Source organism: Aphelocoma coerulescens, chromosome 13 (genome assembly GCF_041296385.1).
Source record: "Aphelocoma coerulescens isolate FSJ_1873_10779 chromosome 13, UR_Acoe_1.0, whole genome shotgun sequence".
NCBI lineage: Eukaryota > Metazoa > Chordata > Aves > Passeriformes > Corvidae > Aphelocoma > Aphelocoma coerulescens.
Window position 1 is genome coordinate 3,621,710 of NC_091027.1, and position 135,169 is coordinate 3,756,878.

The 135,169-nt window shown below is 57.8% G+C and overlaps 9 protein-coding genes across 18 annotated transcripts in view; 4 read left to right on the top strand and 5 right to left on the bottom strand.

The window, feature by feature from the left end:
* Positions 1-273: 273 nt before the first annotated feature.
* On the bottom strand, positions 274-6,694 carry FGFR4 (fibroblast growth factor receptor 4). The gene is given in 18 exon segments (XM_069029181.1): positions 274-837; positions 924-1,029; positions 1,097-1,234; positions 1,503-1,573; positions 1,650-1,772; positions 2,180-2,370; positions 2,492-2,602; positions 2,702-2,823; positions 2,967-3,112; positions 3,348-3,541; positions 3,626-3,764; positions 3,879-4,069; positions 4,351-4,474; positions 4,561-4,727; positions 4,850-4,939; positions 5,048-5,317; positions 6,257-6,353; positions 6,355-6,694. Coding segments are annotated over 18 exon segments (2,550 nt in total). The 5' UTR covers positions 6,478-6,694; the 3' UTR covers positions 274-690.
* On the top strand, positions 6,352-59,355 carry UIMC1 (ubiquitin interaction motif containing 1). Of its 8 annotated transcripts, none has more exons than XM_069029185.1 (13): positions 6,352-6,383; positions 23,948-24,105; positions 32,076-32,163; positions 37,258-37,382; positions 37,719-38,873; positions 42,430-42,494; positions 44,944-45,032; positions 45,934-46,013; positions 49,241-49,409; positions 54,866-54,944; positions 56,461-56,581; positions 58,363-58,426; positions 58,871-59,355. In XM_069029185.1, exons 2-13 carry the CDS (start codon positions 23,956-23,958, stop codon positions 59,122-59,124), a joined length of 2,439 nt encoding a protein of 812 aa, XP_068885286.1. In that variant the 5' UTR covers positions 6,352-6,383; positions 23,948-23,955; the 3' UTR covers positions 59,125-59,355. The 8 variants fall into 8 exon arrangements, with proteins under 8 accessions (XP_068885286.1, XP_068885290.1, XP_068885291.1 ...); XM_069029183.1 differs by lacking the exon at positions 6,352-6,383 and adding an exon at positions 19,392-19,702; XM_069029186.1 differs by lacking the exon at positions 6,352-6,383 and adding an exon at positions 19,392-19,702 and having other exon boundaries at positions 32,079-32,163.
* Positions 10,877-19,234, bottom strand: ZNF346 (zinc finger protein 346). Its single transcript, XM_069029191.1, has 7 exons — positions 19,159-19,234; positions 18,891-18,994; positions 18,708-18,803; positions 16,788-16,938; positions 15,044-15,283; positions 12,451-12,544; positions 10,877-11,178 (listed from the first exon to the last, which is right to left on the bottom strand). The coding sequence occupies exons 1-7, from the start codon at positions 19,217-19,219 to the stop codon at positions 11,073-11,075; spliced, it is 852 nt and encodes a 283-aa protein (XP_068885292.1). The 5' UTR covers positions 19,220-19,234; the 3' UTR covers positions 10,877-11,072.
* A 1,180-nt stretch (positions 59,356-60,535) lies between the features above and the next one.
* Positions 60,536-65,920, top strand: HK3 (hexokinase 3). The gene is made up of 20 exons (XM_069028621.1): positions 60,536-60,651; positions 60,767-60,919; positions 61,032-61,083; positions 61,157-61,319; positions 61,637-61,785; positions 61,944-62,078; positions 62,183-62,278; positions 62,357-62,456; positions 62,537-62,720; positions 62,895-63,050; positions 63,170-63,403; positions 63,490-63,794; positions 63,872-64,011; positions 64,135-64,254; positions 64,348-64,443; positions 64,565-64,664; positions 64,787-64,970; positions 65,043-65,198; positions 65,377-65,610; positions 65,738-65,920. The coding sequence occupies exons 1-20, from the start codon at positions 60,536-60,538 to the stop codon at positions 65,877-65,879; spliced, it is 3,015 nt and encodes a 1,004-aa protein (XP_068884722.1). The 3' UTR covers positions 65,880-65,920.
* Positions 65,921-66,014: 94 nt separating this feature from the next.
* Positions 66,015-71,206, bottom strand: UNC5A (unc-5 netrin receptor A). Its single transcript, XM_069028620.1, is given in 16 exon segments — positions 66,015-66,564; positions 66,773-66,948; positions 67,033-67,197; positions 67,292-67,441; positions 67,537-67,770; positions 67,848-68,016; positions 68,096-68,183; positions 68,276-68,575; positions 68,994-69,182; positions 69,272-69,436; positions 69,626-69,793; positions 69,907-70,087; positions 70,199-70,302; positions 70,378-70,521; positions 70,661-70,931; positions 70,934-71,206. Coding segments are annotated over 16 exon segments (2,937 nt in total). The 3' UTR covers positions 66,015-66,404.
* Positions 71,207-86,967: 15,761 nt separating this feature from the next.
* EIF4E1B (eukaryotic translation initiation factor 4E family member 1B) lies at positions 86,968-89,638 on the bottom strand. Of its 2 annotated transcripts, XM_069028814.1 has the most exons (7): positions 89,607-89,638; positions 89,368-89,453; positions 89,163-89,258; positions 88,983-89,046; positions 88,690-88,803; positions 88,439-88,578; positions 87,034-88,322 (listed from the first exon to the last, which is right to left on the bottom strand). In XM_069028814.1, exons 1-7 carry the CDS (start codon positions 89,622-89,624, stop codon positions 88,208-88,210), a joined length of 633 nt encoding a protein of 210 aa, XP_068884915.1. In that variant the 5' UTR covers positions 89,625-89,638; the 3' UTR covers positions 87,034-88,207. The 2 variants fall into 2 exon arrangements, with proteins under 2 accessions (XP_068884914.1, XP_068884915.1); XM_069028813.1 differs by having other exon boundaries at positions 86,968-88,322; positions 88,439-88,803.
* Positions 89,639-89,745: 107 nt separating this feature from the next.
* Positions 89,746-94,803, top strand: SNCB (synuclein beta). The gene is made up of 6 exons (XM_069028921.1): positions 89,746-89,830; positions 90,743-90,870; positions 92,349-92,387; positions 92,745-92,863; positions 93,635-93,724; positions 93,870-94,803. The coding sequence occupies exons 2-6, from the start codon at positions 90,750-90,752 to the stop codon at positions 93,900-93,902; spliced, it is 402 nt and encodes a 133-aa protein (XP_068885022.1). The 5' UTR covers positions 89,746-89,830; positions 90,743-90,749; the 3' UTR covers positions 93,903-94,803.
* Positions 94,804-108,063: 13,260 nt separating this feature from the next.
* CDHR2 (cadherin related family member 2) lies at positions 108,064-118,721 on the bottom strand. Its single transcript, XM_069028852.1, has 33 exons — positions 118,651-118,721; positions 117,881-117,946; positions 117,373-117,431; positions 116,943-117,008; positions 116,721-116,860; positions 116,450-116,503; positions 116,149-116,238; positions 115,479-115,568; positions 115,049-115,171; positions 114,829-114,972; positions 114,611-114,686; positions 114,308-114,414; positions 113,998-114,228; positions 113,755-113,910; positions 113,379-113,546; positions 113,048-113,109; positions 112,714-112,954; positions 112,378-112,614; positions 112,030-112,099; positions 111,327-111,941; positions 111,005-111,076; positions 110,680-110,729; positions 110,414-110,565; positions 110,109-110,211; positions 109,941-110,029; positions 109,677-109,751; positions 109,485-109,562; positions 109,345-109,405; positions 109,113-109,237; positions 108,839-108,952; positions 108,651-108,728; positions 108,487-108,547; positions 108,064-108,274 (listed from the first exon to the last, which is right to left on the bottom strand). The coding sequence occupies exons 1-33, from the start codon at positions 118,704-118,706 to the stop codon at positions 108,155-108,157; spliced, it is 4,029 nt and encodes a 1,342-aa protein (XP_068884953.1). The 5' UTR covers positions 118,707-118,721; the 3' UTR covers positions 108,064-108,154.
* Positions 118,722-119,378: 657 nt separating this feature from the next.
* Positions 119,379-135,169, top strand: part of RNF44 (ring finger protein 44) — a 16,709-nt gene continuing 918 nt past the window's right edge. The window contains exons 1-11 of one of the 2 annotated variants that reach the window (XM_069029132.1): positions 119,379-119,530; positions 131,288-131,468; positions 131,861-132,077; positions 132,589-132,756; positions 132,930-133,106; positions 133,293-133,454; positions 133,532-133,656; positions 133,819-133,906; positions 134,050-134,171; positions 134,260-134,359; positions 134,590-135,169. The exon at positions 134,590-135,169 is cut by the window's right edge and continues 918 nt beyond it. In XM_069029132.1, the coding sequence (XP_068885233.1) occupies positions 131,362-131,468; positions 131,861-132,077; positions 132,589-132,756; positions 132,930-133,106; positions 133,293-133,454; positions 133,532-133,656; positions 133,819-133,906; positions 134,050-134,171; positions 134,260-134,359; positions 134,590-134,652 (1,329 nt within the window). In that variant the 5' untranslated portion in view covers positions 119,379-119,530; positions 131,288-131,361 and the 3' untranslated portion in view covers positions 134,653-135,169. Of the gene's footprint in view, positions 119,531-127,130; positions 127,174-131,287; positions 131,469-131,860; positions 132,078-132,588; positions 132,757-132,929; positions 133,107-133,292; positions 133,455-133,531; positions 133,657-133,818; positions 133,907-134,049; positions 134,172-134,259; positions 134,360-134,589 lie in introns of those variants that run through there. The other variant, XM_069029131.1, reaches the window with a different exon arrangement.

A 135,169-nucleotide genomic window follows, 5' to 3' on the forward strand; every position in this document is an offset into this window, starting at 1 on the left:
GGCGATGCTGGTAGCGGAGTTCACGGTGGCTTAGTGCAGCAGAGGCTAATGGGGAACAGATGCGAGGGTGTTTTGTGCTGGAGCGGGCCTGGAGGCACGGGAGTGGGGACATTGCTTCCTGCACCTGTGGCACTGCCTCTGTGTCCTGCAGGAGTGACTGCAGGCCCCTGTGCTGGCTGGGGCAAGGAGACAGTGAGGAGGCAACCCCTGACCTGCCTTCCAAGCTTAGGTGAGCCCTTTGCACCCCAGAGCAGCCCAGAAACTGCACCGGGGTGTATTCCAAAAAAATAATTTATCAGGTTGATATTTCACGTACATAAATATTCATCTCTGTGGCTATGTACAGATGTGTCAGGAGCCTGGCAGCAGCGGGGCTCCTGCCCAGAGACACTTCCACTGAAGCACTGGCCAAAGCCCATCTCCCTGGGCAATGCCATGGGCATGCCAGGCAGTGCCTGCCTGGAGAGGCTCTAGCTCCTGCTGCCCCACAATACCAGGCAGATCGCAGCCAGGGCTGATGGCTCAGTGCCCAGAAGGAGCCTGGAGAGAGGGACACCCTGCACCGGTGCTGTGGCTCAGGGCCCTGCCCACCCACTGCTCAGCCCGGACAAAGCAGGGACCTTGCGGGAACCTGGACCCCCTCCCCACAAGGGCAGAGGTGGCCTTGGCATCACCCTTCCCTGCCCTCCCTTAAGTCCTCACGCTGGGATAGGAGAAGAGGTGGGGAGCCAGCGGCAGCGGGTCGTGGGTGAAGACGGAGTCGTCAGAGGAGCAGGAGCTGGCGGTGTCCTCGCAGGAGGGCGAGTACTGCTCGAAGGGCATGGAGAGGTCCAGGTACTGCAAGGGGGGATGGTGCCATGACCACCAGTGCTGTCAGTGCTGACACTGCCCATCCCTCACCCACCAGACTCCCCACCTCTCACCTCCTCTGAAACGGCTGCCAGGATCTTGTCCAGCCCCTCCACGAGCTGCTTGAAGGTGGGGCGCTGCGAGGGCACGGCGTGCCAGCACTCCCGCATCAGCATGTACCTGGGGACGAGGGGGTATTAGTGGGGTCTCACCGTGCCCCCTGCCCACCCACCTGGCCGGTACTCACAGCTCGTGGGTGCAGTTGGATGGCCGGTCCATGCGGTGCCCCTCCTTCAGCAGCTTGAACAGCTCCTCCACAGGGATGCCAGGGTATGGGGAGCCCCCCAGTGTGAAGATCTCCCACATCAGGATCCCAAAGGACCACCTAGGATCACACATAGCAAAGTGGGGGTCAAACACATCCTACGGCTCTCCCCCAGCTTGGCCCACTGCACCCTGCAGTGCTGTGGGAGCAGGGATGGGGGAGGGTGGAACACCCCTGGGGAGTATGCTCTCTGCTGTCCCCACAGAGTACCCCCATCCTACTCATGGGGACCCTCCAGTACCTGCATAACCCCACAGTGCTGCCTTGTCCCACACCAACAGCATCCTCATCCCACACCCAGCAGACCCTCATTCCCCTCAGGACTCACACGTCGCTCTGGTGGGTGTAGACACGGTCAAACAGGGCCTCGGGTGCCATCCACTTCACTGGCAGGCGACCCTATGAGAGCAACCCCCTGATCAGCTCAGCCCTGGTGGGGGGGTCCCTGTGCCCCTCTCCCAGGAGCCCCACTCACGTTGCTGGTTTTCTTGTAGTAGTCAATGTCGTGAACGTCCCTGGCCAAGCCAAAGTCAGCGATCTTCATCACGCTCTCTGCTGTCACCAGCACGTTGCGGGCAGCCAGGTCACGGTGGATGCACTGCCATGGGGAAGCATCACCCACAGGGGTGTGAGATGGTGACTCCAGCTCCACATGTCCCCTTTTTCAAACACAGAAATCACCATTTCCCTCCCACACATCCCCCAGCACCTCTGCGGTGGTGGGGCCATCCCTTCATCGGGCTGGATGCAGTGATGGGCACAGTGGTGGCCATAAGCACTTCCCCAGGAGGTTGGTCAGTCTTTGAGTCCCACATTTTTGGGGAGGTACTGCCTCGAGCTTTGCTGGATGGGGCTGGGAGGTTCTGGACAGCCTTTGGGAATGGGCTGGGCTCCCTTTCCACAGGGACAGTGAGCTCACCAGGGACACACAGCTCCTCTGTCACCGCCATACCCTCCCAAGCCGTGCCCAACACAGGTAGCTCATGCAGGCCATGCCAGCCCTACCCGTTTGGACTCCAGGTACTCCATGCCACGGGCCACCTGGTAGACACAGGAGACCAGATCCTTGAAAGAGAGCTGCTCCTCGGGCATTGCCATGACATCAAAAGCGTAGTCAGGCGTCGGGGGGCGGCGGGCACGGAGGTACTCGCGCAGGTTGCCCTTTGCAGCAAACTCCACAATCACGTACAGCGGCCCTGGGAATGATGGCCACTTGCTCAGCTCCTGTCCTGCCTTGTCCCTTCCCAGTTAGCCACTGACCCCAGTCCTGCTCCATGCCCTTGCCTTGCCCGAACCCTGCCTGCACAGCCCCCTCACCATCCTGTGTGCAGACTCCCAGAAGGTTGATGATGTTCTTGTGTTTGTCCATGAGCTTCATCATCTCCATTTCAGATATGAGGTCAGCCAGGTCCTTGTCGGTGGCGTTGTCTGGGGAAAGAGGGCTGTGTCATGGTGCCAGCTGGGTGGCACTCCTGCCTGGTGCTGATGCCACCTCTGTTCCCAGGACACTGGCACAGGAGCCATTACCTTTCAGCATTTTGACAGCCACGGTGACAGCTCTGTCTGGCCGGTCTCTGTCGATGCCGTAAGCCTCTGCCCGCACCACCTGGCCAAAGCAGCCTTCCCCCAGGGGCTTCCCCAGCACCAGCCTGGCAGGGAGAAGCAGAACCATATGAGACCACAGGGATGGCCTTATGGTGGCCAGAGGCCTTCCCATCCATCACCCGCATGCTCCTGTCCCTGGGGCAGCTGGGGAGAGCAGCCCTTGTCCCTGCCCCATGTGGCACCGTACTTGTCTCGGGGGAACTCCCACTTGGCGTCAAGGGGCAGGTCCAGCTCCATGACACCAGCCAGCATCGGGGCACAGCTGGAGGAGAGACGGGTGACACGCATCAGGGACGTGCTGGACTTCCCGGAGGAGCTGGAATCCAGGGAGAACTGTGGAGAGACACAGGTCCTCAGCCATCCCATCCCACGCTCCAGGGCCAAAAAAAGACCCAACAGTAAAGCAAAGAGACCCTCACTTGGAGCAATGGGGTGAGGGAGCCACAGGAGGGAAGGGCAGCCCCAGGGCTGGCAGCAGGGTAAGGTGTGATGGGCACAAGTGGCACTCATGGAGCTCGTTGGTCACCAAGGTCCCCCTGCGTTACCAGGGCTCCAGTTCAGCACCCACCTGTCGGATGAGTGGGAATTTGGAGAGTTTGTGGACTGCCATAGGCTCCAGGTGCTGCTTGCTCGACTGAGTCTGCATCCGGCACAGCACCACGACGATAATGGCCATGGCCACGGCCAGTGAGCCCGAGGTGTAGATGATGATGTCTGTGTACTTGGTCTCAGGGGCTTCAGCTTCCCGCACCAGCTCCTCTTCTGCAGGGAGTCAGTTAGTTGGCCTGAGTCATGGCCAACTGCATGTTGGGGATCCCAGACCCCACACTGGGACCCCACCCCTACCTGGCAGGACGGTGAGCCAGGCAGACTGGTAAGAGAGGCCAATAGAGTTCCCTGCCAGGCAGGTGTACTCGCCAGCATCCTCCACGGACACATTGCGCAGGTACAGCACCTCCACCTCGGAGCTGTTGATATCTGCAGTCTGTCACAGAAAGGGATGGACGGTCAGTATCCCTCTTCCTTGGGGGGCTCTGTGCACCCCCGTCACCACTTTAGGGTGGGTATCTGGGACCTGGGCGCTTCCAGCCCTTGTTACCTTGAGCACTTGCACATAGGGGACCCCGTCGGGACCGTAGTTGCTGCCATTCACTTCAATGTGCTTCAGCCACTGGATGTGGGGCTGGGCATCACTGTAGACCTTGCAAAAGAACTCCACGTCGCTGCCCACCAGGGCTGTGGTGTTGGCGGGCAGCCCAGCCTGCAAGATGGGCCTGTGCGGGGACCTCTCTGTGCACAGGGAGCAGAGCGGTGTCACTGACATGGCGGCTAAGAGCACAGGCTCCCTTCTCCCTCCTTCTCCACCCACCATGGAGCCACAAAGAGTCCTTCCCCAGCCCTACAACAGACCAGTGCAACGCGAGCCTGGGCTCCATCCCATGTCCCTGGGCTGCGAGGGACGTGTGTGCTGCATCAGTGGATGGGCCATGAACAGAGGCTCCTCCACCCCTTTCCCTGACCCTGCCAGGCATGGAGAAGCCCAGATCAGCACCATGCTGAGGAACCCTCACCCAGCACATCCAGGAGGTAGCTGTAGCGGATGCTGCCAAACCTGTTTTCCACCAGGCAAGTGTAGTTGCCGCGGTCAGAGGGCACCACGCTCTCCATCACCAGGCTCCAGTGCTGGTGCCGGAGCTGCAGAGGGGGAAGTAAGGCAGCGAGGTGAGATGGGGGAGATGGATCCTGGGAGGGAAGCTGCGGTGGGAGGAGCTGGCCCGTACCCGGATGCCCCCGATGCGGTGCTCCCCTCGGAACTCGCGCCCATTCTTGAACCAGCGGATGCTGGGGCTGGGGCTGCCTGAGGCCGGGCAGCGGAACTTCACCGTGTTCCCCGCAGGGACTGCATACAGCTTCTTGTCCATCCGGTGTGGGTGAGTCCAGTAAGGAGCTGGGGACATGCAGGATGTACAGTGGGAGGGGGCCTGTGCTGGGAGCAGGAGGCAGCGGTGCCCCATGCCCCTGGTTCTGCCCCAGCTGCCCTCTCCTGCAGTGCCCCGGGGTGGCACTGACCTCTGTGCACATAGACTGATTCCTCATTTTGCTCTCCGTGGGGACTGTCCCCATCACTATCTTCATCATCATCGCCTGATGCCAGGGAGTCTGCAAAGGGAAATGGGTTGAGCGAGACAGCCCTGCCTGCAGGGCTGGGCGGGCAGTGGCTGCCTTGCTGCCCTGGGGGCAGCTGGGTGGTGCTGCTGGGGCTCCTACCCAAGACAGAGATGGTGAAGTTGCGCAGAACCTCCCCAGTCCCCCGTGCCCGGCACACGTAGAGCCCTGAGTCCTCATAGGCAACCTCTGAGATCTCCAGCAGGCTCTGCCAGAGACGGATGCGACCCCCCGAGACGAGTGGCCGGGACTCCTTGTACCAGACCACACTGGCACCACTCTGGTTGGCATCACAGTACAGCTTCAATGTGTTGCCTGGGTCCAGCAGGAGATGTTCTTCTTCTGACTCCAGCAAGGGGCTCTCAAATAGCTCTGGAGAGATGTGGTGAGTGCCCACCCCAGTGCTCACCCCTCCCTGCCAGCAGGACCCCACCATATGCCCATCCTAGTGTGGAGAGCATGTGGTGTGGCACAGCCCAGTGCCTGGCTCTGCCACCCCAGAAGCGGTAAGGGCTGGACTCTGCCCTGCAGCACGGGGACATGGTTTCCCCAGTGGCATGTCCCTGTCCAAGGTCACACGTGCCACCATCCTTCCACCACTCCCAGTGGCTCAGGGTGCTCCAGCCTGTTCTGCCTTACTGGAGGAGGGCACCAAACCCCCCCAGACACCAATCGCCGTTCCTGGCTGGGACCCCTACAGTCTGGCTGTCCCCAGCGATGCCCGGGCTGGCAGTGGAGCCCAGCTTGCCGATGGCCAGCAGCAGCGTGTGCACATGGAGAGCAGAAACAACCTGGCTGCCAGCAGAGCAACACCACCGCAGCCCGACTGCCCACGTGCAGGAGCCTGGAAGGCACAAGTGCGTCTCCAGCCCAGAGCATGGCCAGCACAGGAGGGATGTGGCGTAGCTGGTCTCTGGTCCCCAGGGACACATCCTTCTCCCGCACCCACCACCGCGAGGTACGGACTGCCCGCACCTCGCCAGGAGCCACACGCAGCTGCCATAGCCCACAGCGGTCTCGCCACCCCTCTCTGCCACGTGTGTCCACCGAGCGAGCCGAGCACCCGCAGCACAGGGACAGCCTGGCTGGAGCCACCCTGCTCCTGTCAGTGATGGAAACGCTGGTCCCTGTGCCGTGTCCCCAGCTCCCGCCAGCCCTGCCCTGCAGGCAGAGCGGTTGGGCTGCGTGCCCAGGGCAAGCACCCGCATCCCAGCCCGGGAGTGGCCGCCCAGCTGGGACGGAGAAAGTATTCAGAAAGCACGACTCCACTCCCGCCGCCCCCCGGCGCCGCTTCACCCCCCGCAGCCGTACCTGGCTCCATCGCCCTGCCCCGTGCAGCCGCCGCCAGCAGCAGCCCCGCCACGACTTGCAAGAGGGGCCGCATCTTCCAGGCCCCCCCGGCGCGGGGGGTCCCACCCTGAGGGACAGGCAGGGTCGGGTGAGCGGATCCGGGCGGGCAGCCCCCTCCTCTCCCGAGGCACCGGGGAGAAGCGGTGCAAGGTCCCCAGGTCACCGCGAGGGCGGGTGCGCATGGACGGGAGGCAGCGCACGGGGGTCCCTGGGCAGGAATGGGAGGGGGCACGGAGAGTGGGAAACACCCCGTTTGGGTGCCGGGAACCCGACCCCGCCAGCCAGCGGCAGGCTGATCAGGGCGCTGGGGGAGGTCAACCGGGGGCGGGAGACCGCGGGAGATCCCAGGGAGGGGGGCAGTGTCCCGGGAGGGGGGCCCGAATAGTGCCGGGGGCGAGGGTCGCGGTCGGCGCGGTTACCGGCGGTGACGGGCTCCCGCGGCGGAGCCGCCTGCGCTGCGCGGGCCGGGGCAAAGTCCGGGGCCAGCGGGCTCAGCGCCGCCGCGCCCCACACCGTGGCCCCATGGCGGCAGGGCCGGGGACGGCTCCGGCTCCGGGCTCAGGACGGCTCCGGCTGTGAGCAGGGCTGGGGCTCGCTCCGGGCTGGCTCCGGCCCCGCTCTGCCGCCGCCGCGGGGGCGCGGGCACTTTGTAGCGACGCGCTCGGGTTACAGCGGCCCCGCCCGGAGCGCTGGGAGGCGGGAGGGGGGGACGGGGACCGGCCCCGCTCCGCCGGCACCTCTGCAAACCGACCCGCCGCCGAGCTGGACGGGGGAAGTGGGGGGGTAGCACCGGCCCTCCCCCCAGCAGCGAGAGGCGGCCCCCGGGCCCCTCCGTCTCAGCCCCGCGGGTGCAGCCTCCCCTCGCGGGTGGGGAACACAGGGGCTGCAAAACACCCGGGGCTGCTCCCCTGTGCCGTCCCCTAGACAGACCGCACGCGTGGGGAGCAGCAGATGGGACAGGGGGCAAGGCCACCTCCGTTTCCCCGCAGTTGCTGGGAGTGGGAGCACTCCAGCCCCAAGCAGGTGTCGTGGCCCGGGCTGGGCGCTGAGCGTTGCTGGATGCCCAGCAGCCCACACGCTAATTGTGCCATAATTAGTTGTAGCGTTATCGCTGTCGGTGCCATAAAGTGGCTGTGACCCTCATTAGGAGCGTCATAAAACACGGCTAAGATGCAAGCCAGCGTTGGAGGGGCCTAATCCGACCCATAAACACTTCGCCCTCACCTTCCCTATGCTGTTGCCTGTGTTGGGGCAGGCAGACCCCACCATGCCCAGGCCTTGCTGCTCGTTGGCCCACGCAGGACCCCTGGGCACTGGGGGAAGCCTGGCCTCAGACGCTCTTGAGCTGGTGTAGTCCCACAGAACACGTCCCCTGAGCATCCTGCTGCCATCAAGAGGGGCCAGTGTCCCCAGTACACAGCCCTAAGAGCTGCTATCCGTTTGCTGTATTGCCATCTGCTTCGCCACCTTTCTGCTTCCCAGCAAGACCTTCCAGGGCTGTGCCGAGCCTGACACACAGCCTTGCCCATACCTGGTGTGGATCTTGAGGCCGTGTTGAGTGGGATGCACTGTCACTGTCACCCCTGTCACAGGCCACACCACGAGTCCTGGGCACAGCCCTGTCTGTGCAGCTCCACTGTGCCAAACCAGCAACTTCCAGCATCACAGTTTTACTGTGAGGTCTGGTTGGTGCTACAATCTCCCACTCCGTGCTGCTCCCCATGCTCGTGTCTCCTTGGGGTGCAGGGGTGCACAGAGCAGTCCCAGGGCCAGCAGCCCCCAGCAGCTGTTCATTCTTGCTGATGCGTGAAGCGGACGAGAACATCAATTTCACGGAGCAGCAGCCGCCCCTGCAGAGTTCACAGCGTGCCGGAAGCACAGAAAAATGTTGGGTTCAGCTCAATTCGAACCAAAACCAAATTAAAACCAGAGAGAAGGGGATGTTCCCAGTACTGGGAACACCAGGGAGAGCTTGGACTCTGGGGAGCCTGGGGGAGCCACAGCCTGGGATGAACATGGAAAGACTCCCTGTATCCCAGGGTTCCCCAATGCTGAGTGGAAGAAGGGCAAGCAGATCAGTGCAGGCACCTCGCCCAGTGTCACACTAAACATCCCCACTGGCCAGGGGAATGCCGGGCACAGGCCAGGGTTTGGTGGGGCTCTGCTGTAGGTGGCTGGGAACTGGTCACCTCCCTGCCGTCGGGCAGTGCTGGGCCGGGGCTGGGCTGCCTGGCTTGATTTATAACAGCAACTGACGGCAAACAAAAAGCCCTTCACAGCAGCCCAGCCCCACCGCCTGCCACCCGCTGCCGGCCAGCACCACAACGGCTTCTGCCACGCCAGCAGCTCAACAAGGGGGGATTGTGCCAGTGCAGCACTCTGCGGTGTGGGTGCACCCCTACCCCAGTACCCTCCTCTGGTGCCCCTGTCTCCCCCAGCTCATGGGCTGCTCCCATCACTGTGGCACCACAAGGGATGTGCGATCCGTGGTTGCTTAGCTCAGACACATCAGGGTGTCCAGAGATGAAGTGCGCTCCCAGATGGGAGCAGAGGGACCTGCTCTTGCCCCATGCCCCGTTTGGAGAGACGACCCCCTGGCCAGACTCTGGGCCTTGCTTACACGTGCGGGGCCCTGTGGCAGCGAGCATGCACAAGGGGCCGGGCGCCGGCATGCTGGGGCTCCATCCTCCCGCCCCTGCTCCTTCCCCCAGGCAGTAAATCATCCCCACTCCCCTCATGAAAGGCCCATGTATGTGCTGCCGGTGCAGGGAGCCTGCCTGGTGCCAGCAATATTGCTCTTGGAAGGCAGCCGGAGCTGCGGGAACACAGCCGCCCCTTGTGCCTGGCCCCAGCACTCGCCGCCACTCCCGCTGCGGTGGCACCTGTGGCCAGCCAGAGCCCGCGCGGCACGGTGGCTCCTGTGGGGGCCGGAGCCTGGGGGGCTCTTTCCTCCTGGAAGTTTCTCTTGGCCTGCCCTGAACGGCTCTTGTTCGGGGCACAGAAGCCCCAGCTCACTGTACCCTGTACGTGCATAGGATCTGAGGCTGAGCAGGCTCATGCCATGAACTGGGGTGATGTGAACCTTCTGACACTGTGGGACTGGGTCAGCCCTGGATCAAAGGGGTGAGCCCCAGCACAAGGGCTTCCAGCTCCATCCAGTCCCACTGGCTTCAACATGGTAGCTTTCAGCCCCAGCCACAACCTGCTGCCCTCACATCAGCAGGGAGCCACTGAGGAAGGCAGGGGACAAGCTGGAGGGGCAGGCAGCTGCCCCAGACTAGGCAGGGTGCTCTGCAGGGGCTGGGTCCTGCCCTGGAGGCAAGCAGCCAGGTTCAGGGCAGCACATCCCACCAGGCCCTGGTCTTGCCTGCCCATCCTTATCTCTGGCAGGGAGGGACTGATGGAGCAACCCAACTCAGTTAAGGTTTAACCAGGCAGAACTTGGCAAACATAAACCTGCTGCTCCCTCTGGGGAGCCAAGAATGTGGGGCCCAGCGCAGGGGCTGCAGGACAGGGACACCAGGAGCCCAGGCTTCACCAAGCCCCCAGCATGGCACAGGAACGTCCACAGACTGGGGCAGTGAAGGCTGAGCGGGGAACATACAAGTCGAGGGTGATCTGGCAGGACAGTGGGCAGTGTCATGCCTTGTCCCTGCTCCAGCCCCGCCACCTCTTCCTGCCCCAGCTGTGTGGGGGAGTGCTACAGCTGGTACAGGGAACGAGTTGTATGGGACCAGACCATGTTCTGCTCCCTGTGGGGACATGGCACACACCATGTGCTGAGTTGGGCATCTGTAGACCAAGCAAGCAGAAGCTTTGCTCATCAGCCCTGTTCCTTGCACAACACATTGGGGGTTCATCCCGGTAAAGCAGCAGCCATGGCAAGGAACTGCAAGGCAGGAACGAGGCCACCCCAGTCTTCCCAGCCCCTAATTGTAAGCAGGCACCCGGTCCTGACTCCACATCTGCACCTGATTTACTCATTGGAGCCAGCGAGGCCACAAGGGATGGCAGTGGTTGGGGCTGTGGCCAGGGCTGCACTCCCCCCAGCTGAGGCAGGGACCCCGGGTGTGCTGCTGGAGGAGCAACTGGCTCCACAGAGCTGGCTGAGGCCTGGGGAGAGGATTGTGGTTCTTCTGTGGAGGATGTGGCTGGTGGGTGGCTCTGTGCTCTGTCCCATGCCTGCCAGCCCAGAAGGCAAAGGAGTTCAGCCTGGTGAGGCAGCCAGAGCCCTGGCCCAGGGCAGGGAGGAGCAGAGCTGGGCCAACAGCACACCAACACCAGGGCACATCTGGGTACAAGTGGCACGCTCCATCCTCAGCCTCCTGGCCATGTGGGTGGCTCTGGTCCCACAGCCAGGCTCCGGGTCCCCTCCTGTCATGCCCAGGGGTGCCTGTGCGTGCTGGTGTCCCTCTGAGAGCAGTCCAGCAGCAAGATGGGCAGCCCCCCAGAGCGGGGACAGGGAGGAGGTGCCATTACCAGCTTGCTGCCAAACCCTCCTTACACCAGATACACACTTCCTCTCACACCGCACCCACCTTCACAGGAAGCAATTACACAATGAAAACTACTCTAAGGGAGTGAAGTATTTGCTGTCTAGCAAGTCTCTTCCAGCTGGATCCTTTTCCTGACAGATTCAGTCCCCGTTCTGCTCAACGGGTGTATACAGGAGGGTAGGGTTTTGCTTATCCAGAGGGATAATGAAACGATTGTGGGCTGGCAAAGGATGTGCGTTCTGGGGCCACCAACAACTCCAAGAATAGTGCTGCAACTTGCTCTAGAAGTCTTGGCTGAAGTAACTGTAGCCTCCTGGGGCAGTTGACTCTTCCCGGACATACTGCTGTGGCGGGAACGGTCCGACAACCGGCACTGCTCCCGGCATCCTGCACATGGAAGGGAGCAAGAAAAAGGAAAAAAAGGAGACAATGTCACAAATGCTCTGAAATGTGCCAGCTGCAATCACTGCTCAGCAGGCAAGGCTGTCAGCAGAGCAACAGCCCACTGCAGCCAAGGCAACAACTTGCCAGAAAATCTTCCAAGTGAATCCTTGCCCTCTGTGCCTGTGTGTAAACAGACACCTTTAGCATGGCAGAATTAGCTGCGGCACAGCTCAAGGACTGCTAAAGAGCTCCCATTACAAAGCAAGCATCCTGCCTCTCTGCAGGCTGCAGAAGCTGGAACAGGACTGCACAGCTGAATCCAGAGCAGCTTTCTGAAAGGGAGTTGTGTGGCTGCAACAGCTCCGACAACAGCGGTGTCCTTAAAGGGAACATTAATGTGTCTGTGTGTTGGGAACATCCTCAAAGTTATCTCTCCAGAATGGGATACTTCCTATTTGCTGATCTAGTTGTACTGTTGGAGAGCTGGAACTTGCCTGGGATGAAAGGTGTCTTCCCATCAAGTACTCCCCAGAGCTGAGGGACCAGGAGGCTGTTATTCCATAGACAGGCAACAAGAGATCCCAGTTTTCTTCCTGTCCCTTCTGGGGAATTTGGCTAGGAGCCTGCCCTCCCTTCAGGTAGGATTTCCTAATACCTCTTCCTTCTAAGAAGCTTTCTAACCAACCCAGGCTCATTACTCAGCCTCTTTTAGTGAAGGCTCTTAAATGAAAGATTGACAGTCTCCAGAATAAGTATTTTTGGTATAAATCATCTGGCAGTCTAATTTTTTTCAATTAATAATATATGCAGGGGATATCATTATTTAACTTGCCAGCTGTGAGAGCGAGTTCAGGAATACAGTCCAGGTTTCTGGAGCGTGCTGACTATACTCCAAATTTTAAAATAAGCAATCCCAACGGAGATTAGAATGGCAAGCAGATCTCCACTGAGCCAGTCCTTAATTAAATTAAAATCTCAGTTGTTAAGAGAAACTGTGTTTAATAGGTGTCAGGTTCACTGCAAAGGTCTGTGCTGAGCTGAACTATTAGGAACCAAAAGCAACTGGAGGCACTTCCACATTGGCAGCACGGCTGGGCTGTCTGCAGAGGGAGCTCCCGGAGCAGCGTCAGGACACAGAGAGAGCCTGCACAGACCCTGCCGTTCTGTTTGGAACTGAGCTGGAAACACGTGTTCAAAACTGCATTTTAGGTTATATTTAGGCCATCGATTTGAACAGCGAGGCTGGAAACACACTTAGACAAGAACATTACTTACTGATTCTTGTGTTTGAAGCCACTGATGTGAGCTTGGTACTGCTCTATGGAGTTCAGCACTATGTTACATGTGCTGCAGGGGTAGCCCTTCCCAGCTGAAACAGACAGCAATGTTAGCACACACAGCTAGCCAATCCCCATGCCTGAGATAGAAACAAGCAAGATACTCAATCACCTGATTTATTAAACAAAGACAAATAACAGCCAACAATCTGTTGGAGGGGAGGTCACAGAATCCCACTACCCCACCATGTATCAGCCAGTCATTGCAAGGGAATCACTAAGCCAAAAAAGCTTTCCTGATCAGAACATGGTTTGTTTATCGCTAAAAAACACACATGTTCCCTACAAATAGTTCCCAGTATCAGGCATAGTAAGTTTTCGATTCAGACCCCAAACCTAATGCCTTTGCAACTCCATTTCTCTCCCACATTCCTACTTCTGCTGATCTGGACATCTCAAAAGAGAAAATGAGGGAGATACTGAATTTGTAAGCTCACAGCATTTCAATAAAAAAGGCAGCCAGAGGAGATTACACCCAATGTCCAGCTCCACAATGCAGCATTTTGCTAAATCTTGCTGAGGTGCCAACTGAGGATTTTAAGCTCTGTCCTCAAGCAGTTTGGTTACAGTCAGTGGATCAGTTAACTACCAGGAAAAAAAAAAAGTTTCCAACAATAGTGGTACTAGACAGGATCAATGGTTTTGTGTAACATGACAACTCCAGCTGGACTGAAAGTTCAGGAGGTCACAGATACCAAAGAGGCAAGTATGGCAGCACAGGAGTCTCTAACAGAGAAAAATTCTGGCAGTTGTCCTCAAGACATTAAACGTTCCTGAATTTTGGCTCACTGGGGAAGGGCTCTGGCTGGGAATCTCACAAGGAAAACATTTCCTTAAGGTGAAAGAGGAGACAGACCCCAGGCGTGCAGAGCAGCAAATCATTGGGAAACTCAACTCTGGATGTAGCAGACACTTTGCCATGCGGCTGCTGCACCTCAGATATTTCAGACTCCAGTGGGACATTTGGCTCTCAAAATGGAGCTGGATCTGGACAGGAAAGGCCGGAGGAGCTGATAGAGCCCTGTATCAGCTGTTTTCCTGCACCATCAACGTAAAGGTTTCTGTTGCAAACCCATCCAACAGGTGTGTGCACAAAGTTGTCTAAACTACACTCCTCAACCCCAAACCACTCGTTCCAAAGAACTTTAGGCAGGCAAACACCTCAGTGTTGCATTTGCAAAGAACACATCTCTATCTGCTGTGAGTCAGGTCCCAGCAGAGAGTTTAGAGAGAACTGTGGCTGTTGGCACACAGACACAGGCAAAGAGAATGGGACAAAATATCCCTGACTGCACCCCATCTGAGGAGCCCCTGATTACAGCCCAGGCTCTGAAACCTTTCCTGAAGAGCTGAAGTGCCCTGGAGATGTGACTACGTATTCTGGTTCTGCTGGCACTTCTTGAGACACATCAATTACAAAGGCAGGGGCACTGCCCACCTACTCAGGCAACAGCACTACCCCACCTACCCAGCCCGCCTGGGCTGGGGCTCCTGCCACTGTCAGCGCCTGAGTCACACTCAAATGGAACCATTCATCAGACCCAACTAATTAGGTGCAGAGCAGATGGGTAACGTGAGATATTGAGCACCTTTTCCATCTCCCACACGGCCACGCAATGTGGGAGAGAACATTACTTGGCTAATTGAGCCTCATTTGTCATAAGTGCTACCGGTATCTAAAGGTGGCCTGCAAAGAATTAGAATAATTAATCTTCTGCTTGTGTGGGTTTTTATGACAGAGAAAGAAGCCCTTGATGAAGATTTTAAGATGATCTGTCTGCTTATTATTTACCGCAAGTATCCAGCACGTACTAAGACTTCCTGGTCCAACAGAAGGCTGCTGGGAGGAACAAGGGAGTTTTCTGTGAGTGCCTAATGCTTTCACTGGACTCCGAGGGCTTTCATCACGTACAAGTGCTCATAAGCAGCAGATCATAAACCAAAAGAGTTTTGACTGTCTGCCTAAAGTTCTTCCTTAATAGCTCTGGGGGTTTTTTTTCCACATTCCTGCTTGCTCTAGAGAGAGTTGCATTAGTTCATCAGATGGAGGTGCCCACACAGAGGCAGAAAGGCATTCAGGGAGAAATCTTTCTGGCTTTCATGTGCTTTGAAGCAGCAGGTGCAGTTAAACCTATTCCTTCCATCTCTGGCTAGTCCTCTCAAAGACTACTTTTGAGCATCAAATGCCACTTTTATCTTTCCATTTCGGATGCAATCACCTAACTAGAAACAGTACTGGCCAAAATCCCTGGATTATCTGCACAGAGAATAAAAAGGACATGTCCCCGATTAAAAAACACCGCATAACACAACCCAAAGCTTGTCACGAGTAGCTACAGTCTAAAACATCTGCTGCCGGGGGTTACATCAACCAAATCAATCTTAGGGTGTATAATCAAGTTCCTCATCACGAGTAATACTCCCCTGCTCCCTCCACACAGGCTCTCTTGTCCAAAGGCCTGTCAGACACATTCTGCTTCTCTCCCACCCTGCTCTTCAGCTGGTTATCAGCCTCCCTGTTGAGAACTCACCCATGAAGGATGATGCTGGTGCATCAGGGGTTCGGCCGTAGTGCGCCATCAGCTTGTGTTTGGTCTCCTGCTTTCTGTGCTTCTTGCCTACGTAGTGCTGTTTTGCCATAAGGGGGTTGTTGAAAGTGGCATGGCAGAGGCTACAGAACTTGTCCGGGTCAGTAATGTCCTTGTTCTCTTCGTTAGAAGATGCAGTAGAGGTGGGGAGGGCAGCAGGGTGTTTCTGTGGGGGCACCGTTTCTGTAGGGTGAATCCAAACTCCTGATCAGTCACAGAACTCTGAGGTAAAAACCAGTTACTTTATTTCTCCCAAACCCACATTAAAACCAGTAACACACTACATCTAAACTCCAAACCTAGCCAATGTAAGATATCTCAATAAATTAATGATTTTCCTACCTCTTCCCTTAATGCTGCAGAATTTAAAAACATGTGGTAACATAAGTCAGAGTATGCCAGGAAAACTTCCAGGGCTTAAAAAATCCAACAGATTTGCATATTTCTCCTTAACATAAGCATGACTGTATTCAAGAAACACTGGGTATGAATGAGATTCCACCTGCTGTTATCATCCCCCAGACAGAACATGGGCACAAGGCCTTGCACAGCAAAGGCAGTGGGATTCTGGAAGCACTGTGCAGCCGCAGGACTTGATCCTGAAGTCATGAGGAGTCTTGCCTGAGACACAGCATAAATGGGACCAGGTCTGGCACAGTGAATCCACACAGGGAAGCAGGTCTTCTGTGTGAGAAACCTGTGTGAGGTGGAGAAACCTGCATCATCTCACTCCAGGGTGCCAAAGAGCAGCGTGAGTAACCTGCTAGGGATCAGAGAGCTCCTCTCATGCCAGAAGCAAAGGCACACACCAGACTGCTCCGTGAACATCTACCTCTTCCTGCAGGCTCCTATCATACCCAAAAGCAAGGGCTCCAAAGAACAAGAAGATCCCGGAGGTGGCTTTGCTCTGTGCACACATTTTAGCAAAGCCGTAAAGACACACTGGGACAGACAGCTTCTGCCTGGAAGATCCCAGGAGTCAGGTGTCTGGGTGACTCACAAGTCCCCATCTTGGAGTTAGCACAAGCTGCCATCCTCAGGTGCACTCAGTAGATGTGTTTTCCTTCTGTCCTGACCAGCTGCAGCCCCCCAGGCCCATGTCTACCCCTACCTGACCTGGACAGGGGTGTCACTCCCCACCCACCAGGCCTTTCTGGATGCTAAGCAAAGGGATGGGACACACAGGCAGTGGCACTGGGGCAGACAAGGTCAGAACATGCACATACTGATGCTCCCCAGCTGTATTCTCCCACTCCCCAGCAATCTGCAGCTCCCACGTCTGTGAACCTCAGAGGCCACATTGTTGTAGCTGAGCAGCCCTGAGGAATGTGCCATATCAGAGTTCCACCAGTCACTTCAGTCTGTAACCTTTTAATGAGCATTGTATCCTGTGACAGACACTTCTACATCTTAACGTCATATTCCTGGTCCCTTGACATAGGGATAGGTATAATGGCTGCTGCCAGCTGCATTTCCTCCAAATAAAACAAAACAAAACACCACACAACTTCTTGCCAATGCCAGCCCACCGAGCAGGCTGGCAGAGCCAAACCTCTGGAGGTGCACTGTTGGCTTACTCTGTTTCACAGCAAAGAACACACACTCCCTCACAAGAGCTCATACTTGGGTGCAACAAACCTCTAAACATCCCTTTGGGACAATGCAAAGGTGCTGCAGACACTCATACCTTCTACTTTGGGGGCCTGCTGCTTCATGTTCTTGGCATGAGTCTTGCCCAAGTAATGAGATGTTGCCACGGCCGGAGAGGAGAAGGTCATGTTGCAGATGGGACAACACTTGTTCCTGTCCTCCCCATTGCTGCCTTCCTGCTTGCTGTCCTGTGCACAGAGAACCACAGAGTGGCTGAGGCTGGGAGGGACCTCTGCAGGTCATCCTGTCCAGCCTCCTGGTTTTGAGGAGAAACACTGTGGTTTGGGGATCTAAGAAAAGGCCATCAAAGACATTTGGGTGTTAAGTTGATGAAATGTGACCGAGTAGAACTTCCATGATGCAGCATCACCCTCTCCCTCCCTGGAGAGTGTTCTCGACCAGATGACTGTTTTCAACCTGTTGGCAAACACTCCAGGCAGAGGGGCAGCCCTGGCCTGTTTGGGTTAAGGACAAGGTTAAGCATGTGGCTGCCAAAATTGGACCATGAAGCTTTGTCCCCTGCAAGGTGTGAACTGAGCAGCACAAACATCGCTATCAGCTGGGTCATCTGCAACACAACACCAGCTGAGGAGGGAGCAGCAGGCAGTTCTCAGCCTGACACTATGTGCAAAGGCATCTGCTGTTATCCCCCAGCTCCCTGCAAATGCCAGAGTTAGGGATTACAGCTGAAGCAATCATAAAAGTAGAATCTGTTCCCCAAGGGAGTCACGGGGCAGACAGATGGCTGAATGGAACGTGGGGCCTTTACTGACCAACAGGCTCCAGCTACCAGCTGAGGGAACCTAAATAAGTAAAATAAAGAATGCTCTGGGAAGAGAATTCCTGCGGATGGTGAATCCAACGTGCTCTGCGTGATGTTATGCAACGATGCTCCTGACAAGCTGTTGCTCCTGTTCTTTCTCTGTCATTTCAAGCAAGACTATCAAAAAGAGGAACATGCATTTGTTTAAATGGGGAGGACAAGCTCAAAGAGGCTGAGTGGGGAGGGCAGCAGGAACTGGGACAAGGCCTGGTGAAACACCTGCCACTGAACTTCTCAGTTCTCACAAAGCCCCTTCTGAGAGCATTTTCCTCGTTCACTTTCAAGACTGTGCAACTGCCTTTAGCCAAGCAGGTCCCACAGAGCTGCCTTTAGCCCTGGTGGGTCCTGCACTCACAGAAACGAAGGATGGGTCAGGCTGGAAGGGACCACAGTGGGTCATCTGGTCCAACCTCCCTGCTCAAGCAGGGTCATCCCAGAGCACTGGGCACAAGATTGCATCCAAACAGTTCTGGAATATCCCCAGTAAGGGAGACTCCACACCTTCTCTAGGCAATCTTCCAGTGCGTGGATTGCACAGGTAAGAAGTTCTTCCTCATGTTCAGGCGAAACTTCCTGGGCATCAGCTTCTGCCTGTTGCCTCTCACCCTGTTGCTGGGCACCCCTGAGCAGAGTCCGGTTTATTCTCTGACACCCTCCCTTCAGACAGTTCACAGAATGAGAGAATCATTAAGGTTGGAAAAGACCTCCAAGATCATCGAATTCAACTTTTGACTGATCGCCACCTTGTCAACAAGACCAGAGCACTTGAGTGCCATGTCCAGTCATTTCTTAAACACCTCTAGGGACGGCGACTCCACCACCTCCCTTCCAATACCTGACAGCCCTTTCAGTGAAGAAATTCCTCCTGCTGTCGAACCTGAACCTCCCCCGGCACAACTTGAGGCCATCTCCTCTTGTCCTGTTGCTGGTTTCCTGGGAGAAGAGGCTGATCCCCGCATGGCTACAGCCTCCTGACAGGGAGTTGTAGGCGGCAATGAGGTCTGCCCAGAGCATCTTCTCTCCAGGCTAAACAATCCCAGCTCCCTCAGTTGCTCCTCAGAGGAGTTACCCTCTAGATTTTAAGAAAATTGATTGTAAACGTTACTTATAGACACTGATCAGGTCTCCTCTCACCTGCTTCACCTCCAGCTTCATCTTCTTCCCGTGAGCACCCTCCTCCCCGCCGTGGATGGACAGGTACCGTCTCACCTTGTTGGCGTGTTTCTTGCTCTGGGGAAAGCAGAGAAACCCTTGTTCGGTGCCTCGCCGAGCCCGGCGGTGGGCTGGGGCGGAGGCGGGGGGCTCCCCATTCCTTACCTGGTAGTGAGCCAGCCGCTGTGACTCGGAGATGAGCAGGGCGCTACACACCTTGCACTGCGCCTCGGTGAAAATGTGTCCGTTCTCCCGGATCAGCCGCTCCACTGTGGGGTGAGGGGGGTGGGACACAAAACGGGGGCGTCAGCGGCCCGCTGGGACCCCGCGAGATGCGGGGCGTCCCTGTTCGGGATGCCCCGCACCTCGCAGGATCCGACAGGGCACCTCGTAGGGCCCGACCACCCGCCCGCCCCCGGTCCCGCCGCCTCACCCGCCTCTTTGCCCACCAGCGGCCCCGCAGCGTCCCCGTTGCTACCGGCCCCGTCCGCCATGGCCGCCGTCGCCGCCTCACGCTGCTCTCGCGAGAACCCGCCCGCGCGCCCCCTCCGCGCCTAGCAACGGCGGGGCGGTCTCCCGCGAGAGCACCGCGCCCTCCAGGGGAGGCGGCGGCGGACATGTTGGTTGTGGGCATAGGTGTATTGCGGGCAGCCCCGTGGCGGCTCGTGTTTGTGGGTGCTTAAACGACGCAGCGCATTCCCCTCCTGAGAAAGCGGCGTCCGGGCTGAGAAAGCGGCGAGACCGCCAGCGCTTCAGAGCGAGGCGTCCGGACCCGCTGCCCGCCCGCCACGGACATGGCGCTGCCCACTTCAGCACCCCGATGAGCACGTGAGACGCAGCGAAGCCGCCGCCGCCATCTTGGGTGAGGGCAATGAGGCCTCCGCCGCCAACTTGAGCGCGGGTGCGGGACCCGCCGACCGGGGCCGGTGCGGGAGACCCGGCGGGGAGGCCGCGGGCAACGGGGCGGCCCGGGCCCGGTGAGTACCTTGTGCCCTGCGGGGTATGCCGCTGCCCTGCGGCGGGTGGGCCCCGGGCGAGCCGCGGGGCTCCCGGGACTGCGAGGGAAACCCCTTCCCCCGCCCGGGGCCATTCTTCGGCCCCTGCCCCCGGGCTGGCTCCCCCCGGGTATGATCCCCGGTCCCCGCCCCCGGCGGCCCGGGACCGCCCCCCAGCACTGTACCCTGGGGAAGGGACACCTCCCGTCCCCCTCTACGGGCACTTTTTCTGTTTCTTGCCGGGAGGGGACCCAGGTGCTGTGCCTGGGGATACCCTGGAACTCCTCCTGGACCATCCCCTGGGGAAAGGACCCGAAAACCGGAGCTCTGCCTTGGCCGCATACCCTGAGATCAAGGTGCTCCTGCCTCCCCGGTTCCTCTTGCCAGGCCTGGCTCCCTCCCCTTTTCCCGGGGCAGCCCCTGCACTCTCCCTTCCCTTAGGTTTGCCCACCTGTGGCTGATCCCTTTCCCCAGAGCTCACTCCTATCCCGCCTGGGATCCCCCATGCTTCTCCCCAGCTTGTCGAGTATGCCTGACCCCATCCTTGTAAATTTCCCTGCAGAGCCCTCCGTGCCCGAAGCCAGCGGGTTGGGAAAGGGAAAGGAGTCTGGGTGGGTTCTGGGGCGAAGGTCGCTTTTCCCCCCATGTAGAGCGGGCAAAACATTTTCCTCCCCTGCCCTTGGAGTAGGGAGATGCTGCGGGCTGGACTCGAGGGCACTGGAGCAGGGAGCATCTCCCGAGAACTCAGCAGCCTGTGCGGATGCGCCCGGCCATGCGTGGCCTCTGCAGTGCCCGTGTCCCCTCTGTGCAGAGCCAGCTCTATAAACGGATCAATCCTGTAAACAATTTCTCTCTCCCCGGGGCGCTGCCAGCCCTCATGTCCTGCTTACGGAGCATCAGCTGGGCCCTGCGTGCGGGGTCGAGCCGAGGGTCCGGGGATGATATTTCCATGGAAGCGTGTGGTGCTGACCCGCCTGAGCACGGGGAGCGTCGTGCCTCTGCTTCCCGAGGTGGGGGGAGTTGTTTACGAAGCGACAGCCTGTGTCTCCAACGGCTCAGGAACTCATCCGGGGATGAGAGTCATTCATTTTTTTTGGCTTGGTTTTTTCGAGCATTTTTCAAGCTGTCACAGCTTGGCAGGTCTGTAGCTGCAGTGTCAAGATTTAGAATTATTCTGTCGGTAATTGCTTTCTGATTCATCAAAATGATAGATGAGAGGGAAAATGACAAATAATCACAAGTTGGGGGATCTTCAAGGATATCCCTAAAAATGTGACTGGAGAAGCATGGCATGTGCGAGTCCCTTGTCAGGAGGTCACCTTTGCTGTCAGAGCGTTTACAAAGAAATTCTCTTAAATTCAGAGTTGGAAAAAAATCTGGATAACTGCAAAATGAGTCTGTGAACTGGACTGCAAAGGTAATTTTAGATAATTCAGTCTCTGGCCTTTTTTTTTTTTTTTTTGCTGGGTCTGAAAGCAGGTATCTTCCCCTCAGGCACTCACAACTATCCTTTCCAAGAGTGCTAAAAGCAAAATATGCTCAACTTCCCTGCCTGAAGAGGAGGTCTGTGCTCTGATGCGTGTTTTCTTCTCTGAGCTATACCAGCTTGTCTAATAAAAGCTATTACTGCTCTCCTACTCACAGCCTCAGACTAGCACAGCTACGAGTGATCTCTTACTTGTCTTGTTCCCTTAGTTACATTTTCAGAGACTCTCTTTGCCACAAGTCCCTTCATTTTCAGAAGCGTTGTGGGAGTTGTGTGGTTACATCTCTTACATCTCCTCTTTTCTCTCCTTTAAATGTTGAAGGTAGGTGACTCATCATAACTCCAGTTGATATTTCTCAGTGATCTCTTATTTAGCACAGAGCACTGAGCAGAAGATGTATCGCAGAGTCAGAGGAGAGATGGTGATACTGGAGTGGATTTAAAAAAAAAAGAGAAAAAAAAAAAAGAGGCAGCACAGCAGTTGCTTGTTGCTGTTGCTTTTGTTGTGGGGGTAAGAAGGTTTATAGGCTGCTGCTCCAAAGCCTCAGTGACCCTGCGTGGGCCTTTCTGTGCTCCTCATGGCGTATGAGTGAGTGGTTTTCCAAAGATAAGGGAACGTTCTCCATCACCATGCCCTTCATGGGGGGCAGCTCACGGCAGCTGGGTGCAAGGCTTGGCTCATCTCCCTGAGCAGGGAGGACAAAGAGACCATTTGGAGGAAAAGATAAAAAAATGGGGAATGTATAGTGAGGATATTCCAACAACACTGGAGTTCAGCTTAGCTGGAGCTGAACAGCTCTGTTTTGCAAGAGCCAGTGCTTTACCAAAAGCAGTGCTTGTTTTTATTTTCCCCTCCTTTAATGGCTCCAAACTGACAGAGAGCAGGATTAAATTAGATATTAGGAAGAAATTCTTCCCTGTGGAGGTGGGGAGGCCCTGGCAGAGGTTGCCCAGAGAAGCTGTGGCTGTCCCTGGATCCTTGGTAGTGTCCAAGGCCAGGTTGGACAGGGCTTGGAGCAGCGTGGGCTAGTGGAAAGTGTCCCTGCCCATGGCAGGGGTTTGGAATGAGATGATCTTTAAGGTCCCTTTCAACCCAAACCATTCTATGATTCCTTAAGAGACAAACACTGGAGGACTGGAGTGGTCCTTGCAGTCACTTTGGTTCCATGGCTGCCCATCTGTGCAGCATTCTGCTTTCAGAGGGCTCAGAAAACCTTTGGTGCAAATCATGACTCACCAGGATAATCGCCTTTTGTCTCCGGGCGTGTGTGTGCATGTATTTGCAGAAGGAAGGCTGCAGATCGTAGGGAGGGAGCGTGGTTATTCCTCTCCTTGCTGCTCGGACTGTAGATGGAGCAGTGCATTGCTTTTCTCGGCGCTGATGGGGGTTTTGGCCTCCCTTAGTGTTTCTATACGCTGTGGCTGTTTGCAATTTTGTGGTGTTACAGAGAAGGGTTTGGCTCTATCCTGGGTGATGTAGGGTCTCTGTTGTATCTTCTCTTACTCTTATTTTAGATCTAGGCAGCACATCTGAGCTATTTCAGTGATCTTGAAGGAAGGCAGAGTGGTGCTGTGGAAGGACACTGGTCTGGGAACCGGCCAACTTAAGTTGCATTTCCAGCTCTGCTGTTCCCTGATGTGGAACGAGGGGCTTGTTGTTCAACCTCTGTCTGCACATGTTTAATTGAACTTCAGCAGAGCTGGTCATGCTCAGCCTGCTTTGTAAGGCTCTTTTACATCACAGTTCAAGAAGCACTGAATGTTGTTGTCGAGCTACCAGGCAAACAGCAAGAACAGACAGGAAAGGGGGATTTAACTCCGTGCCATCCTGCTGCTCGCCCTCACTGAGATCTCTTACCAATCCTCTCCTCTGAGCTCTTTTGGATCCAGGCAGCAAATGCTTGCTGTGCATCCCTCTCCATCAGTCTATGGGCTGCCAAGGGAAGGGATGCTGAAGTACCAGTTTGCATTGTGTGGGCACCTGCCCTCAATTGTGCCATGCACTCAGGTTTGCACTAATAACACTCAGCAGGTTCCTCGCTGCTTGTTAAGTGTCTTCGTTAATGCGGATGGTTTGGGCATGTCTGGATGGAGTTCTTCCGGAGGCTGCTGATCATTGAGAAATCCAGACTGCCAGATAAACCTGTTGTCTTGTTTCCAGCCTGCCTGCTGCCATTGCCTGTGTTTTCTCTGTCTGTAGTGCTGGAGCAGCCGTGCAGACGGCAGGACAGCATCCTTGAACGAACAATGCCTTTCCCCCTGGTTTTGTTGACTACAAAAGCTGACAAAGGGCTGTGCTGTGGTGACTTCTTGGAGTGGTGTGCAAATATCAGCTTGATCCACTGCCACAGCCCGGTTTGTTTTGGTCAAGGTGTGGGGCTGAGGAGGGGAGGTTGTGTTGGAGGGTGGGAGACCTGCTGTGATGCTGTGGAGGAGTTTGCTGATGGGCTTTTAGAGGAAAGCCTCATTGCTTTGGAACAAGGCATTCAGAGTGGCTTTGGTCTGTGTTGCTCTTCCCCTGAAACCCCTTTTTAGCAATCAGCTGTAATAAAGTGTTCTTAACTAGATGAGTGGTGACTGGTGCATGTGGCTCCCAGTAACACTAAATCCACCACGCTTTGTAATAAGGTTTCAGTGCCTGGGGTCTTTTGCCTAAAAATAGCAAAAAAAAAGAAAAGACTGTTAGGGGAAATCTAAATCAGAAGGAAACAAATGGCTTTTAATCTTTCCCTGTGTTTCAGAGTGAAGGATGCCGAGGAAGAAGAAGCCTGCAGAGGGCCTGGAGTCTCAAGGTCAGGATGGGGAGGAAGAGGAGGAAGAGAAGAGGAACCCAGCCAATGCCAAGAAGAAGCGCAGTTTTGTGGATGCATTTATTGTTATATCTGACAGCGATGGAGAGGTCAGTGAGGGGTTTGGGGTACCCAGAGCCTTTGCTGGGCCCTGCTGCTGCAGGACAGTACCCGAGCAGCCCTCGCTGTCCTGCTGGGGTCAGGCTTTGCACAGAGGGTCTTGTGCCATTCCTTTTCTTACATATGAGATGAATCAAATCCTATTTGACTAGGAAATGAATGGTGTGCTTCGTGAGGGTGAGTTATGAGTCTGGGATTTGATAACCAAATCCTCTCAGAACTGAATCTGAAACGTAATTTAAAAGTAACCTTTCCTCAATCCCTTTACAAATCTTTTTTTCATAATTTTTATTTGATTGATTTCCAGCTAAACCTCAGCAACATGATTCTGTATTATGTGCAAATAGATAAGAAAATGATTCAGAACTCAGGCTTGTGAGTAGCTCAGAGACAGGCGGTGTCTGGTAAACTGGTTCTGAGTTACAGGAGCCTGAGTTTGTAACCCAGCTCCAAAGGGTGTAAAGGTGAATGTGGTGTGGGAGTGCCTGGCTAAGGCATCAAGGCTCAGATCCCTGATCCCCAGTGTCGGCTTATGCACATCAGCATTACCTTCAAGATTGAAATGTCTGTGTTGGTTACACAGGCGATGGGATGAGCACGGGAACTCCTGCCTGGGGGAAACCCAGAGCCCTGAGAACCTGTGCCTGACTTAGTGAGGTACATGAGAGGAAATTATTACAATCAGGTTTTTATGTGTGACTCTTAAGGCTTTGCTCTGTCTTGCTGGTGATTGGGGATCCTAAGCTGCTTTTTGTAATTCCACCATTTTCAAAAGCATTTCAGTTTGCTCTCAAGCTGTAGATCTTAAATCAGGTCCCTTTTGCTCCCACATCTGCAGTGTGCTGCTTTCCAATAAGGCGATTACCATGTGAGGAGGGGAATATCACTAGAAATAAACAGTAAGAAGCTGTAGGGCAAACGATATTGGATGTTTTTTCTTCACATTGTCTGAGTTCTTTCCCATTGGGAAATTCCCTGAAAGAAATGGAACATATGGCAGTAATAGTTCAGTGGGGTTAAACCCTTAGCTCTGCAATATGCTAAGTTAACTTCAGATGTTGCTGCATCACTGGCCTTTATTGTGAAACCTATAAGGAAAAAAGAAATCAGCAGCTATAAGAGCTGCTGCAGTACATAAAAGATCAGGACCTGTTATTGTCTGCAATTATTCATCTCAATGTGCACGTATCTGAAAAAGAGGAAACAAACGTCTCTTAAAACACATCTATAAAAAGGTTAGGCTCCCTCACTGTTCTGTAAGTTTGTCTATAAACAATAAATTCTGATGGCATAATCGGTCATATTACAGAAAAGGATATGCTCAGAGAGGCCGTTAAAGAGCCAATTAGGTTCTGTTTAAGTGACAACAGTTCAGTCAGTTGAATGAGTGGATTTATTCAGTTCAGTCTCTTTCTGTGAGTCATCAGCTTCCAGATCCACTGCCACAGTCTCTTGTCGTGTTGGTTTCTGCAAAATCAAACGCAAAACTGATTTACTTGGGATCTCAAAAAAATAACTGTCTGCCTTCTGTAACTGTCTCAGCTCTTCTGTGTACATGAAGTTGAATTTCAATTTTGAACGTTGTAACTGTTGTTCTTGCTCTGGTAAGACCTTGTGAGTTCGAGAAGAGGTGTGGGAAGCTCAGATCAATAGCAATTTTAGAGAACAATACATTCTCAATTAATCTTGCATCTGTTAGGACATGGTTCCTTATGAATCAAAAGCTACAAGGACAATTTGGGCATCATTGATTCGATGGCTTTCTTCCTTGGCAGTCTCTTGGCAGGTATCTATAGAACAAGTCCCCAGTTCTGCTTCCAGACCAGCAGATCTTGTAGCAGCTGCACCTGGAAAGCCTCCAGCTTCTCACTTTTGATGATCTTTGGCAGACTGCCTCTCCCAGGAATTTTTCAGTCATGCTGGATTATCAAGCTCATCCATGTTATTTTGCCAAGTTCCCTTTCTTTGCTCATGTCTATGCTGTGGCATCTGCAGAGCTGCATCAGAAAAAAGTTTTCTGGATGTGAGGCTTTCTGATCTCTGCCACATATCATCCTGGATTCGGGGAACAGTTATTTTTTTTTGGAAAGGGTCAGACAAAATAAGAACAGTCTCTCTGGCTCTGTGGAAACCAGAGGAGTTGACCTTCTTTGTGCAGACTGTGTCTGTGAAAATGCAGACATGCTGAATGAGTAGAGTGGTTCCCATCTCCCCTGGCTGTTTAAATCCCACAGGGAATTGCTTGCCTGTGCCAGAAGATGGCTGTTCGTTCACAAATACACAACATTGCAAGTAGTGCCCAACAATGCCCTCTCTGAGCATGACAATTCCTGGTCTCCTGAACCTCCTGCTTGAATTGGGCTGTTGGTAAAGATCCCTGAAGCCACATCTGAAAGATGACTGTTCCTCAGCATGAGGCCTGGCCAAGCATGAACTCTGAGCACAGCCCAAAAGTTTTGTTGACCTGTTAGACTGATCTGCAGCCGTTAGTGCAGTTGATCTTCAAATGCTGCTGATCTGGTCTGGGACCTTTTGGAAGGGTCTTTTTCCTGGGTAGATCCTTTGGGAGCTTTGAGAGTACCCGTCTGCACTTACAAAGTTGGCATCAAGTCTCACAAGCTCTTCCTGCCAGATCCATCAGCTCTGCCAGCCTTTGGGGAGCATATGACAAGACTCCAGGGTGATGGTGCCATCTATTTCAGCATGGCCTGTCTTCCCTTTGGTGTGGAACATCCCTTTGCCTGAGTGTTCTGTGTTTGGAGATACTCACAGTCAGGGTAATCAATAGCATGTGTTGATGTTCCAGATCAGATTTTGGCTGTGGTGCAGAGGGAGATGTGTTTAGGCATTGGCTGGAATATCCAGCCACTGCCCTATCCTGTTTCCATCAGCTGTGACAGTGGGCACTCACCTCAGGACCAGGCATGGCCTGGGGGACATCTTGCTGTGGAGAAGATGGCCCTGAAAATGTCACAGCCAGAATGGCAGTGCCCACCTGTCATAGCTGAATCCCATCCAGTAGCTGAGTGCCAGGCAGCTGCTTGCTCACTCCCACCCCATGGTGGGGAGGAGAATTGTGGGGAAAAAAGTAAATCTCATGGGTTGAGATAAGAACAGCTTAATAATTGAAACAAAATATAATAATACTATTAATAACCCTAATGATAATATCAAGAATAATTGTAATGAAAAAAAAGGAGAGAGGAACTGCTTTTTATCAGGAACTGTAGTGATGGGACAAAGAGGAATGGGTTCAAACTGAAAGGGGAGAAATTTAGGTTAGATATATGGAAGAAATTCTTTACTGGGAGGGTTGTGAGGCACTAGAACATGATGCCCAGAGAGGCTGTGGATGCCTCATCCCTGCCAGAGTTCAAGGCCAGGCAGTGAGCAACCTGGCCTCGTGGGAGGTACTCATGGCAGGAGGGTTGGAATGAGATGATCTTTAAGGTCCCTTCCAACCCAAACCTCTCCATGATTCTATGAGTAAAACCCAGGAGAAACCAGTGCCACAATGCAGTTGCTCACCACCCACTCACCGATGCCCATCCAGTCCCTGAGCAGCAGTCGGTGTTTCCCAGCCAATTCCCCCCCGTTTCCACACTGGCCATGAGGTTCTGTGGCATGGAACATCCCTTTGCCCAGCTCCCCCAGCTCCTTGTGCACCTGCTCACCGTCAGAGCACAGGAAACTGAAAAGTCCTTGATTTAGAGTAAGCACTGCTTGGCACCAGCTAAACCATTGGTGTGCCACCAACGTTATTCTCGTACTAAATCCAAACCACAGCACTGCACCAGCTACTAGGAATAAAATTAACTCAATCCCAGGACACCACCTCACTAACACCACTGACCATCCGAGCGAAGCAGAGCCACGTGGGAGTACTGCTGCAGTGCCCTGCTGTCTCCATGGGCTCTGCTGGTGCCAAGGGACCCAGTGCCTCCATCTCCCAGAGGAGAATGCAATGTGAGTTGGTTCTGGAGGAGGCTTCATGGCTCTGCTGAGCTCACTTGATGAAAATCAGACTGATCTGAATCCAGGCTCCTCACAGATGAGTAAAAGCCCTTTTTCCTACAGAGTTCTCTCCCCTTGTGTCAGGAACTGCGTATCCTGGCACGATCCCCGTTGTGTCTTGTTGTTCATCTCCACTTCCAGCAGGTTTGTTCTAATGAGCTGAAAGAGCAAAGCTGAAACAGATTCTGAACTGAAGTCAGAGACTAATAAAGTAGGGTGTGATATTAATTTCAGCAGCAGCCTTGGCAAGAGCCAAACATGGCAATTCCAACATCTAATTGGCTTTTAAAAATAAATTAGTCTGGTTTTCATCTGCATATTTCCCATGCAGGACGTGTGGTGTTTGGCTGTACCCTATTGTTAGATGGTCCCAACTGCTGTTGAGCAGTAAAATTACCCAGACCTTTTGACTTTGCAGTCTGCACCGTTAGGGGTGGAGACATTCTGCTGTAGTCTTTCCTTCCCTGAGTCAGTAGAAGCTGATTTCTGTGGTTTATCATGTGGATTCGAGGGAGCAGGATGTGGGATGCTGGCTACTGGCTTCCATTTATGGGCTTTTAGGAACGAGTAGAGCTGTATCTGTTTCTGCTGGCAGAGTCAGGTTCTCTTAAGTATGTGCAAAAGCATTTTTTAAATGGGAATTTGATTTCCTGCTGTCTGGTGAAACCAAGCAGGTTACAAAAACAAGGAAGAAGCACAGTGACTGCCTTCCACTAGATGTGTAAGGAACTTTGGAAACCTGTCTATTTCTTGATCTGTGTACAGTGCTGACAGTGAAATTGCTCATAAGAGAGCATCATAAATTACAGTGCAGAGAATTTGGGTTCCTTCTGGCCCTTATGCCTTGAATTGACGGCAAAGGAGGAGGGATGCTCTCCAGGCTGGCACTGAGCAGAGGTGTGCAGTTCCTACCTCGCCTCCACTATAATAATTAGTTTCCCTTGGAAGATATGTGTTGGAGATGACCTTGTAACTGAGAGTATTGGCTGCAGTTTGGGAATATTTTAATTGATTAAGATTATTTTTGGACTAGTGATCTTATTAGAAAGGCAGTTGGTTGAGTGGCCCCTTGAGTTCCTATTATCCTTGTAGATAGATGAACATTAAAAGGTTGGGTCAGGAAGAGCAAGCCCTGTTGTCTTCTTTGAATTTTCTTGGCCCCTTCTGTTTCTACCATCCACTCCTGCATTTATGCAGAGCACTCTGGGGCCTGCAGGGCTCTCTCCCAGCAGAGGTACAAACAGCCATAAATCCTAATTAAAAGGTATGTTTTATTTTCTGGGTTTAAAAATAAAGAAGATTTAAGAATTCTTGGAATTGAGATGTGTGTATATATTTTGGCCCATCAGGATTAATTGGATTTGCTTCAGCAGTTCACTGTACCGTGGCTGTTCAGTAGAATGCTGCTGAGCAATTTAAACATCTTTCTCAAATGTATGAGGTTCCTACAACACGTGTCCTGCAGTAATTTTGCTCCTGCCACTGATGTAAATGTCGAGATTCCTCAGGACCAGCACGGGGAACCGAGGCACGTACTGGGCTGTGCTGTGGGTCCGGGCAGCGCGCCCAGCGCCGGGCACACTGTTCCCCTCGGAAGCCTTGGAAGTGTTTGAGCCCTGGGTTGTCCCGTGGTGTTGATGTGTGTTGTAAGTGTGTGTCTCTGTGCACAGAGCAGGCACTCCCAGCCACGGAAAGTTTGGTATGCTCATAAATCACATCCGTGCCCTGGAAGAGAGCTGCAGATGAGAGTGTCAGGGTTGACCTTCCAGCAAGTGCGGGAGTGATGAGGGGAAGATTGATGCCTAGAGAGAAGAGCTGGGGATTTACAGAGCCTGTTAGGATTAAATTGCCCCTGTTTTAAGCTGGCATGGGTTTAGCATTGTTAGACAGGTTTTTGGGGGAGGGCAGGAGAGCTGTTGCTGAACCTCCTCCAGCATGCAATCCTGGTGCGATCCCATGGATTGTTCCGCATCCTATGAGGTGTGAGCAGCCCATGATGTCAGCGTGGGGCTGGTGCTGCAGACCAACACAGGGCAGTTTGGAGTGGGAGATCCTGTGGCTTATGGAAAACTGTGGAGACAGGCACCATACCAGGGCCCTGGAACAGAGAGGATTTCACCTCTTGAGCAGGAGCTTGGCATCCATCTCCTAGGAAGAGAGAATCTGGATGTGAAGCAGCCTTTTGGAGACCCAGTGGCAGATCTTGGAAAGGGGGTGCCCAAACCAGTCTGTGTGGGGAAGAGGAGGAGTCAGTCACAGAAAAAACCCTTAGGAGCAAGCATGAGTGTGTGTGTGGACTTGCCAAGCATGATTGCTGCTGTGTTGTGAGGTGATTCTTACGTCAGTGGAAGTGAGGAATGGTGTAGGTATTAGGGCATGTAAAAGCTGTAATGTATTAGGGTTTCAGGAAACCACCTAATAGTATGTCTTGCAAAATCTTAGTTAGATAAATAATTTAATTTGGTCTAGATAGCAACATTCCTGGATTGAAATGCTGCTAAAAGACTGTCAATAAGAGCTGCTGATGAACAAAAGAGAGGCTCATCTAGGGGAGATGTAAAGCTGAGGCCAAGAGAATCAATATTAGGTCTGTGTGTGTTTTAACATCCTCATTAATGATCTGTAAGAGGGAGCAAGTGGTTTATATAGATTAATAAAATCTACAGATAACACTAAAGCCAGAAATGTCTTCAACAAAACTCAGCACAGAGGTGCAGTCCAAAGGACTTCACAGATTCAGAAACATGGGCAAAGGACAAAAAAAACCTGATGACACTTGAAAATAATCAATGTATCTGTGTTAAAGTAGCTCAAACCATGTGCCCCTCCTTGAACCCTCCTCCTGGCACAGGAGGTGGAACGAGGCACAAGTGTGTGGCCAACGAGTCTCATGGGCGGCAAAACTCAGTGCAGCTGCAGAGGGAGCAGTGCAAAGCTCATCCTGGCCAGGCGTGGGTCTCTGCCTGAAACACTGCATTTGATTCTAATCCTACCTGATTTAGAGAGACAAATTGGAAGGGGTCCAGTGCCAGCCTTGGGTAATGTGTGCACCCTCACCTAAGCCGTTAGGACAGCAGCTTGCAGAAATTTGTGTCATTTAAGCCTGCGCCCATTTGTGCTGCAGTCTTTGTGCTTAAAACAGCACACACTTAGGTTGTTCATGGGAGTATTGTTCCAGGGAGCCTTGAGAGAGCAAGTTTCTGAAGTATTCAAGTTTCAAAAATGAACTACTTGTGGCAGTATTGCCCAGAGAAGCTATGGATGCCCCCTGGAAGTGTTCAAGGCCAGGTTGGATGGGGCTCTGAGCACCCTGGTCTAGTGGAAGATGCCCTTGCCCATGGCAGGGGGTAGAAATGAGATGAGCTTTCAAGTCCCTTCCAACTCAAATCATTCCTTGATTCTATGAATAAGATGAGATAATAGCATGAGGAGAAAATACAGCTGGCTCTCCTGCCCTTGGGGTGCGTAGGTGTGGGTCTCCGAAAATGGCTAGAGGTTCTAGTTTTGATCACCTGAAATTTCCTGGGCATAGTACTAGAAGCTGCATGGCAGGAAACAGTCCTGGCTTACAGGTGTGTGATGTTCAGTTACAAAAAGGTTCTATTTTCCTGTTTTGAGGGCTTACAAATATCAATGTTTTAGCAAGACCAAACAAATTCTCTCTAAAATTGTGGGTAGCAGGTGCAGTGCATGGTGGTGACTGGCATGAAGTCTATTGTCTCTCCTACTTCTCTGTTTATGTCAGTCTGTAACTCTTTTTGCTCGTTATGCTTATCACACAGCTTTTAATAGTTACAGAATGTGTTTGAATTACGTTTGAAATTCAAATTTCACACAAATAGATGCTTGTTCTTGAACCAGTGTTTGCATCTGAGTAGTTGGGGGGAGGGGGCTGGTAGTATTTCTTACATATTGCATGCACTCACCATGTTCTTTTCCATTACAGCAGGAGTCAAAGGAAGAGAGTGGATTGCAAAAGAAGAGAACAAAGCAGCTGGATCGAACGAAGTTTGCTGCTAAAAGAAAAATTGCACGTAGGTCTCGATTGTGGGGCTGGGGAAGTTGTCTGGTGCTGAGCAGCTTCTGCTGTTTGTGCTAGAGATTATTTCCCTTTCAGAAAGGCTGTTACATAGCTGAGGATGTAGAAAAGACCCTTCAAAGGGCTAAATTTTGCCTGTCAGAATAGGCACTCTGTCACTTGCTTTCTCCCCAGGCAGTGTGTGCGCAGACCAGTGCACTTCCAAAATAAGTGTGTGAGGGTGTTGGTACCTCACCGGCTTCAAAACTGGCTGAGGCCGATCTGAACGTGCCGTCAGTCACAAACTGCTTTCCTGTCCAGGCCCCTCTGCTTCTGTCTGTCCCTGAAACATCACAATGCTCTGACCCGACAGCTGCCGCTCAGGAAGGATCTGAGTCGCAGCTGACAGTTCTCTGAAATCATCAGCTCACAGTGTGGGGGCAGCCAGAGCACCAGCAACGCTGGGCATCATAAGGAAGGGTGTTAAGAACAAGGGATTTGGTTGATGTCATTTTGCTGTTACATAAAGTGTTGGTGCACCCTTGTCACAGTGCTATGTGCAGTTCTGGCCTCTGCGTAGCAAGGACACAGTGGCACATCCAGAGCAGGGCAGCCCAAGCCATGAAGGGGTGGAACAGCTGCCTGGTGATGAGAGACTGGAAAGCCTGGGGCTGCTTTGTTAGGAGAGAACGGTGGGATCAAAGTTCCCATCAGCCTCAGCTGAGCACAGAGCTGTTGTTTACTGGCTCCTGGGGTGTATCAGTGGAAATAGCAAGAGATAGATGAGTTTAAAACGGGTGAAGGACAGTAATGCTTCACACAGCATGGGGTGAACTCCTGGAAGTTTGTGTCACAGGAGGTTGTGGAGGGGTCAGTATCAACAGCTTTAATAAGGGATTAAATGCATTCATGGACAATAAATCTATGAACAGATGCTAAAGGCTGGGATGTTCCCGCTCATATTCTGATGTACAGGCAGAAGGGCCCACTGACTATGGCCAGGGTGCCTCTGCTCCCTGTACCGCCCCACATGTTACAGCAGCCAGGCCCCAGAGGGTCCCCACTCGTGTTCCTGTGCTCTGTGAGGCAGTGGTCCATCCAGCACATAAAATTCAGGACATTTTAAAATGGGAGAGATGTTGCCTCCTGCAAAACCCAAAGCAATCACTGAACAAAATGGAGCACGCCAGTGCTCCACAAGCAGCAGGAGTTGGGCTTGTCAGTCCTCACAGGGCTTGTGTGAATTAAATTGTTTTTAATAGAGGCCTAAGGCCATAGCACAGAACAGCCCAGCTCTTTGTGGGAGCTGCAGCCCACTGTGCATGTCTGTGTTGAACAAGTAAGATAGCAAAGTCAGAGATGGGGAAAGAGTTCTTTTTCTTCTTCTTCTTTTTCTCCCAAAGGAAACAGAGCACCAGATTAAAGCTGAAACCCCCCCTTGGAGATGGCACTAAAATGTGACCAAATATATGGTGGTAAGAGCAGGGATCTGCTGAAGTTGGATGTCCTTGTTGCATCATTGAGCATGTAGGGTTTCAGGAGCCGGTGCTGTGCAAAAGGTGTTCAGTGCGCTCCAGAAAATCCAAAGGAGACAGGGCCGGCTCTCCAGACGTTGTATAATGGAGGAGTTCTGCTGTGTTTCTAGATGTTGAAATTATTGATAATAGTTTTTCTTTTCCTGGGGCAAAAGCTGTCTTTTTTTGTTGCTTAGTGTGCACGTCTGAGTTTGGGGGTGCCTCGTGCTGCACGGTCGGAGAGCGGGGGCTTATTTAAGCACGTGTGATGGTGGGGCTGTTCTCATTTGTGGGAAGCTATAATTAGACTTTTGGTGTTTGCTTTCAGGCAAATTAAGATTTGAAGTAGTAATTATTTTTCCCAATGTCTTTAAATAAATTCTTTGAATTGCGAGGCAAATTGGTCTTTTGTAAAGATTGGGTGCTTCTGGGTAGAGCAAGTTCTTTCTCCTCAAAACTGGAAAATTTCGGATATTGGCAGGCACTCGTTATAAACCGTATCCTCCCTTTTTTGCTTTGTTGTGGTTTTATTCATTTTAACCTAAAGCCATAACTAAAATATATCTGTGACGTTTCATCCTGACAGGATAAATGGAAATACAAAACCTAAAGAAGTCTCTCTCTCTTTTTCCGGAGGAAGTCAGTGCTTTAAAGCACATTTGAATGTTTTTACTGCAATTGCACTTCAGATATGTGAAAATATTGAGATCCTGCATTTCTGTTATTTTTGAGTAAATCTCTTATTAGTAAGTGTTGTAACTACAACTAGTGGGGTTTTGCATCTAATTCACTTTGCAAATGTCAAAATGGAACATAAATCGCTTTGCAAATCGCCGTATTAGCATTTAAAAAGGCTCTGAAATGGTTTAATTTGTTTAGGGCTGCCTTGTCTTAAAAACAGTTTCTCTCTGACCCCTCCTTCCCACCTTCGGGTCTCTTGGATGCCCTGGTCCCCAGAGGGGCGCTGGGATTTCGTGCCTTGTTGGGATGGACCTGTGACAGGAGGCTTTTGAAGTGTGAGATGCAGAGTTCCCAGTGCCGGTGCTTCCCCCTGGGAATGGGCTCCTGCAAGGCGAGTGATGAGTGTGAGCTGAGCATCGGTCCAGATGGAGAGGGGTCATTTCTCCCGGGATCTGTGGAGCCCCCGCCGCATGCTCTGAGCTCTCTCCCCAGCTCTGTTTGCACACAGTGGTTGGGGGCTAACGCAGCACTCTGGGTCTCTAATCATCATAAATTATGATGGCTGCAATCAGCATCAAGTTTAATAAAACACACGGTGCTGAGAAGTGATCAGTCCTGAAGCACGAAATACCGTCGGCTCCGCTTAAAGCAGGTCAGGTCTGCTGGAAGGCATGAGCAGAGCTGCTCTTTGCTCTCCCCACGGTAATGCCAGGTGGATTTAAACTGGAGATTTCCCCATCTCCAGAGCACCTACTCAACTGGAACATGCACTAAGTGCATCTTGTTTGTCACTGGTTTCTTTGCCAGAGGCAGCATTTGTCTGGCACATTCTCTGTCCCCAGAGGGGAAATTGCTGTGCCAGGGAGGGAGAAGAAAACAAAATGTACAGCAGTAACTCGCCAAAAAATGTTTCTTTTTATTAAGCTTCATGGATGTTGATAGCCTGAACTGGCAAACGCTCAGGCCCCTGTTGAAGCACGTGGAAAGTCGTGTGTTGCAGGGTGTCGATCATGTGCACTGCTTTTCCTGCACATGTCAGAGTTTGCAGGATCTGGCCTGATTGCTGTGATGGTTTGGGCAGGAAAACAAATCAGCACACACTTTCTGAATGCTTGGAAAGTGTTTGGTATAATGGAAAAAGAAAAGACTGTATGTGGCACTCAGTGCTGTGGTCTGGATGACACAGTTGTGATTGGTCAAAGGTTGGACTCAATCTCAGAGGTGTTTTCCAACCTAATTGACTCTGTGATACGCTGTTTAATGCTGCTGTTCTTGGGGCTGGGAGCTTTTTCCATACACTGGACTGTCGTTTGCTTTCCATTAAAGGATGCTTTTTTTTTTTTGCCCTGGTCCCTCCTGGCTGTAACATCATAGAGTGACTTTGTCCAAGGACAAAAGATCCCCACGAGAGCCCTGAGAGCGCAGCAGTCTGCTTTCCCTTCAACGTCTTTCTTAATTTTCAAAGGAATTACCCCCCACCCCCACCCTGCCCCAAACCAACAACCTGAAGCTAAGTGCTGTTTTAGCAGGACACATAAAGGAATCTGAAGGTAATCAGTCCAAAAATGCTTCAGATCTTGCTTGGGTGGGGAGCACGAGGCTGCCATCAGCCAGGAGCTGGGGGAAGGGCAGAGCGAAGCTCCACTCTGTGGATGCCCCTGGTTGCAGCGGTCGTAGACAGGCTGTGCTTTGGCCAGAGCATGGCTGCACTGCTGTGTTTGGGTGGCAGCTGGTATGAGAGAGGATGGGATAGAAAATGGGAGCCTGCAACTTGTGAATGCATCTTTATCCAGGGAAACGCCTGTCTCTGGAGCTGGCTGCAGTGAAGACACGTTTTGTGCTTGGGCAGCCTCCCTGTTCAAATGGCATGTCTTAAAGATGTTGTAGCCCGTAGGAGAGCGTGAGCCTTTGGTTCATGCATGAGATGGCGTGTGCAGGATTCTGCCTGGAGGAGGGAGCGGGTTCTGAAGGAAATCTGTCAATTTGTTTCGAGTGAGAAGATGTATTTTTCAGCTCCTGAGAGTGCTGTTGAGTTGTTTTTCAAGCTGCACTCCATTCTGCAGGCACTGTATATTTTAAGCAGAGTGAAAGTGTTGGATTGAATCTAAGTAAATAAGTGTTTTCCAAAGTAAGTAACTGCTTTGTTTCTACATAGCCAGTCTAGACTTTTGGTTTGATTGGAGCGAGGAATATTTCAGGAATAAATTTTCTGCTGAAATAGCAGTTACAAGTGTAGGAAACCTGTTTCCCATGCATGACTGACTTAGTGATGCAGTGGAGTGGTGATGTGAGCAGAAGGGGGATGTATGCATGTGAAATATCCTCTATAATACCACCAAGCAAGTAACGTTATCCTCCACAGAGCTTTCCACCTGCGGCTTGGGGTGAACAACATGTAGCTCTTTTTCTCTCGGGTAGGTCTCCTGTGGTATTGCAGGTATCTGTGTGTCAGAAGGCAGTGGGGTGTGCTACTTGGTTAGTAAAAAAGTGTCTTTCTAAAGAAGATGTGTTGTTTAGCCTGCCTTGCTGCTGAGCCTATCCAATATAAAAATGAGCACGCTTTAGAAATCTGTCCTTTTCCTTTCTCCTTGAACATGCCTTCTGCAGCTGCAGTGTGTGTTGTTTGATCGCAAATAAAATGTCATGTTGCAGTTAACATCGGTGGGGAATGGGAGCTTAGATTGCTGTAGAAACCTGAAGTGAAGTTCCTGACCTGAGTTACCTTTCTCGTTAATGTTGCCTGCTCCAGTTTTGGTGACACCATTTCAGGACAGCTGAGGTTTAGATGGTTTGCTCTGCATTCCTCCTGGCGAGGTGGGACTCTCACCCATTTCTCCCTACACGCTGTATATTCACTGAGTGTTTACATACACCTGCAGCTGTGACTTGACATTATCCTATTTCTTCTGCTATAGAGATGACTGAAGAGGAACAATTTGCACTGGCCCTGAAAATGAGTGAGCAAGAAGCTAGACAAGTGAACTGTCAGGAAGAGGAAGAGGAGGAGCTCTTGAGGAAGGCCATTGCTGAGAGCCTTAGTGTAAGTGCACTTCTGTGAAGAGGCTCACTAGGGTTCTTCAGCACCGTCGCTGTCTGTGCTTGTTTTACCATGCTGCACAAAATAAAGTTTTACTGGGGGGGCCTAGATATTCCCAAACTGGAACGACAGTAGGAACAGAATAGTTGGGTTTTACCATTCCTAGTGAGAGGGATGTGAAGTCTAACCCCAGCTGTCCCTGTTTTGGGGTACAGAGTTCTGATTCAGGGTGGGGGAATCTGCAGTCCAGGTGATGGCTGCCAGCATGCTGGGGGAGCCCTTGGTGTGCTGTGCTGATAGAGAACACGTCTGTAGGAGAGTCAACCTTTTGTTTTTCAGAGCTGTCAGCCCTCAGACTCCTTGACTTCAACTCCTCAGTTGTCAGTGGAAGCACTGGATTCACAGGGCCAAAGCCAGCCTGCTGAGAAGGAAGGCTCTGAGATCCCGGGAGGCCTGGCATTCTGCCCTGACACCCCTCCCTCCGACTGCAGCTCCCACTCACAGAGCTCCAGAGCTGATGGGAACGGACAGATGGATGTCGCCCGGAGCCCCTTGGTAGTGTTGAGGAGGTTAAGCCAGGAAATCGTTGAAAGCTCACTAGTATCCAGCATAATCGTGTCTCCGGGGAAGGGCCAGCCTGTGACAAGGTCAAGTGAAAAGTCTTCCTCACCAGCACAAAGCGATTTGAGTGACGTGTTACCCAGCACTGTCGGAGAGGACTTCATGTCTTTGAGTCCCACCTTTGGCAAGGTGGCTTCAGGCTCCTGGCGACTGACACCTCGGAGACTGTTCGCCAGCCCGTCCAGCTCTTCCGAAGCAGCAGGCCATGAACCAAAAGAGCAGCTCCTGCCCTGCACTGGCCATTCTGTGGGAGAAGCTGGTGCTGGGAGCTCAGCCACACTCTGGAAGAGCAGGACCACAGAACAGTGTGACAGCCCCAGGAGGAGTGGTGGAGGAGCAGGTACCAAACACAGCTCACAGCCTGGGCACACTGCCAAGGTCTGTGTTTCCACAGAGCAAGCAGAGCAGAACAAGGGGTCTGGCAGTGCCCCGCATCTTTGCATGCAGACTGCAGTGGAGGAGAAGCACAAACAGGAGGAGGCAAAAGACACAGTGCACTATTATTGGGGCATCCCCTTCTGTCCTAAAGGGGTGGACCCCAACCAGTACACCAAAGTCATCTTGTGTCAGCTGGAGGTTTACCAGAAGAGCCTGAAGCAGGCTCAGAGGCAGCTATTGCATAAGAAGGAGTTTGGTAACCCAGTTGTGCCGAGTTCTTCCTTGAGCCAGAATGAGCTTGGGAAAGGAGAGGAGATAAGCAGGGAGAATGGGGTTGCTGATGCTACAGAAGATGGAGACACAGAGGGACAGGAGTCTGAAAACATCACCTGGCTCCACCCTTCAAAGAGGAGGGAGGCAGAGAGTCCAGGGCGCAGCATGGAAGAAGAGAAGAACTCCACTTCTGATGATGAGCCGACCACCAGCTACTGCCAGGTAAGAGCTTTGCCACTGAGCAGAGGTTGAGCAGCCATGCCCTTCTGTCCGTTTTACGGTTCAGTCCCTTCTGCAAAGCAGGCACTGCTATTTAATGCCTCTCTGAAATTGAGGGACTTCTTCCCCCAGCCACACAGTTACCGTGGAAGGGAGAGAAGTGTACAGGCTGACACCCAGCTCACACGAGATAGGGGCCATTTTGAGCAGCCTGGCAGTCATCATTAGTGCTCCAGAGATTGACTCATCCAGCTGATCCTTCTCAGAAGGGTGTAGCCTGGCAGTGTGTCAAGGTAGAGGGCACAGAAGTGCTGCTGACCACCACCAGCACTGGCAAACCAGTTTATAAACCTGTGGCTGTGTGGGGAGCTCTGCCTGGGTTTCCCTTTGCAGATAGAGACGTAGGTTTGTCCTTGCGGCGCAGCCTTTCCTGTTTGCCCCTCCGTGCTCATCTGCGTCCATCAGTGCTTCACCCTTGGAAGTGCTCTTTTCCTTCGTGGCTGGGAGAGGCTCTGTGTGGTTACAGGCATCTTCTGCCTGCTGGGGTGATGTGTCACCGCAGTGGTGCTCCCTGTCCTTGTCCTGGTGTTGGGCAGCTTCTCTCGGGCTCGGGTGTGCCAGACACTAGGTGTCAGCCTCTGTCTCCGTCAGGGCTCTCCTGCTGGAGCGGAAGGCAGCTTTCTGTCACTGCTAAGTTTAAACAGATTGCTAGTCAGATGAAGTATTTATTACTGCTGTATTTTAGGTTTGTGTCAGCCTTTTCCAACCCTCATTTTTCATAATGACTTCACTCCCGGATCATTGTATAACTTTATCTTCTCTACGACTGAAGCCTTGGCTCTGTTGTTCCTGTTTTCAAGTGTATTTGATCATTTACCCTGGTGTTAGAAAGATACTTAACTTGTTTTGTGATATTTATATTCTGTCTTGTAATATTGAGCACTTAGGAAAAAACGTCATGTCTGCATTTTCTGGTTGCAGAAAAAGAGCAGAGCAGCCTGTGCTGAAATGTGACTTTTCATGACAGTGCTTTGGCTCGGGTTTAGGGGATGGAGATTTAAACAAGCCTTAGAGGTGATCTGCAGAGGAAAGGAACTGACTTGTGCCCTTTTTCATTTCCTTAGGATAGATACAAAAGACCTGAGAGGTTCTTAAAGCAAACTGCACTTTTTCTTTTCTGTAGCTTTTCCTCTGGAAATGAAGGTATCATTATACTGGAAGATTGGGGTGACTGGAGGTCTGTGGATGTGTACTCTAAAGCCTTTGGGAAGCTACGGCAGCTGGGAAGGGCATGAACTTTTAATCAGTGCTGAAAATTGTGTGGTATTTTTTAAAATACTATCTGTTTAATGCTAATACCTAATTAATTCTTGGGGAGAAAAGAGGTTTTAGTGGTGCTGAGTGGTAACTTGTATGCTACTCCTCTTGACCATGGGAGCTCTTTCGGAGCCATAACGGAGAGATGTAGCCTTTCTGATATTTTTAAGGTGGGAAAATAAGGGAGGGGGAGCAGACTTTACAATTTCAAGCCTAGCCCAAAAATTGCCAGTCTTTTATTTACACGAGAGAAAATAATTTCTAAATCCCTTTTCATCTGCTTTATCACACCCAGCATGAGAGGTAGCTCCTTTCTCTCTCCTCTCTGTGCAGTCGCACACTGAGGCCAGAGCAGGTGATTTACTTGCAAAATCGATATGTTTGATGTTTGCTTGTGCCTTGTCTCCATTTTTTTCCCTCTATCAAATACAATTCCACTGGCAGTGACAAAAGAGGGGCCCAGAGCTGTCATGTCTCCAATGTGCTGCATCTCCAGGAGACCCTTTGCTTCCTGTACTGCCCTGGGGCTCCCCCAGTGCCACCAGGACTGCTCTGCTGGTGGGGCTGGTGGGGCTGGTGGGAGATTTTAGGCTGTGCTGAGTCTAGAAACCATCCTTGAGGACTCAAAGCTGTCCTTGAAAAAGGACATGGCCTCATGCCATGTGTGAAATGAAGGTGGAAATGATGTGCTTGAGGGAGGCTGCCTGTATCCCTGCCCTGAAACCCCCACCTGGAATGAGCACAGACCTTCCACCCCAGTGGGCACAGACCTTCCACCCCAGCCGCAGTTGACTGCTGCCACTGCCTCCCGCAGCCAAGGGATGTTTGCACAGAGCAAATCCTGGTTGTCGGGAGATCTCACAGCCTGTGAACCTGCACTAACAAACTTCAGTGCTAATAGAATCAATTTCTTCAGAGCCTTTCAGATAAGGTTAGGGGACTCTTGGTCTTTAAAAGATTCAGAGGGAAAAGACCCAATTCGGGAGATTTAGAGTCTGGTGACCTGAATTAGTGCCATATTTTATAACAGATGTACAAGGAAAACCAGAAACATGGATGAGCGTTCATGACCAGGGCAGAGGCCCTGTTAAGAAATGCACAGTTCAGTACAAAAACAAATAAAAATAAAAGAGGAGGTGTGGTATTTTATGTTAATGATGAGTTAGCCTGCAAAGAGGTAAAGAGAGCATAGATAAAACAGGATATTTGGGGGTTGGAGTCATGTTAGGGAAATTTGACAGGAGAGGTCTTGATTTGGAGCTTGCTGGGGAAGTACATCCAGGAGTGGAGCTGACTGAAGTTGAAACCTGTGGTGGAAATCAAGCTCATAGCATTTGATAGACTCAAGGAAGGGGGAGGAAAACTCCTTGGGTTTCTTTGAGACCTAGCATGAGAAATTGTAGGCCTGACAGCAAGGACTGCTAATAAACCGTTGTAATTCCACCTGATTAGAGGATGGCAAGTGTAACATGTACACTGCAGAAGAAGAAAGGGATCTGGGTAATGACTGGCATGTTAGCCTGACCTTGACAGTGCATAAGGCTTTTGAACAAATTTTAAAGGAAAGACTAAGTGTAGTTATAGAGCTAAATGAAAAACGGGATAAAATGCACACAGATTTTCCAGCTATAGACTGTGCAGGTTAATCAGTTCCCTTCCTTTTTTGGGACAGCTGATTTCCCACGCAAGAAAAATGCAACAGATTTTATCTCTAGGAAATTTCAGAAAAGTGCTTCTCATGGTCAAGCATCAGCTGTATCAGTTGATCAGGTCATTGTGGGTCAGAAAAACAAGTTTTAAGTGGAGTAGGTGAGGGCTGCTGGGGTACCTGGGGGAGCATAGGAGACACTAAAAACCTTGGGTTGTTTCAAGCTCAGCACAGGTAAAGGTGGAGAAGAGCTATGATTGTTGCCTACAAGTACATTTAGGTGAATGCTGAGAACAGGCAGAGAGCATGGAAGATGATGGGCAATGTTGAGAGGAGTGGATGGTGATGGACTGCCCAGGAACATGTCTAGGCAGCAAGGTAGCAAAAAGTACTGCCAGGCTTTATTGCAGGGAGCACCTTGCCAAAAGGAGGGATGGAGGGAAAAAGCTGACTAGTTCTGATGGATACTGAGCCATTTTCAGATAAAAATATACAGCAGACTGGGTGCAATGTCATGGACAGAATCCAATGACCCAGCAGACCCCAATCAGCTGTGCACGTTGTTTTATGTAACACCAGAATTTTCCTTTCCAGCCCTCCCAGGTGCTGCCTGCAGAGGATATGCCTGAAGATGGGGAACCCATGCAAATTGCACACAGGTGAGTAAGGTGTTCAGAGTGTGGGGCTCATAGGTTCTCTCTGGTGATATGAGCTCTTCCACTCTCCCTGGAGTATTTTGGGGTGCAGTCCCACCACAGCTCACTGCAGGGCTTGCTGGAAAGGCTGGCTGCAGTCACTGCTGTTTAATATCGCTGGAAATACATGGCTTTGGAGAAGTGGGGCACAGCTGAGGAGAAGGGATCAGTTGCTGTTGTCACTTTATAAGACATGCAAGGTGCATCCTTGTACAAGTTGAAGGAGCTGCTCCTTGCCCTCTGAAGCTCCTGTGACACAGTGCAGTAAAGCCGTGGGGAGCTGGAGGTGAGTTACAGCGATGCCATCACGTGTGTGTCGAGGAAGGCGCACTGGCAGCATGGGCATGGGTTTACTGGATTTCTGTGTGTATTTTTATGTTCTTGCCTTACTTCTGAAGAGGAAAGCAGGGAGGAGGAAGCCAGACGGCACTGCCTATCAGCCAAAGATAGAGTGCAGTGCTCCAGAAAAGCCACTTCAGCAGATGACAGGTGTGGGACAAGTCAACATGATTTTCTTCAGATTTAAGCCTACTCCTCTTTTCCTTTTTTTTTTTTTCCTCTCCTTCCTGTGGGATGCAATTCTGCAGCAAAGGCTATGGAGAAGAAGGACAAATGGGAGAGGATTCAGGGAGCAAGTTACAAGAAAGGCCAGATAATGTCATGTTTTTAATTTGCTGGGTTTTATAATTTAAACCTGCTTTGGAAAAGAACTGCCAACTTTCCTCTGATCTAACAGCATTTGGCCTGAGCAGTTAATATCAATATGCAGAGTATGAAAATCCCTCTTGCTTGCACCTTTCTAACAAGCTTAAAACCTGCCTTGGGGAGCAGGAGGAACCTGCAGCTGCCGCCGAGGCTGATGAGCCTGTGACAGCTGAGCTCTGAGCTTGCGTAGAAGGCAGCGAGGTGAGCGCTCTGCAGCGCTGGCCTCCTGCCTGCTTTGGGCCTGAGAGCACCTCTTTCCTTTGGTGTAGCTGGTAAGGTTAGTCTGGGACATTCCCCAAGCTGCCCAGGAGCTCCTGGCTGCCTGCCTTAGGGTGGGATGCACCTGGATGCAGCAGCCCCTCCTTGGGCAGCTGGAACATCTGCAGCAAGGCAAGAAATGGCTGCAGTCTTTGCAGTTTTGTGCACGTTAAGTGTTGCCATCTGGCTCCTGGCAATTTGCCAGCACAGGCCTCTCTTGGGTACGGCTCAGGCACCCCAACCGGCTGGCCTCAGCACCACTTAATAGGAAAACATGGCTCTGAGCTGTCTGGAGGGAGTGGAGCAGTTTAGGAAGTGCCAGTCCTGTGAAGAAGCTGCTTTGCTTTCTGTGAGCTGCTCTCCCCGCTTGTTCCACGCTTTGTACAGAGCATGGAAGATTGGGGTTTTAATAAATGATTATAGGCTTTGTTACCAGGAGATAGTTGGTGTAGCAAGAAATGTGGTTTGACTTCAAATTGATTAGCCCATTTTATAAATGTCATAGCAAGTTGTTTTGTGTGAGTTCTTTTGAAGAGAGCCCTGATGTTAGACACAGAGTAAAACATGCTCAGCCTGGATTCATAACAAATGCTTTGAGATGCTTTATTTAGAGAGAAAAGCCACTTGTGATTTCCTATCAGAATTTTTTTATTTATCATAAATCAGCAGTGGCTGTTCTCTCTTCTCTAAGGCCTGTGGTTGAGCTTAATAAATCTTGTGTTTGTCAGTGCGGGGATTCATGTTTTTAAAGTGTGTTCTTGCATACTTGATCAGACTAATCAGAGAGTCATGGAAGGCGCAGAGTGTGTCAGCATGGGTGCCAGACTTACTCAGCAATGCCTGCCTGTGTCAGAAAGACAGTGTGCAGTGAGGTGGGAGGAAAAAAATAGGAGGAATCCGAAGGTCAAAATGAGAGGAGCAGTGCTGGGTGCTGCTCTGAGGAACCACCACACCAATGCTGAAAGGACTTTGCTGCAGGGAAAATGCCATGTGTCACATCTGTGCTGCTTCTGGCTGCTGTGCACAGGGATAAGGGAGAAAACGAGCAATGTGAGGAGGGAGAGGATAATGCAAGATAAAGCAGGTCTGTCTTTCCTCTCTGAGGATTTCCTTCCCCAGACAGAAAGAGACACAGTGCTGGTACCTGCACAACTCCCACGTTTTCTCCCACAGAGAGTCCCACAATTGTGAGCAGGTATTTTTGCTCCCTTGACAAGAGATAATGACCCTTTCTGCCTTTTTGGAAGCAAAAAATGTTCCCTTTGGGGTTATTGCTTAGGATGGCATTTTAGACCCTTATTGTGCTGTTATTCTGGTCATTTCTGGCTGTCAGATATTGACCACTTGGAAATTATGGCATCGTCTGCTGTTCTGAACTGCGTGAGAAAGGCAGGTGTGGCCCTCACACCTACTGGATTGGAGATTCATGTTATATTTATATTTTGAATAGCATCTCCACAATGACCCCACTTGGCAGTAAAAGGAGCCCCAATATTGCCACAGAAAACTCTGCTGAAGAAGAGATCTCTGTTTGCCCAGGTAAGAGGCACTTGAGAGTGTTATGAGTTTTGTACCAAAAGTTACACGCTTAGGAAATTCAGAGAAGAGAATTTTCAAGTTATTTGAACAAAACTAGATTACTTTCCCATCTCTGTTTTTCAAGGCTAAAATTATTCAGGTAATTTAGTTTGATCCCCTAATTTTGGACCCATTTCCTCTAAGACAGTTCTGTGACAGGGATTGCTGAAGACTTGCTGAAGACATACCTGGATGTGCATTGGGCATGGAGGGATCACTCAAAACAAGGTGTCTCTGCAATGCAATGAAATATTCAGATTTTTCAGTGTTAAGATAATGTGCAAAGCATGAGAGCTGAAATAATTTTTGTCTTACATTAATTAAATATGTTTGGGACCAAGGAGTTTTTCTTCCTTGGTCTCTCCTACAATGTTTGAGATTTTCTGGTCCAGGGTTTTAAGTGAGAAAATTAATGAAGAGGCTGCTGCTGTTCACGAGCAGCTGTAGCAGTAGAGGTCATGGTGGTGCTTGGAGGCATGTTTTGTTGCCAAGGAAGACGTGGAGGTCTAAAGAAGGTGTGTCTGTGAGACAGTCCATGGAATGGGAGCTCTGCTTGTTTCAATGCGAGAGCAGCTCTATTCTTGCTTTGTCTCCATCCCAGCAAGTGTTCCACTCACTTTCCCTGTGTCTAATCTCACTCCCCATGAAGCTGCAAAGCTGCAGTGCCTTTGTCCTCATACCACCATGCTGTGACTTTAACCCCTCATCTGGCTGTGATGTCTGATAACATTTGTGGCGAGTCTAAAGAATGTTTTGAAACTGTGAAAAGTCTTAAGAAGTGTTAAGGGCTAAGCTACATCAGCAAGTGAGGAGATAGTTGGGGTCTGCAAACCTGTGCTGACATGGAGGTGTTTCTCTGCAGAGACACAGCCGAGCCCACTGGAAGCTGTTGAGGAGGAGAGAGAAGAGTTCTGTTCAGACAGCAGAGGTGCACCCATGCAGGTAAAAGAGCTTGGAGTTGAAGGGTCCTGTTTCCAGTCCTACCTTTTAGACCTTGGTTCAGCTGAACTTTGCTGGCATTTCCCTTTGGGTAGCTGGAAGCTTGGACTTCTGCTGTTTGGATCCTCACAAACAGTTCCCTCTTTGCTTTTGTCTACTGCTTCATATCTCCAGTCCCTCTTGGCTGGGGACTGCATGCAGCTGCTTCTGGAGCCTTTCAGTCCTATAGCTGGAGAGCTGTTATCAATTCCAGCCTGTTCTTTTATATCCCAGCACTGCTGAGCTGGAGGATGCCATCAGCGTGGGCGGCAGTGCTGTTGCTTGCCCATGCTCAGGGGTACAGGCTGTGATGCTCGGTGATGCAGAGGGACCACAGGAGCTCTGAGGGGAGTCCAAGTAAACCTCAGTCACCTGTGTTGTGACCTGCTTTTCCCTGTTACTCTGAAATCCAGTTTGCTCTCCACAGACCATATCCAAGAGGCTAACAGGAGAGCTTCACCCAGAGATCAGACTGGGATAAGGATGTCCTTGAAGTGCTGAGGGCTGTGGCGGTTTTCAGGCCAAGCAGAGTGTCCTGAGTCCGAGAATCTTGAGTTTTGTGCAGTAATAGTTAATAGCAATAGTAAGTCAGTGTCAGGGCCATCCTCTTACCTCTTGCTGCAGATGTGCACTGTGTGCAGCCCCTTTCCCCGTGCTGTCACACCTGCACAGCAATTGCTTTGCAGCTGTCACTGTACCAACATCTGACTCCAGTTCCTGCTTCTGATAAAACTCCCTTTGTCTATTAATTTAGAGAGTGATATCAAAGGGGTTGCCAAGTACTCCTCTGGCAGGGTACATGAATACAGAATCGTACAGCTCTTGACAAGAGGATTCATTTGTGGAAAGCTCATTTTGGGAGTTTGCAGCTTGTACAGCACGTCTGCAGTTCCAATGTCTCATTCTCACAGGCCTCTTAATAAACCATCTTCTGCTCTTGTGTGCCTTTCATTCTGCAGGTATCTCCAAGCACTGCTCAGTCAATTAGGGACTGCAGCAATGAGAGAGGCAGTCCTGGGCTGGCCACCAGAGCACGTTCATGACTCATTTGGCTGTGGGCAGGACACTGCCCTGTCCCCTTATGCTTTGGCAGAGGGTGCCTTGTGTCTCACACCTCTGCCTGAATGGCACAAGGTGGTGGGGAGCGGGTTCCTAGGGATTGTTTGACAACATTATGGTTGGCAGCAGGTCCCAGTCCAGAGCCCACAGCCCTCCAGGAAAACAGCAGAAACAGCTACCATGGCATCAGTGGTTTGCAGGAGCCAAGCAGAGCCCACTGGGACTGACTTCTTCCTAGCAGATGCTGAGCCAGGACACAGGAGTCTTGTTGAGCTCAGCCTCTAGCATTGCTCTTGGCTGGCTGTTGGCTGCAAGTACTATGTTTTGTAGGCAATTTCCTCTGCTAAAAAGCAGAGGCAACTGTCTCTGGCTCTGACAGGGGTGATTGGTTCTGCAGTTGAGGTTTTCCAGACTGCTACAGCAAGGTTTTGTACAAGCAGTCTTTTGTTACAGAATGTTGCATTTCCATTTAAAATTAGTAATTTACCACTGAATGTAGGCGGGCAGGGTGTGCAGAATTGGTGATCTCCTAAGATTGCTTTAAAAAAGGCAGCTAGAAGGAGCAGTGCCTGCTGCTTTTCCCATCATATTTTTTATGTGTGTTGTCTGTGTAGTGCAGGTTTGATCTGATCATTCATATTTGACACATCTTGTTTTTTATGGCTCTTCAGTGTGACGCCCCACAGCGAGGACTTCACAAGATGTAGTGACACTGAGATGTGAGCGAGGGGTACGAGTGTTAATGCTGTAAGTGATGTACTTCAGCAGCCTCTGTTCGGCTGGAGGAACTCTTGTGGCAAGTCCTCCGCAGAAATTCAGGGCAGAGAGCCTCCCTGGGAACGAGGGATGTTCCTGGGGCTCGCTGTTGTAGCCTTTCAGCTGGTGTCCGGGAGAAATGCGTTTTGAGAGTCGGAATCTCAGTTTGAGGCCCAGCCCTGCAATTTTTGTCATAGCTCCTCTGAGTCAACAAAGCACCCTCGTTCCCTTTAGGACATAAAAATCAGGATCAGATCCTCATTTGGGAAAGGAAGTAATAAACCGAGTAATACAGCAAAGCGCTCCAGTGGCACGGAGCATCTTGGCTGACCCCAATTACTGCTTCCCTGAAATGATACCGTTGGAGGGAAGCAGACAGCAGTTTTGCTGCACAGTGTCTACATGTCACTGCTTAGCTCTAAGAACAGAAACCTCTCCCATATTATTTTTCTATAGGTTTCTCTACATGGTTAATATTTAAATAGCTTTTCTTAATCATTGCAAGGAGGGGAAGGTTTTTTTCTTAAATGTGGAAAAATCTTGCAGCAAGCCCAGCTAGGCAGACATGCAGTTATGAGTGAGATGGCTGCAGTCTGCTGCATTTGGGAATGTCAGTGGCGTAGGGAGCAGGCTGGATCTCTGTGGGTTGGTAGTGGAGCACCTTTGCAGCTGTGTGACCAATGGAAAAAGAGAGTGTCCATAAGTAGTAATGGTGCCCCGAGAATATACACGAGCTGTGACATTGTGCCCTGGCAAAAAGCCTCTGCTACTAATTTTGTGTGACACAGATTTTTAGTGGTATTGCCTCTCTCCTTGATCGGTGTCCCCTCTGATGACTGCTCTGGCCACCTCCTCTATAAAGGAGGAGCTTCCAGTGATCTCTCCGGGCTCCCTAAGACCACAGCAGCCTCCTTTCATCCTGGGGGAAGCTGTGTTTCCACTCAGTGCTGCTTGTGTAGCATGGATCATGTCCAGAGACTGATGAGCACAAGTCAGGTGTTGAACTCTTGCTTTGCCCCATGAATTTTCCATCAGTTTCGCTTCTGAGGTTTCCTGATTAATGGAAGCTTTGTCGTTTTTCCACTGTAGTGCAGGTGATGTTTGCCTTAAACGGTGTGCATGACTGTGCAGGGAGTTTCACCATGATTCAGAAGGACATGTTGCCTTTGCAAGAAGAATTAGTTATTAGTGCAGCGCAGTTTATTTAGCCAGTGGTGTTATTTCTGACCACTATGTGATGAAGAAAGAATAAAACTTTCCAAGAAAATCTGAGTCTGTGGGAGGGTGAGTAGCTACCAGACAGCATGGAGCTCTGCACCTAAGCAAAAAAAAAGAGAAACAACCCTGTCTGGCTAATTTTTCTTCTTCTTCCTTAGGTTGGTGGAGGTGAAGATGCTGGCAGGACTGTGTCTGAGTGCAGTCCTACAGCTGCTGCCCGTGTGTCTTGCCCGCTGTGTGACCATGGCTTCCCAGCTGAGGAGATCGAGGTGCACGCCATGTACTGCAACGGCATCGCGGGGCCGGAGCCTGGCGAGGACGCTCCAGGTCTGCCAAGTGCTGTTTCCACGTGTTTGCTCCTCGTGCTCACCCCCCTTCCCTGTTGTTACTTGGCAGGCAGGTGCTGCAGTCTTGTCTCTCTCAGGATATTTGGTGTGTGGGGAGGTTTGTTCACTCTGCCTTATTCCATCTCCACGCTGCCCAGGAGATGTTATTGGAGGCTTTGGTATTTCCAGCACCTCCTGCACAGAGACATCATCTCTGATTGACTTCACACAATAATTCACCACATTATCAACTCCTGAATATTATCCCAGGATCTAGTCCTGGGTGCTTCAAGCAGTACTCACAAGATCTGTCTATTGTGTGGTGTGTTGAGGACCTGCAGAGAATGTGGCAGTGGTAGAAAATGGAAGGCTTGAGCCACATGGGCAATCGTCCTTCAGGGCTCTTGAGAGGGGGGAATGTTCTGTACTACTCCAAGCATGGCCTGTGCTCTGCATGAAGTCTGACATTTGTATGTGCAAAAATGGCTTGTTTGGGTGGCAGATATTGCAGAAAAGTTTCCTTCTTGTTTCACTAAAATTGCAAAATGGTAACTATCAATCTGGGGGTGTGGATTTTTCTCCTTCATGTAAAGAGTGAGGCATAGAAACACAGTGAGACTGCCCATATTAATCCTCTTTGCATTCTTTTTCATATCAGTTTTCCATAGCCAACCTTTGTGGAGCTTAAGTGAACAAATACACTGGTTGGTTATCAACATATTCAGTAAGTTATGTTTTAGCTGCTGCTTGAAATGTAAAATCTGTGTTAGCACAATGTCAGGTAATATCAAAGTAGTAGCTTGTAATAAGATTAACTTTTCAGGTTGTGAATATATAATTTTTGGTTGCATACATTTGGGTTGTTAAATGCAACCTAAATCTATGATGTTTAAGCAATTTGAGCAAATCAGAGCTAGTATGAGAACTGTAACTTCTGCATTTCTCTAGCAGGAGGAAGTTTCACCGTGTAATCCTAATGCAGAGTTGATGTAGTTTTAAAATAAAAGGTTCCTGATATACTAAATCTTTGGGGATGTGACATGGGTCCTGTCAAGGTAACAGAAGCCAGAGTAGAGGCTGATGCTGGCTGGTGCTTAATTTTGGTGGAAGGTTCTCTCTACAGGCACAACCCAGGTACTGATACAAAGCATTTGGCTCAGGCAAATTACAAATTATCATAGTTCCTTGCCATCCTCAAGACTGATAAAGGTCTTATTTGTATTACAAAATGGAGCAGCATTTTTAGTGTGCCTTTTAGCAGGAATGTCTTTGGCCTTGTGGTATTCCAGTCCCTGGTGTGGCTGGACTGTGAGTGTATCCATTGATCCTGGGGAATCCCGACTGTGATCAGGAAAAGGCTTTGAATTTTTTGGCAGTGCAAGGGAATTTGTTCTTTTCTTTGGTGTTTGCTTTCAGCAGGACAGAGTTCAAGGCTGGCCTCTCCATTCTGCTTCCAGGCTGGTCTCCTTGGGGATGTTTGTAAGGGTAGTTATTTTGGAATTGCTACTCTGCTGTTCTGGCTTGTTCAGAACAATCCCCCTGTAAGAAAATCAGCCTGGAATAAAAGGGGTTTTGCTCTGCAGTAATGGCTGTAAGCAGAGCAATGGGTTTGGGACAAAATCACAGTAATTTGAGTTTTCTATTGGCAGTTATTCTAGTATTTTCCCTGTAGAGACCAGGCTCTATTAGCCATAACAGTCTGAGACACCTGTGTTGTTTGCATCCATACTCTTTGCAAGACCAAGAGCTTCCTGGGCTTGGGCAGAATCTTGCCTGCCTGTTGGGCTCTGGCTCGTGGGGCACCTCGGGCCAGTTTCCAACAGTTGTTGGAAGGCAACTGTCACCCAGAGGGCTCTCAGCTGCTGGGCTGGTCTGTGGGATTTGGGTTGAATAGGCAGAGATGATGTTCAGCTCTGAGCAGAGGCCAGACAGGAGCCTGGCACGGCTGTGCAGGTACAAAAGGACTCTGTTTCCAGGGCTGTTACCTTGGCATCCACCACTAACACAAAATCCATAGGTAAAGCTAATGCATGGGGAGAAAAAAGATGTGAGAGAATTTTCTTCTGAAGCAAATGCCAGCTCCTGTGTGGGTCCAGAAGCTGTTCTCTACTGCTTCAGTACTGTGTGCTCTTGGCTGGCTGCTGGCTTCCTTGGGAGCACAGCAACAGCCTTGTGTCAAAGAGGAAGTCAAAATTCTGCCCTCTACACCATGCCCTGATCTGTTAAGAAAAGATGGCTTCAGGTTTCCTTTGGTGCACTGGGTCAGGTGTTCCTGGTCTGTCTTCAGATTTATTAATTGGACTTACTCCTGATGTCTCTAGAATTGCAGTCCTGCAAACTGTAGCTGTCAGTGGTTTTCATTTTAATACTACAAAAGGATGGGTTCTTGCTGGTTTTACTTCTCTTCTTCCTTCTAATCATGCACCAAAGTCTCTCAGTGTCTCAGGAGGCCAGCTCAGTCTGGCTGATATCTAAGGGCAGGTTTTCAAATGAGCAGCTGGGCAAGATGAGCTGCAGTTGCTTCCCCTACTTACATGGTTGCCCTGGCTGGATGCCCAGACCACCACGTACCTGGGCAGTATGAAAATCTTTTCATGAATTTCCACTTTCTTGTGATCTGAGTAAATAAAAAAGAAGAGCCTGATGTTGTGTTAGCTACTGTACCAGGCTGGGGAGGGCTCAGGTCCTGGGTTTCCAGCTCAGTGGCTGGTGTTAATTCCAAGCGAATGAGTGGAGCTGTGGAATTGCTGTGCCAACTCCCTCTTTCTTCATGCACTCAACTGAAGGGGCTCACTTGTGTGAGAGGGCTCTGCTGGAGTCACCACATCCATCACCCGCTGCTGCTGCCAATGCAGGGATCCGCTGGTCTCAGTCTGGAAGCGAGTCTTGGCTGCAGCCGAGTACAGCAAATACTCTCAGGCTTTGTGAAATACTCGATGCCTCTCACCCTCTGTCTACATGCATCCGACATCTCAGTTCCCAAGCAAGCCCAGGAAAATGAGGATTTGGTATATCCCTTCCTCCCAAAGGCTCAAATGCAGTCTTGATGCAGCTGTCGGACTTCAGCAGCGGCACTGGTGCTGTTAAAAAGCTCCTGACATCAGAAGTGGCACTGATATGGCAGAGAGAGAAATGAAATGGGTGCAGAGGAAAACTGCATGGCTTCTGAGAAGGGACAAGATGCCATGAGCCAGACACTAATAGATCCTGCAAGGAGGTGGCACAGCTGGTAGTGAGCACAGGGAGCTGGTGGGTCAGACCGCAGGTGGGTTGAGCAGGAAGGTGAGGAGCTCAGTGGCTCTGACCTCGCAGCTCCACATGCCAGCCAGACCTGGCAGCCCCAGGAGGTGCCCAGGCTGGGTGTGCTGATAGTGAGGCCATACTGGGCAGGGTTTGCTGCACTTCCCTGGGGTAAATGCTGGAGCCAAACAGGCCAAGGATGACTTGTGAACCAGAAGAAATGCTGAGCGAGGGAGAAGGTTGTTCTCGGGCTACGGAGTATGTCTGACCCAGCAAAGAGCATTGCATTTGGGAAAGTTACAAGGCTCCTGTCACACAAGCAGGTCAGCACTGCTCCATGGTGGGGGCTTTCCCTGTGGCAAGTCTTTTCCTATGTTCTGAACCCCCTTCTTGGGGGCAACCAGCGTGTTTTGGCAGGGATTGTACCTCACCAGCTGGTCCTGTTCTCTCTCCTTTGCTGCTTCTTCCAGCAACACAGCTGAGGGTCTCCTTCTGGGCAGCTGCAGAGCTAGTCCCAGACATCTCTAATAGGCCCATTATGCCAGATGTGTTCACTGCTTTTGGAAGAAAATAGAACTGATTAACACCTGAGCTGGTGCACAAGGCTCCTGAGACAGTGTTAAGGAGTATTAATGAGCGCATGCTGATTTGGAGAGCAGTTCTCACCATGCTGTCAAATGCACATGTTGGTTGGGTTCTTGGGAGGCTGGATGGCCAGGGGGCTGGCCATTGTTACCAGTCCTCCTAGTCAGGCTTCCCCTTCAAATCTGGGCCAGGCTATGTTAAAGAGAGACGTTTGCTTTAGTTCCTGCGAGTCACGAGCTGTTGGTATCAGTCATTGCCTATGAGACAATACCCACATCCTAGGAAATGCTTGAGCTTGTTTCTTCAGCATGGTTGTCTCCTGTCAACCCCAACAGCTCCTGAGCACATCACAGTACATTGCTGGCTGTAGCTGCAGATCAGTGATTGCTGCTAAAGGAAAGGCTGTGTTGCATTGTGGGTAGATATTGGGATTGCCCAACACTCCGGAAATGGGGTTTTGCTAAAACTCAGAAGAATTCCCTTTGTTCTGCACAAAATTTTGTGCTTCACTTTCTTTATCACAGACGATGTGCTAACAATAACAGGTTTGTTGTGCCCATACCTTGGATTCAGACTTTTCTCCTCATGAGTATGGGAAGCAGCGTCACCAAGCCGTAAAACAGCTCCCTGCATTGTCCCCTTAGCCAGCATGCCTGAGAGCGCTTACTGTGACATCTGTTTTGGAGCTGGAGTCTTGAACGTCCCTGATGAAGCAAGCTAAGCTATCTGAAATGTTCCCTGAGGATCTTTGCTGGTGGTATGTCAACAGGAATACACTGAGAGGAATTCAACTGAAAGGGACAACACTCCAACGTGCTCCCTGCAGATGCCTGCAGAGCCAGTTGGGAAAGGCTGCTTGGGCTTGCTGGGGGAACAGAAATGGTTGGACCTGTCATCAGCTGCTCAGCTGGGATCTCACTGACTACCCATGTGTTGGAGCTTCTGGAGAGCAACACTGCTCTTGGTAGAGGTCTTCATCCAGGGGACTCCCAGGGCTGTCTGTGGACAATAGCACCGGTCACCACAGTTCACGTGGGCAGTGAGAAAGTGATGAGTGTGGGCTAATTGCTGTAGCCTCCCCTTTCCAGTGTGAGCTGTGTCCCTTCCCAGCCAGGCTCTCTCTACCACATCTGCAGAAGGTCTGGTGCCTCTGCACAGCCTTTGCCTCAGCTCTGCATTCCCCTGAGCCCACAGCTGGCACTGTCCCTCCCTGCAGCAGGCACAGGAGCCTGGTTTGGCAGGAGCAGTGCCGTGCTGCCAGCGCAGCTGGATAACGCTGCTCCCAGGCTACTGCACTGCTGTGCGTCAGCTTTGAAATTCCTGTAAACTACAGACTGTCGATCCAGCTGTTTCTGGCAAGTTAGGTGTGAAATGGTCAGCTGGCTTCCTAGTCTGGGAAAGGTAGATTGTTCAGTATCCCCCCAGGAAAAAAGGACACTCGTCCAGCAGCCTCTTCTGCAGGAAAGAAGACCCTGCTTGTCCCAGCCCAGTGTTTCTTCACCTCTGCCATCACCTCTGCTGCAGCTTTGAGTGGAAGTGATGGAAATTTGGTGCCTTTGGGCATGATGTAGGGATGGTTTTGGGGTGGATGGTAATAACCCTTTTTGTTAACCCTTTCTGTTTTTCCTCCAGTGCTTACCCGGCATCAGAGAGAGGCAAGAAATAAAGCTGCCAGTGGTGAAAGCAGCCCACCATCCTTAGACATTGACAAGTAAGTAGGTATGCCTGCTCCTCCATGATTGTTTCCATGCTTCTGTTCTAGCTTGACTATGGATGTCTTTATTCCTGTACAAATGCTGGCTGTTGGCTTTATAGCGGTGTTTCCCTAAGAAATTGCTTTTCCTCAGTGCCTCTTGTTGCAGTGCTGGCTATATTTAAACCAAAGCAAGAGGAATTTGCTGCTCTCAGATTGTTTATTTTTGCACTGATTTCCTTTCAGCCCAATCCATGACAGGTCAGGGGTGCGTGGCTGCTTGGGGGGGAGCTGTAGCTAAAATGGTGCTAACTCAGCCGGTTTCTGATGGGAGGTTTGAGCTTGGTAACCCCAGGAAAAGAAGAGGCCAGGACATGGAGGCTGTCAACATGGCACCTGTAGTGATATTCTTAATTAAATTAGACTTTCAGAATAGCAGTGGCTTTGTTTAATCTCTCTCCATGCAGCCCCTCCTCCTGCCACCCACACAAAGCATCATAAGAGAGGATCTGACAGTAAAATCCCTGCTATGGAAGCAATTTTGCTGTTACAAACAGTGGATGGCAACATCACTAATGGAATTAGGCTAATTATAGAGAGGACAGCTTCTGTTTAGACACATTATCTGGGTAATCAGCACTGACTGGAAAGAAAATACGGGAAAAAGTGCTGCAGAGTTTTGCTCGATGGGGGCTCTCCATATGCATTTTAGAGCCTGGGGTGTTTCACTAAGAGAGTACCACTATCAAATTGAACACAATGTTGCTGGGGCTGGTCCCTGGGGGCTTTGTCTCTTCTTGGAGATAGTCCATTCCTGAATGCAGCTCCCCTCCTGAAGAGCCAGTGTCCTCTTCTGCAGGGTTCAGTCCCTGCTGAGAGCTGGTGTGGAAGCGAGTGTAGCTGTGTAAATCCATGCCTGACCTTCATCTCCTTTCACCCAGAATAATTTTCTTCCCAAGAACACTCAGTTGTCCTGCGTGAGCCTGAGCATCTTCCACCCAAATGAGAGGGTTTGAGAAACAGGCTAAGCCAACCCCCCAGCAGGAGCATGTGCTCTGCAATTCTTCTCCCTGCATGCCATGATGTAAAATGGAGACAGTGCAGAGAAAGACTTGATTTACTAGTCAGACAAGTTCATCCAGCCCTGGTAAAATGTCTCTCTGATTTAACACACTTGGTTTGCTTTTCAGGCAGAATTTAACTCCCCTTTGCAAAGCCCTTGCACTTCATTTCTGTAGATTTTGACAGGGTGCTTTATGTCTGGGGAGAAATCAGTGGTGTTTGAGATAGTTAGATGAGCAGATTTGATTACTGTCCCGCTGCTGCAGCAGCAGGATACAGAGGAACAGGCAGGGAAAACTGATAATCACTCAGTCTTTGCGTTTGGTGCCGGCCTGACCCCACTGAGCGAGACTGGATCTGGTGACACATCTTCTCCAAGGCATGGCCTGGAGGAGGAAAGTCACTGCTGGTGTCTGGGAGCCCGGTGCAGGGTGAATCCTAATGCAGTGCTCTGTCCTTTGCTGCCTGGCAGGTGTGAGAAGTGCTACCTCTGTAAGTCACTGGTGCCACTGCTGCAGTATCAGAGGCACGTGGACAGCTGCCTTCAGGCTGCTAGGCAAGCTCAGGGAACCAGGAGGCTGCGAAGAGCCAAGGTGAGGGGCGACCCTGCACACCATCCCCTTTGCTTTGCGCTGGGTGTGGGGCTGGGCTGGCAGCTGGAGCTGTTTCCCTGGTTGGCAGGGATGAGCTGACCTGATGTAGGATTGCCTGTCCCTGTGGGCCACTGTGGACAGAGAACTCATTGCCCTCCTTCCCACGACACTCTCTGAGAGCACAGACCAGTCCCAGGTGTGAGCTAATCCAGCAGAGCTGCCAGCAACCTCTCCAGCGGGCAGGCAGCCAGGGCTGTGCTGCTGCCAGCCAGCACGCCTCAGTCCTGCAGCCTTCCTCAGCTGAATTTTGATGGAATGGAGGCCAGCATCAGGATGACAAACCTATCTGACTATCCACAAGCCCATTCCCAAGGGGAAGGCTTTAGAGTCAGAGCAGGGGAAATTGCTCAGTGCTGGGAGCAAACAGTGGTGTCCCAGGAGAATTGTGGGGGAGCGAGCGCAGTGGAGGTGTGCTGGGTGTGGGGAATGTGCCTTGCTAGAGGAGGTGGGAGGCAGGAGCGTGGGTGGCAGCTGGCTCACAGTCACTCGCCAGGTGTTAGCCCCCATTGTGCTTTTTCCTGCTCGTGGTGGTCCCAGGGGAGCACAGAGAGGGCCCTTCCAGGCCTTCCTGCTGGTTCCTGCAGGCAAAACCCTAGTGCTGCAGCTTTGCCTGCTCTCAGAAATGTGATTCACAGCATGAAGATGCAACATGATGTCTTAGTTTTGTATAATCCCTTAAATCCATCACAGACCTCAGCCCTTTGGGGATTCAGATGCAAATGATGAGATTTCTGGTTGATGATTTTGGCTGGGATACAGCCAAGCGCTGTGTGGTTCAGAGTACTGCAGGGCATGGCTGCTCCTGCATGTGACCGGCTCTGTGGGGGCTGTTTGACTCTGTCCCTGTGCCCCACAGCTAGCTGGGGTGTGGGTCCTGCAAGCAGGCACAGGCACAGGGTATGGGGGAAAGATGCTGAAGCCAGGGGACTCTTTGGGAAGGCTCAGAAAAGCTCTGTGTTGCCTCTGTGCCTGCCTTGTGCTGAGATGGCAGCTCACTGGGGAAGCCTGGCCATGGGCTGGGCCATTGCAAAGCTTCCTAATGGCACTGTTGGGCTTGCAGTTTCCTGCTATGGTCCATTTTGAGGTGATTTGCAGCTCCAGCCTCACAGCCAGGATGCCAGTACTTCCCAGAACAGTTCTGGGGGCAGGGAGCAGCCAGGAGAGGGGACTTTGCTGGGCCAGTGAGGCTCAAATCAGCCAGGTCAAGTGGTCTTCCCCTAACACACGTGACCAGCACAGCTGCATCTGCCCAGGGGCAGAGAGAGGGCATGAGGTGTGTTCCTAATCTGGCTGTGCCCTGAAGGAAGGCCCTTCCCTCCAGCACCAAGCCACAATATCCTTGGACAGAGTGGGACAAGTCTGCCCTTGGATATGCAGTGCTGGGGGATGTGTGCCAGCTGTGCCAGAGCCCCTGGTGCCCCTGCTTGTCACAGCTCTGTGCTTGCTGGCTGGGCTTGGGGATGGTGTCCCCGTACCCTGGCCTCCCTCTTTACCGGGTTCTGCTTGTTTAGCTGCTTTTTGCTGCCTCTGCTTGAGCACTAGTTAGGCTGGGCATGGAGCAGTGCCCTTCCCGTATGTGGCTGGAGGCCCTGGATAAGCAGCATTCCCTCTTGTGCCCAGCCTGACCTTGAGGGCTCAGGGAACAAGTGTCCCTGAGGCCGTCCTGGCTAAGAGGTTCCCTGGTGGCAGCGCTGTGATGGTGGTTCTCCTCTCCTTGGCAGGACACCGGAAGGCAGGAGAGAGGACTCCTCAGGATGCTGGAGCTCTCGGAGAGCAAGTCTGAAGGTGGAAAACTTTCTATGCCAGCCTGGTGCATCAGGGCTACCCTTTCCCAGCTCTCCCCTTTCGTTCCTGGCTCGTCCTGGGCTGTTCTGGGAGAGCAAATTCCCCTTGGAAGGGTCTGTTCTTTCTGAGCAGAGCAGGAGGCTGTGGGCTTAGCTGGCTGTCAGCATTCCCCAGCTGGCTGCACACATCCCTGCCAGCACCCACTGGACATGTGCCCACTGGACTCACACCAGAGCCCAGAGTCCTTGTAGGGATAGGGGTGTACTCTGAACCATTGCACCAAAACACGTCCATCTTCCTGGGGGATGTGGGGGGCTTCTGCTGTCCCTGTCTGTGCACCAGCACTTCCCTCCATGGATCCAAGGACAGGAGAAGAGTGGGGAGAGGTGCTCTTGGCAGCACCTGTGGCTCACACAGGAGGGCTGACGTGTGCTCTTGTTGCAGGTGCTGACGCGGGGACTCCCCTCACTGGATTAGGAGACCAACAGTCCTCTCCCCCACTCTCAGCCGCTGATGGGGAGCCTTCGGCAGACAGCCCCACTTCCCTTCAGCACCTTCCTTTCCACGTCTCCCCTGCGAAACCCGGCGTCTCCTTGGAAGCCATGGATGGTGTGGTGGACTCGGAGCCACGTGTGGCTCTCCGTGTGGGCAGCCAGCAACGGACCAAAGGCTGCCGCCGGAGAAGGCACAAGTTCTGAGGCTGGCCGTGCTGCAGGGACCCCCAGCAGCTCCCTGTGCCCCAGGGAGAGTCTTCTCGGCACTGTACCCCTGCTTCACCTGCAGCCTTTGTCTCCCACACCCCTTTTATATGTTTTATATGACCTGTGTGGGGAGTGCTGGGTGGAGAAGCGACTGTGTTTTATAGGTGCCTGTGCAGCTTTGCTCTCTGTTACAGAAATGGAAATATATTTATGTATGTTTTTATGAAACTGCAGCACCACGGCAGAGCTCTGCTGGCTTTCTCTGGGGAATGGGAGGGCGCTGGAGGGAGGAGAGGAGGAGCAGCAGACGTTGGGTCCCAAATCACACTTCCCCAGGCCTCTCCTGGAGCTGGGGTTGGTGGGGGGGCTCGGGGCAGGGGGCTGCAATTCCCTGTGCTCTGTGCAGCAGCACAGCGCTGACATTTCCAGCCGGGAGTGGCGGAGGGCACCTTGGTGCCATCTGACAGGCGCAGTCAGCGGATGCAGCGACCGGAGGAGCCACGGCCGCGGTGTCCCCGTGTCCTTGGTGCTTTCCCCGTCCCCGGGTGGCTCGGCCGTACGCCTGCTCCCCGGGGCAGCGGGGCTTTGCTTGCCTCGCACCGGAGGGACCTGCTCCTCGGGAGCATCCTCACGGGGAACAGGGGAGGGCGGACCCATGCCTAATTAATGGAACGAGCTGGTGCGGAGCTCATTAAACCCCGGGCTTTAAGCAGCGATGCCGCCCGGCCGGGAGCGGGCAACGGACAGCGGGGAGCGGACAGCGGGGAGCGGGCAGCGGGCACTGGGCAGCGGGGAGCGGGCAGCGGGCAGCGGGGAGTGGGCAGCGGGGAGCGGGCAGCGGGCACTGGGCAGCGGGGAGCGGGCAGCGGGCAGCGGGCACTGGGCAGCGGGCACTGGGCAGCGGGGAGCGGGGAGCGGGCACTGGGCAGCGGGGAGCGGACAGCGGGCAGCGGGCACTGGGCAGCGGGGAGCGGGGAGCGGGCACTGGACAGCGGGGAGCGGGCAGCGGGCAGCGGGGAGCGGGCACTGGGCAGCGGGGAGCGGGCAGCGGACAGCGGGCAGCGGGGAGCGGACAGCGGGGAGCGGGCAGCGGGCAGCGGGCACTGGGCAGCGGACAGCGGGGAGCGGCCCCGCCCGCGGGTGGGGCCCGGAGCGGCGCCGCCCATTGGCCGCGGCGGGCGCGGCTCGCGGCGGGGCGACCAATGGCGGGGCGGGGCGCGGCTGTTGCCGGGGGGACGGCGGCGGCAACGGCCCCGCCCGCGCAGGCACCGGCACCGGCCCGGCCGCCAACGGCCCCGGCACCGGCCCCAGCCACCACCGGCTCCACACACCGGCCCCAGCCACCACCGGCCCCGCACACCGGCCCCAGCCACCACCGGCTCCACACACCGGCCCCAGCCCCGCCGCCATGGGCAGCCGCAGCACCCGGCCCAAGTCCCCATCTGGCCAGTTCGGCGGGGCGGACAGAAGAGACCAGAGGCGAAATCTGGGCGCAGAGGAACGGGGTGGCCGGTACGTGGACCGGTGAGCGGCTCCTGCCCTGCGGAGACCGCTGTGGGGCCGAGGATGGGGCCGTGCAGGCTCCCCAGATCCCCCAGGCTGTTGCAGGGGAGAGACATCAGCCTCTGGCCTCTTGCAGGTGGTGGGGACCCTCTCCTTCCAACCCCCCTGTGCTCGGCCCTATGACCGTGGTGGGGCAGAGCTGCCTCCTCCACAACCGCAGAGGCAGTGTGACAATACTGCACAGGAACGACAGTATGGACCCCTCATGGAGCATGGAAATAGACAACAGGTGGGGGAGGCAGAGCTGGGTACAGGCCCCCCAGCCCCACTGTGTGCCTGGGCAAGGGCAGGCATTTGTCCTGTCCTGCAGGCATGGTTACATGCCACCTCCCTTCATGCAGGTTCCCATCGAGACATCACAGCCACCACCATGGTAGTTCCCACACCACACCGGTAAGGCCCATCCCTGCTCCAGTCATTCCCTGCCCTTTGCCTCTGCACCTCTGCCCTAATGCACCATCCCCAGATACAACGAGCCCTGCGATCGCTCTGCATCCCACTGGAGAGGCTGCATATTATGAAGGGCCACATGATGCAAGACATGTGCAAGGGGCTGAGCCGCCAGACACATGCACAGGCCAAAGTGCAGATGCTGCCCACCTATGTCTGCTCCACTCCCAACGGCACTGGTAAGGCAGCCCAGCCTGAGGATGAACTGTTCTGCTGCTGACAGACCTGCACACCTCACTGGAGTAGGCCCTAGAGGTGCTGGGGAGGGGTAAACCACTCTTGGATCAGTTATGGGGTCCATAAACATCTCCTCTGCCAGTCCCCAATGCAGGGACAGTAGCCAGAAGCTTGTTCCCTTGGCCTCTCTGAGAGTCTCAGGCTCTCAGGAGCCTCCCCCATGGGTGAGTGACTGTCCCTGGGACAGGGCAAGGAGCAGATTTTAGGAGATCTGCCACAGGGAAGGTCTCTGCCTGACACTGCCTCTGTTCCCCCATAGAGAAGGGCAACTTTCTGGTGGTGGAGCTGTGCCAGAACCAGGTTCGGACCGTGTTGGTGACCCTCTACGGAGATGGAAACATGAGCCCCCAAATGATGTACAAGATCTTTGACATGCCAGAAAGCATCATGCAGGGCGAGGGGGAAGCGGTATGAAGAGGCCATGGCAAAGGGTGGCTGGTGCTGGGCTGCCCAGCACCACGGAAGCTCGGCAGGGCTCCGGGCTAGTGCTGGAGCTCTGGGCTGCCTTCCACAGCCTGGGTACTGAGTAAGGCAAGCAGCCCTTACCCCGAGTCATGACTTCGCAGCTCTTTGACTTCATTGCACAATGTGTGTCCCAGTTCCTGGCTGAGACCACCACCTCTGACACCAGCAGCTCTGAGGAACGTCTCCCCTTGGGCTTTGTCTTCCCCTTCACCTGCCGGCAGACACAGCTGGACAAGGTGAGGGGGAGAGCCCTGTCCCAGGCTGTCACCAAAGCACAGCAGCAGTGGGGAGAGGAATCCTGGTGCCAGAGGTCAACCACTGTGCTGCATGCTCTCCACAGGCAGAACTCCTCTCCTGGTCCAAGGGCTTCAGCTGCAGTGGTGTGGTGGGGAAGGATGTTGTGCAGATGCTGCAGTCAGCCATCAATAAGCAGGAGGTGGGGGGCAATGGGGAGGGTGGCTGGTGGCTGTCCCCATGGGGGGGCTGGAAATCCTCTCAATTTGCTCCTGGCCAGCTCTCCCACGTGGATGTTGTTGCCCTGATGAATGACACTGTGGGCACCATGATGACCTGCTGCACGGAGGGGAGACCGTGTGAGATCGCCATGGTCGCAGGTGAGACGTGGGCACCCCGCGTGCCACGGCGGTGGGCGCTGGGGGGGCTGCGCCAGTGCTCAGCCCCCTCTCTCCCACAGACAAGGGCTCCAACTGTTGCTTCATGGCCGAGGCATACCTGGTGGAAATGGCAGAAGAGACCAGCGGGCGGATGTGTGTCAACACTGAGTGGGGCTGCTTTGGGGACGATGGCAGCCTGAATGACATCTTCACACCCTATGATGAATCCGTGGATGAGGAATCTTCCAACCCTGGGGAGAAGAGGTGCTTTTTCTCCCCCAGAAAGGACAGGGCCTTCGGGGCTCCCCATCTATCCCTGAGCATGTCAGGCCCCACCAACAGGAGCACACATTCCCCTGCAATGCTCCTGGGTGCTCTTAAAGGGCCAAGGGGTGCTGCTAGGGAGGCATGACTGACTCCTGTGTGGGCTGCACACAGGTTTGAGAAGCTGGTGGGCACCCTGTACCTGGGGGAGATTGTCCGGCACGCGCTGATTGCTCTGACTGCTGAGAAAGCTCTCTTCACTGGGACCAACATTGCTGTCCTGAAGGAGAAGGGAGTGTTCACGATCCAGCATGTTCTGGATATCATCAAGTGAGTGTCTGGGGACCAGGAGCTGCCGTGGGTGGGAGGATGGGGGGTGATGGATGGGGTGTTCCTGACTGCAAGCTGGTGGACCTGCAAGTGGTGCAAGGCTGTGATCTGCCTTGCAGCAATGAGGATGGCACGACTGACGTGAAGAGGGTTCTGGAGGTTCTGGGGCTGCAGCCAAGCGAGCGGGATTGCGGCCGGGTGCAGCAGATCTGCCGGGCAGTGGTGGGGCGCGCTGCCACACTCCACGCCGTCGGGCTGGCTGCCATCCTCAGCTACATGTGCCAGACCCGGGACATGGAGACACTGATGGTCAACGTGGGGGTGGATGGAGAATTGTACAAAGGCTACAGCAGGTGATGAGGAACACAGGGCTCCCAGTGGGGTGCTACCCCAGTGAGATGCCTCACACCCAGCCCATGTTACCTTCATCCTCCAGCAGGTTTGAGGAGATCCTGCAGAGTGTGTCAAGGCTACTGTCCCCTGAGTGCTTGGCCACCCTCCTGCCCTCGAGAGATGGCTCTGGGCGGGGAGCAGCCATGGTTACAGCAGTTGCTTTGCGCCTGGCAGCCCAGCGCCATGCGGTGAACGAGGTGCTGGGCCCGCTAAGGCTCACCCACGCTGACCTGGAGAAAGTCCAGGCACTGATGAGGCAGGAGATGGAGCGGGGCCTGGGTAAGCACACCAATGCCACTGCCTCTGTCCGCATGCTGCCCACCTACGTTTCTCACACACCTGATGGCACTGGTAAGGGACAGGGACACTGGGAATGGGATGCCAAGGAGGCCATGGCCCTGCTAATGCACTGTGCTGGCTCCCCACAGAGCGAGGCGACTTCCTGGCACTGGACCTGGGGGGGACCAATTTCCGTGTGCTGGTGGTGCACGTGACAGAGGAGGGTATCAGCATGGCCAGCGAGATCTACGTCATCCCAGCTGCCATCATGCAGGGCACTGGCGAGGGGGTGAGGCTGAGGACTTGTGACCTGTGGCTGGGGCGATGGGGTGGGCATTGCCTCCCTACTTGCTCTCCATGGGGCCATGATGGGGCTAGGAGAGGCCATGCTGACCATGGCCACTATCTACAGCTCTTTGACCACATCATTGACTGCATCATAGACTTCCAGACGAAGCAGAACTTGATGACACAGGCACTGCCTCTCGGCTTCACCTTCTCCTTCCCCTGCCAGCAAGTGGGCCTGGATAAGGTGAGGGAGCGGCCCCAGCACCAGGGTGGTGGGAAGGACCCCAGGATGTGGTGTGAGGCAGCTGCCTGGCCCCTGCTCCTGCCACTCTTGCAGGCATTGCTGCTGACCTGGACCAAAGGCTTCACCGCCTCAGGCTGCGTGGGACAGGACGTTGTCCAGCTGCTGCGGGATGCTGCCCAGCGCAAACAGGTAGGGAATGTCTGGTGGCCTGTCCCTGTCCCCAGGATACACCCTGCACCCAGACAGTGTCAGCCCCAGGAGCTGTCTGGGTGCCACCCGACCACATATGTCCCCATCTCCTGTTTGGCAGCATTCAGGGCTGCAGGTGGTGGCTCTGCTCAACGACACGGTGGGAACCATGATGTCCTGTGGTTATGATGACCCCAAATGTGAAATCGGCCTCATTGTGGGTGAGGAGCACCTTTGCATCCAGGAGGTCCCCCATCCCCTCACCACCCCTCTACCCCATGTGGCATAGCCACATGCCTCTGCCAGAATAGCGATGGGGGTGACACCAGCATGGGGCCTGCAGGGACAGGGACCAATGCCTGTTACATGGAGGAGATGAGGAACGTGGGCACTGTGGAGGGGGACCAGGGCCGCATGTGCATCAACATGGAGTGGGGGGCCTTTGGGGACAACGGCTGCCTAGACCACATCTTCACGCACTTCGACAGGGTGGTGGATGAAACCACCATCAACCCGGGCAAGCAGAGGTGGGTGAGGGCCCTGGGGCAGAGGGGCTGGGAGTGGGTGTCTGCGCCCAGCTGAGGCTGTGCCTTGGGTAGGTTTGAGAAGCTCATCAGCGGCATGTACCTGGGCGAGATCGTGCGTCAGATCCTGTTGGTAATGACAGAGAAACAGCTCTTGTTCCAAGGTAGAGCCACCTCCAAACTCCAAACCAGGAACATCTTCCAGACCAAGTTCCTCTCTACCATCGAGCTGTGAGTGTTGGGCTCTGGTGGGTTCCCTGAACCCAGGGTGGGGGTATCAGAACACCAAGAGAGGGACCAGGCTACACTGATGTGGCACGGGCAGGGTGATGCCACCACCAGCTTAAGGGATGGGGACAGTGATGGGGATGGGGACTCTGCTGCTAACAGTGGCACTGGTCTGGAGCAGCAATGGGCTGGCCCTGCGGCAGATACGGACCATCCTGAATGAACTGGAGCTCAACGCCAGCTTTGAGGACAGCGTGCTGCTGCGGGAAGTGTGCCAGGCCGTGTCCCTGCGGGCAGCCCAGCTCTGCGCTGCTGGCTTGGCTGCTGTGGTGGAGAAGATGCGAGAGAACCGAGGCCTGGAGCGGCTGTCTGTCTCTGTCGGGGTGGACGGCACCTTGTACAAGCTGCACCCATGGTGAGTGGGGCCAGGGGTGGCAGGCACCTATGGGGCATCCTTGCCCTATGAAGGAGTCTGCGGTGGGATGCATGGTGTGCAGGGGGTGGGGGCATCAGTCCTCACCCTCCCCTCCTGTCCTGCTTAGCTTCTCCCACAACCTCCAAAAGACACTGAAGGATCTGGCACCCAACTGCGATGTGTCCTTCCATCTCTCAGAGGACGGCTCGGGGAAAGGGGCCGCGCTCGTGGCAGCCGTGGCCTGTCGCGCTGCCAGCTCAGGGCAATAGCCACCACTCTAATAAAGCTCTTTGCGTCACACCTCCAACTTCTTGGGGGGCTCCTGCGGGGCATGGGGCAGCGCACGGCCGGGCACAGCCCCACGTAGCAATATATATCGAATTTATTTACATTCACGTCCGGCAGACCCCCCGCCCGCGGCACCGCTATGTACATAAGGCCAAGTGTAAATACTTGAATGCACTTAATACAGAATTAAAAAAACGGGCTTTACACAACACGGCACGGGGCCCGGGGCCGCCCGGCCCCACACGCAGACAGCACGACGGCACCGCACGCACGACGCACACCCAGTGCCCCCCAGCCCCCCACCGTGGAGTTCTGGGACCCCCGGGGCTGGGCTGAGTCCTGCCGCCACAGTGCTGGAGGGGCCTGACTGCCGTGGGGCAGGGGCATCCTGCCCTCCCAAGGGGGCCAGGCAGCCTTCCTCGCGCGCTGTGGGGCAGTAGGAGCCTGGTGGGCCAGCCAGGGCCCCCCTTAGCCCCTTGGTGGTGGTCTTCTGGGACCCGCCATGCTCAGCACTCAGCCTCGGAGAAGAGGGCACCATCCTGCTTGCCGATCTCGGCCACGGCAGCAGCCAGCTGGGAGAGGTTGCCATTGGGGAAGTGCCGCGCTTCCCACAAGTTGAGGATCATGGCTGTGGGGCTGGCCTTCGAGGCGAAGAAGCTGAGATGGCTGGAAGGGGACAGAGGGACCACATCAGGACACAGGGATGGCTCCACAGCCCGTTACCAGCCCCGTGCTAGCCTCACCTTGTGCAGTATCCCACTCCCAGGATCCCACAGCATTCCACCATTCATCCGTAGGTGCAGGATGAGGCCAGAACCCCTGTCCCCATCCACCACGCCACCTTATCCCCAGCACTATCCTCAGCCTGAGTTACCTGTCGAGGTTGAGCTTCTGTGCCAGTGTCCTCCAGTCAGCTCCCCGTGTGCCCGGCGGATCCAGGCTGCTGATGATCTTTTGGCGGATGAGGAAGGGGATCTTGAAGGCACTGGGGCCCACCAGAGCTGGGGTGCCCACCTCTTCAGGGACCAGCCAGTCTGAAAACCTCGTGTCCTAGGGAAGAGCACCAGCAGGGAGGGAGAGGGATGTGAGGCAATCCTACGGCCACCCCCAGGAGTGCCCCAGCCTTGCCCTCACCTTGGCGATGTTGAAGTTGACGGTGAAGCTCTGCCCGTCTCCCTCCACTTGCCAGACCCAGATCTTGCAGGCCAGCTCACAGGTGCTGGTGCTCAGGCGCTCCAGGGTGAAGGTGCAGTGCAGGAAGGGCTGCAGCCCACTCCAGATGTGGTAGAAGGGGATCTCCTGCAGTGGGTTGACAGAGATGGGGGTGTCAGAGTGGCAGGGACACCCCCCTACACCTCTATCCCCATCCCCACACACTGGTCAGACTCCTCACCTGGTAGCTGGCGAGGAGCTTGCTCTTCCAGAGGGAGCTGGGCATATCGTGGATGGAGAGGCGCAGGTTGTGGTAGCTGTCCTTGAAGTGCAGCACCCGGGGAGCTCCGATCAGCTGCCCCCCCAGCTGCTTCTCCAGCTGGATCACCTCCTGCCAGCACAAGCAGCAGTCAGGCAGGAGATGCCGCACACCAGGAGCGCTGCTCTCGCTCCAAGCCGGGATGGGCGGGTTAGGGATCCCGGTACCTTGAGGACGTCCTGGGTGTCGCTGAGGCAGTAGACACGGATGTTGTACTCGAGCGAGGGGCAGGCGGCCGGCGCGAACAGGACCAGCTTGAGGCGCTTGGAGGCCGCCATGCTGAGCGACTCCCCGACCAGGGCGAAGCGCCCCAGCTGCTCCGTGAACACGTAGCAAGCCTGCGCTTCCAGCTGGCAGTAGTACAGCTCCGTGCACGGCTCAGCGCCCAGCTGCAGCACGTCCTGCGGCACCCAGGCAGAGATGCACCTCAGCCATGGCTGTCCCTCCTCCATCCCTGAAACCCCTCGCCCCCGCTCACCTCCCACGTGCCCTCGCACGACTGCTTCTTCAGCCGGATGCTCCAGTTCTCAGCACTGGCTTCCACGCAGTGCCCCATGGCCAGAATGGCGGGGCGGGTGAGGAGGACCCCGGGGGGGCCACAGCTGACGATGGGGCTCAGCAGCGTCTGGCAGCCAGCCAGAGGCAGCCTGGGGGAGCGATGGGGGCAGCTGAGTCAGGACAGACCCTGCTCCAACAGCCCCGTGCCCCAGCAGCCCCGTCACCTACCTCACCTCCTCCTGCTTGTGCAGGGTCAGGTAGACCTCATAGATCTTCCCCCGTGGGATGGCATCGGGTGGGATGAGCAGGCTGATCCCTGGGTGGGAATGGGGGTGCAGGCAGGGGGGTGAGCCCCATGAGGACCCTGCCTGACCTGGGCAGTGCTCTGGAACCCCCACCCTGCTGTACCTGTGTTGGGGATCATGAGCCGCCCCCCGAGGAAGTTGAAGGTGCCATAGGCCATGTTGTTGGTGCCGCGGGGCAGGGAGCGAAAGTAGCTCTGGGTGGAGAGCCGGGCCACGAAGTCGGCACCCTCGGCAGCGGGTGAGCTGTGGTGCAGCGTGTGCCGTCCAGCACCCAGCGGGCTCAGCAGGTGCCCATTGGGCAGCTGGAGCTTGGCAGGGCCATCCTGGCGTGGGCAGAGCGAGCCCTGGTAGGTCATGGTGGTGGTGCTGAGGTCTGGCTGGATGGTGAGCAGGCTGGGGTTGTCTGCAGCACAGAGAAGGCGACTGTAGCACTGGGGCAAGGCAGAAACAGGGGGTCCCCACGGGTGGTGCAAGGGCACAATCAGCCCCAGAGGGCATGGGGCACACCATCCCGGCCCCATAGTGAGGACCCTATAATGAGCACAGCCACTCCTGGGGATCTGACCCAATGTGGCACAGAGCACTGACCCTGCAGTCAGAAACTCTTTAAGCTACAGAGTCCCTGTCCCTAGGTCAGGGATCCCATAAGGCAAAGAATCCCTACTCAAGATCTGGAGCACCACAGGGCACAAAACCCCACCCAGGGATGTCCTGTAGCAGACAGCCCCTTCCCAGAGACCCCCTGCCCTGTATGACACCTGCAGGTCCAGGGGACACCATGTCCCAGTTGTGGATGCCCTGTCCCTGCAACACTCACTCACCAGCCTTGCTGGGTTTGATGCTGACGGGCTGGAAGCCGGCGGTGAGGATAGAGGAATCGGCCACATCAGCATCCAGGCCCCCCTTCTTGCGGCAGTACACCAGCACCCCCACCAGCAGCAGCAGCACCAGGCACACGGCCACGGCCACCAGCCCCACGTACAGCGCTACGTCCTCTGCGCCGGGGGCAGCTGTGTGGGACAGGGCGTCAGCACACATGGCCACTCCCCGGTCCCCTCTCCCAGGGGACAGCCCTGCCATCCCCACTGTGCTCACCCACCGTGGGTGCAGAGCTCGGAGGTGCAGTTGCGAGTGTCCAGCTCGGGTCCGTGACAATCCTGGCCTCCATTGCGTGGTGCTGGCTCCGAGCACTCCCGGCTGCGCCAGTGGGTGCATTCAGCCCCACACTCTGACCACTTGCTCCACTCCGACCAGGCGCCGTCCACTGTGGGCACAGCCTGGGGTCAGTGCCCTGCTCCCACCCCCCTTCCCTGCCCCCGGGGCCGGCAGAGACGGACACACAGGGGAATTGGAGGACAAGACACCTGGTGGGGACAGGGACTGCAATGGGCGCAGTGGGGAGTGCAGCATCGGCACGACGGGGCGGTGGTGGTGCCCCGAGCAGGGCAGGTACCTGGGCAGAGGGTGGTGCAGGCGGTTTTCTGCACATTTTGGCCCTCACAGAAAGCACCCCCATTGAGGGGTGTGGGGTTGGTGCATGTCCGGCTCCGCTTCTGCCAGCCCCGTCCACAGCTGGTGCTGCAGCCTGACCACTGCGTCCACGTCGACCAGCCGCCGTTCACTGGGTGGAGAGGGACCCGTCAGCGCCCTGCCACTAAGGGGACGCAGGGAGGGACAGGACGGGGAGGGTGACACCAGGGCAGCATGGTGGGGACTGGCGTGGAGGGGCCATACCGTAGACAGTGATGGCAGCAGAGGCGCTGCGGCGACGGGCCACGATGTTTTTAGCCACGCAGGTGTAGTTGGCGGTGTCGGCCAGGCGGGCCTGACGCAGCACCAGGCTGTGCTCTGGCGTCACGTAGACGTTGGCATCCAGGGCTGGGTCCACCAGCTCCTCGTTGCGCAGCCACTCCACCTGTAGGGCACAGGGACGTCACTGTGTGCCTGCCTGGGAGCACACACAGCATCCCTCTGGGTGAGGGGTACCCTCAGCCACAGCCTGTCCTGCCCAGCTGCAGGGACCCACCTCGGCAGGGGGGATGCCCTCGGGAGGGCGGCATGGCAGCACGATGCCCTGCTCAATGGAGACCTCCCTGGCTGTCGGCTCCTGCTCAAAGTTCTTGCGCAGATCTGGGGAGGCACAGGGGTGAGATGGGGGCCAGGGCCAGTGCCCCACACTGTGTCCAAGCACCCGCAGACACTCACAGGCGATGCGCACGAAGGCTTTCTGGCTCTTGGTGGTGCCAGAGGAGCTCCAGGCCACGCACTGGCACCAGTACTCCTCCAGCCCAAAGATCTTCTCCACTTGCTGGCGGGTGACCTCGATGCGCACTTCCATCACGGGCAGCCCTAGGACCAGAGAGTGGCACGTCATGCTGGCATGCTGGGAGTTGTCCCCGTGGCCCCAGCCCCGTGCAAGCCCCGCCAAGAGTGGCACACGTGGCTTCCCAGGAGTGGGGCTGGCACCGTCTCTCCTGCCGGCGCTCACCAGTGCTGCGGTTGGTGCTGTGCTGCGTAACGTGGTCACCTTGGTGCACCCACTCGCCATTGCACTTGAAGTAGATCTGGGTGGCAGGGGTGGCACGGCAGGCCAGGCTCACTGCCTTGTTCTTCACAATGTAGACATCCTCCGGCTCCAGCTGGAAATGCGGCAGCAGGTCCGGGGATGCGCCAGACGCGGGGTTGGCCACGGTTGCGCTTTGCTGAGCACCTGTGGGGAGATGGGGCTCGGCCACCTCCAGCGTGCCCTGGCTGGGCCATCACCCTCCCCGGCACAGCAACATGCCAGTGGCCCTGTGCCTCCCCACTGTCCCCTCCACCAGCAGTGCGGCAGCCCTCTCCCACCCTGCCATCCATCAGGGAAAGCAGCCACGCAGTGGCTGAGCCTGCTGAACCCTTGCCGATCCCTCATGTCCACACTTAGCACTAATGAAAAGGAAATGTAGTGTGACCAACAAGGGCCATCGCTCACGCCTCCGGGGTGCCTGCCACCCCCTTCTCCAGCACGCTGTGAGGCCCTGACCGGGGGCCGCATCCTGCCCTGCTGCACCCCAGAGTGGCACAGGGATGCTGGACACGGCAGGTTGGTACAGCAGTGCACCCCATCCTGTGCCACCGACATGGCACATGGGGACTGGCTGTCCCCAGGGTGGTGAGGATGGCTCAGTGCTGCACACACATGCCCCCCACGGGGACAGCAGTGCTGGGGACATGACACATGGCACAGGCCCACGATATCCACATCCCCCAACCCAGACAAAGCCAGGTGCCCCTGCTCCCCCCACCCCGCCGGTGCCTGCTGTGGAAAGAGTTAATAAACCAGGGCCCTAAATAAGCATTTGATTAACAAACGATAAAATAGCGATTGTGTCACTGAATGAAGCTGTAATTGCTTCTGCTAATTGGCTGGTTAGGATTTAATAAGCAATTAAATGGGATGGAATGCGCAGTAATTAAGTGCCTTCGTTTGGCAACCACCAGCCACTCCCCATGTGCCCATGGGACCCCAGTGCCCGTGCCCACCCCGGCTGGCTCCCGCCTGGCATGGCCTCCTGCGCGACAGGAACGCGAGCGACACGAGGGTCCCTTGGGCTCTGCCTGAGTCCCCCCAGGGAGGCTCCAGGCCCTGCTGCTCCCCCCAGCTGGCTCAGGCCCCTCGGACCCGGGGAGTGGGTGCCGCCGAGCGCGCGGCGATGCCCGCCGGGACGGGCAAGGTGCGGCAGCTAATTTACGCGGGGAAGATAAACGGCGACCATAACACGCCGGTTATTACCCCATCAGCACTTTTACAATGTCACTGGCAATTAATTTAATTAAAGCTCCTGTCGGGGATATACAGGCGTTTCATATTTCACTGGTTTAACGACCCCCCCAGCCGCAGCCTGGGGCCGGCCCGGGGGGTCACGGCGCGGACAGGCGCTGCGGTCCCCAGCACGGTGCCGTCCCTGTGCCGGCTGCGGCACAGCTCGCCGCATCACCCGCGGGTCCCACCGCTGTGCCTGCTGCTCGGGCACCCCGGGTGCCCACACGGCACTACCCGTGCTGGCACGTGGGCGCTGGGTAAATAAACCCAATTTATTTATGAAATGCCATGTTTGCTGCTGCACAGCACCACGGCTGCCTCCCGCCCAGGCGGCTGTGACAGACGCGCCGGGTGAACTGTGCTGCGGGACGAGCTTTTTAATCACACGTGAAATGAGTACAGCGATTGCCGAGCTGCGTGTCTATCCATCACGGCTGAGTGGAGGGGCGCAGAAAGCCTGGGACCAGCAGCAAGGCATGGTGGAGGCAGGATGGGTATGGAGCCCCCCCAGCTGCCCACCCAAGCAGGGTGCTGGGTGCCTTGTGAGCGGGGAGGGGGGAGCGTGGACAGCAAACAGAGCTGGGGATGTGCAGTGAGCGGCAGAGCCGGGGTGCTGCCCAGCCCTGGATGCGCAGCTGCTGAGCACCGTGCCAGGCACTGGTGAGGCTCTATGCTGTGGTATGGGCATGGATGGAGCCGTGTGGCACACCCAGAAGGCTGGAGCTGGCCTGGAGCCCCATGAGGGAGCAGGGGGACTGTGGTCTGGGTGCCCCATGAACCACAGCCACCCCATCCATGACAGGTACCCTACACACCGTGGGCCCTGCATGCCCTACAAGCACCCCACGCACTCTGTGACCATCCAGTGGACTGTGGCCGCCCCACGCATCGCAGCTATGCCAAACACCTCGGGGATCTCATGCACTGTGGATGCCCCATCGGGGCTGACTGATGTGGTGGGCAGCAGTGCTCAGAGAGACCCGTGCCATCCGTGGGCACCTCACAACCCGTGGGCGCCCCACGCTCTGCAGCCACCTCCATGCACTGCTTGGCCCCCCCCATGTCCTGCGGGCCCCTCCACGCCACAGACATTCTCCACCGCGTGGGCATCTCCCACACCACAGACGCTCCACACAGCCCGGGCACCCCGCACCCCATTGATCTGCAGTCCCCCCCCATGCACTGCGGGCCCTCCCCCCCGCGTCCTGTGGGTCCCCCCACAGCGTGGCACCCCCAGCCCGTGGGTGTGGGCGCAGCGTGGGCGCCCTGTGGGCAGCGGCCCCCCACGTGGCGCGTGCCGGCTCCCGCATCCGCCTCGCGCTCACCTGCCGCTGCGTTGTCATGGAAACAGGCGAGATGCTTATGTCACCTTGGCAAAGGGAACCGGGGAACTTCGGCGGGGACGGGGAACAAGGGGACGGGGCGGGGTTCCACACAGCCCTCGGCCCCCCCCCCCCCCCCCTCACCGTGGCAGGGCACAGCCTCGGCCGCTCTCCCTGCAGCCACAGGGTGACTGGGAGCACAGTTTGCTCCAGCGCCGATAAATCCCAGCCAGCAAAGTCGGTGCATTAAGCAGGGATTTAATATCAATTATCCCCCCAACACGTGGGCTAACGAGTGGTGCCTGATGGAGGGGCAGCGTGGTGGGCTGGGGAGCAAGTGTGTGACACCCATCTCAGGGTGCAAAGGGGATGGAGACGCCCCGCTGTGAGCTCTGGGCACCCGTCCCCGCCTTCATCCCAGCACTGTGGGACTCCCCAGCTGCTCCTGTCCCTCCCCACCTCCACACCCCCCCACGTACAGAGCTCCCCCTGTTCCCTGCCAGCCCAGGTGGTCACACAGCCTCTCACCGTAGCACCTGGGCCCCCCAGCAGCAGAAACACCAGGTGTACCGGTGTTACTGGGCAAGGAGAGACCGCAGGACACTGCACTGCCCAATTTGAGGGGGGGTGGGGTACTGATAGAACCCACCAGGCGCCAGCGGGTGCCCCCAGTCTGGTCTCTCTGGTCCTCAAGGGGCTGATCCTGCCTGGGTGACGGTGCCACAGTCCCCAGTGGTGCCGGGAGCAGCCTGGCGGGTGCCTCTGTGCCTGCCATGGGGAGACACTGAGAAGGTCAGCGTGTTCTTGGCGAGGAGAGGCTGCCCGCCGGTGGCTGCGGCAGCTCCAGCCCCGGCACCGGCACGGCCCGTGGGTGCCCACGAGGCACAGCTGTCCCTGGGAGGAAGCAGGTGGCTGCCTGCAGTGGGACAGCCCTCCGATGGCACGGGTCTCTCTGAGCACTGCTGCCCGCCACATCAGTCAGCCCCGATGGGGTATCCCACCCCATCCTCCCTCTGCCCCCATCCCCTGCATACTCCCCTGCCTGCTGCTGCCACTCTGGAGGTCCCCACAGCAGCGTGGGGACCTCAATGCCAGCACCTGCCTCCAGCACTGTGCCCCTCTGTGGACCTCGCCGAATCCCTGTGGGCTTTGCAGCCGGCAGATTCGCTCCCAGCTGGTGCCCCATCCATCGTGTCCGTGCCAGGCCTGGCACACCATTAACATGAAAGATTTCCTTGCACTTTGCCGGCGGTGGGCTTGCGCCCCAGCAGCAGGTAATTAAAGCCATAATTGCTGCTGATTGCTCCGGCCTTAACGAGGGAAGGGTGGGCATCAGGGGGAGGGCAGAGGGTGCCCATCTGTTCCCAGGGGAGCCTGGGGGTGCCAACCCAGCACGCAGGGGTCCCCATCGCTGGCACTTTGCTCTCTGCAGGGTGCAGAGAAGGGAACTGGCACAACTCTCAACAATCAAAAAGCTCGTCTGAGGCTTTGAACTGGGTACCATCCTGCTGGAAGAGGCTGGCTCTGAGCCACGATGAGCTGGTGTTGCCTCTGGGAGACCCCCAGCCATGGCCCACAGCATCACCCAGCACTGCCCAGCACTGCCCAGCTGCTCTGACCCTCACCTGGGTCATCAGGACATTTGAAAATGCTTCCCTTGCACCCACCTCTCTACCCCACACAGTCCCACGGCAACGCCAGGCGGGCGCCAGTGCCAGCCCCGGCTGGGCAGGGAGCCAGCAGGGTCGGATGCCAATGCTGGGCAGCAGGACCTGGCTCCCGGCCAGCCTGGCACGTGCTGAGCACTGGGGACGATGCGACTATGGGCACATGATGCCAACGCGGCCCCCACGCTCCAGTGGGCACCGTGCCCCCGGGGGTGCCCCCGCCTGCCCTGGGACCGTGTCCCCAATTTCCTGGCATGTCCCCACAAGCTGGCCATTGTCCGGGCCCCTCAGGCGTGTGGCCCACGCGTGCCAGCCCTACGGCCACGGGGGAGGCTGGGCGGAGGTGCCTGTCTCCCAGTGAGTGCCTGGCAGCGTCTGGGCGCTGATGAAGCGAGTGCTGGTTGTGAATGAATTAGGCGGGTTTGCATGACAATGGAGCTGCCTAATTACGGATTTGAGCTGATACTGCTCTCCCCATTACATGCAATTAGCATGTGCCAGGGCGGGCAGGGCTCCCAGCGCCCGCCCAGGGCTGCACGCCCTGGCCGTGCCCACGCTGTGCCCGCACATGACCCAAGCTGCACCATGCCCGGGGTCTGAGGATAATGGTGCCAGTGCCACCAAAGACAGCCGGGGGTGGCAGCCCCTTCCCAGGGACCACCTCTGCCTGCATGAGGGCTACCAGCCCCGGCATCCAGTGCTGGGAACTCTTCCAGAGGCACAAATGGAGCCGGGGCTGAGAGGGGACATGCTCCCGACCAGCTCTGTCTACCTGAAGAGCCCCACAGATCCCAGACCCTCTTTGCCAGCTGGACTCGTGCCAAGACCTGCCAGCCCCTCCCGTGCTCAGTGGGGGATGAGGGTGTCCCTCAGCCCAGTCCAGCACTGGGATGGTGGGGAACACAAGACTGGAGCTGTGCAACGTGTGGGAACTGTCGCTGGGGTCCCGGTCCCGGGAAGCCGAGTGGGTTTTGTGGCTCTCCTTTAACAGACAGTGAGAAGCAAAAGCTCTGGCCAAGCCCTGGCCCCGCTGGGAGGAGTGTCAAGGTCACCCTCAGTCCTGCATCCCACCGGAACGGGCAGGGGACAACAGTCCCGGGTGCCAGGGTCCAGCCACGCAGTCCCTACCCTCCCACCCATGGGTGCCACGCAGTGGTGACGGCAGCCCTGGCATCTCACAGCCCAATGGCAGCAAGGGCTGGCTGAGGCATCTGGGACCTGAGAACCCCGTCCTGCAGGAGCCCCAGCAAAGCAGGGTCTGGGGACCCATGGGGAGCAACCTGCCTGACACCCACCCGGGAGCAGCACCCAAAGAGCAGGCAGATGGCAGAGCCAAGGGGTACTGGGCAGCTGGGACTGACTGGATGAGGACAGGGTCCCAGTGTGCCCAGTCTGGAGCCAGCCCACCCCAGCCTTCCCATGGGCAGACATGCAGTACACGGACCAGTGATTGTGCTGACAGACAGAGCAGTGCTGGCACGGAGGGTGCACCCCTGGGCACACGGAAGAGGGGACAGTGGCACATGCACAGCACACAGTCCTCATGCCAGCATCCCTTGGGCACTGGCACCAGTAACATGGTGATCTCGTGTGCTGCTGGCCACCCAGGTGGGCCAGGCTATTAGGTGCTCGCACTGACTCCGGAGGCGCCCGGCCTCTGGTGTCACCGTCAGCATCCCGATTCCCTCCCGCAAGCACCTGCCAGGCTCCGAACGGTTTGATGTAGTGCCAGCCCCGCGTGGCACTGAGCCAGAACAAACAGCCCTGGGCAGGCTGCGTCTGCCGCGTGCTCGTGCTGACAGCCGGCACGGCAGCTTCCAGGTGCCTGGCGCACGCCAGCCCTGCCCTCCACCCTGCCCTCCTGCCCGCCCCACGGAGCCACCAGTGCCCAGCCGGGCACAGGCTGTGGGGTGCTGTATGATGCAACTACCTGGGGTGCCAGGCTGCGGGGCATCAGGCTGTGGAGTGCAGTGGTTGGGAAATGTCTGCTGGAGCCCGGGGGTCCCTGGCAGCCCAGTCAAGTCAGCAGCACAACGTGGCTCGTGTGCGGTTAGAGCAGAGTCCGCGGCCCCGACCAGAGGAGCTGGAGCAGGAGCCGCTGTGGGGCTGGGACAGGAGATGCACTAGGGCCTGGCACTGGCTGCAACGATGCCACGGGGAAGGGCCCACGGCACAACTGGGCCAGGGGTAGCTCTTGGGAAGGACCCTGCCCCTCTGCCCTTGCCCACCTGCCAGTGCAGCAGCCGAGCGGGGCAGCTCCCCACCCCGGGAGCTCACCCCTCACTGCTGCCCGTGGGTGAGCCCTGGTCCTCGCTGCTGCTCTTGCCCTTCCCCTGCGGGCACCAGCCACAGTGGGCAGCCCACAACCAGGGATGCTGCTCCACCAGCAGGCAGGGGCCCTTTGCCTGGACACCTGGGTTCCCTGTCCCCAGTCTGTGGCTTGACGACCCTGGTGAGGGGAGCCGTGCCATGCCATGCTGTGCCATGCTGCGCCGTTCCTTGCCAGGCTGGAGCAGCGGCCCAGCCCTGCCCCGTTTGTGCCAAGCAGTGGCTGCGCAGGTGACTGGGCTCAGTCGCGCCGCGGCCGGCTGTGAGCTGCCTGCCAAGCGAGCCATGGGGACCAGCACCACACCACACTGCCCGAGCAAGTGCTGGCACCGCCAGGCTCCCCACACCTCCTGTCGCAGGGCTGGTGTGGGGTGCTCTGGTGCACTCCCTGCCCTTCTGCCCTCCATCTCCATCCATCCTCACAGTTACCACCGGTACCATGGGACAGCCATGGTCCATGCCCAGCTGGGGTTCGGTACCCACAGCACCCTCCATATAGGGTCCCCTACACCCAAGGGGTGCCCACCCACCGCGCCGGCTCTGCAGCGTCCCCCTGCAGACGGGGCCATGCTGGGAACGCAGGATCCCTAGGAATGCCCAGACGGTTGCAGGGAGCACTGGGGCTGCAGCCCCTCTGGGTGTCTGCCGTGCTCACCAACGCACTGAGGCCAGGCTAGGGGACATCTCCGCTGGCGGGTGGGTCAGGGTCAGTGGTCCAGGACCCTCGGGCGCAGAGGGGGAGTCGTCCCCCCCCCCTCGGACCCCCCGCAGAGCTCACGTCCAGCCTCGCGCAGCTCCCCGCCCCCAGCCTGGTCCTTTGTCTGCAGCCGCCACTTCCCGTCTGCCGTGACACCTGCCAGCGGCGGCCAGCCCCGGGCACCCACCGTACTCCCGGCCCCCGGCTCCACGGACCGGCCGAGGGAGCGGCCAAGCCCCGGGGGTCCACCCGGCTGCTCCCGCTCCCGCCGGGTCCTGCCCGGGGGGGCATTGCCGGGAGCAGCCGTACTCCGGACCGTCCGCGTCTGCAGCACCACCGATACAGTCCCGCATACTCCCCGCGTCACGACCACCCACGCGCACCCCCGCGGCGTGACAGCACCCTCCGGGCTATCCCGTCACCGCGGTCCCCCGTGTCCCGGGCAAGTGGGAACGGCAGGAACACTATGCCAGCGGCAGGGATGCTGTGCGTGGGGCGGGGACACCACGCGTGGGGCAGGTGCGCTGCGGACACCACTGCCCGGCGCTGGTAGGGCCCCGGGGGAGCGGAGCCGTGCGGGCGAGGCGGGGAGCGCCAGCCCCCCCCAGTGCGGGCAGCGTCCGGGGCAGTGCCGGCCGGGCACGCGTGTGCGGCCACGCTTGGGCAAGGGGCGGGGGACGGCAGTGCTCGCCGTGGGGCGGGGGGCACATCTCCGGTCCGGGAGGGTGCCCCACCAGCACCCGAACCTCCCACAGCCAGCGGGCATCCCGTACCGCGAACGAACGGGCCCCGTCCCCAGGAGGGCACCGGCGCCCCACAGGACGCCCACCCGCCGCCGCTCCCCGGGTGACCTTGCCCGGCTCCCAGTCCCGGTGCCGGGTCCCCCCCGCGCCGCCGGTCCCCCCTCCCGCCCGGAGCGCGGTGCCCGCGGGGGGCGCGCGGTGACTCACCGGCGGCGGCGAGCAGGGCAGCGGCGAGCAGGGCACCGAGCGGCCCCGGCGCGGCGGCGGCAGCGGCGGCGGCGGCGGCGGGGGGGGCCCGGCGGCGGGGCGGCCGTGCACCCATGGCGCGCCCCGCGGAGCGCTGCGGGGCGAGGGAGCAGGGCGGGCCGCGCTCCGCGCCGCCCTCAGCGGGCCATGGCGCCCCCGCCACCGCCACCGGCCCCGCCGCGGCTGCCGCCCGCCGCCGCGCCGCTCCGCTCCGCCCGGGCGCCGCCAATGCGGGGCGGGAGCGCGGACCCGCCCGCGGAAGGGACGGCGCAACAGCTGGGCGCGCCCCCGCCACCGCCCCCCGCCCGCAACGCCGGCACCGCTCCCCCCGCTGGCGCTGCACCCCCCGCCTCTGCACACACCCGGGCCGGCACGGGGGGTCCGCACCGTCCCCGAGCGCAGCGCAGCGCGGCTCCCCCGGCTTGCATCCCCCGGCACGGGCACGGCGCACCCCCCGGCACGGCGTCACTCCCCCTCTCCGGGACACCCGCGGGCTCTGCACCCCCCGGGACACCCCCCGGGCGCTCACACCTGCTACGCGCTGCATCTCCCTCCACACCCCACTCTACCCCAAGCCCCTGCTGCACCACCAGGTGATGCCTAGGGATGCTCCCCAGCCCAGCCTTGTACCCCACGGGAAATGTCATAGAAGAGGGACCACAATCCTGGAGGCAACGTGGGTCGTCTGTGGGGCCCCACCTTACTGCCACACACTGCTGTCTGGCCTCAAAGTACCCCATGCTCAGCCGCACTGGCCTCTCCCAGGGAATGTGGCTGCAGGATGCGGCCCCTTCCCTCTTTGTCCCCTTCTTGCACCCAGCCAAGGTGCCCACAAGCAGTGCTGCCATCACCAGTAGGCAGTTGTGATTTGGGCAAGGGGCAAGGGTCAAAGGGTGTTGAGGCTGTACCGGGATGTCCGAGGTGCTCCCCAAACCCTGTGGCAGCCAAAGCCTGCGCCAGCAGTGCCGAGCAGCCCCGTCCCCAGCAGCGGGTAACAGGCAGTGGCTCCCAGCATCGTGCAGCAATAATTTCATTAGTGGCATCAGGAACAATTAACAACTGCTCTGATGCCTTTGAGAGCTGAAGCGCGTGTGAAGCCAGCGCAGCTCTCCCTGGTGGCACCAGCTGTGCCGTGGCCTCTCTCCACCCCAGCACAATGCTGGCAGTACCAGGCAGAGCCAAGCCCACCACCAGCACCACCCTGGGACGAGGCCAGAACCATCTGCCATCACCACACACCTCCCGGGACCTCCCGTGCCCATGCAGTCATGGACCAGCCATGCACACAGGTAAGGCAGCGAGTGTGGGGTGACACCTGTGGGTGCCCATTTTCATCCCACCATGCTGCCCCAGGCAGAGCCATGAGCCCCAGGACGTCTGCCTGGACATTGGTGGGGGCCAGTGGCAGAGGAGACCCCCAACCCCTGTGGGCAGAGCTCTGGCATAGCAGTAACAACCCTCCTTCAGTCTGGCTTGTTATTACTGATGGCATTTGCATGGAAACAGGATGTTTTTACTCCTTGCAGCTCCATCTGCTCCTGCTGAAGTCACCGCTCTGCACATGAGCTCCGGGGGGCTGCCATGGGAACCAGGGCGAGCTCCCCCGCAGCACCGAGACCCCCAGCTCTGGCTCCCACGGTGGCCAAACCCCCCAGGCAAGCAGCAGAGCAGGGCAAGGTGGGGGTACCCAGTGCACATGGCACCTGAGGTGGGCACCCAGCATGGTGCTGCCCTGGGGCAGCGTGCTGGGGAGGGGGCAGGGGGTCCCCAGTGCGGTGCCAGCCCCATCTGCTCCTTGCACCTCTCTCCCGGGATGGCTTCCAGCTCCTGCTCCTGGCACTGTGCCGGCAGTGCGAGCAACAACACTCCCACCCCCTGGGCACCCACTGCATCCTCCCTGTCCTGGTGCCCAGCCAAGTGTGCCCGTGGCGCCCAGTCCTGCCTCAGCTTCTCCCAGTTCCCGTCGCCGTGTGCTGGTGCTGCTCGATTCCACAGAAGTGCGTGCCAAGACTGTGTGGTGTCACCCTGCGTGTCCCTCTTCTGCTGGGGGCCAGCACGGCTGGGTCATCAGTGGAGAAGTGGCAGGGTACACTGACGAATTAATAGACGCTAATTAATACAGATTGGGGAGATCACTTTCAATTCCGCTTGCTTTCCCTCTTGCTGAGGAGAAACTGAGGGGACGGATGAGCCAGATCCTGCTCTGGAGCTGCCTGAGTCCTGAGTCCTGCTGCCAAGGGTCACTGTCTGCCTGGCTCATGCCCATGGGGGCATCTGGGACCCCTGACCACCTGCCAGGGTGGTGTGAGGGGCTGCAGCACTTGGGGAGCCACGGGAATCAGGGTCTTTGAGGAGGAGATTGCAGTGCCTAGCTGGCCCAGTGCCTCCAGCCCCACATGCCCAGCACCTGGGCGTCCTGTGAGCCCCAGGGGGATGCCAGAAACACCGGTCCCACTGGGTGCTGTAAATGGATTATTACTCAGAGTAATTAAGGTGGAATTAAAATTTAATTCTCCTCTCCAGTGTTCCGCGGTCATGGCTCAGCCACGTGCTACAGCCATTGTGTCAGGGCTTTCTTCTGAAAAAGACTGGGTTAAGGTGGAGGTGGAGGGAGGGCATCACCTGGTGAGCAGTGGTACCCAACCTTTATGGGCTGCAACTACCACCTCTCTAGGGATGTCAACTCCCTGGTATTGCTCACCTCTCACCACATGCCCCAGGTGCCACTTTTGTCTGGGCCAGCTGAGGTGAGGCAGCTCCCACCACCACAGAGCCTGGCAAGCCCCTGTCTGTGCCATGTCCGACCTCCTGCCCAGCCCTGGCAGCCACGGGCAAGGCCAGCCCTGAGATTTTCTAAACTCGCATCAAATATTTAAGTAGATATTTGAGCTCATGTATAATGGATCGCCTGTGAGCTGCCTCCCTATCCATTTGTGGTATTTAAGGAAGCCGAATATTAAACACCATTGTATTAGCAAAACCACGCCTGCTTAATTGAGTTACAAACAGGGAAGGTGCTGACGGATAAACAATGCATAATGCAGGGACCCACGGGCAGGATGCGGCTGCCCTGGCGCCAGGCAGGGACTGGGCTGTGCGGGGCATGGGGCAGGAGGGTGCTCCAGTGGGGAGGGGCCACCGGTGCTGGTGGTGTCACTGGCAGAGCCAAAGGTGTGAGGAACACGTGTGCTGCATGAGGGACAGGTGGCAGAGCATGGCACAGCACAGCACGCCATGGGACAGCTTGGCTTGGGATAATGTGGCATGGTGTGGGACATCCCAGGGATCATCCTGCACAGGGATGCTCAGAAATGGAGCCAGTGAGAACAACCCCAGCCACGCAAGGAGCAGAAAGATTATGAAAATGAAAAGTAAATAAATATGGATGTTGAGGACCTAATTCTGATAAGAGGATTTTCAAAATTAGCCATTTGCAAGAGTAGATTAATGGCGCACGGTGCTGGGGGCTGGAAGAGCTCCTTTAGGATGTGCAGCAAAGCCCATCCTGGCACAGCCTGTTCCCTGTAGCCCCAGCACCCACAGAGTCACTCCCCACTTTTTGAGGAGATGGATTTGCTGCTGCTGTGGGGGAAAATGAGGTGGCCAGGAGCACAGCATGGTGCCACCCTGCACACACAGGTTCTGCAGACACAGTACCAGGGTGCCAGGACCTCACCACAGAGAATCGGCATCTGGCAGCACTGGGATGCAGATGCCAGCACCCAGGACTACAGGAGAGTGGGCATGGTGCTGGCATGCAGCTTGGGGTCCCCACGGGTGTGCCTGGCACCCCAGCCTGGGCATGGGGAGGCTGCACCAGTGCCAGCATGGGGCTGGGACAAGGGCCAGTGGGATAAATAGGTAGAAAAGCCTCTGGACTGCACATCCCATGGGTGCCCCATACCAAACAGTGCAGTGGGTGCTCCTGGATGGAGCTGGTGCTGATGCCACCCTGGGAGCACTGTGGGTGCTGGGGCAGGGCCACCTCTGTATGCCCTGGGCTGGGCAGGGGCAGGAGGCTGGGGCTTGGAGAAGATTTTCGCATCCTCTGGCTGGGATTTTCTATCCAGGCAGCCAAGCAGAAATCTCATTACAGACTGGCACAAAGGCAGCGTACCTGTCCCCATCCCTGTCCCCACACCAGGCTGGGGGCTGGCACAGGCTGAGGTGGGCACAGCTGTGAGCAGTGTGAGTCTGTTCTGGACATGGGCAGCTAGCAGGCTGCAAGTGGCCATTTGCTGCCCCCCCCAACCATCCCTTGTACCCCTCACCCTGCCCTGGGCCTGCCAGTCCCACCCCCAGCCTGACCCAGACCCCACACTTTGTGGTATGGGTGGGTTGGAGTGGGTCTGAAGTGAGTGCCAGCTCCTTGACGTGTAGGGCAAAGCCTCTGTGCTGGCAGGCAGGGTGCAGGCAGCCCAAGCAGCCCCGTGCCCAGCACTCCCACAGCAGCAGCAGCAGCAGCAGCAGCCGCCAATTAATTAGCAGGGCGGTGGGAGAGCAGCCGGCGGAGCTGTGCGGGATCGATGGGCACATCGACCGCCCGGGAAACTCCAGCCCTCCCAGCCAGAGCTGTGATGCTGGGGCACACAAGGAGCCTGGCAGCCCCCGGGCCCGCGAGAGGGGTTGTGGCTGCGGGTGCAGCATGACCAGCCCCTTGCGAGGGCACACCAGGGGCATGAGGGAAAGACAGGCACCGATGGCACTGCCACATGCCCTGCGTGCCGGCAGCCTCAGGGCTGACACCTGCTCCCCTGTGAACCAGGAGAGTGGCTGGTCCCTGTGTCACGCTGGGAGGACGTGGGGGTGCTAATGTTTGGATGCATCTGTGTTGAGGGAGCTGCAGGGTGGTCCCTTGGAGCCGGTGGCATCCACTGTGGGAGCTGAGGGAGGGGGCTGCGGGCAGGGGCAGTACCAGAGTCTCGGAGGCAGCATAGACACGGTGACTCGGGGAGGGAAAGGCGCTGTGGGCACGTGCCAGCCAGCTGGGGGGCCACCAGGCCATGATACAGGACCAGCAGAACACACCCCAAAGGGGTGGTGGCACAGCCTGCACAGCCCCGTGCTGCAGACACGCCTGCAGGTCTGTGGCCACGCAGCTCCTGTCCCCATCCCACCTGCCCGCTCCCCCGCCTGCCTCTGCCAAGCGAGACGTGCCAGCCCGTCCCTGCGGGGAAGGAGAGTGCTCAGCCGTGTTGCAGAGCCTGGTATCCACCCAGATGAGAAGTGACAGCAAAGGACCCTTCTCAGGTACAGGCTCCCTGAGGCGCAGGGCAGGAGATACTGTCCCCGTCTTCGCCTCCTCTGCTGCTGGCACTGGGGACGACCCTGCAGGCACTTAACCACTTCCCCACCGTGCAAACCAGCTGTAGTTGGAGGGCAGCAGCCCAGCAGCAGCACTGCCATGTCTGCCCGTCCCAAGCTGCAGCAAACAGGAAGGAGCAGGCAGAGCCCGAGCCTGGAAGCAAGACCCAGAGGTGCAACCCCTCTGCTGTGCCCCACTGTGTCCTGCCAGGCGTGGGAGCCCAAGCTCGGAGGGGTCTACAGGCCCATCGCCTCCCGCATCTCCCGCACCGACTGTTGTCTCTCCCGGGAGGTTGTCATGGGAACGGTGCGCTGTAGGTACCCCTCACCCTGGGTACCCCTCCTTGCGTGCCACCGTGATTCTGAGTGGAGCGTTGGTGCAGCTGGTGCCCTTTCCAGGGCCTGGCAGGGAGGGCACGGGCAGCTCCAGTCCAGAATGCATGAGGATGCTGGCAGTACCCAGGGATGGAGGTCCCCTGGGTACCCACACCTCTCCTGCAAGGTCCAGAGCCCCCCCGCGGCCCCTGGCTGGGTGATGGGGCAGGCAGGTGGGCTCAGGCACTACGGGAACAGCGCGGCACAGCCTCAGCGCCGGCAGCCACACTGCCTGCCCACTCCCACGGTGAGCCAGCGCTGCCTGTTCTTCCCCGGCCCACGCACCCTGCACAGAGCCAGCAGCTCCTTCCCCAGTTATTTGGGGGATTTTAACCCTGCAGCACCCACTGGTTGCAAGAACGGGTGCTTGCACCAGACACGTGCCGGGGGTAGGAGGCAGAATCTGTCCTTGCTGCCAGAGCCACCAGAGCTGGTGGGTCAGGGAGAAGCTGGGCTGGCAGTGCCTGGCCATGGCTGCACGCCAGCTGCCAGCAAGGTGACCCTGCAGGGGCACCCAGCACCACTGACCCACACCCCCTGCATGGAAAGGGGGACACAGGACCCCATCCCTGCAGCAGGCCAGTCCATCCCCATCACTGCTGTGCCCCACAGCAACCCCAGCCCCATTTCCCCATCCCTCTTGTGCCACGTGGGTCCCTTGATCTGCGCCTCTCCCATCCCTGCTAGACCCCAGAGCACTCCGGGCCCCCCCACCCCTGTCCTTGCAGGCCCCTCTGTCTGCCATGCCTCCCACCCCCACCACCAGGCCTGCCGCATGTCTGCTGCCATCTGCCTCTCCCTTTTGATTAGTATTAATTTTTAATTATTATTATTGACAGGGCTGCCAGCTCGGCTGCCAGCTGGGACAGCTGCCCAGAATGAGACAGGCCAGGGGCAGCCCTGGCACTGCTGTACTCACTGCGTGGCTCCTGGCAACTGGTCTGCCCACCCAGGGGCTGCCTTTGAGCCCCCCAGCACCCTCTGGCCCTCAAACAGAGACTGTGGGGTGTAGAAGTTGAGGATCAAGGTTATCGTGTCCCCAGAGGGCGGGCTCTGGGTAGGCACTGCCAGCCCCCCAGCCTGGCTGGGCTGCAGGGCTGATGGGAACCCATAAAGCCATGGAGATAAATGGCTCCTATTATTTTTCCAATCAAATGAAATCCCACTGTGGCTACATGAGAATGGTGATGAACCACGGCAGCGCAGCAGCCTCTGCACCCCCTCCTGCCCCAGTTAACCTTGGCCTTGTGACGTGATGGGGCACATGGCACCCTATGAGCACAACGCCCTTGCTGGGGTAAGGGGACAAGGACAGTGTGCCAGTGTTGCTGCGGGGGGCTCGGCCCTAGAGCCAGGTGGGGGGCGATGACAGGGCCATGTGGGGCAGAGCAGTAGGTGGAAGGGACAGAGGGACAGGCAGCCCCTGCCTCTCACACACTTGACGCTTTCACTGCTGGGGAGGGGCATTAATGGTGCGTTTTAGGGGGTCTCAGCAACCCCTCCTCCAGCTTCAGCTTTGCCAGCCCCACGCGTGGCTCTGCCTACCTCTCATTCTGGGGGGGAGGGAGGAGCTGGGGTAGCGCTGTGACCCCAACCTAGGCAGGGCAGGGCAGACAGAGACCCCACCGCAGGCAGGGCAGGCTGCCAGCCCTGCCGCGCCGGAGCTGGCCAAGGCCGGGCGAGCGGCACCATCTCGTGGCGAGGGACGGGCGGTACAGGTAGCGCAGGCAGCACTCGGGCTGCCGGCGCGCTCTGCCCGTGCGGGACCAGTGGGCAAGGCAGGCAGAGCCACCCCTGATCCCGCACCTGCAGCACCCCCAGTTTGGGGTGCCGCCCCTCACACTGCATCCCCTCATCCCCATCCTGCAGCACCCCCAGTTTGGGGTGCTGACCCCCATACTGCATCTGCTCATCCCACTCCTGCCACCTGCAGCACCCCCATAGGGAGGTGCAGCCCCCCCATACTGCATCCCCTCAGCCCGGTCCTGCTGCCTGCAGGCCTCCCCAGCCCTGTCGCCCTTGCACCTGCACAGAGAAGTGACCTAAAGCCATCACACGATGCAAGGACACAGGGACATGGCCTGACAAGCTGCCTGCCAGGGGTGAGCTCCTGTCTTCACTCCCTAGTAGCATATTCTGCCTGGAACAGGGGCAATATTGGGTGGTGGAGGGCTCTGCACTGCCCTGGGGGAGCTGCAAGGCTGATGTCCCTGGAGAAAGGCAGCTGAGTCCCAGGGACACAGCTCTCTGCAGCCGAGGCAACCTCCCATGGCAGTGCAGGGCTCAGCAAGCTCAGCCCCACGGGCTGCACTGCAGGCAGTCCAGACCCTGGCTGACACAGCCACACCAGCTGCCTGTCAAGCTGTGACCAGACAGGTCACAACCAGCTCCAAGAACAGAGGGGTCAATACTTTGTCCTTCTGCAGGACCAGCTCTCTGCAGAGCCCATCTGCAGGCAGGGCAGCACTGAGCCATCACAGCAGGGGACAAGCAACCCCGGCTCTGGGCTGATGAGGTGGCATAGATGGGCTGGACGTGTGGTCCTGGACAAGGTGCAACCTTGGGCTGAGATGGAGCCTGGATGCTGCTGGAGGGAATGGAGCTCTCATCTCCTGGATGAGAGCTGCAGTGAGGGCAGAACTGCAGGCACCACTGTCAGGAGGTGAGCAGACAGCTCCACCTCTAGAATCTGACTAGGCAGGAAAGCACAGATACAACAATAAAACACACAAAAAGATTAAAGGACGGAGTGTGGGGGTGGATCTGGAAGGGAGTATGAGGGGCCAGGACCACCAGAAGGGACAGCAGAAGACATGAGCCATGGAAAGGAGGAGCCAGCAAAGTCCCAGGGCTCAAAAAAGACTGAGGCTGTGAACCTGCAGGTCTGGCACCAACAAACACTTGGGAAGAAAATAAGCTTCATAGCACCTATGCTGCAAGTGTCTGTGGGAGGGGATGCAGCATGGGGATCATGCTGTGCTGCAGCCTCAGCACCCACTCTGCAGGGATGCTGCCAGCCCTCAGCTGGGAAACTGCTCTTCCTGAGAGGGCAGACCCATGTCCCACAGATGTGCAAGGACTTAGGAGAAAAGTGGACCAGCTCCCCAGGCTGAGCTGACCCAGATGAGCTGGGCCTAAGTAGTCCCTCCCATGCCCAGGTTTGCAGGGCAGTGAGCTGTGCCCATGCCTTGGCCAGGAGAGGACAGATCAGCATCCTTCTGGGGGCTATCCAGGGCCTCCCAAAACGCAGGAAACACCCCCACAGCCCCAGTGAGAGGGGCACTGGTCCCAGGCTCTAGGGGAGGTGAGGGGACATGTACAGTGTCCCAATCCCTCAGTGATGCCAGCTCTGTTCTCCTGGCCCTGCTCACCCAGAATGGAGGGGCCAAGACATGGCACATTGCCACGTCCCTCCCAGGAAACCCCCCCCCCAGACAAGAGCCGCCCCAGCTTGCCAAGAGCCCTGGAGACACAGATCATGCTCAGATGCAGAAATTCATTGCGGGACAGTACATGGGGACCCCGTAGGCAACTCCCTGCTCCCCCCACAGTCACACCACAAACTTGGTCTTGCTAAGGGAGCTGCTCTTGGTGGCCGTGTCCGCATGGGCCTGGTACCCAATGGTCACCTTCTGTGACAGGCCCAGGTGCTCCTTGTAGACACGCCTGGAGGAGAGAAGGGGATGCATGAATTGGGCAGCACCACTTCTGCTATTGGTCCTATTTCCCCGAACAGGGGGAGCCCTTAATCCCCTGTGCAGCCTCCCCTGAAGCTGCATTACCCAATGTGGGTGACCCCTTCCTGGTTCTCCGCTTCCCGGGTCCAGATAGCAATCTTGTCCCCCTTGGTGCGGATGTTGATGACGGCCCCGCACACCTCGTCGCTGTACTCATCAAACATCTCCCCAATGAGACACAGCAGCTGTGGGGAGGAGAAGAGGAGCCTGGGACAGTCCCCACTGCAGTTCAGCCCTGGGGCAGGGGGAACACCACAGCCAGGACCCCCAGGACCCTCGAGTGGGGCTGCACTCACTGTCTCCAGCCAGAAACGGTCCAGCTCGGTGTGACGCTGCTGCTTGGCCAGGGTGATGAGCCAGCGCCCACCACGCTTGTTCTGGCTGTCCTCCCACATGGGCTCAATGCCATCCTAGGGGTGGGCAAACAGACAGTCAGGGGCACCAAGTACCCGACCAGAGCTGGCCTGGGGAGCTGTGAACATCCAGCCAGACTTCCCCTTCCACCTTATGGCCAGGGCACCCTGACCAGCACCCAGTGTGCCCCAATAACGCTAGGTGCTGTGGGGATTCTGAGGGTGAGGTACCATACCTTGAAGAGGGAATAGTCACAGCCAGCTGCGAGCTTGCTGGCGAGCTGGATGTGACTGTACAGCCTGCGTTAGATGGAGACACAGAAGCAGGTGAGAATAGGTGCCTTAGGCTCAGACCTCCCCCACTAGGACATCTCCAGAAGGGGCACAGTGGGTGTGCCCACCCAATGGACACTCACGCCCAGAAGTCCTCCACAGTGCTGAATTTGGTGACGAGGCGCAGGTTCGCCTGCCACATCTTGCTCTTGTCATTCTTGAAAAACCACAGTGCCCATCTGGGGAGGGAGGGGAAATGGGGTGTTCAACCATGCTGGAATCCCCCTCCAGCCCCAGCACACCCCTCCCAGTGCTGGGAGAGGCTGTCCATGGCCAGGCCCCCCATACCTATTCTGCAGGGGGTGCTTGCCCAGGATCTCTGCCGGGAGCAGCTCTTGCTGCCGAGCCCTCTGCTGGCGTCGCTCCTGTTGCTTCTGCAGAGGAAGGTGGGACAGCCCCGAAGAGCCCCATGACCACGCCAACAGGGAGCCTGCAGCCCCCCAGATACCTCCCACACTGGGTACCCCGAGGGCTGGGAGGGTTGTCTGTGTTCTACAGCCCTCCCAGCCCATAGGGCAAGCACTCACCTGCTCCCCTGTAGCCATCCTGACTAGCACAGGCTCCCCTACGCTGCCTCTGGCTCTTAAGTACCCACAGGCAGGTGGGATGAGGAGCCATCCCAGCTGCAGCTGGTGGAGTGGGAGGGTGGTGGCCTGGGGAGCAGAGAGATGGGAGATCCCTCTCTAAGGCAGGGAGCTGGAGGATGAGGGCAGGGGCTCAGAGTGGGATGAGGATGAGGGAGTAGAATTGTGTAAGTTTGGGACCATGATGTGGTATGGGCAGGGCAGGACAGTACACAGAGAGAGCACACAGTGGGATAGCATCAGGTTGGAGGGCAGGGTAGGATGGAATGGGGAGGATGGGATCAGGATAGGATGTGATGGGGAGAGTGGGGGATGTGATGGGGAGGGGATGGGACCAGAATTGGATGCGGTGGGATGGGAATGGGGTGGGATGAGATGGGAAGAAGACATGACGAGAAGGGGATGGGAATGGCATAGGGATAGAGTGGAATGTGGAGGGAGTTGGATGGCTATAAGGATGGAATGGGGTAAGGGCAGCCTGTAGACGGAAAGCAGTGGGATTGGGATGAGATGGGACAAGGATCGGGAGGAGACGTGACAGGGAGAGGGTGGGATAGGATGCGACGGGGGTCAGGACAGAATAGCATAGGGACAGCGTGAGGTGAGATCACGACGAGTGATGGGGCTGGGGAGAACGACTGTCCCGGGGAGCCGCGCAGTGCGGGGACGGAGCCTGCGGGGCTGGGGCGGCGAAGGGCGGGGGGCGCCGCTGGCTTGCGGGGCGGTGCGGGGCGGCGCGGGGGCGGCGGGGCACGGCTCGGCACAGCCGAGCACGGCTCAGCCCGGCTCAGCCCGGCGCGGCGCGGTCCCCCCCGCGCATCACGGCGCAGCGCGGCGCAGCGCAGCGCGGCCCCGGCACAGCCGCACTGAGCCCGCCCCGCCGCAGCCCGGCCCGGCCCGGCCCGGCCCGCCCGTCCCCGCCGACAGCGAGCCAGGTCGGGCGGGCGACGGGGCCGGGGGCGCGGGACCGGGATGCGCGGGGATGGGATGCGCGGGGAAGGGATGCGCGGGACCGGGATGCGCGGGGCGGACGGGCGCGGGGCCGGGGCGGGGTGAAGCCGTGCGGCCTCTCCCCGCAGAGCCGCCATGGAGGTGTTTATGAAGGGCTTGTCCAAGGCCAAGGAGGGGGTGGTCGCCGCAGCTGAGAAGACCAAGCAGGGGGTGGCCGAGGCCGCCGAGAAGACCAAGGAAGGGGTCCTCTATGTCGGTAAGGACCGGCTCGCCCTGCCTGCCCCCTGCCTGCCCCCTGCCTGCCCCCTGCCAGCCCCTGCCTGCCCCCTGCCTCCCCACCCCCGGCTAATCTCTGCCCGTCCCTGCCTGCCCCTGCCGGCCTTATCTGCCTGCCCTTGCCTGCTCGTGCGTTTGCCCTTGCGTCCTCCTGCCCATCCCCCTGCAGTCCCCCTTTCGTCCCCACCTGTCTCCGGTCCCGCTCCCCCTCTCCCCTGCTCCTTTCCTGCCACGACCACCCTGCGGCGGAGTGCCCCGGGGCAGAGGGTCGGTGCCCGCGGTGCCTCGCTGCCCACCGGGAATCTGCAGGGCAGAAGAGTGGGCTCCGCGGGCAGAAGCAGAGTCGGGGACTGGTCCCCAGGCTGAGGGGCTGAGACCCTCGGGGACTGGACCCCTTGCAGCTCCCAGTCAGAGCCCGAGAGTCTCTCAGCTCTGTGCCCAGGATGCTCTGGGGCAGGAAAGTAGAGGGACCATGATGGAGGTGGTGACCCCTGTGTTGGGATGTGCCTGTCTTGGGGCAGGGGGGTGGGGACCATGTTTGTTCCCCTTGGAGAGATAATGCCCTGGAGCTCATCCCACACCAGCATCTCCCCTGCACCCAGCTGGTGACTGAGGGGTCCCTCCGTGCTGCCCCTTGGGGCCGGGATCTGTTTGGGGCCGGGATCTGTTTGGGGCCAAATCCTAGAAGACATGGCTGGCAGGAGGAGCAGTTCCTGGGCAGTCTGTGCCTGGCTGTGGTGCTGGAATGTCCAGGGAGGGAGCTGAGGCCAACCCTGCTTGCAGGGGGAGGGAGGAAGGCGCAGGGCTGAGGCTCTGTTCTGCTCCAGAGGGCACAAGCTCTGTGGGAGAGCTGAGGACGCAGAACTCTTCCCCTGGGCAGTGCCTGCCCTGGGCCCCCATCCTCCCCAGGGTGTGTGTGCTGGACAGGGGTCCAGCAGCTCAAGGAATGCCCTGAGGCTCCATCCTGCTGGAGCTGCCCTACTTTTCCTTCCATCCTAGACACCCCACTCCCATTCCGTGGGGTATCCTGGGTGGTGTCACTCTGCTCGAGGGAGCCTGGCAGGGTTGGCACAGCCAGCAGCAGCACCCAACTCCAGGCGCTCTAGCTGTGGGGCTTCCCATACCGTGCTGGTTCTAGGTTTGGATCCCGTGGGAGGTTTTTCTCAGCAGCATGGCTGCCATTCGCCCTGCCTGGCTGTGCCCTGACACGGGCCCTGGGGTCTCTGCCCTGCCTGGCATGTGGTGGTGGCCCTGTGCTGCCCCAGTTCTGGCTCCTGCAGGGACAAGAGGAGCCTTGAGGGGAGCCAGGCAAGTGCTCAGTCCCCCAGGTGCCCTGGCATGGGATGTGGACAGGATGCTGTCCTGGCTCAGAGCCCTGCCAGGGTCCCGGGCATGGCACATGTCGGAGCCCAGCTGTCAGTCCCTCTAACCTGATCTCTGTTCTCTTTCTACCCTCAGGGAGTAAAACCCAAGGTGTGGTGCAAGGCGTAACCTCAGGTACGGGCCCCTCTGTCTCCCCGCTGTGGTACCCCTCTGGCCCTGAGAGCATGGCCACACTAACGAGATCAGAGGCTAATTGAGGGGCTGATGTCACTCTGCTAAAGCCTCTTATATAACAGGTCCGGCAACCAAGGATTTGCAGCGGCTGCTCACACTCCTTGCCCAGCTGCAGAGGAGTGTCGTGGCCCCCTCCCCTCCCCACCAGGGCAAGGAAGTGGGAAGAGCCTGATCCTGCCCAGCATCTCTCTGCCAGTTTCCCCCCCCCCACCCGGGTGGTGCAGGGCATGAAACCACGGCTGGGCACCCCTTTTGGCACGGGGGAGGGGCACTGATGGGCACCCCCGGCTCTTGCAGTGGCTGAGAAAGCGAAGGAGCAGGCGTCCCAGCTGGGCGAAGCGGCGTTCTCCGGCGCCGGCAACATCGCGGCGGCCACCGGGCTGGTGAAGAAGGAGGAGTTCCCTGCGGACCTGAAGGTGAGAGTCCCCAGGCATTGCCGTGCCCATGGGGAGGCTGGCACATCCCCAGGTTTGGTGGGGAGCCCCTTGGCTGTTGCCCAGTCCCAGAGGAGAGACCACGAGGGTGCCCAGGTGGTCTCCCCGTGCCCAGGGCAGGCGGGCATCGCGGCCCCGGCGTGCGCGGCCTCGTGCGCGGTGTCTGCGGACGTGTGCGTGCCCGGGCCCTGGCATGGCGGCCGGCGGCGTGGGCCCACGGCGCATCGCTCCAGCAGCTGCGAGGTGACCTGACAGCTGCGGGAGGGGCAGCGGGTTCCAGCTCGCCGCCCCATGAGCCGTTGGCTTCCAGCTTAGCCCAAAATAGCATCAGCTGAAGAAATGAGGCCACCGCCGCCACCGCTGCTGCACAGGGGGATCTGCTGCCCCCCTTTCCCGCCTGCCAGCCCCAGGGAGGGGTTACCCAGCACCGCCCTCCCCTGCCAGGGATGCAGGATGCTCCTGCAGCTCTGCCAGCGCCTGGAGCCTGTCGATGCCCACGTGGTGCCAGCACTCATTGCCTGCCCGAGGCTGGGGCTGGGAGCAGTGTAGGGATGTACACACACAGCCCCTGCTCCCGCAGACGTGTGCATGTCACCTCCCAGCTAGGGAGGCTGCTGCGTGCCCAGGGTGCCGCTGACTCCCCACGGAGCCCCTTGTATCCTGAGTGCACTGCTGGTCTGGCAGGGGCAGGAAGGGTGTGTGCCGTGTGGGGGGCTGTGTGTGTGTGGGACTGACCTCCTGGTTCACTCTCAGGCAGAGGAGGTGGCCCAGGAGGCTGTGGAGGAGCCGCTGGTCGAGCCGCTGCTGGAGCCAGAGGGGGAGAACTACGAGGAACCCCCACAGGTGAGGGGACAGGGTGGCACAGTGGACACAGTGTGACAGTGATCAGTGCACTGTCCAGAGCAAAGCTGGCGTTGGGCTGGAGAAGAGGGGAGCTCTGTGCTCCACTTGAACTCTCTCACTGGCTCTTTCCTTCCCCATCCTGCAGGAGGAATACCAGGAATACGAGCCAGAGGCATAATGGACCCCCATCCTTGCCTCTTCCACCAGCAGCACAACGAACCGCCGGTAGCCCCCTGCTCCTCCTCAGCCGGCCCCGGCCGGTGCCTGTGTGCCGGGGAGGAGCAGGGGTGCCCCTGCCCCGTTCGCTCACGAGTTCTTCCTCCAGTTCCGTTCCAAGGGACCGTGTCCGTGTCTCCGTAACATGTCTAGCAGTGAGAAACACCCGCTGTGTCCGAGCCCCCAAGCCCCGGCGCGTGCCCGAGCCGTGGGTGCTGCCCGCAGGGGCTGGTGTGTGTGCGTGTGAGTGTGAGCGTGTGTGTGAAGCCCGGGTTTATGGCTCTGTCTCCCTCCCAGCGCCATAAACCCCGGCTGCGTCCCGGCGTGTCCGTGTGTGTACAAAGCATGTTTACCTGCTCGCGGGCTGCTGTACATTTCGCTTGCACGCGTGTCCCTGTGGTTCTGCTCTGGTCATCGTGGAACTATTTTTTTTTTATATATATCTCTCTATCTATGGGTGGACGGGTCTTTTTGCCTTTGTGAACCCTTGGCGCCCAAGCCCGCTCCCCAGCCTGCTGGGTGGTGACGGTGCCCGCGCCCCTCCCCGAGGTCCCATAGTGCCGACGCTGTGTTGTGACGTGGCATGGATATTCCCCCGTCGCTGGATGTGCAATACGAGGGCAGCTGCCAGTGACACAGCTGCCCCCGTGTCCGTGAATAAAGCCAACTCTTGTCTGTAGCCCCCTGGTCCTGGTTGTGGGGTCCCTGAGGAGGGGTTGGCCCTGTGCTTTGGTGGCAGGGGTAGTTTTGGAAAGAGGAATGCAGCTGGTGCTGGGGGAGTGGGCAGAACTGGTTGCTCATGAGGACAAGATGCCTTTTTGTCTGCTGGCTGCTGCGTCACAGCAGGTCACTGTGCCCTAGGCCTCCAGTCAGACTCTGGCTGAGACTTGGGGTGCAGGCAGTGTCTCCATGCCACCTGCCTGTCTGCAGGGCTTTGCATCTGCAGGGAGCCCTGTGGGGCTGAGGACCGAAAGCCAGGATGAGTGTATACACAGCCCTGGGCTCCAGCATTGGTTTCTCCTTTCCTACGTGCCCCTGCTCCCCTCAAGGGGCTGAGGATGTGGCTGGCACCCAGAGCTCACTCAGATGCAGCGTGGGGCAGGTGCGTGTCACACATCCCACACATGTGGGATGTCCACCATGGCAGGGGGTCCTGTGCCCACCCCACAGTCCTTGGGCCTTCAGCTCTCCCAGGGCAGGACGACCAACCCAGCCTGGGTCCCCAGTTAGCCTGCAGCCCCTTGGCTGCAGCACAAGTCAGGGTGAGAGGCTGGGCTGAGTCTCCTTGCCATGAATATCAGATTAGATCCCCCACCTGTGCTGGCTCGCCGGCTTTGCCAGCGAGGAGTGAAGCTGCAGCAGTCAGCACGGACACACAACGGGTTTGCTGATGCCAGCAAATCCTGCCCTGTCTCTGGTTGCAGCAGTGCTCATACCACCCACTGTGTGTTGTTGGAAGGACCAAGACAGCTCTTTGGGGGCTGGCTGGCTAGATCCCCTAGAACATTTTTTCCTTCCCTTGTCCAATTCTGCCATCCATGGGCAAGCAGACCCAAACCAGCAGCAGCATGGCTTGCCCCAGTGCCAGGGAGGCTGTAAAGGGGCTGGGGCAGAGGCAGTGTGGGGGAAGACAAGCCCGTGCCTGGGAGAGCTGGAACCCAGAAAGCAGGGAGAGAACTTGCTCAAACCAACCGTTTATAGAAAGCAGGGTGTGTCCTGTGTGCAGCACCCCCTGCACAGCAGGACTGTGACCCTCAGCAGGGCAGCTCCCCTGGGTGCTGTGTCTGTCGGTGCAGCCGACCTCATTGAACACAGTGAACACCTGCTCCAGGTTCCCTGTCCACACTCAGGCTGTACCTCGCAGTCATGGTTGTAATTTTCTAGAGAGAGGAGAGCTGTGAGGCTGGTGTGTGCCAGGAGGATCTAGGGACAAGCGGGGGCAGAGGTCCCGATGAGGAGGGTGCAGGCAGTGTCACATGACAAGCCTGGCACAACCCTGGAAATGGGGTGCACAGGTTTGTGGGAACAGAGAGAGGGACAGGGACCCAGCAGCAACAAGGAGCACTGCTGAGCATGAGGCTTTATCCAAGATGGATGCAGTCACTGCTGGGAAGATGAACCCAGGCCTTGAGCTGACCTGCCAGGAGCTGTGATGGGGTGCCATGGGTGGGAAACCCTCAAATACAGCCCAGGGGCTCTGTAGCAAAGCAAAGAGCCCGAGAACAAGGATGGGTGAGGCAAAGAGCCCTCAGGTACCTTGGCTGACTGTTCCATGGTGTAGGACAGGCCTGAACACAGTGGTGGGAGGAAGCTGGTATTTGTAGCAGTCCCCTGCTTTGCTCACATTTTCTGCTGCCCATGATTTTCAGTGCTGACACAGTGACACCCCAGTACCTTTGAGAGCATCATCTCCTCTGTCTTGGGGGCAGATCTGATACAACAATGAAGACTGAGGATGCAGAAGAGCCAGCCAAGGTCACTCCAAGGATCCTTGCTCCCTGCCAGCAAAGGGAAGGGCTTGGGCTTTCCTTCCCCCAAATGATGTAACCTGCCACCTCCACCTCATGCTCCATCCCTCTGGCACAGCAGGCAAGATGTCAGTGTGGTGATGTGGTGCCTTCCTGGGCTGCTGAATTCCTAAAGCCACGGTTCAGCTGCGCTGATGCCGCTCACACACCAGTGCAGGTTCTGTCAGGAGCGTGTGGCATGAGTGGTCTGTACGTTTGCTTGCTCTGGGGTGTGTTCTTCCTCCTGAGCTGATTCTCAACAGTGGCAGGGGTGAGGGTGTTGTGAGACATCTCTAGGATGCTGCTATCATAGGGATCTGTTTTTGGGAAGCCAACTACAGTGCTGTGGTCCTGGAATGTGCAGGAGAGTCCTGCTGTTCCTAGCCTGGCAGTGTTAAGCACAGCCCTCAGAGCAGGCTTTGTAGGACACGAGGGGCAGCCACCTTCTCTGTGGGCATTTTAGAGACAGGCACTGACCACCACCCCTTTAAGAACAGGGACTGGAATGGCTGGGCTCAACTCACCTGCTCATAGTCTTATAGTGCCTTGGTGTTGATCCTTCTGGAATTTTGAATGGCTCTGTCTGTGTGCCCCACACAGATACAGCAGGCACCAGACTTGTGCAGGTGTTCAGCCCACTATGCCAAAGCCCTACAGTGACATGGAGCAGACATGGTGTGGGAAGAGGGAAGCTGTGGGGACAAGTATTTGTTCTGGCCCTCTGTGCTGGTAATAGCTCCCTCTCAGGAGCTTTTGCTGAAAAGCACAAATAGAAACCTCAGCCTAGCTGTTCTTGGTGAATGTTTTGGCTGGATAGAGACTAGGACCTGGCAGGACAGAGATCTCCTTGGCTGGTGAGAGGGTAGCAAAAAGCAGAGCCTGCTCATCTTCCAGCTCCTCCTGTCTTTATCACCTTCAGAGCTCCTGGACATGGTGTTCCAAGCACAGCACGCTGTTCAGTTCCTAAAAGCCAATCCCGATAGAAAGCAGATCCAGTGAGAAACAGTCCCTTGCTGGGCACCATGCAGCATCCAGGCGCAATCTGAGCGGTCCTGCACCTCACACGGAGGGAGTGCGATTGGCTGCCACGGGATCAGCACAGAGCAGGGCCATGGGGGAGCTCAACTCTCCTTACTGGGACAGAGGATTTTCCACTGTTTGCCCCAAAGCACTTACCAGCTTGGTACAGCTCCTAAAAGCAAAACTGACACTGCGAAACCAGTCCCAAAACACAGCAAAACTATCCACATAGTAGTCAAAGTCTTCAGCTGCCTCATTCTCTGCTGTATCAGCGAAGCAGAAGGATGTGTAGAAAGAAAAGGGATCAGCAAAGACAGGGCCATTCCCGAGGGCACTGCGGGCAGCAGCTCAGGGTGCAGCCTTGGTTCAAAGCCTCTTCCCCGGGGGAGGGAACTGCTTTGGGGAAAGAGGGCTTGGAGGGATACACGGAGTGCCAGCTGCAGGCAGGACTTCAGCTGTGTGTTTTCCAGTTTATTCCTCCCTGGCAACGGCCTCAGGAATGGGCAGCTGCGGGCGTTGGATCAGGGCAGCCAAGAGCAGGAGCTCCTGGAGTTACAGCAGGGGGAAGCACCTCACCGCAGTTGTGAGCTGGACCTGGTCTGCAGGGAAGAGAGGGAAGGTCTTTCCTGGGAGGAGAGGGGAAAATGCAGTGCTGGTACCCTCAGAGTCCCACCGAGCTCTTGGGCTCCAAAGCGGTGCTATCCGAGTTTACCCAGTGCCCTGCTGTGTGGGTGTAGATATTTGCTATCCAGGACATCTCCCATTCCCCAGGTACTGACGCCAGGGCCAGCACGTCAATCCCAGGCCCCGTGGAGGTAGAAAAATCAGTCACATCTTGTCCTGCAACTCATTTGCTGAGCTTCAACCAAAGCATATCTACAACTGGGTGATTACCATGGGCTGGTCATGGTCTTGGACACACCAAGGAGTCCCCTGACCAATGTCTTGTGCTGCCCATATCCCAGGGCCACCCCAGTGTCCTACAGGCATGAATGGCTTTGGCTTTCACAGGGTCTTTGTCTTGGCCCTTACCAAGAGGGAGTGTAGAGGTCTCTGCCTTGTGACCAGCACTCTCTGAGCTCTCTATCACATGCTGAGGCAGGAGAAGCCTTCACTCCTCCCTGAGTCTGAGCAGGCCAGTGGGAGTACAGGATAATTCCCAAGTGAGGACCCTGCCCAGTAGGAGGACTAGCCTGAGGGTCCCTCTACTCCAAATTCTCAGTGCAGGCAAAGTAAAGTGTAAAGGGATGCTGGAACACCAGGGCAGTGACAGGCAGTGATGGTGGCAGCCTCTGTATCTGCCTGGCCAGGCAGCTGCTGTCTGCTCCCCTGACTGCCAGCACACACTGCTTACAGAGCCGGGACAAACCCACCACCTACAAACTCCTTCTTGGCCTTTTCTACAGTAAAAGGCCTTGTTATTTTCTCGAGGTTGTGTTCCTGGGCAAGAACGACAAAACACAGTTGTTACTACAGGCCCCAGGAAAAATCACAGAGCCTCAGTACATCATCCGGCAGCTGCCCTGCCCTGCCTGACGGCTCCAGGGAGTTTAGTCACAGCAGCTGGGGACCCTGGCATGAAAAAAAGACATGTGTGAACTCCTGCTCCCTTTGCTCACTGCCCTTCTAAGCCCTTGCTGATTTGCCCCTTCCCCCAGCACAGCAGGCAGTGGTGGGAGCATCCCCACTCCAGGCTCCCTCAGCGTGTCTCCGGTCAGATGCACCGACCCATAAACCAGAGTTCACCCCCCTCTCCCCACCCCAAGCTGCTTTTCACAGTCGCTGGGTGAGTGTTACTCACTACAAACATCTCCCCCCACTCGTCAGAGCACATCGCTGTGATACGCATGGAGAGGGAGGGCTGTGCAAATGGAGCGTGAGTTATGGGCTGTCGGCAGGGAAACGAGGAGTGAACTCACCGAGTATTTCCTTGGATTGATCCTCACACCCACCATGGCAACACAAAAAGGAACATCTGGAAAAGGCTGGGTAAGGCAGACAGATGTTCTCTGCCAGCTCACCTGCTCCCCAGGGGGAGGAAGTGACTGTGGCAATCGTGACCGTGTTGGTGAATCCAGGCAAGGGGCCACCGCTTCCCCACACCACACATGGCTCCCTGGTAATGCCGTGAAGCCTCTGCAGAGCAGAGCCGAAGGCAGGACAGGATATGGACCCTGAGCCTGCCACAAATGCCACCAGCCAGAGCTGAATCCATGACAACCCAGGCACAGCCACTGCATCTGAGGAGCACGATGCTTGACACTTCCTGATTAACACCAACATTCCGGGCTGCCAGCGGCGTGTTCTGCAGCGAGACATGCCCTCACACATCTGTGCCCAGAGGAGCATCCTGCACTTCCAAAGACCTTCTGATTTTCACAGCCCCTAATGAGCTTTTCTGACTCATGGCCCCATCCCATGCCCAAGTTACCATGTGCTTTATGTTCCCTTTGTACTTACCCACTACGGTGCGCTTGTGTGCCGTTAATGCAGTCAGGGCTTTCACTTCATCGACATCGATTGAGCTGCTGAAACGAGCCCCTGGGAAAGGAAAGAGAAGAAGTGAAGAGTCCCTGCCTCTCCACCACAAAGGCACAGAGGCACTGTAGGAAAGGCTTTCGCTCTTCTGGAACAGCAGCATCTGGTTGCAATAGATGATTGTATTGATGATCAGAAGTCAGGAGCACCTCTGCTGTGGAGACAGGATGGGAGAGTTGGGGCTGTTCAGTCTGGAGAAGAGAAGGCTCTGAGGAGACCTTAGAGCCCCCTTCCAGTACCTAAGGAGACTTGGACAGGGACTTTTTACAAGGGAGTAGAGTGATAGGACAAGGTGGAATGTCTTTAAGGTGAAAAAGAGTCAATTTAGATTAAATATTAGAAAGAAATTCTTCCCTATGAGGGTGGTGTGGCCCTGGCGCAGGTTGTCCAGAGAAGCTGTGGCTGCCCCATCCCTTGAAGTGTTCAAGGCCAGGTTGGATGGGACTCTGAGCATCCTGGTCTAGTGGAAGGTGTCCCTGCCTAGATTATCTTTAAGATCCTTTCCAAACCATTCATTGATTATATGACTGTGTTGGTTCTTTTCCACAGCTCTCCCTTATCCTGTGCTGAGAGATCAAATGTGTGACTGGGTTGTTCTCCAGTGTCACCCCTCAGCTCTGGCTGATTGATGCCATGCTGAGGTCCCTCTCAGTGGCACAGAGCAGCTGGCAGAGCTGGGCCTCTCTGTGCCTCTGTCGCTGCCTCTGCCCCCAGCTGGCCCTGGGGCCATATCCTTGTCTGTACCCAGGAGTACCCTGGATGATATTCTAGGCCACCAGGCTGCAGTGTCCTGGGTGCAGTTTTCTCCCATCCCACAGGGCTGAGGCAGGGGCTGTATTTTGGGGCACCTGGGACAGAGGGTGCTGGCAGGGATCAGATACCCCCCAGCATATCCACACAAGACAGCTGGGAAAGCAGTGCTGTTTTTAGGGTGCTTGGTGCTTTTGGGTCTCTGGGTAACATCCTTGTCACCCCAAGGCACTCACAGGCACGCTGAGGATCTTTCTGCGGGTGACATGACTTGGGGGACAACACGGGATGCACGGCTGTGGCCAGAGATGGGATCCTGGTGCCGCTGGGCATCCCCTGCCACCACCTCCTCACCCGACATCCCTGCCCGCCGACCTGTGGGCAGCCGTGCGTGAAGGTGACGTGGCTGTGAGAGGCCGTGGGAACCCCCTCTCCTTCCTGCCGGGCAGCGCCGCAGGGGTCACATTCCCAACCAGACCCTGCCAGCTGTGTCCCACCGCTCCCCGGCACAACCGGAGAGCCGGACGCCGTGGAGCCAAGCTGGGGCTGAGCCGAGTGCGGGATGCGTGTGCTGCCCGCTCCGGCGTGTGCGGGCGCCGGCGGCGGCGGGGGAGCCCGGTGTGCGTTCACGTGGAGCTGCCCGTGCGGCGTGGGAGGTGGGCCACGGCGCCCGGGGAGGGGGTGCCGTGCTACCTGCGCCAGCACCCCCTCCACCGAGGGAGAACGCGCTTTTCAGGCAGCTGCCTGGCTCCTCCCGAGCCGGCAGCGCGGGAGTGCGTTGCCAAGGCAATGGGGACCATCTTACTCATCCTCCTCGCTATTGTTCTCCTGCCAGCCCTGAGGTGCCCGGGCGGGGAGAGGAGGAGGAGGAGGCAGCCAGCCTGGGATGAAGGCTGCCTGCGGGGAGGGGAGGATGCTCCCCATGACCGCCCCCCTCCCCCCCCTTCCCCCCGGCCAGGTCTGGTGGGACGGGGACACGCTGGTGGCAAGATGACTTATGGGGATGGGGAGAGACGCTGCCGGCAGAGCTGAGAGAGGCAGGTGGAAGCAAATGGCAGCAGGATGTGACCCCGCAGCCTCCTGCTTGCGGTGAAGTCCCAGCCAGAGGCCAGGAGGCGTTTGTCCCCTCCTCTGCCGGGACTTGCCCCAGTCCATGGTGTCCCTTGGACCCAAAAGGGAATGTGCCGGGGACTGGGTCTGATCCCACACGGGGCACCATGGGATGTAACCCCACACCTATGCATCACACTAAGGTAGTTCCCCCATCCCTGCAGGCATGCAGTTGGGTCCAGTCAATGATGCAGGACTGGAACCAGGACGCAGCGCACAAATGTGGGGACAAACACCTCGAGGAGGGAACACATTGATGGGTGCAGGGTACACCCCCCACTCCAGCCTCTCCAACCATCTATTGGAGTGCCCGGCGGTGACACTGGGGTGCCTCGTTCTGCCCCAGTGAGGGAGGGGGGGCAAGGATTTTTATTTAATTTCCATATCCTGCCTCCCTATTTTTAGCCTTCGGGGTTTTGTTCCAGGCTGGCTGTTTACTGAAAGAAGAAGCATTTCCAGCCTCCCTTGTCTCCAAGCAACCAGGTGTGCCAGCTCCCATGGAACCAGCCTAACCCTATAGATCTATAGGGCTGGGGGACTGGTGCTAACGTTATCTCCAAGATGGGGAACACCGTCTAACCTTAGCACCCAGCCCCCCCAGACCCCGTAGATCTATAGCTCCTGTCTCTGTGCTGACATCCCTGGGTCGGGGGGGGACCCTGGTCCCATAGGGTGATGAGGGGTAGTGGGAAGTTTGGGGGGGTATGCTGGAGGTTTTGGGGGGGGATGCAGGGATGCAAGTGAGGCGAGCAGGCCGCCTTCCCCCCCGCAGCGCGAGCGGGAGTGCGTGGGAAGGAGTTAGACAAAGCCTGAGCCCGGGAGCAGAGGCAAGCGCTGCCGGGAGCGAGACGGGGCCGTTCTTCTCTCCCCGTCCTCCCCCACCCTCGGGCGAGGGGTACTCGCCCATCTCCATCCCGCCACGCTGGCACGTTGTCCCGGTCCCTCGGGCTGACTGGGGTGCAGCCCCCTCCCCGGTAATGCCCGGGAGGGAAGCGGCCGTCTCCATCACCAGGTAGGAGGGGGACTGGGCTCTGTGTTGCTGTCACCCCCACCCACGGGTCCTACGCTAACGTTTGGGACCCCCTGACTCTACCGGTCCCGGCCGTGTGTCCTGCTGTGCTCGAGTGCAGCGGGAAGTGCCGGGATGCTCGTCCCTGGGGCACGCGGGGTGGTGATGCTTTGGGTACCGGGGGGGCTGTGGGACGGTGGGGGACTCCCAGAGCAGGACGTTGTGGTGACAGCGATGACACCGGGGGGGATGCGGTGTGCCGGGACCCCCACTCCGCACGCGGCAGCCGGCTCTCCCTCGCCTCCCCACCGCTGCTGGGGGCGCCGGGGCGGACGGCAGCCGGGGGGAGCGGCCCGGGGCACGGTACCGCCCCCGCCGCCGCCGCCCCACGCATGCTCGCCGCCGCTGCCGCCGCCGCGCCGAGCCGAGCCGAGCGGGACGGGACCGGACGGGACGGGACGGCACCGGGCGGGCGAATCCGCCGCAGGTACCGGCGGCCCCGGGGTGCACGTGGCGGGGCCGGGCCGGGCGCTGCCACCGCCCGCCCCGTACCGGCACCCCCGAGGGGGGGGTGGGCTGCAGCCCCGGGACGGGCGGCGGCGGCCGGGGCGGGTCGGGTCGGCCTCCTCCGGCCGGGGCTGCCGCGGGACCGTCTTTGTCCGGGGCTCGGCCGGGGAAGCGGGGCCGGGGCGTGCACACGCGTGTCCGTGCGTGCGGGTGTGCCCGTGGCCATGTGCTGGCGTGTGCGTGCCCGTGCGTGTGCACACGCGTGTGCCGGGGCTCGCAGCTCCTCCGCGGAGCATCAGTGCCGGGCATGGCGCCACAGCCCCGAGGGATCGGGATGCTGTCGGGGCAGGTCCGGGCGCGGCGCGGCGCGGCCCTCCGGGGATCGGGATGCTCCGTGGGAACCTACAGACCGGGCAGGGATCATCGCCTCCGGGCCCGGCGCTGCTGGGGGACGTCGGTGACCGCCTGGTACCCGCTCCTGTCGCCTCCCTTGGGAGGAACTCGATCGGCTCCGACTGTGTCCGCTCGGCTCTGCCCTTTCCGGGACCCACGAGTGGCCGTGTCCGGAGGCATAGAGTGCCCCACGCCTGCCGGACGCATGTGCTCCCACCTCTGCAGGGACTTCCTGGCATTGGCAAAGCTGGGGGGCTCCCGGAAAGTTTGGGGCTTCCCACCCTGCTTCTGCCCCATGGGGCTGGGAAGCGTTTGGGGACAGTTGGGTGACACTAGACCGTGTTCCCCTCATGTGAAGGGGGAAGGGCTTGGGCTGCCCCGTGCTCCTGCCCTTCTCTGCAGCCCCCCTTGGACCCCAGGCCCAGCTTACTCTCACCCCTCCCTGTGCCCAGCTTCCTGCTGACAGGAGGGGGCTGCTGAGCCCCCCGGCTCTTAGCCTGGTGCCCAGGACCATTCTCCAGGTAACACTCTCTCCGCAGGGGTGCCTGCACTGCATCACCCGCTCCACCAGCCACAGCAGCACCTGGATCCTGCTCCCGGTCCTGCTGCACCGGGAGAAAGCTGACTTTTACGGTAGGCAGCCGACACTGTTCCTCCCTTCCCATGTGCCTGGGCACCGTGTGCCACCACACAGGCTGTGCCAGGGACAGTGAGTGCTCTGCGTGGCCGCCCAACCTGTTGTCATGGGTGGCATGGAGAAAAACAGTCGGCAGCTGAGGTGTACTGGGGGTCCATGTGCTGCTCGTTCCTCACTGCCCCATCCTCTCTCTTGCAGACCCGTGGCGGGACTAGCATGGGAGAAGCCTTCCTTGGGCATGGGCAGTGCTAAGGAGCCCGAGGGGCTGCAGGTGCTGAGCTGCCAGGCCGGGGCCGAGGACTCCTGTGAGCCCAGTGCCGGCTCCCCTGGCTGCCCAGTGGCAGGCGAGTGCCTGCCCGGCTCTGGCTGTGCTGCGGGAGCCCGTGCTATGAGGACCTGCTGTGTGGCTGAGCCAGAGTCCCAGGGCACCAAGGCAGAGAAGAAGGTGCTATCACCAGCAGGACCAGCTGCTGGCACACTTCTCCAGGACACCAGCGCAGAGCAGAGTGTGTCAGTAGCAACAGGGAGCTGCGGGGGACCAAGTGGGGCTGCCCCTGCCTGTGGTCCCACAGGGATGGGGGTCCCCAACACCCAGAAGGAGGACACAGCCCCCACTTCCCCCGTGCCTGATCCCTGCCTCCAGGCAACCAGCAAGGACATGGGGAGCACGCCGGGTCTTGCCAAACATGTGGCATTTGTGGAGCCCACTGCAGGCACCGGGACAGCTGTGCTTCCAAGCCAGGAGCAGCCCCAGGACAACAAAGGGACATCCCTGGGTGCTGCTCCCCAGACAAAGAGCAGTGAGGCTCCCAAGAACCCCCAGGGAGGCACAGCAGACCCCCCCAGCACCAGCACTGTGGGGATTGGGGGTCAAAGTGAGGCAGGTCCGAGCTCCACTGCTCTGGGCCAAGGCAAAGCCGAGGGGAGCTCAGCCCGGGATGTGGGAGCTGGGAGCAGCCAGCAGCCCCAAACAGCCAAGCAGCTTTGTGAATCCTACTCCTTTGAAGTGACCCCACCCCAGGACGCTGGGACACAAGACATGGGGACGCAAGTGGACAGCCGCGTGTCCCTGGTGTCGGTGGCCTTAAGCCCCATGAGCCCCCCATGTGGGGCTACTGCCTTCACTTTCCCCAAGAGAGAGACGGCCTCTGCAGCCCCACGCCTGGAGCCCTCCAAGAAGGATGCGGAGATGCAGGTGTCCATGCCCGTGGAGACCCGCTCAGTGGCCACTGGGCCGATGACACCAGTAGCCAAGTCCCCACAGACCTCATATCCTGAGGTGCAGGTGAAGGGGACGGTGCCGGAGGTGGTGGAAGAGGAGCCTCCGGAGCCCATCCGGGAGGTGAGCTGGGATGAGAAGGGGATGACGTGGGAGGTGTATGGGGCCTCCATGGAGGTGGAGGTCCTGGGAATGGCCATCCAAAAGCACCTGGAGAAGCAGATTGAGGAACACGGGCGGCAGGTGGTGGTGACCCCGCAGAGCACCCGCACCGGCTCCGTCAAGGGAGGGCCCCGCAAAGGCGAGGCCAAGAGGCAGCCCAGTGTCTTCCGTGCTTTGCTGCAGAACGTCCGGCGGCCCCGGTGCTGCTCCCGCGCCGGCCCTGCCATGGAGTGAGTCGCTGCCCATGCTGGCAGGGCGGGGGTGCCTCGGGGCTTCTCAGACGAGGTGGGGATGGGTCCCTGCCCCGGCGTCCTGAGACACCCGGTGCCAGTGTGCAGGGCTGCGGTGGTGATGGAGCACTGCACACTGGGACAAGGTATCTCCTTTTCTGGGGTCCTCCCTGTCAGCCTGGGGTTCTCCCATGAGTGTAGCCCCATGGAGGTGCCCTGGGACGTGAGACTGGTGGCCTGTCTCTGTGCTTGGTGGCTTTTTTCAGCATGAGGAAGCACGTGGCTCCTTCCAGATGGAGGCAGCTGCTCCTGTGTGTCTCCTGCCCGTGGCACAGGTCTGAAGATGGCTCAGGGTGGGTGCTGCTGGCTGCCCTGAGCTCTGGCACCCCAAGCAGCAGCATCACTTCCCACGCTGAAGAGACACTGGTGCCCTGCCATTGCTTTAGCTGCCCTGGGCTTGGCCACACTCCAACAAGCCCGTGGCTGTGCATGCGTGGGTCCCCACGGCTGCCCACAGCAGGCACCAGTTCCCCAACATCCCTGTCCTCTCTGCCCCACTGCCGTGTTGTGGGTGCCCTGGAGGTGGGAGGATGTGGCCACACAGGGCACCAGGACAGATCTCAAATGGGAGAGACAGGGGACAACCACGTGTGCGATGGAGAGCTGCTCATCCCTGTCACCATGACTGGAGGTGCTTGGGGAGTCTGTCCCCATGGCCCCCAGCTCGACCTGCCTGGAAGCAGCACATCCTCTCCATGGCTGGTGGTGGGCATGAAGCGTGCCCTGCTTCCAGGCCAGTCCAGCTGCCCCAGTGGTGATGGAAAGGCCCCGTGTGCTGGGGACACGGGCACGTGTCCCACTGGCCCCGCTGGCCGCTCTTCTCCGACGGCAGCTGGGGACGCGACGACTGCAAAACGCTGCCACTTTTTACAGCTGGGGTTTTACAGGGTGGGGGGAAGGGGAGCTTTTATTGAACTGTGTTTGCATTTTTGGAGCTTTTTAAGAGACACTTTCAGCCATGAGCGTCCTGCCTGGAGCCACCTCCTCTGTGGTGGCCTGTGAGGCTGAGACCATCTTTTCAAACACTGTTCCTACATTGCCTGTGCTCTGCTAGGCTGAAGAGCGTTGGGAGTGAAGGGTCAGTCTGCACGGGGAGTGAACGTCCCTGTGGTTGGCCAACATCCCTATGGCTGGCAGCACCTTAATGTCGTGTCAAGACATGGATCTTGGCCCCCCAGCCTGGCCCCATACAGAGGACCAGCCCCACAGTGCCACAGCAAGGGGGGCCCAGGCCTGTGTTCGGCACCTGATGGGCAGGAGGCTGCAAACAAGGGGTGCTTGGGGAGCTGCACCATCCCCTCTGGGCAGAAGTGCAGGAGGGCTCGAGGTGCCAGAGTCACCACTGCAGCCATTTTCCCTCGTTAAGGGTAAAGTCTTGCCCACCTAAACCCACACTGTACATCCTGGGCTGGTTTTGTCCCTGTGGGGCTGCAAAGGGCTTGCTTAAGTGCCAGCTGGCAGCCAGGGCCATGGCAATTGCCCACTCTGTGCCATGGCACGCCAGGACCTGGCTCTGCTCAGTGCCTTGGGCTGTGGGAGTGGTGCCACGCCTGTGCCAGGAAGACCAGGAGCCCTGGGGCATCCAGGGCCACCTTGCCCCAGGCTGTGCTCACCTCCAGCCCTGCACTGCCAAGCTGTGGCACACCAGCGCTGCAGCTTCATCACCAATTTTCTTCTGTTTTTCCTCTTCATTTCTTTTGGGGCGGGGGGCGGGGGGAGGAAGGGGCGGGAGGACCAATCTGTCAATGTGGATGTTGGGTAATAAAACCTTGCACAAACCTCTGCATGGGGCTGCCTGCACCTCCCTTGCCCGGGGTGGAGAGGGTCCTGGGGACAAGAAGCCAGGCTGAGCCCCACAGTGACACCTCCCCTTCAGCACCAGCTGGCCCAAAACCAGCACTTCATGCTGGGAGAGATGACACCAAGCTGACTGAGTCCCCCAGGCAGATGGGCTGATGGCCACAGGACACTGTGACCCCTGTGGAACAGTTTTATTGCCAGACACTGAACATATCACCACCAAAGCAGCTGCCCGAGTCCCGCTCTGGCCCCGCTGCGCCGCGTGAGCCTGCTCACAAGTCCGTGGTGGTGAAGGTGGTGTTGAGGTATGCTGTTTTGGTGGGCTCCTTCAGGTTCAGGGCTGCCACCAGCACCTCCTTGTCAGTGGAGTCTGTTGGCCGTATTTTGACCTGCTGCAGGAGGAGAGTGTGGTCAGAAGGGATGGGGATGGAGATGTAGGGCAGGGACACCCGTCCTTCCCAGGAGCTGAGGGCTGTTGAGGGGTGCAGAGTAAAGGACACAAGGGGTCTGTGAGGCCCTAGGGACTACAGAAGAGAGAACAGGATGCAGGGTGCTCTGTCAGGACTCAGAGCTGCCAAGCACTGGCAGCTCTTTGCACACTTACCTCGACCTCAAAGTTGTCATCCGCTGGTGCATTTACTGTATTTTCATCCAGGGAATTCATGCTGTGGAGAGTGAAGGGTGAGAGGTAGAAGAGGACCCAGGCACTGGAGAAGTGAGGCACAGGGTGACAGCCTGTGGCCTTTGGGACCTCCCCACAGAGCTCACCTGGTCACAGAGAGGGAGTCCTCGTGGAAGCCCAGGTCGTGGGAGGGATCAAGCGGGCGGTTCAGCATGGGGTTGGCCCTGGTCAGGGATGGGTGGCAGGTAAGTACTGCCCCTTGGGGCACTGCAGCCCCTGGATGTGTGGACATGCCTGGTCTCTCCCCACCTGCTGCAAGGAGCCCCCCACTCACCCCTCGGCGTTGTACTGGTTGGTCCCGGGGATGCCAGCTCCCTGCTGTGCTGTGGCAGGGTTGAATGTCGTGGCCACCTTCAGAGCCTTCATCGCACTCAGCTTCCTCTTGTAGCTGTGAAGTCCAGGGATGGGGTGGGTGATAGGGGCAGGGGGGAGCTGGGCTGTGGGATGGGGTGGGCAGGAGTGGGTTGGAGGATGGGGACGGGTCTGGGGGTGCTGGTGAGGATGGGGGCGGTGGGGGGTGGTAGGAGGGGATGTAGGCAGTGCTGTACCTCCTGGTGGTGAGTACCAAAACCAGGGTCATGACAAGTATGAAGATAAGCAGGAATGCTGCCAATCCTGCGATGATGCCAATCAGCTCCGTCTCCTTGGTGGGCTTTGTCACCTCCCCAGGGCCCTGGCACAGAGCAGGGGTGAGGGCACAGTTCCAGCCAGTGGAAGCCCCCAGCCAGCCCCAATGGGGTTGTTGCCCTCTCCCTGTGCCCCTTGCCTTCCCCCACTCACAATGACAGCCAGGCCCAGTTTCACCAGCTCAGCCAAGCCCAGCGCGTCAGACAGTATGAGTCTGCCAAGGAAAGAGGAGGTGTGAGCAGCTGGGGTGCTTCCAGCACATGGCAGTGCCCATGCACAGCCCCAGCACTCACCTGCTCACGTCATTGACGTCCAGGGCAGTGCCATTGCTGTACACGAAGTAGGCCTCCATCACTGACTTGGCAACCACCCTGCAGAGTCAGAGAGATGGGGGGAGTGTGGTGCTGGGGTGCAGGGCATGGTGCCCTGCCCCAGGGTGACACCCTTCATGCCACCACCATGTCCCCTTCCTCACCACCACTCACTGGGTGTAAGCGGTGTCCTCAATGCGTCGGATGGCCACCACGTAGACTGCTGCCTTGGTCACGGTGGTCAGGGCCCTAGGAACAAGAGAGATGGGGGAAGATGGGCTGGACATCCTGGTGTTCTGCTCATGGGCACAGGAAGCAGATGGACCCCCTGCTCTGGTGGGGACCTGCCTGGCCCACTACGTTCACAGTCCGTGAAGCTGAGAGACACAGCTGGTGGGTCCAGCTGTGCACACCTAGCCCCGGCCCAGCACCCCTTACAATTTAATACTTTCGGAGTTACTCTGGACTTCTTCCACCGTTGTCATGAACTGGAGCCGAACGCGGTAGCTCTGATCCACTGTGAAGATCTGCGTGTGGGGAGCAGGGGTGAGCGGGGCTGGGCCGGGTGTGTGGCGGCCTGGGATGCGGGATGGGGGTGACACTCACATCCAGCACAGTCTGTGCTCTGTGCACCGGTTCCTGGCCGTCGTAAGCCTCCACTGTCACCTTGTACTGCCCCTTCAGTGATTCATCAAGGTTGCTGGCCACCCTGTGAGGACAGGGACATCAGCGATCCCACTGAGCTGCACAGGATGTCCCCAGGATGGCACTGCCATCCCTCAAGCTCCACCCTACTTCCACGTCCAGACAGAACTCCAGAAAGGCTTTGTCCCCTTTCCAGCCCACCCTGGCCCTGCAGCAGGCAGGAGCTGAGTTGCATCCCCCACCCTGGCCCAGACCCATGGCCTCACTGGATACTCCCGATGTAGGTGTCCTTGTTGAGCGTTGTCGACACCTTGAAAAGGTTCTCAAAGGGCCGACTGGCCCCGTTGTCCTCCACAAGCACCACACTGATGATGGAGAAGGTGATGGTTCCCCCCGGCCCTGAGTCAGCATCTGTGGCCTGCAGGGACAGAGCGTGGTGGGAGCACGGGTGGGAATGGCCCCTGCCTGCCCATGGTGGGGACAGGTGGACAAGGCTCCATGGACTGACAGATACAGGCAGGCAGCTCCTCACCTTCACAGTAGCCACTTGCAGGTTCTCAGGAGAGATTTCGGGGACAACCACTGCCAGGAACAGACAGACGGATGGTGCAGTCATGCTGGTGAGCAGCCAGACTTGCTGCAGACCCCATGCCTACACAGTCCCAGGGTTCTAAGCCCCCACTGCTGCCCTTGGCCCCACAGCCCTCATGGAAAGCACTGAGTAACCCCAGCCTGGCCCCCCCACTGCTCACAGCCCTGCCCTGGGCTCAGGGAAGATCCTCACTGCTGGTGAGTGTGGCAGGGCATGTGTGGATGCAGCGAGGAGCCCACGTGATGTGCCAACCCCAGCTGCTCACCAAAAATCTCTGAGATGGCCTCGAAGACCGGCGTGTTGTCATTCACATCAGTAATGATGATCCTCAGGGTTTCTGCAAAGGTCCCGAAAGCAGAGCTCTGATCACCAACAGACCAGCCCTGCAGCACCATCCTCTGCTTCCTGTAGGAGCCCTGTCCTCCCAGCAGGCTCAGATCAAAAGAGCTGGGGACACCTTCCCTCCATAGCCAAACCACCCAGCTCCCGCCCTGCTGCCCACAGCTTCTCGTGGGAGGTGGGAGAGGCAGGTCCCGGCACCTGCTGTGCCCAGTGGTGGTGGAAGGAGCGGGCAGTGGGGGCCATACCGTTCTGGCTGTAGCGGTTTCCCCTCTCAGTGTACAGGTCTTCAGCCCGCAGCGTGAGCAGAACCCTGTCACACACCTCGTAGTCGATGTCTGAGCTGTTCACCAGCACCGTGCCGTTGGGTGCCAGCACGAACCAGTCCCAGCACACGTCCTCAGCACTGCTGTCCCCCTTGAAGCAGGTGACCGCCAGCTCCTCGAAGACCAGCGAGTGGTTGGTGTCGGGGTCGAAGGCGTTCAGCGTGTGGATCAGACCCTGCTGCGTCCCGTTCTCAGCCACTGACACGTCCTGCAGTGAGTCTGCCAGGATGGTGGGGGACTCGTCATTGATATCTAGGATGTGGACCATCACTGTGACGTTGGCCTTGTCCCCTGCGTTGTCTGCGGCCGTGTTCTCCGCCAGCACTGTCAAGTTGAAGAATTTCTGCTGCAGGGTGTCATAGTCCAGGGACATGTCAGGGTCTACAGACAGCTGCCCGCTGTAGTTCCCCGGCCCCAGGCGGGATGAGCGGATCAAGAAGTTGCTGGAGCCAGTGCCCCTTTCAAGTTGGAATGAAATGCGGGAATTGATCTCTGTCCGGTCGGCATCTGTGGCCTTCACGTCGCCCACGAAGGACCCTGCAGGTGGAGACAGACACGCAAGTGGGCAGTGGGCACTGACTCAGGGCCACTGCTGGTCCCACAAGACTGGCCATGCAGCTTCTACCTGGAGAGTCTTCAAAGACTGAGTACTCATAGGACTGGTTGAGGAACACGGGAATGTTGTCGTTCAGGTCCTGCAGGAGACAAAGCCCATGGCTGCAGCCCTTTCAGGAAACAGGATTCCCCACAGCCGGCTGGGGACAGGAGTGTGGGCACCTGCCTGCCCACAGGCAGGAGCTACACAAGCCCTCTCCTGCCTCCCTGCATCAACTATTCACTCTGCCCCCACAGAAAGCCTGGAGACACAGCACCTCTGCCACAGCCAGGGATTCCACATCCCCGCCCTGCCCATCCATCCCAGTTCCAAGCCCCAGCCTGCCCCAGCTTGTCCCTGCTTGTGCCCAGGGCTCACCCCCACGGTGATGGTGACGTTCACCGTGGTGCTCAGCTGTGGCTTGCCGTGGTCATACACCATCACTGCCACCACCATCTGTCCACGCTCATCTTCCAAGGCCTCGCGGTCCAGCGGCTCCTTGCTGTGCATCTCACCTGTGTCTGCATCGATGGTAAAGTTGTTGCTGAACAGTCCTGGCAAGATCTCGAAGCCCAATTTGCTGTTGAGGCTGCCAGGCTCGTCGTTGTCAATGGCCTGAAAAGGTCAGCATTTGAAATGGGGCTGTCGGGCACTTTGGGGACAGTCCCTGCTCTCTGACAATCCCTCAACCTGTCCACCTCTGTTGGTACCCACCTGGATCTGTGTGCTAACGTTCTGCCCCTCTTCCACCGAGATGAAGTAGGAGCCAATGATGACAGGTGCCATGTCATTGGCATCCAGCACAGTGATCTCCAGCACTGCAGTGCCCACCAGGTTGCCCCCATCCTTGGCCTGGAGGTTGGCGTAGTAGATGGAGCGAGTCTCCCGGTCCAGCAAGCTCCCGTTGTGCACCAGCAGTGCCCCGGTTGTGGCGTTCACAGTGAAGATTTTATGGCTGTGGCATACACAGAGCCATCACTGGGGCTCAGGCCTGGAGCCCCCTCTCCAGGATGATGCCCTGGTTGTGGCTGGCTCTGCCCTTACGTACATGCTCTCTGGCAGCAGCTGGTAGGTGATCTGGCCCAGGATACCGCTGTCTGGATCATAGGCCTAACAGACAGAAGGAAGCATCTTGTGAATCTGTTTCAGCCCTCAAAGCAGTGATGAGTCTGGGACAGTGGCTGCTGGCAATGAGCACCCCAAAAAATGTGGCCCTGATAGGAAAGGGGTCCCACCCTTGAGTACCCACTGGCCCTGACTCCTTCCTGTGTACATGAAGAGATCAGTGTCCTCAGCACAAGCTGTACTAGAAGTGCCAGGTGTGCCCAGTGCCCTGCTTGGGGAGGTAAGCTGTGCCCACTCCCTGCTCAGTGCCTGACCGTGATGTTTGGGGAGATGATGGTGCCATCAGGGCTGTTCTCCATCACAGTCAGGTTGTAGGTGCTCTGGGGGAACTCAGGGTTGTGGTCATTGGTGTCGATGAGGTCGATGGTCACGGTGGCCGTGGAGCAGCAGTCTGTGGGGTTCCCCGTGTCATTAGCCATGATCTGCAGGATTGAGAAGGAACTGTGTCTCACATGGCTCCCCAAACATTAGAGAGACCTGTCACACTCTAGCCCAGCTCCCCTGCACCACACAAGCTGCCAGGGCAGAGCCCTGTTCTGCGTTGGCTCCCAAAAATAGAAGGGCTGTGCCCCAATGCATGCAGGGAGCAGGAACTGCCCCACCACAGCAGGCCAGCCCTACAAGTCCCACCTGCACCACCATGACATGGCTTATCTCGTAGTCCACTAAGGATGAGTTTTGCACCAGGATCTGGACTTCCCCTGAGCCCACAATCGTTGTGGGGAACACAGAGAAGGCGGCGGCATTTGGACCCTGCAGGCTCAGCTCAAAACTGCTGTTGATGCCCTGCCAGGGAGAGACAAGAGTGAGGGTGAGTGGTGCAGCCAGGACAGACACCTGCACCACAGCTCAGCCCTGTGGACGGGCTCCTACCTTATCTGGGTCGTGGGCAATGATGTTGAGGTTGGACACAGGCAGTCTGAAGGAGGAGTGCTCTATGATGTTGCCCGTGAAGTTGTCCTGGGCGCTGGCAGAGAAGTTGCAGCTGGACAGGGAGCAGTTGTAGAACTGGGGCTTGTTGTCATTGACATCAGTCACCAAGACTGTCACCAGGGTGCTGGTCTGGGCCTCCTTGCCGTAGATATCCAGGTTCTTCTCACGTGCCTGGGCAGGAGGAGAGAGCAGGTTGGAGGAGACCAGGGAGAGGAAGAGGATGGGGTTCCCCTTGCTACCTCCTACTCACCGTGACTTCCAGCAGTACTTCCTCACTTGGCAGCTGCTCACGGTCCAGGGACTCACTCACAGTGATGGTGCCCGTTGTGACATTGATAACAAAAGGAACACTGGCATCTAGGACAAGGGGACAGCAGGAACCAGTGGCAGCCACTGGGAAAGGCAGGCCTGGCCCTCTCTCTTCCAGTAGGTCAGGCTGGCAGAGCCTGGGTGCCCAGGACCAGTTTCCAGGGTCCCCCTTGCTGCCTGAGCACCCCTCCTGCTCATTCCACCGTGCCATCCCCTGCCTGTCCCATTCTGCCCCATCACTCACTGGTGATGCTGTACAAGATTTCATCATTCACCCCTGTGTCTCGGTCCATGGCGGTGACAGTCAGCACAGTGGTGCCCTGTGGGGACATGGCCATCAGAGCAGGACCTATGACATCTCCAACTGCCCACAGGCCTGGTGGCCCAGACGCTTCAGGGCGTCAGAGCCCCCAGGGAGGGCCAGGGGCAGGGACATAACACTGGGGCAGGCAGGCTCCTGACCAGGTCACAGTTCTCAGGCACAGAGCCCGAGTAGGGCTCATTGAGGAACCGTGGGTCCAGGTTGGGCACGTCTTCAATGGTCAGGGACAGGTAGTTAAAGCTCTGCTGGACGATCCAATTGTTGTGCAGCAATCCCCCGCTGTCCTGAGGAGCAAAGCACCTGTCAGTCCCACAGCCCCTTACCTGGCAGCCCTGCACCCACAGCCCGGCTGGTCCCCACCTTGGCGAGGATCTTGATCTGGTAGAATGTGTTCGTGGCATAGTCCAGTGAGCCATTGAGAACCACACTCCCATTGGGCAGGATGTAGAAGAGCTGGTGATTCTTTGTGTTGTCTGGGATTACCTGAGCAGAGGACATCAGCCTGTGTCAAGGCAGGGAGCAGAGGTGTCCCAGCAGAGATGGGGGCTCAATCCCCATCCTTCTGCCAGGCTTGGCTCATGGGGACCCCTTACAACCCGGCTCATCCCCGGCCTGCAACTGTTCAGCACCTTGCACCCATTGCCCAGTGGGTCCTGACCCAAAACGTCCCTGCTCCCCCAGAGACATGGGGCTGCCCTGGCCATGTCCCCCAGCACCTCAGCCCCACAGGGGTGGCCCAGGGGTGGGGTTTGGGTATGGTATGGCCCACTCCACAATGCTCTGTGCTCACCTCCTCGATGCTGTAGCTGACTTTGGAGGCGTTCCCGGTGTCGCTGTCGTTGGCAAACACGGTGTAGATGATGCTGTGCAGGCTCGTGTTCTGGGCAGGGTGGTGGCAGAGCAGGGGGTCATGCTGGGCTCGGACCCTGCCAGCCCTGCTCTGGGGTGCTCTGGCCCTGCTGCCCAGTGCCATGGGACACACAGGGACGAGCTGCTGCCCTTGCTCAGGCCAGGCAGAGCCTGAACCCCCTCGCTACCCTCCCTGAGGCTCCCTGGGAGCAGGGGCTGCATGCCAGCCCTGGAGTTGCTGGATGGGGGTAGGACTCAGCTCCACACCCCATCTACATCTTGATCCAGTGTCACCCTGTCCTGGGCTGAGACGCAGCTTGGGGCACACCCTGAACAGAAACTCATTGCAAGGGCAGAGTCCCAGCCATATTCCAGCGCCTCAGGGTGACGCAGAGGCTCCCATCGGGAATTGTCCTGGCACGGAGTGCTCCCAGGTGCTGGCTGCACCCTCGGTGACCCCACGCCCAGACACAGTGTCACTACACACCCAGGTGTGGGGTCATACAGTTCCCAGCCCGTTGTTGTCCCCCTGCTGGCACACCCACGCCACAGGAGCCACCTGGCACCCTTGCCCTACTGCCCATGGGGGCTGGGAGGTCCCAGGAAGGTACCTCGGGGATGAAGGCGTTATACGGCAGGAACTGGAAGACCGGGGCGTTGTCATTACGGTCCTCCACGATGATGATCATCTTTTGGGAGACCTACCAGGTGTCAGAGAAGGCACAGGATGGGTGTGTGAGATGGTGGCCAGCAGAGCTGGGTGCAGTTCTGGCACCCCATGCCCACCCTGGCCAGCCAGCCAGCATCACCCACCCACTTCCAACTGCCTTCCCACTGAGCTTTGTCTACGGCCCTGGCTGGGACCCTGCTCCCTTCCCACCTCAGCCACCCAGCCCTTGCCCCAGCACTCACCTCATTATTTACACCATCAGACACTCTGGCAGTGATGGTGAGCCTGGCCTGGAGCTGAGGGGACACAAGGCAGGACTTGGTCAGGGCCAAGGTGGAGCTCAATCCTTGGATGGCTGAGCCCCAACCTCTGTGTAGGATGCTCCTCCCAGACAACTCTCCCTCCAGGAGCTGGGTTTTGGGGCCAGGGAGTGACCCACAGGCTCTGCCCTCCATTCCCATAGCCCCAGACTCCCACTCAGGCAGAGAAATCTGCCCCATCCTCTGCCCACACCTCGCGGTCCAGGGAGCTCCTCAGTGTCACGTTGCCCGATTTGGAGTCAACAGAGAAGTAGAAGGCATCTGTCCCTCCGATTTGGTAGGTGAGAGGGTCATTGTCTAGGTCATAAGCCTCCAGCTGGAAAGCAAACTGGTCTGGGGGAACAGGCAGTGTCAGGCCCTGCCCAAGAACCCCCCAATCACTCCTCTGACACCCCAGGCCCTTCTCGAGACTCACCCAGCTCCAGGTCCTCAGGCACATAGAAGATGGTCGTGTTGAAGATAGGGACTGTGTTGCCTGAAACTGCAGGGAAGAGGAGCTGAGCACCATCACTGAGCCCGGCAGACCCCAGACCCACATCTGGCAGCACCTCCTCCACTCCAGCCCCAGCTCCCAGATGTGGTTTGGGTCTCCATGGGAGGCAGGGGAAGCCCCCAGCCCTCACATCCTTGCGCTCATCCCACACCTCCAGACCGCACTTCTCTTCCAGCTGCAGCCCCCATGCTCTCCCCACAGCCCAGCCCGGCCCTGCCCTGGCTCTCCAGTGGGGTAGGCAGCTGTTTTGGTGTCACAGCTTCCCCCAGGGAATTGAGAAAGAGTGGTGGGGGTCGAAAGCAGCTCCAACACCTCCTGCCCACCCACACCAGATGCCAAGAAGAGTCCTTACCTGCTGCCAGGAGGAAGGGGAGCAGCACCAACGAGCGCCATGCCATCCTGCCAGGATGCCTGCGGGCACACACCAGGGAACAAGCACCTGAGAGACTGAGGGTTGCCCCCCAAACCCCTCCTGGGAAGCAGCCACTGGGGCAGGAGAGGTGCTGGTGGGGACAGTCCCCTCTGCTGAGCTGGGCTGATGAGCAAACGCCAGGCTCCACACTGCACACGGGGGCATGGGCTCCCTGAGGGGAGGACGGGGTTGACCTCCAGGTAGAGGAGACTGTGGGTGTGCTTGGGGGACCCCAGCAGCCTGTCCTGGGCATGGCTGGAGGCTCCATTGCTTGTGCCCAACAGGGCCTCCCCAAGCAGTGCTTGGAGTCCAATCCATGGCACGACCACAGTGTCTCCCTCCTTGTGCCAGGGCCTGGGGGCAGCTCCACAGCTGACAGACACCCTCACCTCCCCCCGCAGGGAGCAAGGTGCCCGTGGGGGCCGGGATAGGGGCCGACATCCCTTACCTGTGGCTGTGTCCCTGGGGATGCTGCCTCTGCACTCGCATCTTGACACTGCCAGACCTTTGCCTCCTGCAGTAAACACGTTCATCAATCATTAACTGCAATTAAGGGCTGAGAAATCCCTCTCCTGTCTTCCTTATTCATTGTGCTCATCCCACAGCTCCCACCCAGATGAGCTTTTGGCTTGCTTCCCAAAACCAGGTCCCCAGGTCTCCATACTGGGTGCTGTCCCTCAGGATTCAGCCACCCTAACCTGCTCCCATGGGACTCTGGCTCCCAGAAGGGGTGTGGAGCCTGCAGGGATGCAGAGGGATCCTGAACCACCCCAGGAGACCAAAGACGGGTTAGGGAATTGACCTGCATACCCTGGGCTGGGGACACTGGGGTCCCATCAGGACAGGGGGTGGGCACTAACCTTGTGGTGTGGCTACTGGGGCAGGTGCCTGGGGCCCTCTGCACCCCCTGCCACTCACTCCCCTCCCCAGGGGCTTGGTCCAGCCTCCCTGACCTACTTCAGACCTGCTGGGGACAAGGCTGGATTGTCCAGCTCTGCTCAGGCAGAAAAGAGCTGGGAAGTGGTGGGGGGGGGGGGGGCATGGCCAGCCTGTTGGACCCCTGCATCCGTGGCCCTGTTCCCTGGGGAACCCACAGGGCCTGGATACTGGAGAAACTCTGGAGTCTCCCCAGACACTCAGCCTGCTCTGAGGTTCCCATCTCTCCCTACACCAGAGAAGGGGCTACAGGGGACAGACTGTGACCACCCCTTAGTGAACCTCTCCAGAGCTGCTCCAGGGTCACCCCAGCTCCTGCAAAGGCTGCTCCAGGGCATCCTCACAGACACCCCATGAGCTGCCTGGGGTTACCCCTGGAACCCCCCAGGCCTGTCCCAGGATGCCTCCCCCGAGACTCCTGGGGCTGGTGCCGGACACCCTTCTGCAAACTGCCCCTGGCTGTCCTGGGGCACTTTCACACCTCCCAGGGCGGTCCCGAGACATCCACAACTCCCTGAAAGGAGGTTATAGCCAGGTGGGAGTCGACCTGTTCTCCCTGGCAACCAGTGAAGGATTAGGTTGGACGTCAGGAAGAATTTCTTCAGGGAAAGGTTTGTCAGGCATTGGAATGGGCTGCCCAGGGACGTGGTGGAGTTACACCCTGGAGGTGTTTAAGGAAAGTCTGGATGTGGCACTTAGTGCCATGGTCTAGTTGACATGGTGGTGTTGGGTCACAGGTTGGGCTGCATGATCTCAGAGATGTTTTCCAACCTAAATAATTCTGTGATTCTGTGATTCTGTGAGTCCCCAACTCGGCCCAGGGCGGCGTTCACTGCGCTGCCACTCGGAGCATTACGGCTGAAGTGCTCCGCCGTGAGGTTCAGTGGCGCCGCTCTTGGGCTCATTACGGCAGGAGGCGGCGGGCGCGCCCATCTGCGCAGCGCGGGGGGGGGCAGCGCGGCGCGGCCGGTTCCATCGGCGCAGCGGGCGCGGGGGCGCCATGAGGCGGGGCTGAGGCCGGAGCGGGAGCGGCACCGGGACTGGCACCGGCACCGGGACGGACACGGAGCCCGGCGGGCCCGGCCGCCGCGCCATGCGAGCGGGCTGAGCGGCGGGCAGCGCCGGGGCACGGCACCGAGCGCCGGGGGCGCGCCTCCCGAAGGTACGGGGCGCGGCGGCGGCCGCAGGCCCGGGCTGTGTGGGGCAGGGCCGGGGCACCAGGGGGAGGCGGCGGGTAGGGCCCGGGGCTGGGGGAAGGTGGAGGGCAGCCCCCGGGCAGCGGGACGGGGAGGGCGGCGGGCAGGGCCCAGAGCGATGGGGCGGATGCAGGGCCGGCGGGGCCCGGTGCGGCGGGTGGAGGAGCGAGCGCGGCCCGGTGCGGCGGGTGGAGGAGCGAGCGCGGCCCGGTACGGCGGGGGCGGCCGGGCCGGGCCCGGTGCGCGGAGGGGGCGGATGGCCGGGGCGGGCGGGGGTGGCGGCTGCCGGGGCATCGGGGCTCGGGGAAACGGCCGTAAAGCGCAGCCAGGCCCGGTGCAGCCGCACGGCGGTGGGAGGAGCCCCCGCTGCTCGGGGAGCCCCGCGGGGACAAGGGGGGCGCGGGGAGGGAGCCGGAGCCGGAGCGCTGCCGCCCACGGGGGATGTCCGGGCCTGCCCCGGCCGGAGCCCCTTCTCGGGGGCTCCCGCGACCCCGGCCGGGCGGGAGTCAGGGGCTGCTGCTGAGGCTCGTGCTGTGTCCTCCCGCTTGGCATCTCGCGGTGTCCCGTCCGCCGTTCCCCCGGACCCAGTAAACTGTGCCAGCTCGGGGCAAGCCCCGGCGTGGGACAGGGAGCGGGAGGGGAAGTGGTGAAACTCTTCGGAAAGTTGTCCCTGGGGAGGAGGTAGGAAACAAACGAGCCCGAAGTGACAGGGTGGGGGTAGTGGCACCCGGGGTGGTGGCAGTGGGACAAGCCGTGCCACCGGCCCGGCAGGATCTGTGCTGGCAGCGTGGGCTGCGTGTGGGGCCCGTGGCAGCCCTGTCTTACGGAGGACGTGTGGGACCGCGTTGTGGGCGGCTGGGATGCGCTCCAGGGTTTGCTCTCCCGGGCAGGAGTTGAGCTCTGCGGCCAGGCAGGTGCTGTCTTTCCGTGTGGGGACAGCCCCTCTTCCCAGGAGCGCAGCTCTGTTTTGCGCTGGTACCTTGTCCACCAGCTCTGCACCGGCCCCGTGCTCCAGCACAACTGGCTGTATGTGCCTGCGGCTCCAGAGATCATCCCTGCGCTTGCCTTCTTGCTGTCCTGTGCCAGTGCCTTGCTCCATCTCTCTGTCACCTGCGCCTATGTCGGCTCTGACGCCCCAGGACCTCGAGGCCCCCCTCGAGGTGGGGTCTTGTGCCTCGGGGAGATGCGCAGGGCAGAGCCCGGCGGGGCAGGTGGGTCCCCGGGGCCAGGCAGGAGCCCCGGGAGGAGGAGCAGCTGTCGGAGGGGAGCCGGCTGCGTCTGATGTCACTGCGGTGCATGGTGGGTAATTATGCACGTTGCAATGAAAATAATAAGGCCGGCTCCATAGTGGTGTCTAAAAATACTGCTAATGCGGAGTGCCTGCTGGGCGCCTTTGTTTGTCACCTTTGGGTGTCTGCTCTGGGGCTGGCCAGGTGGTGTCACACCCCTCGAGCAGTAGGTTAGGTTTAGCAGGTGAACTGTGCCCCCTCCATGCTTCCCCCATATCGGGACACGGTGCCAGCTGAGACAGGGCAGGTGTTGGCATGGGAGGTGAGGCAGGAGGCACCTGTGTGTGTTTGGGAGGCTCCAGTGCCACCACCCTGCATGCAGCCATGTGAGGAGTCTCGGTGGGATGGCAAAGCTTTGTTCCCCCAGCCTTACTTGGAGCTGGGCACTCTGAGTGGTGGCTGTTTTGTGTCCAAGAAATCTGTCCTGATATCCCGTGGCAAGTACCAGCTGGTTCCAGTACAGATCAGGATTTGGACCCTGGTGGTGTGGTCTGTCCATCACTGGCATTGTGTGGCCAGGGCAGAGCTCACTGGAGTTGGGGCTGCTGGACCTTTCCCCTGGGGCTGCCACCATGGTGTGTCCTGGCACTGACAGGATTTGGACTGTGGCAACTTGCTGCTTTCTGGCTGAGCAAAGGTGGGAGGGAGGAAGGGATATGCACCTGGAACAGAGGGAAACGATGTGATAGGTGCTGGGCAGCACCTGGGCACTGGCCCAGGCCAAGGGCTGCCCAGCACTCTGATGTCCACTCTGTGGGCTCTGCCTGGATGCTCTCAGTGCAGTTCTGGCAGCTGCTGTGGTCCCTGCATGTGCTCCCAGGCTCTGGAAGCTCCTGCTGCAGCAGAGGGAGAGGCTTGCAGGGGTGGCGAGAGCCATCTGGATCCCTGGTGGGCTGGCAGGGGGAAGGTGTTGTGTGGCAGGGCAGCAGCAGAGAGCTGGGAAGAGCAGGAAACACTGAGCCTGTGTGCCTGAGTCTCAGTGACGAGTCTCTTCCGCTTTGTGTGCAGGGAGGTCAGAGAGGTGGTGGCTGCTCTTGGTTCCCAGCTGGTGCTTGTGGTGGGCTCTGCCTCAGCTGTCAGCTGTGGGAGCTGAGCCTTGTCCCTCTTCACTGTGAACAAACAGGGAGATGTCACCCTGCTGGCATGCTGGGCTGCTTCGCCTTTAGGGTCATGGCTGTGTTCTTGGGGGCCCCTTCACTGGAGAGGGAGCATCGCTGCTGCCTCTGCTCTTGCCCGGTGCTAACTCCAACCTCTGAAGCCATGCGTGGCAGTGGTGTTCCCCTGAGCAGTGAAACACACTGTCCCTACCTGCTGTGCTGCATGGCTCCCTTTGGTGAGCAAGGAACAAGGAATGGGGAGAGGAGACTTTGCGAATCCCATTGATCCTCACCGTGGAAGCTGCGTGTTTGCATCTGCCTGCTCGGGACCAGGGCTCTGTGAGGGGAATTGATCAAGCTGTAAAACCCAGAGCCAGCTAATGAAATAGGGACTATAGATTTTTATTTTAAATGGAAGAGAGTTTAGGAGAGATTTAATTATCCTTGGTTTATGGACCTGTTAGAGGAATGAAATAACAGCTGGCAGGTAAGGGCTGGGCTTCAGCTCATAGCACTTTTCTCCCAGATGTCTGCAGAACTGGTCAAGTTCTGCTACCCAGGGTAGAGCAGGGAGTGATATGAAGTTCCCTGGAGCAGAGTTGGACAGGGTGAAGTTCTGCTTATCCTGCCAGGAGTATGTGTGCTGAAATAGCAGAGGGGCTGGCCCTGGGCAATTGTGGCTGGCGTAAGAACAGCTCTCCTTGTCCCTGGGGCTTGGCGTGGGCCAGTCCTTGTGCTAGTGGACATCAGAGAGTTCGGGAGCCCTGTGCTCACTGGGCTGTCTCCCTCCAGGTATCGTTTTCCCGGGGCTGTGGGCACTGAGCTCTCGCTGACGCCCTTGTACCTGCGCAGTGTGTGGAGTTTGTAAAGGAGAGCTGCAGAGCGCTGGGATTTGCTGGGCTCAGCTGTGTGTTGGACACAAGCTGTAACGCTGTCACTACAGCCACTCCTCCTGTGTGCATCCACTCCACCATCACGTGAGGCCGGCCGCAGGGCACGGCTCGGGAGGTGGTGGTGGCAGGCGGCACGGCGCTGGTTTTCGGCAGAAAAGCCTGGCTTCTGGATGCTTTTGGGGTTTTCACCTCTTTATTGAGGAGCTGGTGCACAGCATTTTCCCACCATCCCTTGGCTCCCTGCTTGGACCAGTCTGGAGAAACATGGTTTGCCACCTGCCGTGTGTGGGTGATTACTTGGCCAAGGGGTTTGTGTACCCACCAGGCAGGCACAGTCCGTAGGGTGCCAGTCTGATGTGTTCAGAGACTGCTGAAACATCCAAGGAAGCTGCTGGTGCTGGAGAGTCCTCCCAGAGGCCCTCTGACACTGGTGCAGGAACTTGGGAGAGCCAGGCCCTGAGCCCTGCGGTCATGGAGTTGCATGAGGATGTTGCGTGGCTCCCTGACACAGGTCAGTTCCAGAGGGGAGCATTGTGGATCTGTGCTGTCAGCTCACAAGGGTGTTGGGAGAACCCAGCCTGCCGACTCTGTGGGCAGCAGAGCTGCACCATGGTGCTTATCCTTTCCTCCATGCTTGCACCTTCAAGTCCTCAGCATTTCAGGGCAGGAGCTGTTTCCTGGAGGGCACAAGCAGTCCATAGGGCCCATGGCCAATGTGGCATGTCTGGGTTTTCTGGAGCGGGGTGGTTTGGGAGGTCTCCACACTTGGCTGTGTGCATGGCAGAGGGCGAGGTTGAGCAGTGTCCCCAACAAGCAGCGCTCGTTGCAGGCCTTGGGAATATTATCTTCCAGCTGCAGGCTGGTCCCTGGAGACGTGCCCTCACTGGCTGCAGAGCTGTAGTTCTGGGTCTTCTTTGGCTACCCTGGAAAGCAGGATGAAGGTTTTTAGCTCAACCATGCAGAGCAGAGGACTGGCCTCTAGTGCTGTGTGTTAGGAGCTGCTTCCTCTTGGGTGAACCTGTGTCATGGTGATCCAGGCCTCCGGCATCTTTTGCTCTTGCCCCTGGGAAGGGAGGGCCCACTTTGTGGTCCTTCTTCCCGCAAGCCTGGCAATGCTGAGGCGCGGTCCCCTCCGGCAGATTGTCTTTTCCCTGCTGTGCTGGTGGGGCTCCCTAGCTGCGTTTGCATTTTGAGCCAAGTGTCTTAGTTGGTTTTCTATCTGTGCCTGTGCTTTGGGAGAGTGGTGAACAATAAAAATCTGCCGGCGAGAGCTGTAGCAGAGGTCAGGCAGCTCCTGTGCCCCAGGCTGCTCTCTTGTCACTGCACAGTCGCGCTTTGTGCACGGGGGCTGTCAGCTTGAAAGTCATGTTTTTGCTCTTAAAACCAACCTCAGGCACTGGTGTGGGGTTCTCTGAGTGATGTACGGGGACGTATTGCAGCAAACCTCCTTTGCACTTAGGGTAGTGGTCACTCCCTGTTTTGGTGCATCTTGTAAGCAGCCTCTTGGCAAATTTTAAATCAAGGACAAAGGAGGGTAAATGGTTGCTGAAAATCCTGAGTTTCTCTGAGCTCCTTTCTGAAAATGATCGTTGCAGGTTGTCGGTGTCCCTGCAGGCTTCTTAAAATGCAAAACAAACCACCCAGCCCAACTTCCTGACTGTCACTAGCGCTTTCAAGAGACGCTTCGTTGGCTGAGCGGTAACAAAACTGTTCTTTGCCATCCACCAGCTCCTGGCTCTGCCTGTATCCCTTTGCAGGAACTGCTCTGCCCGAGTGCAGTGGAGAGCAGTGGGGAAGGTGTTTGGAGTCTGGCTGCTCCTGCCCTTGGCTGCTCACTTGACAGATGCCATTAACACTGTCCACAGCATGTAGAGAGAGGGCTGGACTCAGAGAGATGCTTGTGGAGAGGTGGCAGATGAGGTGGGGACTCCAGGGATGCTGTGTGGGGAAGAGAAAGTGGGGTGATCCCTCCTCCCCAAGCTGGCTCTGTCCCAGAGAGATTGGGTCTGTTTTAGGAAAGGGCTGTCTGAAATGAGAACTAAAAGTGAAGGGCAGAGGAGTACGGAGATGTGAAGTGCAGTGTCTCATAGTAGGAAGGAAAGGAAGGACTGGGGAGGCTACCCAGGCAGCAGGTTTGGGATGGATATGGTGGCATTTGCTCTTTTTCTCCCACCCATGTGCAACTGAGCTGTGGAACTGGCTGCTGCAAAATGCCTGGGCAGACAGAGGTGTGTGTAGTTCAGTGTGCTTCTGTTCAGGGGAGAAGAGGCCACCCAGGTGAGAGGAGGACACAACCCATTCCTTGATGCTGCTGAGCTACAGAGGTGGCCAAGCTGGACCCAGTTGCTGCACCTGCAGCCTTCTGGTCATGCTGTTCAGGTCGTGCTGGTGTTTCTAGGGCAAGTGAAGGAAGGTGGAGATCTCTGCAGATTATTTACCCTGTCCTAAGGAAATGAAGGCTTGTTGCAAGCTTACTGTTTATTTGTGAGTGTTCACTCTGCTTTGAACTTGCTGGATGGTGTCACTTGGGGTAGGTGTCACGTGTGGATGCTGCCTCCAAGGTCTCGGCTTGCTACAGGCTCTGGCTCTCAGGGAGGAAGGTGCTGCTAGTTCTCCCTCTGCAGTGCAGCTCATCCATGCTATTAGACATCAGAGAATCCACGTGGGAGAGATCGACAGGAAACTGGGCGTTATCAGTTCCGCTGCCTGTGCAGCTACTCGCTCCTCATGTCAGCATCCTCCACGTGTGTGTGGCTGGAGGCGTTTGATGGGAGTGCTGTCAGCCCGGGGGTGGGAGTGGGTGGTGTGTGATCACGGCGGAGGCGTCCTGCCTCCACTGCCAGTGAACTCGGCTCCACCGGGTGTGCGGAGCAGGGAGGGAGCTCCTTGCTCCCCCATCTCCACGGTGGAGAAGCTGCTGATGTTGGAGTGTCCCATGTCCTCTGGTGCTTGTGTTGGGCCTTGGATAGGGTAGGGACACTTCTGCTGCTCCCCCCTCCTTGCAGTCTGAGAGCTTCTGTGTGCTAGATGCTGGTTTCTTCATGCTTTTTTTCTAGGGCCGGGGGAGAAAAGAGAAGGATCTGGGGCCTCTTTCTCTCACTGAACTCGTGTGAGAGGCCCAGGAGAATGTGGAGGTGAAGCATTGGCACACTGAGTGTTGGGGAGAACACAGGGCAGACCAAGCCTCCAGTGGGAGATGTGCTCTCACCACTGGATCACCCTGGCTAATCCTGTGTCAGACCTGACCTATATATGGGGCAAGGGAGGTGGCATGTCTGTGGCAGCAGATGGTCTCTTAAAGAGCCTGGGCTTGGGGAGGCTTCGTCCTGCTGGCCCCTGGCTATCCTGAAGGAAAGGATGGGCCACCTGTCAGCTGTGGAGCAGCCAGGTTCAGCCTGAGCAGCCCCTTGCAGGTAGAGAGCTTTCTAAGGCTTACTGGCTGTCCCACTCACTAGGGGTGTCACAGGTCTCCGTGGCTGGGACCCCTTGTGCTGGCCTAGAAGCAGTGACCAGCCTTGCTATAGCATCGTTTGGGCCCCTCACATGGTTTTTCAGGCAGAGCTCTGTACTTGGGGCATTGTGATGTTGGTGTCTGTGTGCATGACTGTGTCCCTGAGACAGTGTGGGTTGAGCTGCTTCCACATGCTCTGGTCCTGTGGCCGGATGTGTGGTGCCCCATCCTCACTGGGCGTAGCCGTGTGCAGTGTGGCTGTGCCATGGGAACGGTCCAGCCTGGCTGGGCAGGGAGCATGTGCAGCATGTGAGCTGTGTTCCATCGATGGCTTCTCCTGATGCTGTCCTGAGGACATCGATAGCTGCTGCCCGTGGGGGAGCTGGTGATGCTGGAGCGGGTCTGGAGGGAGTGTGTGCACAGATACCCACCCACCATCTGTGGCCTCTGCCTGCTGCCGGTGCTCTGCCTGTGTCCTGTCAGCCTTGTGAAGGTGCAGTGCTGCCTCTGCCCACAAACAATGGCAAGGTCAAAGGACAGAGTGCTGTTTTCCTTCTCTTCCCTGTAGTCCCCAGCTCCTGAAGCAGAGGCTGTGGTGGAACAGACCTGGAGGGTGGTTGTTCAGGTTTGGGCTGATTCAGTCCTTTGGCTCTTCCTCCTGGAGTTCTTGCCTGAGTGCGTGGCTCTGACACCATCACAGGTCTGCCCTGCTGTGCTGCCTTCCTGTCCCGTGTGTCTCCTACCATGGGGACAGAAGCAGTTGGCCGTGGTGCTACTGACAGTCATGGTAGAGGGATCTTGCCCCAGAATGCTCTGTGTCCTGGAGGATCCTCGAGCCTGGTGTAGTTCCTCCTGCATGCCTGGATTTGGGGTGAAGAGGTGAGAGCCTTGAGAGGGGCCTGAAGGGACCTGGGCGCAGGGCTGGAATCGGGCAAAGCTGAATCTGACTGCTCATCGCAACAATGAGCTACTGAATTGTTAAATCGTCGATCTGAGGTTTTCTTTGAAAGGGGTGATGCTACAAATTAATTAGCTCCCTTTTGGTTGTTAGCACTTTAAAGCCCAGCTGTCAGGGGAGGGCTGGTTTATAGGCATTACATCAGGGCTGCCGGCTGGCTCGCTCGCCTACCTGGGAATTTCTAAGTGTGCGTTGTAACCGGGGGAAATTTGGCTCGGATGCAGCATCTGGCGCTCAGTGGAGCTGCTGCGATGCACCGTCCTGAGTACGGGGATTTGGCTGGTGCCTGAGCGGTGCTGCTGAAGCACACGGGGAGCCGGTGGCTCGGCCTCTTGCTGTACAGCTCCCGGGGAGCCGGTGGCACAGCCTCCCAGTGTGTGGTTCCCTGGGAGCTGGTGACTTGGCCTCTTGGTGTGCAGTTCCTGGGGAGCCGGTGGCTCTGCCTCTCGGTGTCCAGCTCTCAGCATTAGCCACCAGCCCTCAGGTGAGCTGCAGGTGTGCAGGAGATGGTCCGAGTAGTTCTTGCTTCTTGCTTAAATAATGTGAGAGAGTAGGAGGCTTTTCTGGTGCATGAAAGTTTGAACTGGCTAGAGATGCCCTGGGAGAGCTGTTGGTGCGGGCGAGGGCTCGATGTGCTGAGCGGGAGTGGAGCAGCTCCTCCATGCTCCCGTCCCAGCGCGGGAGGTGGCGGGGAGCCGAGTCCCTGCTTGCCCACCCCCGGGTTTTTCTGCCCACCAGCACAGAAACACGGCGACTCCCGGGCACACGGGGCTGCCGTCCCCGCGGCCCACCGGGCTCACGGAGCTGCCAGCCCGGTGACCAGGGGCCCGGGAGCGATGCGGGGGCGCAGGTACGTTACCACCAGCCTTAAGGCCTGTCGCAGCGGGGCGAGGTGGCCGGTAGCGGCACCAAGCCCCTTGAGAAACTGGGGGGTGCCCGGTTTCCCCCGTTCTGGGCCCCTCTCGGTGGTCCCGGGCGGGGGTCGCTGCCCCGCGTGGCGGCCCCGCGCTCCAAGATGGCTGCGGACCGTGACACGCCTGGTCACGTGGGACGCGCGCACACCGCGCCGCCCCCCCCCCGCCCCCCGGTGCCCCCGGGCGCCCCCCCCTTCCCCCCCCGCGCCAGGCGCGCGCCCCCGGTGCCCCCGAGCGCTGTGACTCGGTGCGGTGCGTCCCGCTGGTTCTTAAAGGGACAGGCGCCTCCCGCACACCCCGGCCCGCCGCGGCCGCCCCGCGCCGCGGAAAACAAAGAGGCACCGGAAACAGCGGCGGCGGAGAGGGGGGCCGGCCCGGCGGGAGGCGGGCGGGAGGGAGGGAGGGGAGGGCCGGCGGCGGGCCGGCGGGGGGGGCAGGCCCGGGCCCGGCGTCGGCGAACAAAGAGCGGCGGGAGGGAGGGGGCGGGGGCGCCGCAGCGGCACCGGAGCGGCGGCCCAGGCCATCGGTGCAGGTACGTGCGGGCCGGGGGGGGCGGGAGCGGGGCGGGGGCGGGGGCCGGCCCCCGGACCCCCGGCGGCACCTGCCCCGGGCGGCGGCGGCGGAGCCCGGCGGCCGCCTTTGTTATTGCTTTTGTTTGGCGCCGAGCACATGGCCCCGGAGCGGCCGCTCTTAAAGCCACAGCTCCGCACCGGCACCGGCAGGGCTCCGCGGCGGGGGGCGCGGGCTGGGGTGCGCTCCCGGGTGCCGGTGGCCGCGGTGCCTCCCTGGGGTGCTGCACGGTGGGTGCTTCGTCGGTGCGCTCCGGGATGTGCTGTTCGCCCCGCCGTGAGCCGCCGTCCCGGACACCCGGGATCGGGGGGTCGGGTTGGGGGTCGGGGTCGGCCTTCCGAAGGGGCTGCCGGTGCGGCGGGGCCAGCGGTGACCCCGCTCCCGGGGGGAGCTGGCGGCGCTCGCGTGGGAACGGCGGGGAAGGGGCCACGGGAGAGCTCGGGGTGCCGGGACGGAGCCGGCGGCGGGTGGCAGCGGCGTGGCAGGACCCCCGGGGCGGGCGGCAGCCCCGGAGCCCGGCTCTGCCCGAGCAGATGGCACCGGGCGTGAGCGCTGGCGCGCTGCTAACTTTGTTCTCGGCGGGGCCCGGGAGCCGCCTCCCTCCGCCCTTCCGAGGGGCTGCGGGACCGCGATCCTCTTCGCTTCGGAGCTGCGGTGGCCTCCGCGGGGTCGCGGTCACCCTGCTCGGCATGAGCGCGGAGGGAGCCGGGTGTGCCCGCTCGGGACAGGAGGGTGGGCACCTTATGGGTGCTGGTTGTGGCAGGACGGGGGCCGGGCCAAAACTGTCCCGCAAGTCGGGGGTGCCGTCCTGCCTCGGGATGCTGTCCTGGGGTTCCGAGAGCGCAGGCAGCCCCCCGCTCTGGAGGTCCCAGGAACAGGCGAGCCCCTGTATGGCTTCAGTGTTCCTCTGCGGACGTGCTGCCCATCCCCAAGCCTATCGATGGCTGTGGTGCCTGGTCTGGAAGGTCCCAGCTGGATCACACAGGACCTTGGTACCACGTGTGCTCCAAGAGTGAAGATGTGGAACTGGAAGCAGTAACACCTCAGAGAAGGTTCTTCACAGTGGGGCTAAACCTGGGCTGTTGCTGCATTCTGGCCCCCAGCCCACTCAGGGTCACATTGCAGCTGGGCAGAGCTTTGAGGTGGGCAGAATAAACTCGGTGTGGAAGGAACCTCCTGTTCCAGGAACCACCCTTTCCTGGTGACAGTCACAGACAGGTTCCTGGGGGGCTCAGCCTGTGGCTTTTGCTTTTTTTTTTTCCTTTTTCCTGCCAAAACAAAGAGAGAAATTTGCTTTCAGCTTCCACAGTAGCGTGGAGATGAGGGTGAGGATAAGAAGAGACCTGTGTGTGGCACGGGACTTGCCCCGGTGGTTGTTGATACCCATCACCCAAAAGTGACACTGCAGCTTCTCCCTGCTGGGCTGAGATCCCCCCTCTGAGCAGCATTCCCCAGGCTCCAGGTCCCTGAATTGTCTTTCCTGTCCCCAGTGTGTCTTTGCCATGGGCACTGAGGAGGAGGTGGGGCTGAAGAAGCTGCTCTCAGGGGGACCTCACCAGCATGCAGTGAGCTGGATTTAGGGGCAGGTGGGCTGCAGTGCCAAGGCTGTGGCTGCTGCCGTGTGCTGGCCCGGGCCTGTGGAGGCTGAAGGAAGCTGGGCAGTGGGAGGGTGCCCAGGGAGGATGTTGGACATACACAGAGCCTAGGGAGGCTTTTGGGACCTGGGAAAGCAGAGCCTGGGGAAGCCCAGCCCCAAATGCAGATGTCTCCTCTGTGCAGTGCCAGGCTTCACTGGGACTGAGGGTTCGAGCTGAGTCCTGGAAAGGGGCTCTGGTACAGGAACACCAGTCAGGCTGGGTGCAGGAGGGGAGATGGGGCAGGGCCAGGGCACTGTTTCCCCTGTTCCATTGCCTTGGGGAGCAGCTGGGGGAGCAGAGCTGCATGCTTGGCTTCAGCAGAGCCCATGCTTGTCACCTGCTCCATGGGGATGTGTGGCTGCACCGTTTGCAGCAGGGAGTTGAAGTGCACAGCCCTGACAGAGAAGGGCCATGTGCCTCGCTGCCACCACCAGCCCCTGCGCCTGTCACTGGGGCAGCAGTGTCACTCCAGAGTAGGATGTGCAAGAGACCAGCAACAAAGAGCACCCCCCAGAGCACAGAGCAGCATCAAGGACCTGCTGGGAACTCCCCATGCCACTGCTCAGGCTCCCTGTTGGCCAGTGAGCAGGCTGGGATGCTGCCTTAGCCACCGGGCTCTTCATCACTTTCTTTCCTCTGTGCCAAGAATAAGTGCTTCTCTCTCTCTCTGTGTCTGTATCGTGCATGGGGGGGTGACTCTGGCCATGAAGGGCAGGGACAGTAACAAGGGGGTTGGGGACAAGCTCTTCCTAGCCCCTCTCAGTGCCATATCCAGCCCCAGGAGATGGGGTGGGTGCAGCTCTAGGTAGAGGAGCAGCAAGAGCTCCAGCTGTCAGCATCACCATCCTTGTGGGGATGGAGTAGCAGACTGAGCTGTGGGGGGACAGTGCCATGACCTGCTGTCCCTCTTGCAGAATTCAAGGTGCTGGTATCTTGCCCTGCCTTCAGTCTGAGGTCCCGTGTGCCCATCCGTCTCCCAACGTCACCAATGCGACCATGGGAACTGGCAGTGAATAGGCGGCCGCCCTCTGCCCCTTTTGCCCAGCGCCGTTTCTCGGGGGGACCTTGCAGCAGCCCCGACCACCTCCGGCGAAGGTACGGGGTGCAGGGTGGTGCGGAGCCCTGTCCCTTGTGACACGTGGGGACGTGGGGCCAGTTCTCTGGTCCTGCTGGGGCAAGGCACTGGCTCCCAGTGGGGCTTGGGGGAACATTGACAGGGAGCACATCCACCTGGCCCAGATGAGGGGTCCCTGGGGAGCAGGGGTCCTTTTTATGCTGCGGACACGGAGAGGGCATTTGCAGGGTGAGCAGAGAAGCTGGTTCTGGAGCTGCCCGGCCTGATGTGGCCTGGCACAATGCCCTGAGCATCTCACCCTGGGCATTGGGCTGGCACTAATCCTCCTGTGTCCATCCTGCCTGGGGCTGTGGTGCCCCCCTGGCCTGGGGGGTCACTCCTGCTCTGTTTCTCTCCTGCGGTGGCCCCGCAGCCCCTCTGCCAGGCGTCAGTGGGGACGACGCGACCGACCTCTGGCAACCCTGCTGGGCCAGGATGAGCCCCAGGTGCACCCTGCCTTCCCCCAGCAGCCACACATCCCTGTAGATGAGCCCCGCGCCTACGCTCTTCCCAGCACGCCGCCACGAATGCTTCACCCAGCCGCTCACCCGCCCCACCAGAACCCATTCATGGTGGATCTGCATGACCAGGTAGGTGCTGCAGCCCCCAGCCTCACTCCTAAGTGTGATCCTATGGTGGCATTGGGCTGGTGTCTGGATTGGTGACTTGTCCCTGGGTCCCCTCTGGGCACTTGCTGCTGGGATCGCCCAGCCCTGAGCCTGCTGGTGCTCTTGTTCTTTTAGCATTTAAATCTTGGGGCCCCTCTGCCTGCTGGGCATGTCCAGGGTGGTCCCTCCTCCCAGGGGCTGGGGAGAGTCCCCTCGTAGGGTTGTTCATGTGACAACTGTCATCATCATCCATGGTAATGGTGATGTGTTCGAGGCTGTGTCAGCCTGTCTTTGAGGAGGAAAGAGGGGTCCAGAACTCCCTCAAGCTGAGCCCTCACTCAGCCTGTTCCTCTGGCCACACCAACAGGATGGGCATGCCAGGTGTTTTGTCCCAGTGCTGAGTGCCCAGCATCCTGCTGCTATGACCCTGTCAGGACAGGGACAGCTCAGCCAGGGCTGTACCCTGACCGTGTCCTCGGCACCTTGTCCTCAGGTGCACCAGGGACCTGTCCCTCTCTCCTACACGGTTACCACCGTAACGACGCAAGGCTTCCCCATCCACGCTGGCCAGCACATCCCTGGGTGCAGCACCCAGCAGCTCCCAGCATGCTCAGTGATGTTCAGTGGACAGCACTACCCGCTCTGCTGCCTCCCACCCCCGGTGAGTCACAGCAGGGGACGCCTGGGGACAGCCTGGGCCGTGAGTGCCCAGAAGTCGTGTGGGTACCTAAGCCCACTGTAGTGCAAGTTTCTGGGAGCACAGGGTCCTTCGGAGGCCCTGGGGAGGGGGTAGGGGTGTCTGATCCTTGTTTTTCTCTCTGTCTCTCCTCACAGCTGATTCAGGCATGTGCCATGCAACAACTTCCCGTCTCCTACCAGACATTCCCCCCCATCATCTCCAGCGACCATTACATCCTGCACCCACCCCCGCCACCAGTGCCCCCCCACCAGCCGCCCCACATGGCCCCCCTGGGGCAGTTCGTACCTCTCCAAGCCCAGCATCCACGCATGGTGAGTTGGGGTGGAGGGACGGGCTGGGGATGTGACGTGCCCACCGCTTTGGGGTCTTGTCCTTCTGCCACCCCTGTGGGTCTAAGCTGGGGGTGGTGTGCAGGGTGCCCAGGGTGCCTCTGTCTTCATAGCGTCAGGAAGGTGTAATTTGGGATGCTCCTCCCAGCCTAACTGTTTCCCCCACAGCCTCTGCAGAGGATAGACAATGACGTGGACCTGCGAGGGGAGCAGCACCCCATCGCAGGCTTCACGTACCCTCCGTCTCACCACGCTCCCACGCTGTCGCCCTCCATGCCGCTGCATTACCTCCCCCACGACCCGCTGCACCAAGAACTGCCATTTGGCGTGGTGAGTCCCTGTCCTGTGGAAGGGTTGGGGACACTGTAGGGCTGGCATGACTCTGAGTGCCCCGTCTCTCCCTGCAGCCATACCCCCACATGATGCCCCGGCGGCTGAACACCCAGCGGTACCGGCTGCAACAGGCGCTGCCCCCACCGCCACCCCCTCCGCCGCCTCCTCCGTACTATCCGAGCTTCCTGCCCTATTTCCTGTGAGTACTGGTGGGGATATTGTAGGATGTGTAGGGCAGGGGTGGCACTGTGGATGGGGGCCACAGTGGCACTGTGTTGGCACAGAGGGAGGGCTCTGCCCCCTGGGGATGCTAGGGTGGGGATTGTGGCCCCATGCTGACTGCCCTGTCCTTCCCCCCCAGTTCTATGCTTCCTGTCTCGCCGACGGCCGTGGGGCCCACGATCAGCTTAGACCTGGACGTGGATGATGTAGAGATGGAGAATTACGAGGTGCGTCGGCTTGGCTTCCCCACAGTGATGGGATGGGAGAGCTGGGGGGGTTTGCTGATTGCTCTTCTGGGAGGAGAGAGCCTTGGAGGGGTGCTGTGCCAGAACATGAGACGAGCTGAGCTGGCTTCTGCATCTCCCTGCAGGCACTGCTGAACTTGGCCGAGCGGCTGGGGGAGGCCAAGCCACGAGGACTCACCAAAGCAGACATCGAGCACCTCCCATCCTACCGCTTCAACCCTGAGAGCCACCAGTCTGAGCAGACCCTGTGAGTGAGCCACCCGTCTGAGCAGACCCTGTGAGGGGTGGGGGGCTGTGACCGGCACTGGGGCCCTACTGACGGCTGCTTCCCCCAGGTGCGTCGTGTGCTTCAGCGACTTCGAGGCCCGGCAGCTTCTCCGCGTCCTGCCCTGCAACCACGAGTTCCACGCCAAGTGTGTCGACAAATGGTTAAAGGTACTGCCTGTGCCCGCTGTGGGGAGCGGGGTCACTCCCTGGGGTGCCGTGGGGGTAGGGTGCTGCCTTTTGGGTGGCCTCAGTTCCCTCCCTGTGCGCACTGCGAGCTGGGGCCCAGCACTGTGCAAGGCTGGGTAAGCCACTCCTGGGATGTGTTTCCAGCCTTGCCAGTGGTGCATGGTGGGTCCAGTGGGTGCCGCTCACTTGCCTCTGTCTCTGGTTGCCCGCAGGCGAACCGCACGTGCCCGATCTGCCGGGCGGACGCGTCGGAGGTGCAGCGGGAGGCGGACTGAGGCTGACAGGCGCTGTGCCGCACAATTCGCTAGAGGACGAGGACGCCGGGCCGGGGCGGGGGCCGCTGCCCGCTGCTAGGGCTTGACCCTGCGCTTACCCCCCCTCCCCAAAGCCTCTCCTCGGATGTGGTGAGCATTGAGCAGTCCGGGCTCCCGGCCAGCCCTCCTCCTCCCCGCCAGGGCACGGACTCGGCCGGACGCCTGCCCGCTGCGCTCCCAGGGCCCCGAGTCGTGTTGTGCTGGAGGCGGGAGGTGCGTGGCCGTGCCCTCTGTGCTCCAAAGACGCTGTTGTTGCTCCATCACTTTCCAGGTCTTTGTACTTTGCTAGGGAATTAGTGGTTTTTCCCTTTGTCACTATTTTTTTTACGATTTTTTTTTTTTCCTTGTTTCATTTTTATTTCTGTCAAGTTTTTGGTTCCTTGGCCGTTTGCCCCAGGGGTGTGCAGGCGGCTCCTCCCCTCGGCGTTGCTCTCGGAGGACGCGGGGAGGAGAGAGGAGGGAGCGCTGCGGGTTTGAT

Coding starts and splice junctions, on each gene's coding strand:
- ZNF346 (XM_069029191.1), bottom strand. CDS start 19,219: ATGGCGGACGGGGCCGGTAGCAACGGGGACGCTGCGGGGCCGCTGGTG. Junction 18,995..19,158: donor GCTGGTGGGCAAAGAGGCGG/GTGAGGCGGCGG, acceptor CTCACCCCACAG/TGGAGCGGCTGATCCGGGAG. Junction 18,804..18,890: donor AGCGGCTGGCTCACTACCAG/GTAAGGAATGGG, acceptor TGCTTTCCCCAG/AGCAAGAAACACGCCAACAA.
- UIMC1 (XM_069029185.1), top strand. CDS start 23,956: ATGCCGAGGAAGAAGAAGCCTGCAGAGGGCCTGGAGTCTCAAGGTCAG. Junction 46,014..49,240: donor GCAGAGGTGCACCCATGCAG/GTAAAAGAGCTT, acceptor CTTCTTCCTTAG/GTTGGTGGAGGTGAAGATGC. Junction 54,945..56,460: donor CCATCCTTAGACATTGACAA/GTAAGTAGGTAT, acceptor GCTGCCTGGCAG/GTGTGAGAAGTGCTACCTCT.
- HK3 (XM_069028621.1), top strand. CDS start 60,536: ATGGGCAGCCGCAGCACCCGGCCCAAGTCCCCATCTGGCCAGTTCGGC. Junction 62,457..62,536: donor TGAGATCGCCATGGTCGCAG/GTGAGACGTGGG, acceptor TCTCTCCCACAG/ACAAGGGCTCCAACTGTTGC. Junction 63,795..63,871: donor TCACACACCTGATGGCACTG/GTAAGGGACAGG, acceptor GGCTCCCCACAG/AGCGAGGCGACTTCCTGGCA.
- EIF4E1B (XM_069028813.1), bottom strand. Junction 89,047..89,162: donor ACTGTGGAGGACTTCTGGGC/GTGAGTGTCCAT, acceptor CATCTAACGCAG/GCTGTACAGTCACATCCAGC. Junction 88,804..88,982: donor GTGACTATTCCCTCTTCAAG/GTATGGTACCTC, acceptor GCCCACCCCTAG/GATGGCATTGAGCCCATGTG.
- SNCB (XM_069028921.1), top strand. CDS start 90,750: ATGGAGGTGTTTATGAAGGGCTTGTCCAAGGCCAAGGAGGGGGTGGTC. Junction 90,871..92,348: donor GGAAGGGGTCCTCTATGTCG/GTAAGGACCGGC, acceptor TTCTACCCTCAG/GGAGTAAAACCCAAGGTGTG. Junction 92,388..92,744: donor GGTGCAAGGCGTAACCTCAG/GTACGGGCCCCT, acceptor CGGCTCTTGCAG/TGGCTGAGAAAGCGAAGGAG.
- CDHR2 (XM_069028852.1), bottom strand. CDS start 118,706: ATGCCCTGGAGCAGCCTTTGCAGGAGCTGGGGTGACCCTGGAGCAGCT. Junction 111,077..111,326: donor AAACCGCTACAGCCAGAACG/GTATGGCCCCCA, acceptor GGACCTTTGCAG/AAACCCTGAGGATCATCATT. Junction 110,030..110,108: donor GAGCACAGACTGTGCTGGAT/GTGAGTGTCACC, acceptor CCCCACACGCAG/ATCTTCACAGTGGATCAGAG.